Source organism: Scyliorhinus canicula, chromosome 5, assembly GCF_902713615.1.
Source record: "Scyliorhinus canicula chromosome 5, sScyCan1.1, whole genome shotgun sequence".
NCBI classification, from domain to species: domain Eukaryota; kingdom Metazoa; phylum Chordata; class Chondrichthyes; order Carcharhiniformes; family Scyliorhinidae; genus Scyliorhinus; species Scyliorhinus canicula.
The window spans coordinates 45,418,016-45,562,194 of NC_052150.1; the positions used below are offsets into that span (position 1 = coordinate 45,418,016).

At 46.8% G+C, this 144,179-nt stretch overlaps 1 protein-coding gene across 2 annotated transcripts; it reads right to left on the reverse strand.

The window, feature by feature from the left end:
• Nucleotides 1-37,989: 37,989 nt before the first annotated feature.
• On the reverse strand, nucleotides 37,990-119,358 carry LOC119965943 (E3 ubiquitin-protein ligase RNF144B-like). 2 transcript variants are annotated; one of them, XM_038796975.1, is made up of 9 exons: nucleotides 118,928-119,358; nucleotides 91,823-92,021; nucleotides 85,112-85,316; nucleotides 83,128-83,232; nucleotides 55,189-55,249; nucleotides 48,256-48,466; nucleotides 41,883-42,027; nucleotides 40,339-40,428; nucleotides 37,990-39,676 (listed from the first exon to the last, which is right to left on the reverse strand). In XM_038796975.1, the coding sequence occupies exons 3-9, from the start codon at nucleotides 85,277-85,279 to the stop codon at nucleotides 39,536-39,538; spliced, it is 921 nt and encodes a 306-aa protein (XP_038652903.1). In that variant the 5' UTR covers nucleotides 85,280-85,316; nucleotides 91,823-92,021; nucleotides 118,928-119,358; the 3' UTR covers nucleotides 37,990-39,535. The 2 variants fall into 2 exon arrangements, with proteins under 2 accessions (XP_038652903.1, XP_038652901.1); XM_038796973.1 differs by lacking the exon at nucleotides 91,823-92,021.
• Between the last annotated feature and the right edge of the window lie 24,821 nt (nucleotides 119,359-144,179).

Genomic DNA, 144,179 nt, shown 5'->3' on the forward strand with positions numbered 1-144,179 from the left:
GAGGAGTACAAAGACGTGTTTACAGGGTTGTGATATCTACCAGGGGAATACCATTTGGAACTAAATGAGAGACTAAGACAAAGTTCAGCATCTACCGAGAAGAGGTCAGCTGCCCTCAAGTCAAGCCTTAGAAACCAGGTTGAAGAGCTGAAAAAGAGGGGTCCAATCAGGAAAGTGACAACTCCTACAGACTGGATTAGCAACATGGTAATGGTGAAACAACCTGGAAATCTGAGGGTATGCTTAGACCCAAAGCATCTAAATAAAGCTTTAAAGAGATCTCACTATCCCGTGCCAACCATTAAGGGAATTTGGCCACCCTTACCAAGGTAAAGATCTTTACAACCCTCAATGCAAAGGATGGCCACTGGCAAGTGAAGTGTGATGAAAGCAGTAACTTTCTAACTACATTTTGGATGCTGTTTGGTAGTTCTAGGTGGATATGTATGCTGTTTGGCATTTCCAGGGCTCCAGAAGAACATGAGATAGTCAGTGATCTTCCCAGAGTGGAAGTTATAGTGAATGATCTGCTCATCTAAGGATGCACAGAAGAGATGGAAGAAGCCATAGCTGACTATGATCAGGACTTAATGCCAGAGAGGGTTCGCCAACTGAATCTGAAGCTGAACAAGAAGTAATTGCAATTGAATCTGCATGAGGTCAAGTACTTACATTGTGTACTGACAGGACAGGAAAAGGTCTTTGATGGATTCTGCCAGGTAAGAACTGTAGCAGCGATGCAACGACAAACCAACGTGAAAGAAGTGTCACAATTTGTTGGATCTATAAACGATTTAATGAAAATATGCCTGATCTGTCGCCAGATTGTGAACCGTTCACTGCCAAGGATGTGCAGTGATATTGGGGCACAGAACAAGACGCAGCATTCACTAAAGTCAAACATTAAGTGACAATGCCAGTGGTGAAGTGCTGTGGCGTCAATGATGAAGTCACCTTGCAGTGTGATGTAAGTCTTGGAGAAACCCTAACGTAGCAAGGACAGCCAGTCACATTTGCATCCAAGGTGTAAACACAAATTGAACGGCACTGCACTCAGATTGAGAAAGAATGCCTGGCTATTGTTTTCGCATTTTCATCAACACCTGCTTGGAAGAGAGAAAATAACAGTGCATCTTTCTTTGCTTCCAATGTTCACCTACATTTTCCCTTCAAAGATGCCACAACTACTCCCTGTGGCAAAGCTCCAAAATTCGGCATAAAAATGTATTGTCCTAACCCCTCAACACTAAATGTAATGTTATGTAAATGGTGGCAGTGGCTCAGTGGTAGCACTCATGCCTTGAGATAGAAAGTTGTGGGGTCAAGTTCAATTTGTGCGCAGAAATCCAGGCTGAGGCAGTACTGAGGGAGAGGTGAGCTGTCGGAGGTGCTGTCTTATGGATGCGATGTAGAACCATCCTCTAGGGTGAGGTGGACATCAAAAATCCTGCAGCTCTATTTCAAGGAGCAAGGACTTTTGTATTTCTGTACTGAATTCAGCCAGGTCGCGACTAAGTCACAAACTAAGTTCAAAAGTTAGGCTCTGGGTCTGACGAAACTGATCCCAAACAGCCATTTTCCACCTCTTTTGCATGCAAGTAAAATAAATAGCATGAAAACTGGAACCCGTCACAAGCTGAGCAGAGGAATTTTGGAACCACAGTAGCCCATTCAGCCCTCGCGTCTGTAACTCCACCAATCAGTTGGATTATGTTTGATCTGTGACTCCATTTAACAGTCATAGCTCCATGCCCCTTGATATTTAACGCAAATCCCCATCTTGAAAGCTGCAATTGGCTCAGCATCCACTACCTTTTGGGAGAGGGAGTTCTGGAATGCCACTACTTATTGGGTGAAAATATGCTTCCTGATTGCGTCCCTGTGAATGGCCTCACTCCTTTTTCTTAGTTGTCCCCATTTGAGAAAATAATCTCTCTTTATCTACATTACTGAATCCTTTTGACACGTCCATCCCTCAATCTTTGGTACTCAAAGGTAGTGTTAAGACATCGGCCCAGATCCCAACTTTCGTTAGGAAAGCAGACACGAATCCAAACAATTTTTCAATTTGGAAAACTGTGAGGAAAGTATGCTTCACCCCAGGAGTGATGACTGTAACTAATAGGTAATTTTTACATCAAAACAAACTTTAAATACAGAATTAACCACATTAACATCAAGGAAATAGCTTTATAGTTAACAGTTCAACAGTTCTTAAATAAAAGGAAAACTTGAATTTACTATCTACACCTGCCATTCATTCCAATTAAGTAACCTAATACAGTTCAAATGCCACTTATAAATAAAGTAAACAAAACAGGTTACTTGCCTATCTGTGTAGGCCTTTGGAGAGAGACCCTTTTAAAGAGCAGATTCAGTACACTTCTGTCTTGTCAGACCCTTCTGCTCAACCTAACAGCATTTGGCAAAACTGCAAACTACAGATAGAGTTTGTGGCTCCTTCCATTAATTACATCATCTGAATCCGACTAAGATATCCCATCATCTGCTTAGCAAGGACTAAACACACTCTGTCATAAATTATCTTCGCTCCAGGGAATCTCCAGCAATCAAAATAACAACCCATTAGCTATCTCTCAGTAAACAAGTAAATGGTTAAAATTAATCTTTACCTCACCTTTTACAACTCCTTAATACCCTCTTTAGTAGACACACTACCTGTATGTCTGTTAAAACGAGGGTATTTGAAGAACTTTACTGCCACAAATAGGAAATATTGTATATAATAATTTCTACATTTATCACAGTAGGTTATGAAACCCGTACTCATAACCTAATCCTCTAAACCCCACTATCATCGTGGTGAATCGATAGGCAAGGTCCTTGTCTAAATCTCTTCTCTGTGCAGCTCTTTTTTGGGTTGACAAATGGGTACGAGAATTAATATAATTGACACCATGTACTCAGGAAATCAGCTTGTATTTGTCACCACACAAGAGATTCGGAGCAAGCGTAGACCATTCAGCCACTAGAACCTGCTCCACCATTCAATAACATCAATTTAACCTCAACGTCATAATCCTGCCCAACCCCCGATAACATTTGCCTATCAAGAATCTATCTACTTCTACTTTTGAGGAAGAGAATTCCAAAGTCTCATAAACCTCTGAGAGAACTGACTTTTCCTCATCTCTGTCTTAAATGGGCAATCCCTTATTTTAAAACAATGACCCCTAGTTCTAGGTTCTCCCACAGGAGGAAACATCCTCCCCACAACCTGGTCATGTCCCGTCAGGGTCTTTTATCTTTTATGGATCAATTAAGTCACCTTTTACTCTTCTAAACGACAGCGGATACAAGCATCACCTGTTCTGCCTTTCCTCATAAAACAATCCGCCCATTCCAGGTATGAGTCTGACTGCTCCAAACTAGAGAAGGCTACATATATTGACACTAGAATGGAGATGATTGTGTAATTCTCCTGTCAATTATGCCTATTGTAAGTGACTAGGATTATTGGTAAACACATTGGGGTCAATTTAGTCAGGGCAGCAGATCCAGACGACAGGTTGGCAAGCCGGGGTCAACATCGTCTGAGCCATTTTGTGGCCTTCCCAGCCACAGTATAAGCCCTTTCATCATCTAATTGGTGCCCCCATCCCTTTAAAAGATGGGAACCTGCCCCACCAAAAGCTGCCAGCTACTCAGTGGGCCAGCAGCTCTTCAGTCTCAGCAGTGCTACTGGGAGTGGTGGCCATTGCTGGAACTGCACCCAGCTGAAGGAACGCAGCAATGAATACTGCCCTTGCAACAAGGTGAATGGGATCTGGGCTCATGGGGGCCAATCAAGCAGATCTCAGCAAAGGGAATGGTTGTGATTTCTGAGGGCAGGTGTTGCTGCTGGGGTGGCCAGTGCCACTGGGAGGCCCCTCCAGCAAGTCCACAAGGAGGCTGCCAATATGCACCTGGTTGTCTCCCAAGGTTGTGGTATAGAAGCTGCAGGAGAACTGAGAAGGTGATTCAAATGTAGTTTTTATTTCTAGCCAAAAGATAACGCCGCAGTGTATCGTACAGCACAAAGGTCCCAACCAGACTACCGATCATGCCGGACCCAATCTGGGCAAACATTTAAGGGATGATTTCATGAACCCCAGCTGATAGGCCTCCGCTCATCATCAGGGGAGCTTGTAATCCACAAGCCCCACGTGGAGATCAATCAGGTCATCCCGTGGGTCTCGTGAGCGTTATCACATCCCCCCCCCCCCTCCCCCGAAGTCCGTAGGTCCATCTGTTGCTGGATACAGAGGAGTCTCCTTCACCACTTTTCCCCCAGTTGTGCTTCCAACTGCTGTGGGCTGGGTCAGAGGGTATATACCGCAACGGATAGCATTTTGGACTTCTAATTCAAAGGTTATGGGTATGAATTCCATCCTCGTCGCCAGTATTAACGCTTCAGGAGACTGGAGAAGGTGATTCAAATGTAGGTTTTATTTCCGAGCCAAAAGAAAAGGCCGCAATGTGGCGTACAGCACATAGGTCCCAATCGGAATACTGATTATGCCGGTCCCAAACAGGGTTGGTTTTTAAGGATTGATTTCACGAGCCCCAGCTGATAGGCCTTCGCCCATCAGCAGGGGAAATTATATACCATGAGCCCCACGGGGAGATCAATCGGGTCTTCCCCGTGGGTCTCGGGAGGGTTATTACAGAAGAAGGGACCACCTGCCATTGCCAACATGTCAGCAACAGCTGGAAGGGACCCTTAAATGGTCACTAAAGTGGCACAAATGATCTCTGGGCAGGAAGGCCATCCTCCACCTTCCCCGTCACTGGTAAAGCAAGGTGGCAGGGGGAAGGTGGCTGGCAGTCCGCCCCCTGCCTTCCCTCACCACTTACTGCAGTTTGATGGGGGAGATAGTCCTACTCTTATCGTGAAGCATAGTTTGATGCAGTTCTTCTGGGAACTCTGTTTAAATGGGCTCAGTTTGTTACAGATCCTGCCAAAAGTCTTGCGCAACCTCCAACTCATTGCTTGTCAGAGTGGCGTCAATGCTCACTCCTTTGCTTAAAAATAAACTTATTTATTCCTTTACGTTTCAACATTATCCACCCCCCCCCCCCCCCCCCCACCCACCACCACCTTTAACGTTTAACGCTGGCAATTTTATCTCCGAATTGAATAATCGTTGGGGGATGATGCACAACATTGGCAGAGTGGGTTGCCTGCCTTTCACAGGTGCCCTTCAGCATTGTGTGTGATTACCTCCCCCCCCCCCCCCCCCCACCCACCGCCCTCCTCACCCTCCTCACAGCTGGCAACAGTGCCACACTCTCCCACGTCAATCACTAATGACTTGCAGCTGCCGCCAGTCTTTGGGGCAGTGCCATGCATTATTAATGCCGGGGAGTAACAAAATGCCAGGTGTTGGCACCATTAGTTCCAACGTGAGGGAAGGGACCGTGATTCTGCCCCCCCCCCCCCCCCCACCACCATACCAAATGTATTGTCATCTTATGTAGATTTGTGCCTCGGTGTTTAGTTTTGGGTGGACAGGAAAGTGGAGGAGAAATTCTGCCATCCAGATCAGATTATCTTTTTAAAAGCTGGTCGATTTGACATCACATCCCCCCCCCCCCCCCCCCCCCCCCCCCCCCCCAAAACCCGAACCGCAGCTTGTTATCTGACGGTCTGCTAAGAGCCTGGTTAGTAGTTAGCCACAGAAGTGCCATTGTTAAGTAAAAGTGCTTCATTTTAATTTTCAGCCACACAATGGCAGGCAGGGTAGAGTGGCAGGCTGTTATTCACGATCCCCTCACAACACATTGTGCACATTGTAAAGAGCTTTCATTGCAACAAGCTGCAGTTGTTGTTGAGCTCCTGTTTGAAGTCCGCCTTTCTCTCTCTCTCTCTCTCTCTCGCTGTCTTGTAATTTGACTTTTTTGTTTCAATTCAACTCGTTCTTTCACCAAAATTGTTTCCGTTTCGCAGAGTTGAAGTGCAGACCTGGCCGCCCACTGACGACAAGCAAGGATGGAGGGTAGTGCCGGCTCATTAATAAGTACGTGCTTGTCTGAGAGCTGGCTCTTCAGAAAGTTTAACATATCAATACTTCCAAAAGGCACGGAGGGAATGATATCATCGCTGACTGGAACTGTGCGAAATAATTAACCGGCGCTGAGTATAGAAAGGTCCTTTTGCAATTTGATGAAAAGAAAGTTTAGCGTAATCGAATAGAACTCAAATCTCTAACCTTTCCACCTCAGAGCCAGGATTTAAAATCTACCGCAGGCAATTTAGGAGTGAATGCATTTTCTCACTGGGTGAAAATGCTGGAGATATTCAGCAGGTCTGGCAGCATCTGTGGAGAGAGAAATAGAGTTAGCCTTTCAGGTCCGTAACCTTTACATCAGAACGCCTCTCAAGTTGGCAGCTTCTAACAGCACCAGGTAAAGGCAGTCTCAATACATATATATCCTTCTTGACACCAGCAGTATTTAGAATTCAACCCTAAGGTCACTCTGCCCTTCCACAGGAGCCGGCCCAAGTGGCATGAGAGACAGAGATGTTGCACCCTTACTGGATGCTGGGCAAATCTTGGGGTTTGGGCGTATGGAAGCATCATAGAATTTTACAGCATTGAAGGAGGCCATTCGGCCCATCGTACTTGCACTGGCTCTTTGGAAGAGCTGTATGCTCAATTCCATCCTGATGTCGAATCTGTTAACACCGCCCTTTCAGGCAGCGCATTCCAGATCATAACATTACGCTGTGTTCAAAATAAATCTTTATCATCACTCTGCTAATTGTCTTGAATTTGTGTCCTCTAATCATCGACCCCAAGCTCCAGCCAGTGGAAGCCGTTTCTCCCTGGTTCTCTTAATCATAATTTTGAAAGCATCTATTAAAGTTTCCCTTAACCTCCCCTGCTCTAAGGAGAACAATCTCAGCTTCTCCAAGTCTCCACATAACTGAAGATATTCTGGAATCAGAGCAGAGGGAACTTTTGAGACCTTTCGCTATCCTCTACCCCCATTTTGGAGCTGGAAGCCATTTTGTAAAAATGTTTTAAATGTCTGCAAAGCCAGGTTGCTCTAATTTCTGAATAACAGAGGACTTCACCCATTGTCCTGGCCTCAGCCAACTCCAAAGACACAAAAAAATCTATTGATTCATCTCACGGTGGCACAGTGGGTAGCGCTGTTGCTTCACAGCCCCAGGGACGTGGGTTCAATTCCGGCCTTGGGTGACTGTGTGGAGTTTGCACTTTCTCCCCGTGTCTGTGTGGGTTTCCTCCGAGTGCTCCAGTTTCCTCCCACAGCCCAAAAATGTGCAGGGTAGGTAAATTGGCCATGCTAAAATTGCCCCTTAGTGTCCAAGGTTATGCTGTTTAGGTGAAATTTTGGGGATAGGGTGGGGGAAGTGGGCCTGGGTAGGGTCCTTTTTCAGAGGGTCGGTGCTGATTTGATGGGCCAAATGGCCTCTTCCTGCACTGTAGGGATTCAATGGATTTCTATAGATTTATCTCATTCCTGTTTGTGAGGCCAAACTACTGCCTTTCCCGACAGAAAGAAAATAACAATTTCTATTCAACAATTTTCATGCCCTCTGATTGGTCTGAAGTGTTTTACAGCGAATGTAGGAAATAACAACAGCAGCTACAGTTCACAGAATCATATAATCTACAGTGCAGAAGGAGGCCATTCAGCCCATCGGATCTGCCCCAGCCCCTGGAAAGAGCACCCTACTCAAGCCCAGACCTCCACCCTATCCCCATAATCCAGTAACCCCACCCAACATTTTTGGACACGAAGGCCAATTTATCATGGCCAATCCACCTAACCTGCACATCTTTGGACTGTGGGAGGAAACCGGAGCACCCGTAGGAAACCCATGCAGACACAGGGAAAATGTGCAGACACTGCACAGACAGTGACCCAAGCCAGGTATCGAACCTCGGACCCTGGCGTTGTAAAGCAGTTGTGCTAACCACTGTGCTATCATGCGCTCCTGTTCAAAAGCATTTTATTGACTATGAAATACTTTGGAGCACCCTTAGAATGGGAAAGGTGCCTTGGCAATGCAAGTCTATTTTCTTCAAGAGTTTAATTTATCCTGGGTTAACTCTGAACACACACACACGCAAAAGCAACTTTAGCAGTTTGCACAAGGTTAGCAAGCACCCCATCTAGTGGACCAAATAGTGCAGCACATTCTATCTTTAAACATCAAAAATTAAACATTTAAACAGAGTCAGGTGTACAACTATAGACAAGTAGAGAATGAAATGCTCCGGCTGTTCATGCCGGTGGAATCTTCTGGGTCCAGGTCCCCAGTGCGGGATTCCCGACAGTGTGGAGCGGATTCAATGGGGAATCCTATTGACAGTGACGGAACAAGAAGGTCCGGCATCCCCGAAAATGTTTTTTGCGGCACTAAGGTACGGCATTCGTTGCTGTGGTGCTTTTTCAGAGCCTGTGCGGACACGGACAGTGAGCGCTGGACCGAGGTTATGCTGGGCATTTTGTAAGGGACTGGCAGGTCGAGTGGCGGCGTGCGAGGAACCCTGCTGGTTTTTTGTGTGATAGTGAGATATGTACAGGAAACACTTCGGGGCGACAGCCTCCTTGGAGTTTCGGTAGACGCTGTTGTTTTTCCATGTGGCGCATGGGCGTTCGGGGCATACGGGACTTAGCACGGACGTTGTCTGTTGTCGCCCCCACCTGGTCCGCCTGTGGCTGGAAGGACAGCCACGCCACCTGGGTCTCGGGTTGATGCGGTTGTCACCCCCCTGTGTGACTGGTGGGACTGTCAGACCAGATTCAAGGCTCGGCAGGGTATGCGCCAGCGTGTCCTACTTCCAACACTCACCGATTTACATCCCAAACTCCGCATTGTTCTGAGTGAGCTACAGTAAAAAAAAGTTAGAAGAATTAAAACCTTTTCTAACTTCTGATTAACTATTTCACAGACCCACACCAATCTCCCACAAGACCCCCCTCCCCCCCAATGGACAACTGCCCTCTGGGATTCCCTCCATCCCCATGGAACACTTCCCCTCCACGCCCCCCGCCAGCCCATCTCTCAACCCCCATCCACACCCCGGGGCCTGACCCGGCAAGCCCTGGCACCCTCACCGAGGCTCAAACCAACCCCCACCCCGAGGCTCAATTCAACCCTTCCCCGTGGCCACAATCAACCCCCCAAGAGGTCCCGCAGCCCCCTCTGCCAAATCCCCCACAAGGAATTGTCACTTTGTGGAAATTCAGGCATTTTGAAATGCCTCAATTTGCACAAGGGACTAACTTGGAGTGCATTGGCAACCACATGTAGTCATTACATGGAAAGAGCTTTGAGATGAGCAGGTAGAGATGCAGGCTAGGTGTATTCTAACAAGGGTGAAGCGTAGGGTATCTAAAATCAGAGCTCCTTGGATGCCGAGGGAATATAATGAAACAAAAAAGGAGGGTGGATAATGCACATCAGTTGAATTCCTTGAGCGAGAATCAGTTCAAATACAATGGGTTGAGAGCAAGAATGAAGAGGAAAATAAGACAGGCAAAGAGAGGACATGAAAATAGAATGGCAGTCAACATAAAAGGGAACCCAAACGTCTTCTACCTCGCAAGTAAATAATAAGTGGTAGTAAGATGTGTTTGTCCTAGTAGGACAAAGAGGATGATGTATGCTTAGAGTTACAAGGCTTAAATACTTAATGATTAGTTTGTATCGTGTTTACCAAGGAAACGATTCTAACAAAATATCGGTAGAAGCAGAGATGGTGGAAGCAATAGATTGGAGGCAAACTGAGAGGGAGGATGATCCGCCCTAAGGTGGCGGGTGTGGGAGTGAGCGATTGGTCAATACTCCACAGGTGAGTCAATCATTGAAATGTTCAAAGAAGGCTGTATACATCCACTTGAACATGATTTTTATTTTTTAACTAATGTTGACCAGGTTCCCCGAGGTTCAGGCAACTCCATGGGTAAAGGTAGCTGAGAAGAGACAGATCCAGGAGGTAAGTGTCTTTGCAGTACTGCTTGTGGGTGATGGATCTGTATTTTGTTAATATATTTACTGTGTAGCTGCACTGATATGTCAATCATACAGAACTCGAGACTTAGCTTCTTGAGTGAAGTCAGGTATCTTTATTTATGCCGATTTCAAAGTCTATTGATCAAGTCAAATTTCATATGAATACAGAATCAGGAAAATTGTCTGTTCATCGCAAATACAGATGGTTGAGTTGAATTCTAGATACAAATTAGTTTGGAGTAATTTCTTTAGATCAAATGCACAATGCAAAACAAAACAAAAGTAAATAACTGTTTGCAAAGCAAAGTAGGACTAGGTTAAAGATATAAATTCTGGAAGAGAGAGCAAGCCAAAGTTTTCTCCTGATCTTTTAAGGAAATCATAATCTCTCTTAGGCTCTGTCCCCTTTCCAACTGTGATTGGGTTTAAATATTTATAATTCATTTAATTCGATGAAATGTATGTCTATCAAGTTTTAAGAGATAATGTGGCATGGGAATACTTTCTAATGTTGCAACCAGCTTTACACCATGTTTATAACAATGGATTACATAGAATTACATAGAACGATACAGCGCAGTACAGGCCCTTCGGCCCTCGATGTTGCACCGACATGGAAAAAACTAAAGGCCATCTAACCTACACTATGCCCTTATCATCCATATGTTTATCCAATAAACTTTTAAATGCCCTCAATGTTGGCGAGTTCACTACTGTTGCAGGTAGGGCATTCCACGGCCTCACCACTCTTCTATTCTATAACTTGGATAGTCAGTCTTAACACTGGCTTTCTTATCAGATCTTTTTCATGCTGTCAGCATTGTCTGCTGTTATGGCTTACTGTAATTTTTAATAATAAAATTCCCTTAAATCTTTATTACCTTTATTAATAAAGTAGGTTCTTGAGAGGGAGGATGATCCGCTCTCAGGTGGCGAGTGCGGGAGTGAGCGATCGATCAACACTCTAGAGGTGGATCAATCATTGAAATGTTCTAAGGAGGCTGTATACATCCACTTGAACATGATATTTATTTTTTAACTAATGTTGGCCAGATTTCCCGAGATTCAGGCAACTCCATGGGTAAAGGTAGCTGAGAAGAGACAGATCCAGGAGGTAAGTGTAGATAGAACAGTACAGCACTGAACAGGCCCTTCGGCCCTCAACGTTGTGCCGAGCAATGATCACCCTACTTAAACCCACGTAACCCGTATACCCGTAACCCAACAATCCCCCCATTAACCTTACACTACGGGCAATTTAGCATGGCCAATCCACCTAACCCGCACATCTTTGCACTGTGAGAGGAAACCGGAGCACCCGGAGGAAACCCACGCACACACGGGGAGGACGTGCAGACTCTACACAGACAGTGACCCAGCCGGGAATCGAACCTGGGACCCTGGAGCTGTGAAGCATTGATGCTAACCACCATGCTACCGTGAGGCCCCTATCTTTGCAGCATTGTTTGTGGGCTAGGAGAAACAGGAGCATTTCCCAACAAACATCCCCCCCCCAACCTTACTCTTTTCACGATCCTGAATAAAGATTCGGGCCCTGTCAGTCTATGTTCAGTGAGTGACTCTCGCACTTGTAAATCAGGAGATTATGTGGTCTCCAAAGACTTCCAGAGTACTGCAGCAGTGTTGCACTGTCAGAGGTGCTGTTTTTCAAATGACATGTTGAGTCGATGCCAGTCTGCCCTCTCAATGGACAGAATCCTAGTGCGCCAAGAAGAGATGTTCTGACTAATTTTAATCCCTCAAACAACATTTTAAAATCGATTATGGGCGGGATTTTTTGGCCACGTCCACCCAGCGACCAAATTGGCACCCAAGGTCAACGGAGCTTTACATGGTCCCCGTCCCTTCCGTGGCTACAGTGGGCACAGCTGAAAAATCCAGCACTATGAAATAAAAACAGAAAATGCTTGAAAAACTCAGCAGGTCTGGCAGCATCTGTGAAGAGAGAAACAGAACTAAAGTTTCTAGTCCATATGATTTGCTAGGATATCGGACCAGACCGTAATTTATGTTAGGATACCAGACAAGCGGCAGCTAGTTTCACTCTAATATGCATTCCCAAGATCTAACGAAGGCGTGGGATCTAACTCCACCGCCTTAGAGACCTTGGGTGAGCGCCGTTCAGTACTGGTCTCCACAAATAGGACCAGACAAAATGGCACTCATGCGGCTCCCAGGGGATTGGAGGCCTTCAGTTGCATGCCCTCTTGTAAGGGCAGTATCCTGGCACTGCTGGTGCCACTTGGGCATCCTTGCATTGTGAGCCTGGCAACCTGGCAGTACCACATGGGTGCCAACCTGGCACTGTCGAGGTGCCAAGCTGGAATTTTTTGCATGCAGTGATCGGGCCAGGGGTGCCCTGTGGGGGAATGTGTGTGGGGGGCCCTGGGACCTCCATGTAGTGAGTTGGGCATTAGGGAGGTTCGGGGGTCGCACCGGGGGCTTGATTTTCCGTTCTCACAAAGATTAAGAGCGCAATTGAACTGGCTGAATTCTGCACCTGATCTAAGCATTGCCCTTTTCTTCATGTGAACCTGACTGGAGTGAGATTGTGCCGACCAAGCAGGCCCCACTTTCACGTTAAAAGTGAGCGAATGTAGTGTGTGTCGCGAAGATTGGCTGACGTGCGTTGCGAAGGTCGGCCGCTTAGCAAAAGTCGTCCTGGGAAAAATAGTTTGAAAAACACTGCTGTAGAAAGTGAGTCTTGGAATTAGTAATGGAAAATAAGGAGATGCGGATGAATTAAACAAGTAATTTATGTCGAACTTCACCATAAAGGATACCAGTAATGCCCCAGAACTAGCTGTGAATCAGGAAATGGATGGAAGGGGGAATTCAAGAAAATACATTTGCCAAGGAAGTGGTATTGAGAAAATTGATAGACTTCATCCTCGTGTCCCATCCTGGAGACAGAAAGATATATATTTTTATAAATCTCTGTGAGCCTGGGCACTTTCTGGGTGGGATTTACTAACCATCCCGCCGTGTGATTTTTGGCGGCAGTGGCAGCCCGCCAGTAGGATCTCCCAGTCCCACAGTTGCTTACGGGATTTCCCATTACAGCACCTCTCATCGTCAGGAAACTCGTTCACGCTGGTGTGGGACCAGGATTCGCGGCTGCGTGAACAGCCAGTAAATCCCGCCCTCTAATTTATTTTTTCATATTTTTCAGAATGCACAGTGGCGGGCTGATAAACTAGTTGCCGCTGATTACGTATTGGCTTCTGGAGATTTCTGAGCAGTTTGAAAGCAAACAAAGGCTAACACCTCAAATCCCTTGGAATTTAGCATTCCTTGCATCATATTAACTTCTGGCCAAGCCAGCACAAAGCATGGTAGACAATAGGTCTGAACAAGCCTGCTATGAACAATGATTTTATTTTATTTTTTATAAATTTAGAGAACTCAATTATTTTTTCCAATTAAGGGGCAATTTAGCATAGCCAATCCACCTATCCTGCACATCTTTGGGTTGTGGGAGTGAAACCCACGCAGACATGGGGAGAATGTGCAAACTCCTCACGGACAGTGACCGGGCCGGGATTCGAACCCGGGTCCTCAGCGCCGTAAGCAGCAATGCTAACCACTGTGCCACCGTGCCGCCGCTATGAACAATGATAGAGCTATTTGTAACTCTTAATCTCTAATGTGGTGCTAATGGCCTCACCATTACCTGCTCCAAAAATCAATGGGTTTCAATCAGGGGCCTCATTAGCTTAACCTGAAACCATCCTGTCACATGACCAAGACTTGAGCTGTATGAACTCCTTTAATTATACAGCTTTTGGATGTTATCTTTAGTTATTGTTTGACCTCAGAAGAGACTTCAGGCAAGCAGTCCACCATTTACCATCGAACAGGGAGCAACAGAAACAGCTGTGTCCAGGTTTAAAATTTTGCCGAGCAAAAACTTATAGCTAAGTTCCGCACGCATGAGTGCGGCCTCAACCGGGATCTTGGATTCATGTCGCATTACATCCACCCCCCACCATCTGGCCTGGACTTGCAAAATTCCACCAACTGTTCTGGCTTGAGACAATTCACACCTCATTAACCTGTGACAATCCCTCTCTCTGGATCTGTAATGATTTGATTACCTGCAAATGCTCGCATTCCAAGCATTGTCCGGCATCTCTGACTTTGTCTATATAAATGTTTCTGGATCATACCTCTCCATTCACCTGAGGAAGGAGCTGCGCTCCGAAAGCTCATGTTTGAAACAAACCTGTTGGACTTTAACCTAGTGTTGTAAGACTTCTTACTGTGCTCACCCCAGTCCAACGCCGGCATCTCCACATCAGGTTTAAAATTGCCTGACCCTCATTTACAGTGTGTACTCCTGGAACATTGGAGCTCCTGCTCGGAGCCTATATGACTAATTCATCTCTACCTGCCTTTTCCCATCATGGAAGTTCTCGTTTTCTGGAAAGGTGGATCACCTTTCAGCCGGTTACCCTGTGAAGAAATATGCCATTGGACTTTTGATGCTAGACTCTGGACTTGCATGAAACCATGATTCTCATTTTTATTTTGGTTTTGCCCTATACCCCTTTCTTTCCCGCACACCTCTTTTATTGTATGAGTGTAAAAAGGGAAGGACATTGCAAAACCCATTCCTACATTTTGTTTGTGTGTAAAATAAACCAAACCTCTTATTTTACGTTATCACGAGTTTGCTGTGGGGTTAATAATGGAGGATTGGATTTGGATTTTGTTTATCGTCAGGTGTACTGAGGTACAGTGCAAAGTATTTTTCTGCAAGTAGTTCAACAGATGATTAAGTACATGAAAATAAAACAAAATAAAATAAAATACATAATAGGGCAACACAAGGTAAACAATGTAACTACGTAACACCAGCATTGGGTGAAGCGTACAGGGGTGTAGTGTTAATGAGTTCAGTCCATAAGAGGGTCGTTGAGGAGTCTGGTAACAGTGGGGAAGAAGCTGTTTCTGAGTCTGTTCGTGCGTGTTCTCAGACTTTTGTATTTCCTGCCCAATGGAAGAAGTTGGAAGAGTGGGTAAGCCGGGTGGGAGTCTGATTATCTTTGATTATGCTGCCAGCTTTCCCCGGGCAGCGGGAGGTGTAGATGGAGTCAATGGATGGGCGGCGGGTTAGTGTGATGGACTGGGCTGTGTTCATAACTCTCTGAAGTTTCTTGCGGTCTTGGGCCGAGCAGTTGCCATATCAGGCTGTGATGCAGCCAGATAGGATGCTTTCTATGATTCGATCATGATTGAATCATGTCGGACTGAAGGGTTAGGGGAAAATACATCACCACTTATAAAGGGGGAAATCAAAACACCCTTCCCTTTATGGATTGGTAGTGAGAAGAGAAATCGGGGATGGTTAAATGAATCCCTCTCCTGTCTGTAACATGAGGGTCTTAAAGAAATAGCTGGTGAAATATTTAATGCATTGGTTTGAATTTTCCAAAATTCCCTAAATTGGGGGCAGGTCCCATTAGATTGGAAAATAGTGAATGTAACTCCTTTATTCAACAAGGCAGAGAGACAGAAATCAAGAAACTATAGGCCAGTTAGCTTAATATCGGTAATAGGTAAAAATGTTAGAAGCTATTGTTAAAGGCGTCATAGCAAGGCACTTGGGAAAAATTAGGGTGATCAGGCAAAGTCAATGTAGTTTTGTAAAAGGGAAATCATGTTTAACCAAATTATTGGAGTTAGAACATACAGTGCAGGAGGCCATTTAGCCCATCCAGTCTGCATCGACCCACTTAAGCCCTCACTTCCACCCTTTCCCCATAACCCAATAACCCCTCCTAACCTTTTTGGTCATTAAGGGCAATTTAGCATGGCCAATCCACCTAATCTGCACGTCTTTGGACTGTGGGAGGAAACCGGAACACCCAGAGGAAACCCACGCAGACACAGGGAGAACGTGCAGATTCCACAGACAGTGATCCAGCAGTCAATCGAACCTGGGACCCTGGTGATGTGAAGCCACAGTGCCAACCACTATGCTACCGATATGATTGAATCATGTAAGATCCTGAGGGGTCTTGGCAGGGTGGATGTGGAGCGGATGTTTTCTCTTGTGGGAGAAGCTAAGGGCCACTGCTTAAAAATAAGGGGCAGCCCATTTGAGACAGGGATGAGGAGAATATTTTTCTCTCAGAGTGTCGTGAGTGTTTGGAACTCTGTTCCTCAAAAGGTGATGGAAGCAGAGTCTTTGAATGTTTTTAAGGCAGAGCTAGGTGTATTCTTGATAAGCAAGGGGGTGAAAGGTTATCGGGGGTAGACGGAGGTAGGGAATGTGGAGTTGAGGTTGCGATCAGATCAGGCACGATCTTGTTGAAAGACGGAGCAGGCTCAAGGGCCAAGTTGCCTTCTGCTGCTCCCAATTCCAATGTCTGTATGTTTTTTTTATAAATGTTTTTTATTATTAGAATTAGAACTTTTAGAATTAGAACAGTACAGCACAGAACAGGCCCTTCGGCCCTCAATGTTGTGCCGAGCAATGATCACCCTACTCAAGCCCACGTATCCACCCTATACCAGTAACCCGACAACCCCCATTAACATTATTTTTTAGAACACTAAGGGCAATTTAGCCTGGCCAATCCACCTAACCCGCACATCTTTGGACTGTGGGAGGAAACCGGAGCACCCGGAGGAAACCCATGCACACACGGGGAGGACGTGCAGACTCCGCACAGACTGTGACCCAGCCGGGAATCGAACCTGGGACCCTGGAGCTGTGAAGCATTGATGCTAACCACCATGCTACCGTGCTGCCCCTAATTCAAATTATGTTTTTGAACAAAGTATATTTACCGTTATGTACACAGAATAAAGTAAATATATATACATAGAAGAGAAGGGAACACGCACAAAAAAAATTAAAATAAAATAACTGGTAGGGTATTATGCACTAGCTCAATAACAGCAACTCTGTACAATTGGCAATATTATTTTTAACACATAAGTAGGCATCAGTTTGTGTGGGGGGGGAGGGGTGGGGGAACTGGGGAGGTACATATACATTTGGGTGCCGGAGAAACAATTACAGAACAATTACAGGGGGCAATACGCGAATGGATCTGGTGTTGGTGTTGTCACTTGCTTCGCCCGGACGGTTTTCGCTGCCAATGTCGTCTCGCGCTCACCTCAGCTTCAACCATTCGTCCCGTCTTTCGCCCGTATTTTCCTTGTTCTCTGCTCCTGTAGATGCCAAGTTTGTTATCGTTTCCCGTGCCCTCCTTCTGGCTGTCATTCCCTTGCCTCCCCCCCACCTCTCTGGTTCCCCTCTATTGTTCCCTGTCTCCTACCTCTCCCCCCCCCCCCTCCCCCCTCCCCCCCCCCCCCCCCCTTCTCCAGTGGTTCGCCTTTCTTTTCTCTTAGGTTTAGCTGTTACCCCCCTCCCCACCCCGGTCTCCTGCCTTGGCTACCTCTCCTGCCTTGGCTACTTTCCCCTGATTCTTGGCTACCTGGCTATTCTTCTGCTTGTTCGTTGTATGTCTGCATGTTAATAATAAACGAGAAGTTCCTGAAAGCAGGTTCTCCCTATAATTACTGCTGATTAGAGATGGTATCAAAGACACTCTGCATTGACAGTGGTATGAACTCAATTCATGTTAAGTAGGAAAATGTCATGTTTTCTGGTCTAGGTGGCACAGAAATGATGTTCTCTACGTCAAAGGATCCAAGAACACGAGTGGGCATTCAACCCCTCGAGCCCATTACACCAAACAGTTAGGTCACGGCCAATCTGTAACTCAACTTTGTTTACTTGTCTTTTCTCCAACACCACTTGACAACTTTAACTAATGAAAATTGATCAATCTAAGTCTTCAACATTTGAATTGATCCTCAACCCATAGCTTTTAATGGGAAGAGAGCTTCCCAAGCTTGTGTGAAGAAGTGCTTCCTGATTTACTCCCGTACCACTAATCTCAAATTTTAAGATTGTACTCCCTGTCCTTTGTTCCACCACCAGGGGAAATGGTTTATCTATTATAATCATTTCAAATCATCCCTCCACTTTCTAACCATAACAATAAGAAGTCTTACAACACCAGGTTGTAACACCTCAACAAGGTAAATCATTTTACATTCTGGAATAATTCTGCTCAATGCTTGATGCATCACGTCCTAAAATGATGTATTTGAACGTTATGGATATTTTTTAAAGGATCTAAAAAGTTCCTAAATATTGTTTTTGTAAACTCAGGGACACGGGTTAATATAATTTGCAGCAAACCATTTTGTTTGGCTGAAGTCTGTTTATGAACCACTAGATGGTGCACAGTATCCATTTATAGATCAAAAGTAAATATGTGAAGTGGATGGTATCACACAAATCATGTCACATGTTCGGAACTAGCAGTAGAAAATCAACACTTAAGATCACAAAGGGATCACCAATTTTGAAGTGCAGGAAACATCCATCAGGACCATCGACTGTGAAGGCACATTTGGGTACAGAGCTTGTAAATAGAACTGAAAGATTCAAGTCAAGTTAGTTACGTTGGGCAGCACGGTGGCACAGTGGTTAGCATTGCTGCCTCACGGCGCGGAGGTCCCAGGTTCGATCCCGGCTCTGGGTCACTGTCCGTGTGGAGTTTGCACATCCTCCCCGTGTTTGCGAGGGTTTCGCCCCCACAACCCAAAAATGTGCATGGTAGGTGGATTGGCCACACTAAATTGCCCCCTCATTGGAAAAAATGAATTGGGTACTCAAAATTCATTTTTTATAAAGTTAGTTATGTTGACACATAAAAAGGGGGGAAGAAACAAAATCAAGGCTATTATAACAGGTTTTCGATACGCAATGTGTGCCTTGCTTATCGAAAAAATCAGGATGTTTTCTTCACTCATTTTCAGGATGTGGGCATTGCTGGCAAGAGCAATTCTGCTTGCCTCACCCCAGCACAGCTGAGTGGCTTTGCGAGGCCATGTCAAGGGACAGTTGGTGTGGGAATGGAGTCCCATGTAGACCCAGAGCAGGGAAGGGGGAAAGGTTTCCTTTCCTAAAGGGCAGGAGTTTTTGCAATAATCCAATAACTTCATGGTCAATCGCTTCACTGCCTTTTGGCTAAGATGAGTGTGAGGTCAGGTGTAATGCCTGAATCCAGTATGTCTCTCTTGTGGGGATCATGAATTGGATTCAATTTGAATTGTTTTTTTGGAGCAGGCAAGGAGCTGGATTAGGGGTTTGCCCCGTCCACACTCTGAGCCCTGGCTTTGTAACTCTGATAAAGGAATAAAAATAAATAAATAAACAATAACTTCATGGTCAACACCTTTTTATTTCCAAATTTTTAAAACTGAATTCATGGGGGTATCACGTGATGTCAGCACGGTTACCTTTTCACGAGCTCCAGCCCTGCTCATCTTTCAATCTTTATTTTATTCTTGGGCACATCTTTGTTCTGTCTTTGTTGCCATGATGTGGAGATGCCGGCGTTGAACTGGGGTGAGCACAGTAAGAAGCCTTACAACACCAGGTTAAAGTCCACAAGGTTTGTCCCGAATCACTAGCTTTCAGAGCACAGCTCCTTCCTCAGGTGAATGAACAGGACCTCAGCTGTCTTTGTTGGTTCGACGTGGTTAGTGTGATGTACCAGGAGTTGTTGGTTAGTGTCTCAGCTTTCCTGAATCAAATTCAGAGGCTTTAATCCTTGTCGCTTCATGACAGCTGGAAGGAATTAGGGTGGGGCACTGTCTATGGTGACGCAACTTCCTTTCGGAGGGAGGATTCCCGTCCTGACTACGGTGATGGATGATGGCCACTAGCGATAATGTTAATCCATCTGAAAGGCATGGCTCCACGATGAGGGATATCAAGACCCAGTTTCAGAGGTTGCGAGTGAAGTGTTGGCTAGTGTAGACTTGAGAGATGAACAGACACTTCCAACACTGATGAAGGTTCAACTCAATTTTATTAACTACTTCTAATTAACTAACACATGATGACTGTGGGTCTAAATGATGCTAACTTAAACTAGAGACCTAAGCCTTGTCCCAACCAGTTGATTCTCTCAGCACGTGTTGTAAGTCTGTGCTGGGCTGGATGAGTTCTTGTTACACTCAGAGGCAGCACCCAGAATGAGCGGGAACCATGGTGCCCTCTGCCTATATAGTGTGTGTAATATAACTGGTGATTGGCTGTGGTGTTTGTACATGTTGATTGGTCCCTGTGTGTGTCCATCAGTGTGTGTCTGCACCATGATATACTGGTGTATATTATGACAGCAAGGTGTCTTTATGGGGGCCATGGTGGCATATGAGGAGGTTCTTCTGATGGAGAAAGCATTATCCCGACTGGGATCCGGCCTCCTCACTGTTGGCGTCCTGCCGCATGGTCTATCATCCTTCCTGAGGGTTACGGACAACGACGACGGAGAGCCGGTGAGTGGCCCTGATGAGCCTGGTGGCCCCGATGAGATAGTGGAGAGGTTTCCAGCCGGGTTTGAGAACTAGCTGCCACGTTTCTGGAATCTCGATCTGGCGGCTCAGGTTTGGTAGAGCACCTTTAATTCTGACTCCGAATCCTGGGGTTAGGATGGCTTTCCAACCTCTGGTTCTATGTGGGCCTGTTCCAGGTGTCGGCTGAGAGGAGTAAGGACAGCCTGAGCCAGCTGAGCTGTCCTTTCCCCTGCGGCAGCGAAGATTGTTGACGACCTGGGCCCAGTCATTTCGGCAGGCTGGAAGTATTGAAGCTCGTGTTCCAGTCAGTGAAATCCGAGGAAGATGCTGAAGGATGATCTCCGTTATAGATCCTGTTTTATTTCTGATGCCTACTTTCTTCGTGTGCCAGAGGAATGATCGTTTATCCTGGACTACCTTGCTTCCTAGTTGTGATCCTGGACTATACTCCCTGATAATCATGATTTTGTCTGGTAATGTTGCTACATGTATTTTACCTGCTTGCAGGGAAGTGAATGTTTTGGGGGTGATGTCTTGCACCTTCAATTATCCTACATTAATAAGGTTGTATCATGTCAAGCTGGATATTGTATGTGGGATTTCTGCAGTTTTTTTTATCCTTTTGCATCCTTGGGGGGGGGGGAAGAAGATAATAATAGTAATCTTTATTATTGTCACAAGTAGGCTTACATTAACACTGCAATTAAGTTACTGTGAAAATCCCCTAGTCGCCACACTCAGGCGACTGTTTGGGTACACAGAGGGAGAATTCAGAATGTCCAATCCGCCTAACATGCCGGACTTGTGGGAGGAAACCGGATCACCCGGAGGAAACCCATGCAGACCCAGGGAGAACGTGCAGACTCCGCTCAGACAGTGACCCAAGCTGGAATCGAACCCGGACCTCTGGCGCTGTGAAGCAATAGAGAGCAGGGTGAGGTGTGGAGGGTGTAAGGTTAGTATTGTCCAAGCAATCTTCGAGGAGTCAGATCTAATCCTGCTCTTATTCTTCTTTGGGCCCAGTCGGACTGTGTTTGATCCTGTTGAGGTTGGGACATGTCGAGCTTTCCTTTAGGGAGGAATAGGTCAGTTATTCTGTATTGGGTCTCCTTCTTTGACTTCTTCTATCATGAATTTTGTGAGGGTCAGTCTTGTGTCTGGTGGGGTGGTCCCTCTTGGGAGGGTTTTGCATGGGACCAGCCCAGGTCTAGCCTTATAGAGGTGTTGGGTGGAAGGGAGGAGGAGTTGCCATGGTAGTCTTAGAGGCTAATTCTTTCTTGTCTCTATTCTTGTGGCAGCGCTGGGCTCGGCCAGCCCCAGTGTTCCGGTCAATATCCTGTTTCTCCTCGACCGATGGCGCCTCCACATTCAGAGAGACGTTGAGACGGGATAGGTCGGAAGGTCGGACCCAGTCCTTTTCCTTCGTTGTTTCCTCCTGAGAGTTCGGCGGACCCACGTGGTGATTGGTTGGCCTACTTTATTTTGTTGCAATATGGTGGATCCAAGGGGTTTGTTCTAATCCTTCTTTTTCATTTTTGTTCAGACCTGGCGAGGTGTTTAGAACATTACTTTTATCCTTCTTAGTTTTGATGCCCTTGTGGGCTAATGGTGTAGCTTTGGAAGGTAGGCCTTGGTGGCATGGACAGATTTAAATTTCTGGATTTCTTTGGGTGGGCGAATCCTTTCCTTGTTTTGATGCTCTGATGGCCCTCCCATCCTGGTGTGGGTCCCCCCCCCCCCCTCCCCCCGGTCTCTCTGACTAGGACCAGGTGTATTTTCCCCCAAGGCTCCCTTTGGCCCTCTTCGGGGCAGTATTGGAGCTGCCGGTTGGATGATCTGTTTTGTTCCGGGTCCTGGGAAATGGGATTGTGAGGGTTCGATTCTTCACTCTTAGCTCTTGTTCTTGCTATCTTTTCACTTTCTCTATGGGAGAGCCTGGGTGTTCACATGGATCGGGTTGGGCCCTGTCCTCTCCTTGAATTTGTCTTTGTCTTTGTCTTTTGCCATCTCGAAATGAGGGTGGCTGCCTGTTCCAGTCTGGGTCTGGAGAAGAGTCCAAATTGTGCTGTCTCCCTTCCTGTTGATTCCCTTATTTCCCATTTCTCTTATTTTGTGGTTATCATTTTGATCCATAGATATTTCATGGACATATGTCTTTAAGTCAAGCAGAAGAAGTGAGGAACTCAAAGACTGCAAAATGGTACACTGTGTTATGGAGATTTAGCTTCGAAACAGAAAAAACCTCAGGGCGTGGGCGGCACGTGGCACACGTTTGGCACTGATGCCTCACGGCGCTGGTTTTGATCCCGGCCCCGGTCACTGTCTGTGTGCACCCATGTACCCTGAAAGTGGCAACTATGTGCCAGCCTGGCACTGCCAAGGTGCCCAAGTGGTGCTGGCATGGGGCAATTCCAGGGTGCCAAGCTGGCATATTTTGTGTGCTGGTGACCCTCCAACAGCCCTGTGCAGGTGTTGGAGAGTTGCGGGAGGTGCCGTGGGCTGGGGACCATCCCATAGTGCGTTGGGGGCCACTCACTAGACTGAGGAGTTCCAGCGAGCGGAGCTCCTCGGTGTAGAAAGCGGGGCATGTGCAGGCTCGCCTGAGTATTCCCCGCTGAGGCCCCTTATTTAACATGAATGCCATTGTATAGCCATGTGTTTCTCGATGCGGCGAACACCAGGAAACACGTAGCTAAATGTGCTCGTTATGGGACTTTGTTCCCTTTTAGTTGAATCGTGCCCTCAGACACTTTGGCACCCGAGAGATCGGAGGGATTCAGTTCAATTGGCTCGCTGATGGCCAATGAATTGGTCAAAGGCTGTATTCTGCCCAGCAACAGGCAGTGACTGGACCCTATCCGAGTGGGATGGTTTCCGGGGGATATAGGAATAGTAGGATCCTGGATGCTGAGAGGAGCAGCTGTATGTATCTCTCTCTCTTTCTCCAGAAATACCGCCTACGGCTGATGTTTGAACCTGCAGAGAAGATCTTAAGGCCTGGATGAATCTAGAGTGAAAACCATTACTGACCGAAAGCAATAAACTTTCAACTGAAAGCTTAGACAGAAGAAAGGTGCACCAGGTGACAACTATCTGAAACAAAGACTCTTATACTTTTACCTTCAAATTTATTTTTACACCCCTCTTTCCCTCTGTGTTTGTCTGTCTTGTTTGTGTCGGGGTGTGTGCGTATAAAGAGGGCGGGCAAGTTAAAGAGGGGGGATAGGAATTACCAGTTGTTATTGCCGCATATTTAATTATAGTTATTATTAATAAAAATTAATTATGTTTAAATTTACAAACCTGGTGACTGTAATTATTGGGCAGCCATAGGCCATAGACTTCGGGTATTTTGTAAGAATTATTTGTTCATTTCAATTGTGTGGTGACTCTGGGCCAAGTGGGGCTGGAATTGACCGCACAAGAGTTAGCCGAATTCCCCTTCAGACTTCGGAGAAGTGAACGAGACACATCCTGAGTGAGTGAGACACATCCAGACTGGGAATTGGAACTTGGTAATTTAGTGCAGTGAGGTAATTGGGAAAGAAGACAGACAGAAAGCGCACTCAGTAAGCTTTGCGCAGGTGAAGGAGACACATCCTGAGTGAGTGAGACACGTCCAGAGTGGGAACTGGAACTTGGTAATTTGGTGCAGTGAGGTAATTCGGTGAAGAGTGGGAGAAGGTGCTTTTTCCCTACCATTTTGTTCTCTTTCTTCTGGCCTGTAACTGTTAATCTGCAGGGAGAGAACCAGAGAGCATCCTGGGAAGGTAAGTGATTTTTATTTTTATTACCGTTTCAAATTGTGTGTGTATGTGGGGGGGGGGGGGGGGGGCTATAAGTGACATCACAGTAAAGCTGTGACCTGATTGGCTCGTTGGAATCTGTTAAATTTGAAAAAATAATATTGCAAAAAAAATCTAATTGATTAACTAGATAGTGGAGTAACTAAACCTGAGGGCAGAGATCGGTATTTCGCATTTAATTTTACAGTAAAAATCATCTAGCATCAGGGCCATATAGTTAATTGTAACTCAATCTAACAATAATTCAAGTGTTTATTTCAAATGAATTAATTAGTGCTTAAATGTCACTCAGTGGGGTGCCGTGCTCCAACTGTGAGATGTGGCAGATCTGTGACACTTCCAGCGTTCCGGTCGACGACATCTGCAGCAAGTGTAACCAATAGCAGCTCCTCACAGACTGTGTGGTTCAGTTGGAGCAGCAATTGGATGCACTTAGAAGCATGCAGGTGGCGGAAAGCGTCATAGATAGGAGTTATAGAGATGTGGTCACACCCAAAGTGCAGGCAGAGAGATGGGTGACCACCAGAAGGGGCAGGCAGTCAGTGCAGGAATTCCCTGTGGTTGTCTTCCTCTCAAACAGGTACACCGCTTTGGATACTGTTGGGGGGAATAGCCTATCAGGGGAAAACAGCAGCAGCCAGAGCAGTGGCATCACAGCTGGCTCTGATGTTCAGCAGGGAGGATCAAAGCACAGAAGAGCAATTGTCATAGGGGACTCTATAGTCAGGGGCACAGATAGGTGCATCTGTGGACATGAAAGAGACTCCAGGATGGTATGTTGCCTCCCTGGTGCCAGGATCCAGATGTGTCCGAACGGGTAGTGGGCATCCTGAAGGGGAAGTGCAAACAGTCATTGTACATATTGGTACTAACGACACAGGCAGGAAGAGGTATGAGGTCCTGCAGCAGGAGTTCAGGGAGCTAGGCAGAAAGTTAAAAGACAGGACTTCTAGGGTTGTAATCTCGGGATTACGCCCTGTGCCACGTGCCAGTAAGGCAAGAAATAGGAATATAGAGCAGCTAAACATGTGGCTAAACAGCTGGCGTAGGAGGGAGGGTTTCTGTTATCTAGACCGCTGGGAGCTCTTCCGGGGCAGGTGTGACCTGTATAAGAAGGACGGGTTGCATCTAAACTGGAGAGGCATAAATATCTTGGCTGCGAAGTTTGCTAGTGTCACATGGGAGGGTTTAAACTAGTATGGCGGGGGGTGGGTACCGGAGCAATAGGTCAGGTGGTGAAAAAATTGAGGGAGAACTAGGAAATAGGGCCAGTATGGCTCTGAGGAAGAGCAGACAGGGAGATGTTGCTGAAAACAGCGGGACTGGTAGCCTGAAGTGCATATCTTTTAATGCAAGAAGTATAACAGGAAAGGCAGATGAACTTAGAGCTTGGATTAGTACTTGGAACTATGCTGTTGTTGCCATTACAGAGACCTGGTTGAGGGAAGGACAGGATTGGTAGCTAAACGTTCCAGGATTTAGATGTTTCAGGCGGGATGGAGGGGGATGTAAAAGAGGTGGAGGAGTTGCACTACTGGTGAGGGAGAATATCACAGCTGTACTGCGGGAGGACAACTCAGAGGGCAGCGAGGCTATATGTGTAGAGCTCAGGAATAAGAAGGGTGCAGTCACAATGTTGGGTGGGGTTTACTACAGGCTACCCAACAGCCAGCAGGTGATAGAGGAGCAAATAGGTAGACAGATTTTGGAAAGGAGTAAAAGCAACAGGGTTGTCGTGATGGGAGACTTTAACTTCCCCAATTTTGACTGGAACTCACTTAGTGGTAGGGGCTTGGACAGGGCAGAGTTTGTAAGGAGCATCCAGGAGGGCTTCTTAAAACAATATGTAGATAGTCCAACTAGGGAAGGGGCTGTACTGGATCTGGTATTGGGGAATGAGCCCGGCCAGGTGGTAGAAGTTTCAGTAGGGGAGCATTTCAGAAACAGTGACCACAATTCAGTACGTTTTAAAGTGCTGGTGGACAAGGATAAGAGTGGTTTGAGGGCGAATGTGCTAAATTGGGGGAAGGCTAATTATAACAATATTAGGCAGGAACTGAAGAACCTAGATTGGAGGCGGATGTTTGAGGGTAAATCAACATCTGACATGTAGGAGGCTTTCAAATGTCAGTTGAAAGGAATTCAGGACCAACATGTTCCTGTGTGGAAGAAGGATAAATATGACAAATTTCGGGAACCTTGGATAATGAGAGATTTGTCAGGGCTAGAAGGCTGGGAACAGACGAAGCCTGTGTGGAATATAAGGAAAGTAGGAAGGAACTTAAGCAAGGAGTCAGGAGGGCTGAAAGGGGTCACGAAAAGTAATTGGCAAATAGGGCTCAGGAAAATCCAAGGCTTTTTACACGTACATAAAAAGCAAGAAGGTAGCCAGGGAAAGGGTTGGCCCACTGAAGGACAGGGGAGGGAATCTACGTGTGGAGCCAGAGGAAATGGGCAAGGTACTAAATTAATACTTTGCATCAGTATTCACCAAAGGGAAGGAATTGGTGGATGTTGAGTCTGGAGAAGGGTGTGCGGATAGCCTGGGTCACATTGAGATTCAAAAAGATGAGGTGTTGGGCGTCTTGAAACATATTAAGGTAGATAAGTCCCCAGGGCATGATGGGATCTCCCCAGAATACTGAAGAAGGCTAGAGAGGAAATTGCTGAGGCCTTGACAGAAATCTTTGGATTCTCACTGTCTTCCGGTGATGTCCCGGAGGACTGGAGAATAGCCAATGTTGTTCCTTTGTTTGAGAAGGGTAGCAAGGATAATCCAGAGAACTACAGGCTGGTGAGCCTTACGTCAGTAGTAGGGAAATTACTGGAAAGACTTCTTTGAGACAGGATCTACTCCCATTTGGAAGCAAATGGACGTATTAGCGAGAGGCAGCACGGTTTTGTGAAGGGGAGGTCGTGTCTCAATAATTTGATAGAGTTTTTTGAGGAGGTCACAAAGATGATTGATGCAGGTAGGGCAGTTGATGTTGTCTATATGGACTTCAGTAAGGCCTTTGACAAGGTCCCTCATGGCAGACTGGTACAAAAGATGAAGTCACACGGGATCAGGGGTGAGCTGGCAAGATGGATACAGAACTGGCTAGGTCATAGAAGGCAGAGAGTAGCAATGGAAGGGTGCTTTTCTGATTGGAGGGCTGTGACTAATGGTGTTCCGCAGGGATCAGTGCTGGTACCTTTGCTGTTCATAGTATATATAAATGATTTGGAGGAAAATGTAACTGGTCTGATTAGTAAGTTTGCGGACATCACAAAGGTTGGTGGAATTGCGGATAGCAATGAGGACTGTCAGAGAATACAGCAGGATTTAAACTGGAGACTTGGGCGGAGAGATGGCAGATAGAGTTTAATCCAGACAAATGTGAGGTTATGCATTTTGGAAGGTCTAGTACAGGTAAGTAATATACAGTGAATGGTAGAACCCTCAAGAGTATCGACAGTCAGCGAGATCTAGGTGTACAGGTCCACAGGTCACTGAAAGGGGCAACACAGGTGGAGAAGGTAGTCAAGAAGGCATACGGCATGCTTGCTTTCATTGGCCGGGGCACTGAGTATAAAAATTTGAAAGTCATGTTGCAGCTGTATTGAACCTTAGTTAGGCCACACTTGGAGTATAGTGTTCAATTCTGGTCGCTACACTACCAGAAGGATGTGGAGGCTTTAGAGTGGGTGCAGAAGAGATTTGCCAGGATGTTGCCTGGTATGGAGGGCATTAGCTATGAGGAGAGATTGAATAAACTTGGTTTGTTCTCACTGGAACGACGGAGGTTGAGGGGCGACCTGATAGAGGTCTACAAAATTATGAGGGGCATAGACAGAGTGGATAGTCAGAGGCTTTTTCTGCAGCTGAAGAACGTATACAGTACATACATAGTAGACACAAGAATAATCAACAGGGAACATTGACAAATGGTACATCGACAAAATGGTGATTGGTTACAGTGTGGAACAAGGGGCCAAACAAAGCAAATACATGAACAAGAGCAGCATCGGGTGTTGTGAATAGTGTTCTTACAGGGAACAGATCAGTCCGAGGAGAAGTTGTTGAGGGGTCTTGAAACTGTGGGGAAGAAGCTGTTCCTCTGTCTGGATGTGTGAGTCTTCAGACTTCTGTACCTTCTGCCTGATGGAAGGGTCTGGAAGAAGGCAATGCCTGGGTGGGAGGGGTCTCTGATAATGCCAGCCGCCTTCCTGAGGCAGCAAGAGGCGTATACAGGTGTGTGGGTGGCAAGTTTGTGTGATGCGTTGGGCTGTGTTCACCACGGTCTGTAGTTTTTCTCAATCTTGGACTGAGCAGTTGCCATACTGCAACAAAACCGTGTCCTGCAGTGGAATCTCGTTGATAAGTCAATAGCCCCTCGGTCTACAAATCCTGAGACATCGCTCTTTTATTCACTGGCATTAGCAACCAATCAACCTAAAAAACAAGTGAAATTCAATCCCTTTGTTAAGGTGCCGTTCCCAATGACTGTGTTCTCCAGTGGGAAATTTCATACGCATAGCACATAACTTTCATGGATTGCACATGATTTCCTGCTTTGCTGTCCCTGTGGGTGAATGGGGTGACTGGCACAGAAAGTATACAATTAGCAAATTGACCCAAAAGTTCAAACAGCACAGACGGGTCTGCTATGCATTTGACACTTGAACCATGAAATCAACAAGAAGAACATCACAAATCCTGAACCTCATTCCTTGATGTTTTTTTTTAAATTGTAAGGAAATTCTACATGCAGAACATCCCCAAGATTTGAGAGCTCTCTATTTGAAGAAATAATGAGTGTACTGTTGCTAAAGGACTCATAAGACGTGGCCACAGGCACAAGTGGTTTCCAATGTTTGGTGCCCAAACCCATTAGCTAATCAGAGAATGTCTGACCACAGACTGTGACCACTGAGTGTCATGTGTTGCTGGTGTGAAGGAAAGTACATGAAACCTCTTCACGGGTTGTTTGTCCAGTTTGCGTCGTCAAGAATTAATGGATAAATAAATGGGTTTGAAATAGATTTAAGCTTTGTGGTTTTAAGTTCAGTGAACATTAAAGGGGTTGTCATTTTCTCTGGAGTTCAGAAGAATGAGAGGTGGTCTCATTGAAAAGGTAGATGTTGAGAGATAGGCTGGTGACTTTAGAACTAAGGGTCATAGTCTCAGGGCAAGGTGCCATCCTATTAGGATTGAGACGAGGAGAAATTCCTTTACACAGAGTTGTGAACTACCCTACCCTCAAGGGCCATGTACTCAGTCAATGAGTACATTCAAGGCAGAGATCGATACATTTTTGGGCCTTGAGGGAATCAATAGGAGAAGGCAGGAAAGTGGAGTTGACAGAGGAATTCAGTCATGATCTTACTGATCGGTAAGAGTCGGATAAGGTTTGCTCCTATTTCTTCCATTCCTTAAATCATGTGCATGGGCCCTTCAGTAACTTTAGGTCTTGGTAAAATACCCCTCCCTGGAGGGTTTAGCGTTGCCTGTGGGAAGTTTCTTTGGAAGCTGAAAATGCAGTGATTCAGAAAACATCGAGGTTCTTTGTGCTAATCAGATCATGAGATTTTCAGATGAGAAAAACGAATACAAAAGCAAGATTTGTGTAATATAACACCTCATCACAGAAACCTCAAATCTTGTTATAAAAACACATAAAAATTATAAAAATACTGTTGCGGGTGGAGGGGAGTGCGGCGCAGACGGTGCCGGCAAGGGGCGTGGAGCATTGGGGTTGGATAAAGGGCCAGCGATAAGTGGAGATTGACAAGGATAACGTGGACAAAAGGACAAAGGGAATGTAAGTGGTGGTGATATTGACTAAGAATGGTGCCACTATCAGTATTATAGTTAAACACAAGCACAAATCGGTGCTGTTGGAGCAGTTGTTCAGTTGGTACTGACAACAAAAAAACCTTGAAAATGTGTTGATGGCAGTAGATGGATCCAAAGCGTCACTATGGAAAACCGGGTGCAGTTTTTAGAAGCCCATTTATTTGTGAGGATGTCAAAGTGGTTTAATGCCAAAGGGGTGGCAGTTTTTGCGTTTCGGCCCTCAGTATGCCATGGGAAGCAGTAGGCCAACAAGGATCAGGGACTAAGACTTTTCTAGCAGCAGAGGGCGTCAGACAACTAACTTGGATCCTTGGCACAAACATCTAGAGAGAGGACTATTTGACAGATCCTTTCAATTATAGATGGTGCATACCAGACGATGAGGTGTTATTGAAATTTGAGCCTTAAATATTCAGCAACAAACTGGAGGAATGCTGCTTCACAAAAAAAGTTGAGTCGAAATGTGGACCTCGCACCCCCAAAAAGATTGTGCCTAGGATTCTGCACCCGAGTTCACTGCCGGCACAAACAGCGACATGGGTACAATCGCACGAGTGTATGAAAACGGGAATCTCGCTGGTGAGATCTCGCTTTCAAAATCTCCCCCCCCCCACACCCCGGCTGGTGACATAACAAGGTTCCCACCCAGAAATGTCAGCAACCTTATTTAAATAAACTGTAAGTCGTTAAAGTGCTTCCCAACCATATCGTGCCCCCCCCCCCCCCAGTATTGGGATATCCCCTCCATTGTCGGCAAGGTTTACAACAGGTTGTTTTTTTGTTTTTTTTGCAGAGTCCAGTGAGAGCCACACACTGGGCTTCCCGCTTCAGCCAGCACTCTGCATAAATGAGAAAATTCAACCCTGTGGGAGCTGGGGGAGTTGGATCTTTCAAGACAAAGTGATAGATTTTTGTTCAGCGATTGCACCATGTAACCTGGAGAAATGGTGATCAAATTCAGTTGAGCTACAGCTCACTAACGGTCTAACTGAATAGCAGGACAGGTTCATATGGCTCAGTGGCCTACCCCTGTTCAAGGCCAAAAATGTATTTCCTAATTCTTTTTAAACACTTATTCTCTATGTCACCAGTGAGTGGCTGGCACAGTTGGGCTATATACCCAGCAAAGGGTTACCCAAACAATAACTTAAGCTACAGGGGCAGCGCAGTGGTCAGCACTGCTGCCTCACAGTGCCAGAGACCCAGGTCCAATTCCGGTCTTGGATGATTGTGTGGAGTTTGAACTTTCTCTTGGATTTCCTCCGGTTTCCTTCCACGGTCCAAAGGGCAGGTTAGGTGGATTGACCATGCTAAATTGCTCCTTGGTGTCCAGAGATGAAGTGGGCCTAGGTGGGATGCCCTTTCAGAGGATTGATGCAGACTCGATGAGTCAAATGGCCTCCTTCTGCAGTGTAGGAATTCTATTCTAAGACTACAGGCACTAAACTTACTTGCACTGGAGATCTGAGAGAGGCTCCTAGTCAGACAAGATCCTCTAGGCTATCAACATATTGAAACTCTGAAGCCCTGCAAATTTGGAATCAGGGTCAAGAGAGGGAAACTGAACGGACAGAGCAAATTCGGGCAGCAAGGTAGCTAGCCCTGCTGTCGCAGCATCATGGACATAGGTTCAATGGATGACTGTTTGTGTAGAGTTTGCACATTCTCCCAGTGCCTGCGTGGGTTTACTCCGGGTGCTCCAGTTTCCCCCCACAATCCAAAGATGTGTCGGTTAAGTGGGGTTTGCGGGGGTAGGGCTGTGGGTTAGTCCTGGGAAGGATTATCTTTCAGAGCGTTGGTGTGGCCTCAATGGATCAAGTATCCTCCTTTTGTACTGAAGGGATTCTGTTCTATGAATAATAGCTTCACAGAGAGGTGGTGGATTTGGAATGGACTACTCAATTAAAGCTTGTGACATTGATCGTTTTAAGCACAGGTGGGACAGGCATTCGGCCAGAAAACTCATTGAAGATTTGGGAAATGAGCTGTGTATTCGGTTTTCAACTCTAGGAGTGGTCCAATGGATCAAAAGAGTCTTTGTGGGGAGCCAGTCATTTCCAAATTCATCTTATGCATTTTTCTTAGTTTGAGTCCAGAGTATAGGCCACAGCATAAATAACGGGCGCGATCGGCCATGCTGTGGCCAAAAAGCAGCATGCCGTGGCGCAATGTGGCCAATAGAAGCCAGGGATCTACTTCCGGGATCTACTTGCACGATCTCGTGAGGCGTTAGAACATAGACCAGTACAGCACAGAACAGGCCCTTCAGCCCTCGATGTTGTGCCGAGCAATGATCACCCTACTCAAACCCACGTATCCACCCTATACCCATAACCCAACGACCCCCCCCCCCCCCCCCCCCCAACCTTACTTTTTAGGACACTACGGGCAATTTAGCATGGCCAATCCACCTAACCCGCACATCTTTGGACTGTGGGAGGAAACCGGAGCACCCGGAGGAAACCCACGCACACACGGGGAGGACGTGCAGACTCCGCACAGACAGTGACCCAGCCGGGAATCGAACCTGGGACCCTGGAGCTGTGAAGCATTTATGCTAACCACCATGCTACCGTGCTGCCCCTGCGATGTGAATTCCACCTATTGTGGGTGGGATCACTTTATTGCAAATCTGCATACAAGAGCAAAACAGCTAATCTCGCTCTAATATGCAGTTTCCCAAGGCAATAAAGGATCTAGTCCCTTTGCCTCGGAGACCATGGGAGAGCGCCATTCATGGCACCGGGGGTCGGGTCTCCCAGGGGATTGAATGTCCCCAGGGGCTTGCCCTCTGGGCAGGGTGGCCCCCTGGCACATCCTTCACATCAGTGAGCCAGGTCGCAAAACTGCAATCAAGCTTGTTCACTAACCATGCCTCAAAACGCCAGGGTTTGATTCCGGCCTTGGGTGACTGTGTGGAGTTTGCGCATTCGCCCAGTGTCTACGTTAGTTTCCACCAGTTGCTCTGGTTTCCTCCAACAATCCAAAAACGTGCAGATTAGGTGGGTTACAGAAATACAGGGGGAGTGGGCCTAGGAAGGGTGCTCTCTCAGAGGGTCAGTGCAGACTGAATGGGCCAAATGGCCTCCGTTTGCACTGTAGGGATTCTATGGAATACATCTAATGCACAGTTAATATTTCATAACAAGTTATAGGAAATGCTTAATCATCTATGTATAAATAGAACCATCAACAACTTCAAGTGGTAAAAACAAAAGAAATATTTACACTTAGATGCAGAGGGAGTGCACAGCTCACAGTCAAATGTTGTGTGCAATCAGCAGGCTTCACTTGCCCTTGCTTTCTGTACGCACCACTTCAGTCATAGCGGTAGGAAAAAAAAATAGGCAGACGGAAATCAGCGGAATGCGGTAACCCTGCGCATGGGCAACAGTCAACAAAATGTTTCGTGAGCTGCACTCAGAACCCAGATGGGCCACATGTTGCCCCCAAGCTGCAAGTTGCCCACCACTGCTGTAGATAACGGTGATTATTGTCATGATATGCAAACATGCAAACAATGAACACTCAGAATAGGACACAACCAATGGGCAATCAGAAAAAAAAGAGGTGGCATCACCACAAGGGGACATGACATAAACACTATAAAAGGGATGAGGCACTCACACCCTGCCTCTTTCCACAGACAGACATCTAGAGAGTTAGATAGGGTTGATCAGCAGCATCATACCCCAGCACGTGGCTTAGAGCAAGCTGGTACAGTTACAGTTAGATTAGCAGAGAGTCAAACACATTTGAGAACTGTGTTAATAGTTCAATAAATACGTTAAACTCATTTCAGAGTCTGGAGCATCCTTTAGTTAAGACTGCAGCAAGTAGCAGCCTGTGTTATCTGAAGCAGCATAACACAACAATTATTGTTGCAATTGAGCTGCTTTTTGGGATTACTAACAGTCAATCATGTGGATGAGCAGATAGAGAAAGCACCTTCTCTTTCCTCCATGTGATAGCAGCAAAAGGTTAACCAAACCAAAAACAACGGAAAGTTATTGGATTTATTTTTCCTCAAGGACAGTAGTATCTTAGGGTAAACTCCCAGCTTTAAATGATCACTGAACATACATGGCACAACAGGGCTCTTTAGTCGTGCCTTTCCCGACTGCACTCCACCATTTTCAAGCTCTTGTTGGTTAATGACCGACAAGTTAGCCAAGAGATCACATCACTGTTTTGGAAACTCGCGCACTCCAGTCCAATGGGAAGGGAGGATTCCAGGGTTCAGCAGGAAATCAGAAACAAGCATCATCTGATTTTCCATCCACTAAATTCAACGAACGACAGCTGTGCTTCTTCTTCCAATATCCCTCAACTCACTTGTTGGGCATCTCCATTTGCAAGCAATCTTGATAGAGGATCACAACATGGAATGATTTGAGCCATCACCTCTATGGCCAAACCCCACAAACTGGCCTTATGGGTTCGATCATCCCCCCTGCTGGCAATCACCTCACAAGGTAAATGCTTAATGTGTACACACGGTGAGATTGTGCTTTACGGCAAATAGAGTAGCCCTCACTTCCAACAAGCGTTCCCATTGTTTCCTTGCAGACAAAAGAGAGATCCGAATCTCCCAGTGTTTTAACCGTGGCCCAGAAAAGACTGACAAGTCACAGGTGAGGGGAAGGTAGCCTGCAATAAACCCTCGGCCACACTAAAAATATCAATGCCATAAACCTCACTGAGACTGAAGGAATTATCAGTCAGCTCTTCCAGTGGCATGATGATGTGCAGAGGATAACGGCCAATGTCAATTAAAAAAAACACTATACAAGGATAAGTAATAAGATTTATTTTAATATCAAAACAAAAATATACATAACCTTCCAAACTATTATCTTCTTACAAACCTTGAACATTATTTAGCAATATGGCACAGTTATATGGAGACTTATGTATATGTACACAGATATAAAGTGCATGAATTTACAATGTTGTTCCCATCATTTTATGGCAATGAAACATTGTGCAAGGTGTGTAAGGTGTGTGTGTCTTCCCCACTCCATTTTCTCTTACATTCGTTTTTTTTCTATTAAATTCTGGAATATGGGAGATAAAGACGACTTGACTAGCCCATTGAAAGCAGGAGGTCGTTTGATGAAACCTGACCTCCAACTAGAGTTGGCAACTCTATTTGCAGTTGCAATGTGGTCAAGATGCCAGCTGCATCCATCAGTGTAGTGTGCCCACCTGACCCTTCTTGAGTGAAGTCTGCCAGTTTCAGCAGGGTGGGCATAGGGAGGCAGAGCCACTGCTTGTACATTTGTCAGAATAGTTTACAAGTTCCCACTATGTGACTTACTTACCTTAGGAAAGAAATTAAAGATATGTAATAAATTAATTAAAGTATTTAATAAGGGCTTCCCAAGGATCCCCAAAAAATGTATAAACCTCAATGCATCTTTACACCCTCCAGGCTGTGGAACTGTTTCCCCATGTACCTGCGCAAAGGTGTTCCATGATTCACAAAGTACTTGAGATGTTTCAAACTCAGGCAGACATTCTTCCAGACCACCCCCGACTCCCCACCATCACCCACTGCAGTCTCCGATGTGTGTAAAACACAAAGTGCAGTATAAATCGTGGTAGAGGAGATCAGAAAGAAAGGGGGAGGGAAAGACTAGAATATAAAGCTTCCTATCCCTGGCCAGCAAAACAAAAACATACCAACGCATAAAAGTTCCTTGAAATCTGCACCAACTTTTAAGAATTTTGACACTCAGTCGTAATCGATTAATAGCCTGACCAAGATCTGCCACACCGAGAAGGACAAGACAAAGATGGGAAGACTGGTGGTACAGTGGGCAGCACGGTGGCACAGTGGTTAGCACTGCTGCCTCACAGGGCCAGGGACCAGAGTTCAATTCCAGCCTCGGGTGACTGTCTATGTGGAGTCTGCACATTGTCCCCATGTCTGCGTGGGTTTCCTCCGGGTTCTCCAGTTTCCTCCCACAGTCCAAAGACGTGCCGGTTTGGTGGATTTGTCATGATCAATGAGGGGGGCATGGGGAAAGGGCGAGGGAGTGGGCCCAAGCAGAGTGCTCTTTGGGAGAGTCGTGCAGACTCGATGGGCCGAATGGCTTCCTTCTATAGAATCAATTTCCTGAGCAAGCCATACACCATCGAGGCTTTTGCCATTCATCACCTTTCCTTCAAAAGTCTGAAACTCCATCCCCAACATACTGATGCGGCAAATCAAGATGGCAGATCACCGTAACGTTCTCGAGGGTATGCAAGGATGAGCTTGACAATGATGCCTATATCCCAGGAGTGAAGCTGTCCTGAATTTAATTCTACCTACTCAAACTTTGCACTGTTGATCGAGACATGTGCAAAGTGGTGGAGAAAGCACACAGCCACTTGAAAACCAATTGTTTAAAAGGTCTGTGACACGCTACTTCATGGGAGAGAGAACCATGTGACGGGTGTGACGTTCGGCTTCACAGGAACTGTCTTAAGGCCTACTTCACAACTCTAGATTTCTAGCACCATAATTTCATGGGAAATCAACATGCCAGAGACACCCCACCCGATATCAGCAACAGTAACAACAGGGATTTATGGCAGCCCAAATTACACCAGCTCCTGGAGGTTAAAACTGGGGCTAGTTACTCCTGGCAACAATAAAATAAAAACCTAATCAAATTTCATTAATTTAGGGGAGGAGATGTTAATTTTCAGGCAGATGGTTTTATGTAATTCCCATTTCCCAAGGCGCACTTTCTGATTTCCAGTACAGGTCAGAGGTTAGATGTCTCCAATAAAGAGGTGCCACCAGCAGTCTGAACCTGTCCTACATGAAAGGACATGTGGCCAGTCTTAATCACCATTAGCTTTTTCATTGACCCATCACTGTCAGTGATTTGAAACAAACCTGTTGGACTTTTAACCTGGTGTTGTAAGACTTCTTACTGTAAAATTCTATGATTCCCTTTCCATCACACAATGACACCATGATGAATTCAGTTCAATGAATTCAGCAGTTGGCTCTGCGCCACAATACCTGCTGCTGAAAGACTGGAAAACCCGGGAACAACAACCGTACATCTTACACAGAGTAATGCAGATTGGAGTGTGTTTAAAGAACAGACACAACTTGAAGTTCAGATGATGCTGATAAACTACTTCCACCAGGGAAGGCACCGAGAGAACAAAGAACAAAACACCACAGGAACAGGCCCTTCAGCCCTCCAAGCCTGTACCGGTCATGATACCAACCTTGGCCAAAACCCTCAGCACTTCCTAGTGTCATACCCCTCTATCCTCATCCTACACATGTATTTGTTGAGATGCCTTTTGAATGCCGTTAATGTATCTGCTTCCACTACCTCCCCTGGCAACACGTTCCTGGCACTCACCACTTTGTGTAAAAAAACCTGCCTCGCACATCTCCTCTAAAATTTGCCCCACGGACCTTAAACCTTTGCCCCCTGGCGACTATAGAATCATCGAATTTCCAGTGAAGAAGGAGGCCATTCAGCCCATCGAGTCTGCACTAGCCCTTGAAAAGAGCACCCTGCTTAAGCCCATGCCTCCACCTCGTCTCCGTAACCCCACCCAAAACGCCACCTAACCTTTTGGACACTAAGGGGCAATTTAGCATGGCCAATCCACCAAACCTGCACATCTTTGGACTGTGGGAAGAAACCAGAGCACCTGGAGGAAACCCACGCAGACATGGGGAGAAAGTGCAAACTCCACTTTGACATGACGAAGGAAATGACAGGGACCATGCAGTTGTGAGGCAACAGTGCTAACCAGTGTGCCACCCCAAGAGAGAGCGCTGTGCTGTTGAATAAGCCATATTTCGTTTTGAGATGCTAAACAGAAGAACCCACAGGACTAACCCATACACTCAAAGGGAGGCAAATTCAGAGGGAAGATTATCCATCCACTGCTTTAAAAGTACGATTCAGACAGATGACAAAAGGCACCATTTCCCTCATGTTAAAAAAAAGTTTCTTTGATGGATTTATTGTCATCAGTACTTGCAGTATTACAACCACTAACTAAACACTACAGATGTAGTTTGATAGATTTGAATTCCTAACACAAGCTACTTAGGCACAGATGGGCATAATAGTCCCAAATTCTGCACAGCCCACTGACTTCCACACACACACACACACATGGCCACAACTATTATGCCACCACTGTAGAGAGGGGATACCTCTACAGAGAAACTTGCAGCTGCGACTGTGACCATCGCATCCCAGCGGCTTCCTGCTAAGGTGATTGAATGCACACATCCGTAGCCCCCAGTCTGTCTTGAGCAGGCCATCTCCAGTTGCTCGCCGGACACCGGCCTTAGCGAAGGGGCCTGTCCGCCAATGTGAAGATTGGAACAGCACCATCAGCATTCCCTCAATTGGCCCAATTAGCTACCCACAGCTACCGGGCCCATAACTGATACACTGACCCCCAAGATCTGTTGGAGGCTGGAACACATCAGACAGTTTGCTCCTGACCCTGCCTCCACAGGAGCAGGACAATTCAGCCCTTTGAAAGGAATTTTCTGGCTATAACTTCAGCCAACAAATTAATCTGCTTTCTCTGAAACTGCTATTCCCAATCCATAGCGTACTCAGTTGGCACAATTTAGTGCCAACGGCATATGTAAATGTGTGCATGTTCTGTTCACTACAGGCATGTCATTTCCTTTATCATGTCTATATTAACTGCTCTAGCCCTCGTTCCACTCATGGTAGACCCCAAGAAGGTTTGTCACTCAGTTGCACAATTGGTGCTTTTGTTGCAAAACACACATAGCTTGTATTAGCAAATAAGTTAGTGTTTGGTGGGAAAAGTAAAGTCGAGCAATGCATTAACGAAACAACAACCATAGTCCAAACATCGAGTGTAGGCCTAGTGGTAAAGCAATACAGTTTCTCATCCAACAGGACAGATTGCTTTGAGTTCCAGCCTCAAGTTTCCCCTTCCATGTAAATGCCACTGTTTCTATACACATTACTGATTATAGCATTTTTATGTTGGACATTTAATTGACCAGGAGTTGGAGGAAGTTGGAATTGAGAATCTCACCCTGCCCAGAGGCCAAAACAAATCAATGGAACTGGGGGTGGGGAGGAGAAAGAGGAGATGGTGACAGAGAAGGGAAGGAGGTAGGGGAAAGAGAGGGAAGGAGACGGCGGAGAACAACTAGTTGAAGGCATATAGTTATCCTCAGATATTAAAAAATGTGGAGTGCAGCGGCTTGCATTATATAGATAGTTGGGCAATGTCAAAAAATATCCACCAACTTCGCTTTGGTGTGACATGTTCCCTTCAGTTACAACAATGATGTATCCAAAATCTAAGCTACACCCAACTCCCATCCCACCACATAATCTAGATAATTGGTGCTTCCAAAGCACTGATCCAATAGGCACTTCACCTGAAAGAATGATCAGGTGAGTGAAGAAGTCTTGGCACCAGAAGGACATTGGATCGGGGTTTTTCCTCAGTTTAAGTAGATGGCGGGCCATGGTGTTTCCTCTTACTCCTGAAGGACTTACAGGCACAGCAGATGATGCATGGGGAGGCCAGGAGGAGAAGCGGAGATGTGACTAGTACAATAAGACCCAGTCCAAAGAGGATCCCGACAACCTGCAAAGAGAAGACACGGGGCTTAGTGTTTCCATGATGCATAGGATCAGCAAATTGAGCTGCACAGATATCAAGACTCCCAGTTCCATCACAAGTGCTTTCTCCTGCAATCATTATAGGTACATAATCGCTAGAAATTTCTAACTAAATAATATTTTAGCAAAACGGACCTCAGCATACCTCCCAATGGAGGATTGTGAGCCCACTTGTTATCTTCTCCACTATCGTCCCACTTCACTTGTTTTAAAAAATAAATGTTAAACATTTAAATTGAACCTAGAAGTTTGCACCAGAAAGGAACACCAGTAATTTTATTTTTGTATAGCTTAAAGAACTTTGATTTATATACCTTTAATCACTTGGAGCACCATATTCCATGCCAACTATAGGTTCTCCCGTTAACGTACACATACATACACACACACATTAACTCACATGTGTCAATTTCCTAGTGGTGTTGCACACATGGGGTCAAGGACTACCTTCATCTCCAGGTGAAGGAGTGTTAAAAGACAGGGAATAATTCAAGCAGTTTACTTCAGTCTGCACTAGCGACCAGATATCCTTCAGAGTACTTCACACCTGCATTCTAGATTATTATCTCCTCATAACACATCAATGCAGAATTTAAGTGGTTCCACCTTCCCTGTTGGGCCACTCACCTGAGTTCTGTTCCAAATAACCGAGGCCCTGGAGTGGCCAAGTTTATTGCGACATGGACCTTTGTCATAATGTCTCAAGAAAATGTCATTCTGAAAGATAGAAATTGCCTGCATCTGAGTATACCACACTGTCATATTATACCGAGTGTCATCAACAATGTGCTTGTTCAATACCACTTTGCCATCAATAATGCTGTGTGTGAAGATTCGCATGCAATGGTGTATTGTTCTGTTTTACAAATATTAACTCAAATGACATTTGCAGCACTCTTAGAATTACATTTGCTACTGTGGCAGCAACAGCTTGAATTTGCATAGTACCTTTAACATAGAAAATATCCCCAAATGCTTCACAAGAGCATTAATCAAAAGAAAGAATCTCGAAGAACGCACGAGAAAGAATGACCAACGGCTTGATTTAAATAATTGAGTTTTATGTTGCGGGGTGGGGCAAATTATAGACAAGTTTAATAGAGATTTGAAATTAGGAGGGATTTTAAGAGGGTAAATACGCAAAAGCTATTCCACTAGCAGGAGAGCCAGTATCTATGGAGGACAGCTTAACGATAATTAGCAAGAGAAATCTAGCCAGCTAGGCAACTGAGCTAACTGACACCATAATCTGCTGAGCAATTTGCAGGGGTTTATTATCATGTTCTGAAGACGATCATTGGCAGGACTGGAGGATGATCCCGCTGGCAGGAACACCCAGAGAATTCTGTCCATGGAATCCACAAATAAGAAACAGTGACACAAGACCAGTAAATCTCACCGAGAATTACAACGCCTTGAGAGATCCAACAAGATCTCATGTGATGTCACAACTCTCACTGGACAGGATCCAGATTTGCATATTGAAGTGAGCAGTTAGCCCCACTTGAATGTGTGCGCGCCAGAGTATCCCAAGGGCTGGGATCGGACGCCCGTGTCTGGGAGGCCTTGCCTTGGTGCCCTTTAGCACTGGTTTCCAAAGACCAGGCATAACGGCACTTGGAGGGGTCTCGGAGGCACGTGGGTGTTCGGCCTCTTGGCAGGGTGGTACTCTAGCAGCCCTGATGCCACTCAGGCACAGTCAGCCTGGCAGGGGCACTGCCTGTGTCAGACTGACAGTGTCAAGTTGCCCATGCATGGGGATCAGGCCTTGGTTAAGTTGTCCTGAGAAATTGGGGCGGCATTTAAAAATGAAGCTATCTGCTGTCTTGGCGGGGCGGGGCCCAAAAAGGAAGCAGAGTCCCATTTAATCGCGGGGTGATTTTCGGTGCCTGCAGTGCACAGAACAACCCCACTATTAAACATGACTTAAATCGCACCCTTGGTAAAATGGCCTCCTTCCATGCAGTGCGATTTTATCATACTGGCCAGCTGAAGGCACAATTGCCAATGGTGGGGTCCAGAGTGGGGGCGGGCAAATACACAATGATTGATGCACAAGATCAGTCCCTTTACAGATGAACACTCCAGCCTAGATAACATTCCAACAAATTAGAAGAATACGACTGACGTAACCCCTGCGTGAGTAACAGCTTTTTGAGGGAGACACTTACATCCAGATTATGAAGACAGTACCAGCAAAAGGTGTGCTTGCAGTTTTTACACATCATTTGGGCGCAACCTTCATTTCGTTCTATGAAGATATGACACACTGGACACTGTTTGATGGGATCATCAATGTCCTGGTTGGAGGAAACACTACAGAAAGAGGCAAGCACAAAGAAGATTAGTTTAAATTCATTAAAATGTACCTTTAACCTTGCAACTTTGAAAAAATGAACAGACTAAGGCCGATTTCCAATCCCAACACACACTAGAGGTCATGTCGATTATTGTACAATATAGAATCGTGGAATCCCTACAGTGCAAAGGTGGCCATTCGGCCCATCGAATCTGCACTGATCCTTCAAAAGAGCAACTGACATAGGCCCAATCCCCTGCCCGATCACCAAACCTCTGGACACTAGGGACAATCCACCTAACCTGCACATCTTTCAACTGTGGGAGAAAACTGGAGCACCCGGAGGAAACCCACGGAGGGAATGTGCAAACTCCACACAGTCACCAGAGGTCAGAATCGATGGAGCAGTGCTAACCACTGTTCTACATATAACCAAATGATTTCATAATCACCACCCAGGAAATAAACAAATTAGTTGCCATTAAAAAAAAATCAATCTCTGAATATAGTCTCATTTTGAAATTTTCAAATACACAGAAATATCAAAAGCTATTGTTTATATTCTGACCCACATGAAATCTGATTATTTGTTGACGGATTCTTATTTATGGACTCCATGGCCTGGATTGGGGCTTCCAAAATGGCGGACAGGACCCAGATGTGGAAGTCCCGCTCCAATTTCAGATAGACCCAATTTTTGCTGATATGGGAAGGAGGGAGGAGGTGAATCATAGACAAGAGAACTCTCAGTGCAGCGTACACACAGACCCCATTTGGCTACTGCACGGGACTTAAACTGCAGTGTAGCAGTTACAAATTTATGGGGTGGACATATAGGATAGGTTTTTCCACCCCTTCTCGTCTGCAAGATCTTCCGTTCCTGCCAATGGTAACCCCTCATGGTGGGGTGTCCAGCAGCAGGGGTGTCCGGGCGAACTATGCAAAACACCATAGATGTAGGCGGGACCAGAAGATCCCACCGTTAGCCAATGGCAAGCTGTGGTTGCCACCAGAAAATATACTGTGCTGGGGGGGGCGGGAAACTGAAAAATCCCACCCACAGGCTCTTGAAGGGTGGATAAGGTCTCTCCAACTGTCTTCTTCCTGTGCTCTTAGGCTTTAAAGCCCTTGCTGCAGTTGTCAATGAGAGTTTTTAAAAATCATCTAGACATGGTATAGCATCTGTCTGAGCAGTTTCAAAAATGTTTTGTTGGCATTTCCCCAAGAGCTGTTTCTGAATGCTTCGCTGACTTCCAACAGCTATAATAATCTCACCAGGTGTTCTGAATACACAGTTTGATTGACTGTTTAGGAACCTATTGACTGTTTAGGAACCTATTAAGTGTTCAGCTGTTTTTGATGTGGTATGAACACAAGTGGTTTGTTTTTCTGCGATCAAAAACTTTGAGTTAAAAGATTTGAATGGGCTTTCAAGAAGGGTCTTTTTTTCTGAAGATAGCGTACGATGTATTAGATTTTTAGATTTCATTTCAACATGGCTCCTGAGGTCTGCCTATTTCCCATTCCGGGTGAGTTAACATGAAGGGCAGAAGCAGTCATGGAGAGTGGAGGGGTGAGGGGGTGACTTTCTGTGGTGGACGTTGTCACTTTAGCTCATTTACAATTGCGTTAGGAGGAATTGTGTTGCACCGCTGCCCATGGTGGGCAATGATTAAAAATAATCATTTCAAAATGTTTTTGAACGACTTTCTTGGCATGTGGTGCCACTGCCAGAAATGCAATGAGTAACTTTGTCAAGGGCCTGAAATGTCACTTAGAACTGGGACGGAGTCCAGAGAATAGAGTGCCTTTTAACCAGAATTTTACTCTCAGCTACACCCATGGCTGCCTAAGCTCCACTTCCAGGAAAGAACCAACCCACATCTGCTTTTTTTTTTTTAAAAAGAGTGATGAATCCTTTGCACAACTCGGTGAACTGTTCATCACACAGAAATTAATCAAAAGCAAATTTATCACAACAATGCAACTTCTCAAAGCCAGTAACATTTCTTAAATAATCACATCTAGGCTGACAAGAATTGGCTATATCTCAACACCACCTCTCTCAACTCCTCCACTGTCTTTAAAAAAAGTCTAAACTACTTGTCAGACATCCAGTACTTGATGGGCGGAAATTTCCTCCAACAAAATATTGGATAACCTTCAATACTGCAACAAACTCCACTCACCAGTTAACAACACCACTCTTCTCCCTGACAGCGGAGATTAAACTAGGCTGTGCACAATCATCTTGTCATATAGGACTTGAAGGTGATCATCTATCAACATGAAAACCGGCTGCTTCCACTTCTGTATCATCACCCGTCTCCATTCCTGCCTCAACTCAACTGTGGCTGAAACCCTCATCCATGGCTTTGTTACCGCTAAACCTAACCATTCCCAGTGCACTCTTAACAAGCTTCCAATCTTCAACCAAAAACAGTAATCATTGATTTACTGCTGGGCATCAACACCTCAATTTTAAAATTCCCATCTTCCTTTTAAATCCTTCCATGGTCTTGGACTTCCCCATCTCTGTAATCTCCTCTACACTGAGACCTGTGCTCATCCAATTCAGAACACTTCCACATTACAAAACACTTGCACAACATCAATTTTAATAATTTCACCATTGGTGGTTGTATTTCGAGTTGACTTACCCTTAAGCTCTTGTATTCCCCCTCTCAACCTCTCTTTATCTCTCTCCCACTTCATGGTGCTTCTTACAAACTGCCTCTTTGACCAAGCTTTTGACCGTCCTTCCTAATATCTCCTTTATGGTGGCTGTTCAATGTTAAGTTTCGTTTGCTAACACTCTCTGATGTGCCTTGGGACGTTTTACAACAAAAAAGGTGCTATAACAGCAGGTTGCTGTTGTGGTTTTTAATCAAACATATTTAATGTAGTAACAAAGAACCCAGGCATACACACAGTTGCCGACCATGCTAGTTTGCCCCCTAACAAAGACCTTCAACATAAAAAGGGCAGCACGGTAGCATAGTGGTTAGCACAGTTGCTTCACAGCTCCAGGTCCCAGGTTTGATTCCCGGCTGGGTCACTGTCTGTGCGGAGTCTGCACATTCTCCCAGTGCATGCGTGGGTTTCTTCTTGGTGCTCCGGTTTCCTCCCACAGTCCAAAGATGTGCGGGTTAGGTGGATTGGCCATGCTAAATTGCCCTCGTGTCCGAAAAGGTTAAGTTGGGGTTACTGGGTTATGGGGACAGGGCAGATATGTGGGCTTGAGTAGGGTGCTCTTTTAAGGGCCGGTGCAGACTCAATGGGCTGAATGGCCTCTTTCTGCACTGTACTTGTGTTTGTTGGATTGTATTCAGTATTGACTGCTATCTATGGTTCAGTGGTAGCACTCTGGCCCCTGGCTCAAAGTTGTGGGTTCAAATCCCACTCCAGAGGCCAGAAGACAAGAATCTAGATTGGCACTTCAACAGATGACCTGGGCATTATCACATGGTTTGTTGTGCAACATTGCTGTTTGCAAATTGGCTACTACATTTCCTGTATTACAACAGTGGCTGCTCTTGAAAATACTTCATTGGCTGTGAAGCACATTGGGACATCCTGATGTTGTGAAAGGTATTCTTTGGCTTAGATTAGTTTCTTGCACTCACACATAAACAACTATTCTGGTGAATGCCGTGAGCTTATAACATTAGTTAGACTTTTATATTTAGGTGTAAAAATCACACTTTAATTCGGTACCTTGAGTCAGTGTGTGTTTAGCAACAGTAAGCAGTTTAGCTGCAATCCCATCAGAATGTGCAATGCGATTTCATAGCTGCAGTTTGAGATCTTAACATGGGAGTCAAAACATAGGAGTCAAACGAGGAACAGGCTAACCTCAGTGACGTCATTCTCAGACTAAAAACTCAATGACGGACATGAAACTACGGCAAATAAATGGAGTTAAGACACAGATTGGCCATGGTTTAACAGAGCGATGGAACAGGTTTGGGTGGTTGAATGGGTATGAGTAATCTCTGTACCTCACTCATTACTTAATTACAAGCAAGTAAAAAGCCACCTTTATATAAACACATGTAGAAAAACCTGTGAAAATTCTGATGATTTCAACACGCCTAAATTATGTCCTGTATTATTATAACTATTTCTCAAAAGTATTGTTCAAGGAAACACACTGGATGACATCCAGATTGCTTACATCATTTACAGAAAAATAAAAAAAATGGACCATGTAACTACATTAAACTGCTAGAGAGCTATAAATGCAGACTGCCAGTGATGTAGACAAAGAGCATCACGAGACAGTGCAAGGAATTGGGGATATGGACACTGAGGGCTAAATATTCACCTCGAGGTGGAGGCAGGTTTAGAGCTAGGAGTCGTCCCAGGAATATCCCAACTTGAGCAGCACAGAACTAAGTACTTTCCAATCACCTCCCTTCACGATGGAGTGATTGAGGTGACTAGCCAGAAATTGACAACACTTAACTCTGTTTGAAGTGGTCCAGGAGCTTCAATCAAAGTATGATGTTTATAAACATTGGGGTTGGAGCCCTTAAGAGTTACTCAACCATGAAGGAAGATGAATGGAACTATGCTGACAGCTGGGCTGTGTGGAAGTTGTCAATCAGTTTAGTAAAATCAATATCAAAAAGAAATGAATGATGGCTTGCAGATCAAAGTGCTGCTTCCTGTGTCTGAGCCAACAGGTGAGTGTTAAAGCAGTGATTTTTTTCACTGACTCGGTCTGGTCTGCTCTACAGCTTCCAGATAGAGTCGGGGGGTCTCCTTGTTTAGCGGGTCTCTGTATGAGGGTCTCCTTATTTAGGGGGTCGCTGTGGAAGGGTCTCTTTATTTAGGGGGTCGCTGTGGAAGGGTCTCTTTATTTAGGGGGTCGCTGGGGGAGGGTCTCTTTATTTAGGGGGTCGCTGGGGGAGGGTCTCTTTATTTAGGGGGTCGCTGTGGGAGGGTCTCTTTATTTAGGGGGTCGCTGTGGGAGGGTCTCTTTATTTAGGGGGTCGCTTTGGGAGCGTCTCTTTTAGGGGGTCACTGTGGGAGGGTCTCTTTATTTAGGGGGTCTCTGTAGGAGGGTGCGGTTGTCATGTCTTGCATTCTGGGGGGTGTGGAGAAAAGGTGGCCCTTGGATGGACTTTGTGGCAACTCCCTCAAGAGGCTCCCCCTCGGTCCACCATCAGGGCCACGCTTGCCAGAACCAGTAGTGATTCTCGCCCACGAGATTCCCAGCCCAGAAGGCCAGAGAATCACACAAGCCTGGAGAATATGGTACCTGGCCTGCTAAGTGGATGAAAATGGGTCTTAATGGCCCATTCGTATCCTCCTGCTGATGCAGGGCGTGAACTCTAATCCAGCCGCCAGCGGGGGGTCCAGAGCACTGGAAAAGGAACAACACCCATTTTCCTTCATGATGCTGGATTTTCTGCCTCATGGGAACTCCGCTACGTGTGGCACAAGGTGCGCAATCCCGCCCATGGGCATTAATAATAATAGCTTATTGTCACAAGTAGGCTTCAAATGAAGTTACTGCGAAAAGCCCCTAGTCACCACATTCCGGTGCCTGTTCAGGGAGGCTGGAACGGGAATTGAACCCCCGCTGCTGCCTTGTTCTGCATTACAAGCAAGCTATTTAGCCCACTGGGCTAAACCAGCACATGGTGCTCCTAATGCTCATGTAGATGATCAACACCAACATGAACCGGGCAATTTTTAAATTATTTACATTTGAACCTCTATGATGTTCTTTTTCCATTTCTTCTGAAAATGTTACATTTAGTTCTGATGATTCAAGTACTTTGTTAGTTAATTTAGAGCTCGAAATTTAATGCTCACTGTGGTTGTCAACTTGTCTTTTATACTCCAATAAACATGTCAAAATAAAAAGCCCATGTTAGATACCCCAAATCTTTGAGTGTAACACCATAATACAACACTGTTATTCCCATTTTGCAATGACTTTTCATGGTTGTATCTCATGTTAGGCACAAGAGCCAAACTTTTCCGTCCCTTCCCGCCAACAGGATTGCCTTGTCCCGCCAATGGCAACCCCCTGCGGCGCATTCCCCAGCATAAAGGGTGCGGAGCATGAAAAGCCCTATAGACATTAGCAGGAGCGGTAGATCCCGCCACCATCCAATAGCGAGCCACCTCCACCGTCAGGAAATATGCATCGTTTGGGTGGGATTCCCCACCCAAAGTGTTGCCGACCCAGGGAACAGAAAGGCTACCGTTTCCTGCTTCATAATTCTTACCCAGCACCATCTGCTTTCGAAGACATAAAGGGCTGGCTCTCTTGACATGCTTGCCCTGGATGCCAGTTGGCCTTGCAAATGGAGCAAAACTGTAGGTGGCAGGAGGGGCATTGTACTGGTACAGCCTGATGAGAATCAGCCGCATCAATCTGGCACACAGCTTGACATTGAACTCTGGGGCACCACGTCCTGGAGGGGTCCAGATGGACTTCTAAAAAAAACAAAACAGTGGAGATGTCATGCAAATTCTCAATACCAATGGTTAATTGAGCACCAAAGTTTTCAATCCTAACCTCGGATATTCGAAAAATTAGATTTCATGAACAGTCACTTCAGTTTTTTTTCCCTCACCTATGGATGTTGTGAATTTTTAAATTTTATTTTAGCTGTTGTGGATCGGGTGTCCCTCTCCAAGAGTTTAGACATGAACATTAACGGTCAACTCAGGTGAAGCAACTTGCAAAATGTTTGGTTTTAAATCAACTGCTGTGCATTTTATTGGTAGTGTTTTCCTGGTTCTGTTCCCTAGATAAAGAGAAAAGCATGAGGAGGGATTTATGTGAAGAAGTCCGCATGATTTTCAGTACCTGCTGTGCTCAGAGATTCCTGCACATTGGGTGGGGGAAACCAGAAAAATCTACCTCGATATCTGCAACAAAAAAAAATTAAATGTACCACTGATCTTTCAGTAAGTACTTGAGCTGCTTCTTTTCTGCATCACCTATTTCACAATCTCAGTGCCCCTGTGGGCCAGCGTGTTTGGCAATCTTCTGATATTCCAACGACTTAAGGGGGCAAGGAAAACTGAAGTGGAGTGCTTTCACTTGTAAACACTCTCCAGCAGTTAGGGAAAAAGTTAGATATGGTCATTTATTTGTGGCTTTCTTCGATAATAGAATTCTTGCCGAAAGAGAGACCAATTAACCGAACTTACATAAACATTATAATCAACATAAGACTCCTTCCATTCTACTTCATCTAATCTTATTAACCAATCCTTCTAGGCATTTCTTCCTCACTTATCTAGCTTCTGTTAAATGCATCCATGCCAATTATTTCTCCCAAGTTCCTTATTTATTAATAACCATCATGTATCAGCGGTCCCTAATTTTGGACCCCGCACAAGTATAAGCATCTTCTCTATGTCTACCCTATCAAACCCCATTATCGTCATAATTTTAAAGAGCTGTATTGGGTCATTGTTGAGAGAAAAGAGCTCTATATTGTTCAGTTCGATTTTTGGCCTTTCCTGGTCTTCCCCTTCATCTCTCGCTGGCAAGATGTTAGCCATCCATGCTCCAGTAACATTCCATTCAAGTTAATGGGGATTCCCTGAGAACTGACCCATCGTCACACGACACTGGGAACACACTCAACCAACAGGGGTATACTGTATATTTTGACATTCCATGTTTAACCAGAGGAGAACAGAATAGCAGATCTGACTAAAGGACACAAGCAACCTTGAAAGGAAAAAAACTGCCCATATACAATAGAGGAAGCAACACAAAAAGGACAACAGACAAGGGCCTTCTGTTCAAACCCAACCCATAAACTTTTACTGGGTCAACCTTGTAGAGAAGTCATTTTGTGCGATGAGAGGATTCATCGGTAGCAAAACTCAATTAATGTGTCCAGTATTACAGGATAACCTTCACTAACTTGAATGCTCATCAGGGATTGGGTTGGAGAGATCTGTGGGTCCAACAGGATTTTCCTTCACCGCTAGGATCCTGATTTGCACTCCCTGATGCACCAAGTAAATACTATCCTCTGGTGTCTTTGGATTGTTAAAAAAAAAGTGCCCTTACACTCCGTAAGTGATAAATCAGAGTAGAATATCCAGATTCAATTAAAATATTTTCCATTCTCAAGAGATGTAGAGCAGATATCAGATGTCAGATCATGAAAGTGTCAACATTTAGGTTTAGGAAAGTGGTTTTTGGAAAAGGGAATAAAATGATAAGGAAACAGGTCGGGCAGTGAATTAGAACCATCTCTTCACATGAATCATAAACACCGTCATGCACTAGATGGTCCAAATGCCTTTTTTTATGTTATGTTCCTGGAATTTATTGTACTTTTTGGGCCAGTTAGAATCCCTACAGTGCAGAAGACTATTCGGCCCATCGCGTTTGCACAGCCCTTCTGAAAGAGCAGTCTATCTAGGCCCACTCCTCTGCCCTATTATCATAATCCCACCTAACCGGGACACTAAGGGGCAAATTAGCACGGCCAATCCACCTACCCTGCGCATCTTTGGATTGTGGGAGAATTTTCCAATTATTTGTGTTTCCAAAATGCTAACAGGACTTCCCTGGATTCCTGGTTTCTGTGGAAGGTATGGTATTTTGAGGGTAGTGAATGCACGCAGTGTGGAAAACATTAATGCAAATAACCCGCAATACCTTTTAAAAAAAAATTTAGAGTGCCCAATTCATTTTTTCCAATGAAGGGGTAATTTAGCGTGGCCAATCCACCTAGCCTGCACATCTTTGGGTTGTGGGGGCAAAACCCACACAAACACAGAGAGAATGTGCAAACTCCACACGGACAGTGACCAGAGCCGGGATCGAACTTGGAACCTCGGTGCTGAGGCGCAATAGGGCTAACCCACTGTGCCACCGTGCTGCCCTAACCCGCAATACCTAGGGAGGGTATTTTACAGCTGTACCGTAATTCAATTAGAGGCAATTATGACAAAAAAATGAAGTTGGACTGGTTTATATAATCATCAGAAGCCTGGGCATCGAAAGAGAATCTACTGTTCCTCCCAGATGTAAATAGAATGATGGGGATATATGACGGGTAATTAACTTGTTCTATTGCTCACATAATATAAGCTTTTTCCAATCACGATACATGCCATTTCTCCAGCAAGAATTAAAGGGGCGTGTAACAGAGAATGTGACACTTACAGGAAAGGAATGCTATATGCAAGACTTTACCAATATTTTAGAGGTTCCCCCCCCGTTGGTCATTTTGAGCCTTTGCTTTCTTTCAAGAATAGCAGGTGATAGTGACGACCAGTATGTTCTATATCATCGGTGTGTGATGATGCCCACACTGATGGGAGTAATAATTAGGATGAAAACTTAGCAGTTTCGCGTGTCACAAGCAACAGCTGATTTGAGGGAAATAACATAAGAAATGATTAATCCATCGAAAAGGAGCATTCGCTTCAGATCCAGTGAAACAATTTAGAGCGAGCATTGTGACAACCAACGTGAGAGAATTCTGTTCTGCCAGTAATTTTTCTCAAAGATGCCTCAGGACTATTTGATGGAGGACAGAGGTTAAGAAAAATTGCCCAGAGGAGTGTGAGTGTAATATTTGATGCTTACTAACAGCGTAAAAAAAAACTCATGGGAAGGGCAGCATAGCGGTGCAGTGGTTAGCACTACTGCCTCACAGCACCGAGAACCCGGGTTCGAATCTCAGCCCTGGGTCACTGACCGTGGGGAATTTGCACATTTTTCCCATGTCTGCATGGGCCTCACCCCCACAACCCAAAGATGCACAGGATGGGTGGATTGGCCACACTAAATTGCCCCTTAATTGGAAAAAAAATATTAAAAAGAAAAACTCATGGGAGTAGATAAGTTGCATTATCTATTACAATGCTGCAACAAAAAAGGACAATTGTATACAATGAATGGTAGCTTATCGCTTCTCTATTTCCAGAGAGAGTCACCCCCTCCTGTATCCATTATGCCACTCTTGTATTCCCCCTACTGACAGCCTCCTCACTGATATATTGGAAGCACTCACCACCCTTCACTGGACTACTTAAAGTAGTGATCCCCCAACCCTCATTGGGATATCGAAAGCAATGAATCAATCCCTTGTCAATGGACTTCTGAAAGCAGTAAACCCCTCCCGTCACTGGACTTCAGGAACACTGATGCACAACACTACTCCCTCCCCTGACACCACTCCCTCAGGGTGGACTACTGAAAGCATTGACAACCCTCCCCTCCCAAAATGGTTGGTTTACTGAAAGCACACACCGCCCACACTGGACATGGTGTCATGCTGAATTAACAACTATTCAAATGTAGGGATAGGCGGCACGTATCGCCAGTGAACCCAATCTGCCCTCACCCACCAATCTTGTACAAACCTCCAGCAACATTGCAGGATATTGAACAGGAGCAAGAACCTGGTTGGTTTTCTCTCTCTATAATGCAAGGGCCCTGAGGCTAAGCGTAGGACGGGTACCAGCATTCCAGGTGAATTTAGTGCTGTTCTGGGACAAAAGGTGGCTAATTTCCTCAGCTGGCAGCAATCTACTCCCTAGCCTAAATGGTTTGGCTCTAAAGGAAAGTAAATTATTCATTGGAGGTTTTCAATCAGGTTTTACTCGCCCTAATTTCTGTAATACAATTATTCATAAAAGAGTCCCCAGAGTGGAAAAGGGGGCCATTCGGCCCATTGGGTCTGCACCGACCCTCTGAAACAGCACCCTACCGAGGCCCACTCCCTGTCCTATCCCTGTAACCCCACCTAACCTCTTGGCCACTAAGGGGCAGGTTAGCAGGGCAATCCACCTAACCTGCACATCTTTGAACTGTGGGAAGAAACCGGAGCACCCGGACGAAACTCACTCAGGCACGGGGGAGAATGTCTCCACACAGACAGACATTGGTCACCCCAGGCAGGAATTGCACTCAGGTCCCTGGCATCATAAGGCTAGCCACTGTGCCACCATGCCGCCCTGTTTACCTCATTTAACCACAGACAGGTCGGAATTGCCAGAAGCGAGAAGACACTTCCAGAACATTTTTGGCCCCCCGCAGAGTAATGGCAGCTTAACTACAGGCGGACTCTGACCAGAAGACCATAAGACATAGGAGCAGAGGCAGGTCATTTGGCCCAACAAGTCTGTTCTGCCAAATCATTTTTTATTTTTTTTGATTTGGAGTACCCAATTACATTTTTCCAATTAAGGGGCAATTTTATCGTAGCCAATCCACCCAGCCTGCACATCTTTTGGATTGTGGGGGCGAAACCCACACGTGGGACCTTGGCGCCAAGAGGCTGCAGGGCTAACCTACTGCGCCACCGTGCTGCCCTTGCTCTGTCAATCATGATCTCATTGAATGGTGGAGCAAACTCAATGGGCTGAATGGCTTACTTCCGCTTCTTTATCTTATGATTGTATGGTCAGAGTCAGCTTGTGGCTTAACTCCAGCTGATCAAGAATGGGATTGAAGGTCAGAGGAAGTTGTATAAACAGTAATGGTTAAAGGCTCAAAGGAACATGAGGGATGATTCCAAGGTGCAGAGGGCGGGAATCTTCGAGCCTCTGCGCCGAAATCACACTCGTCGCTGGGGCGGAGAATGCGGCATCAGACCCATGATTGAGTCCGGCGCCTTCCCACGATTCTCCACGGACCGGAGAATCGCCACCAGTCACGCGCGCAGTTGGGAGCCACTGAAAGAGGCCCCCACTGCGATTCTACGCCGACAACTGGCCTAGTTCCTGCTGGCGTGGGTCACTCATGGTTCCACCCAGTGGGAGCTCGGAGTCGCGGCTGCGGACCCAGTCTGCAGCCGCCCTGGTGGGGGGGGGGGGGGTCCTTCAGGACGGCCAGGCTCGCGATCGGGGGCCACCGATTGGGAGGGGCGTATGATCTGGGGGGGTGGGGGGCTATATTTACAGGGCCAGCCCGCGGTGTGGGTCCGCCGTGTTGCGCGGAGCCGCCGCAGCAGGCAGCCGGCACATGCATGCGCAGACCCGCGGCCGGAAGTGCAGTGCCCCATATCGGCAGCTGGAGCTGAGAGGACTACTCCGGGCCCTGCTTGCCACTTTCAAAATGGAGAATCACTGTGATTCGCGCCGGTTTTCTCGCGGGCATGGTAACATAGCTCAGTTATTAGAGAATTCTACCCAGAATTCTTCCATAAAAAGTAACAGAGCATAGCCTATGACATTTTGCATCCATTAATCGCAACTTTAGTTGATTAAAAATCACAAGCTGTAAGCCTGAAATTTCCCGAGTTGGGCTTCCTGGGAGTGCCAGCACTCATCTCGATAATAGCTTGTTGGGATAGGTTATATTGAATGCAAACAACCATTGTTGAATGGTGAGAATGTGAGGGATGAATGGATGGATATGTTGCAGTTTCATTTGATTATCTTTTTGTGGCCAGGGATCAATTGTGCAGAACTTTCAGTCAGCGGATTTAATAGTTGGCACAGAGCCTGTGATGGCTGGTTGTTAATAGACTGGAAAAGATTAAGTAGTCAGGATAGACTCCACTATAGGACCATTTACACATGGACTGTAGAAGGAGATTAAGTAATTGGGCTAGTTGATAGGAGCAGCCGTACATAAGACTGTGGAAGAAGTGAGCTGGATTGGCAACCTTGGTACAGTATTTTGTCATTCTAGGCTTCCTTTCTTTTTGAAATCAAAGTTGAAGCTTTCCAAGAATTTCATGGTTTTTATTTTTGGCCAGTCTCACCCCATTGAAATGCAAAAGTAGCAGGCCCACATTTTACCTTGCATCTGGGTCTGAAGAAGGACCACTTGTCTGACATATCACATTGAACAGCGTACAGTGTACTCGAGAAGCTAAATGCAGGAAAATGGCTCAAGAATTGGAGAAAAGTAAAAAGCAAAATTTGAGTGCGACTCAGGCAAAGCACAAACAAGTCATCTGGCTCAAGAATTGGAGAAAAGTAAAAGCAAAATTTGAGTGCGAGACAGGCAAAGCACAAAACAAGCCATCTCAACTAGTTATCGAGGATATTAAGGATGTGAAAGGTTTGTATCTGTAACAAGGTTTAAAAAAAAGCCCATTGACATCCCCAGCTGACGCACTGATTAGGCAAGCGTTGCTTTGCAATAGTCGAGAGTCAGAAGCAATAATATCCCCAGTGCAGAAACCCAACATTGTGCTATTGCATATCAAAAGGTTGCACACCTCGTTCAAATTTCAGTTGCTGGTACAGCTGAAGCACATCAGCTGGAACCAAACATGCAATCTGAAACAAATATAAAATAAAACAAGTTAAACAAGACCTGAAATGTGTTTTTTGTAAACAAAAATTATAATTAGACACACATGCAACTCCAAATATGCCATAAACGCTCTTCTTTCTACTAGCAGCAAGTAGGACCACTACCTGCTCGTGAAGCTGTTTTTGGCGCCTCCGAGTAGCAGCAGTAGGGAGATACCACTGAGCCTCCGAGAAGGGGATCAGATCAGCACATTGTTAAATGGTCAGTAGAAGGACTTTCTTTATGATCTGCATTTCTCATCTGCACTGTTGCTGAGGTACAGTTGCATTGGTGCTGGTTCCTCAGTTATACCTCATCCACTTACCAAATATTTGTGTGTGAACCATAAAAGTGAGCCACAATGGATTGTTTGATGTGTGCAGAGAGGGGAGATGGTGAACAACAGCCCTCATGTGCTAACAATGTATTCCAAATCCAGACTAATATCCCTATCATCACACTGACTGAGACCAGTCAGCTCGGCAAAACCCAGGGATCACACCGGTGTCGCGACCTGGCTCCTCACTGAATTACCTAGCTGAGCTAACAGTGCAGCTATTTTGTTGTATTTTATTTGCATTTGCACTGGCAAAGTTAAGGCCAGCTAGAAACTTCAACATCACTATAAACAACTCTATGGGCCACAATTGTGACTTAGCTTTGAGCATTCAGAAGGGTATCGTAACTGTGCAGAATACATAAATATTTTTATTTTACACCCATTAAATTAGTTTATTAAACTAATCTCACGGATGACAATGTCACATGCTACAGCTTTGTAATCTCCCTACTGCTCGACAGATAGAACTGTGGCTGCTGGAACGGAGACAGTTTGGCACAAACCCATGATGAGCACACTTCCATTAATGGGAAGATCTGCCTTTTGGCTTGTATCTGTATTCCCTCCGGTAATCCCACCTCCTCCCACAAAGGAAAAATTGCACAATGCATGCTCTGAATCATCCTCCATTAATAGAGAAAATCATGTCAGTTAAAAATTACTATATTACATCCCAATTAAAATAAATGAGTAAATCAATTTAATAATAAGGCTTTTGTTTTAAAAACCTGCACACGTTGTGTTCACTTCCATTAAATGAATGCTCCCAGATATAAACTGGTGACCTTCACCACCCAGGAAGACAAGGGAGCAGATCCAGGGAAAGATCAGTTTCTCTCTGTTGTACTGTAACTGACTTGGGAGTTAAGTTGTCATTCAAAATTGTGGAACTCTCTAACTTTCGCCATTCTGACTACAGCAGCTCAAAAAGGTGGCTCATTGTCACCTTTGGGGGGGAAGTCAGGGATGGACAATAAATGCTGGATTTGCCAGTGACAACCACATCCTGACAAAGATTTTTTTTTTTTAAAGTTGTCAGCAGACTTGCATATTCCTTTAAATAAAATGCTTAGCATCGTTGCAAGGATCGAGTATCTGAAATATGTGCCGGAGTTTGTTTTTTGCCACCATCAGATAAGAGTTCAGCATGTTTATACCCTCCCTAGAGTGGTATTCTAGACCAGCAATTAACTAAAGACAGACAGGCGGAGGAGTTACTTAATGTTGGGAACGGACTTGAAGACACGTGGCTGATTAACTACAAATCCCACTGCCTAGCATTTTTAAACAAAGGGGGGAAAAAACTAATAAGACAACAAATTCACATCATCAAATAAAAACTACTGCCAATTTTTTGCGAATATGGAAACAGCTATAGGAAATCGCCAGAACACAACAGCTGGTGTGCTAAGTCATGCAAAACAAGAAAGCCCGAGTTTAATTGTTGGCTTCTACAGTTTGCTGACCTCAGTCAAGTAGGTGTGGCGGTAACATTGGCCTCAGTATCCTTGGGCTAAGAGCAGGAAACTAAAGTTCCCCCAGAGAATTGAGATTCCTTTCTCCCAGCCAAAAAGTGTGGATCTGTGGATAGAAAGTAAGGAAGGCAAGGAGCCTGGCTTCACTTTCCAGTGTCCAACATGAAGAGCTGGCACCGCCACAAGGTATTGGAGAACTGGATGGAGCTTGTGGAGTGGTAACCCATGGTCGCAGCCCTCAATCACCAAAAATCCAGGTCATGGGGGGGTAAAACATTTTAATATAACTCTGATCATGGGATCTCCTGGTGTGAAAATCAGCAGCCCCATTTCCCAAAAGTAGCTGCCTCCTCTCCTAGGCACGACACATCAAACAGTGCTTCATTGACCGTGAACTGCTTTGGAACACCCGGAAGTTGTAGAAAGCATTCTAGACATCGCATTTATATCTATAAAAGTGGTGCTTCACTTGTAAAAGCTGATTCTTGCATTAGTGACTGCACAAGAAGGCTGTAAGCTCGTTAAAAGGGATTTACTTTTAATAACAAATATATTATTATGCCAGTGGCTCCAAACGGTGGATTTTTCTTCTGAGATAGATGCACCATCAATGTGAGACATCACATATGAATGGGTTGGTTATGAACCAATAAATCATCATCACACAAGTGGCTGCCAAGTTACCATGGTACTGCATCCACAGTTACAAGGATTTCTGTAAACGTCTTAATTGTAGCATTACCTAGGAGGGAGGAGACAAAACAAACTTTTCAGATTCCTACTTGTACTCAGTGACTCCCAGTGTGTACATGTCTGTGTGTGTCACCCACTTCCACATTCACTGCCTAAATTCATAGGTGAAGAACGAACACCAAGAAAACTCTGTTCCCTGTTGCTCAGACTACTTCATCCCTACCACTCCCAAAAGCGCTCGCGTCCACCTTTGTTACCATCACCCTCTACATCGCCAATGTATACCTTTCCAGTCTCCCAAACCCATCCTACACAAATTTCAACTCCTCCAGTGATCCACCATCACTGTATTTACAGACAACTGCTGGCTGTCTGGCCCTCAATTAAAAACCTTGCTCATCGCTACCTTCAAGGGCAGTTTGGATGGGCAATAATTCTGGCTTGCCAGTGACATTCAAACCCCACGAATGGATTTTAAAAAGCAGGTCTTCCAAGGCCTTGTTCCAAAAAAACCTTGTAAACTTCCTTCAACCCTACATCCCAACTCATCTTCTCCCGACGCACCTTCCCACTCGAAACTCGTCACTTTCCATCACCTCCTCAAAACGTGCCTTTGCAACCATACCTACCGTCACAAAAGAAAATTCAGAGATGGCGCCGGAGCGACTTCTTGCAAGCTGTGCCCAGCATATCCTCACATTCTAAGCTTTAAAACTTCATTCTAACTTTTACATTCTGCAGTCTCGCCTTCCTTCCCTAGGGACGATATGCGTTGTCTGTATAGCATGCAAGAAACAATACTTTTCACTGTATACTAATACATGTGACAATAATAAATCAAATCAAGTCCTTCCAATTTCTGTTCAGTGTCCACTTCCTCCATGTGAAATACTTTTGGGATATTCAGTCCATTCATTAAGCTAACAAAGCGCTAGCTTATGTCAGCTTGCTGAGTGGAGCACTGAAGGATGCCCTCGGTACCACATCAAAAACCTGCATTGGCTACAATGGAGTGTAATAACCAGGAAAGCTTTAGATGAAGTGGGCAGGGAAAAATGGTCTTAATTGGCAGGAGAGTTGGTAACCAGAGGACATAGATTTAAGATAATTAGAAAAGAACCTTAGGGGGAAAAGGACGAGGAAACCTTTTTTAAAATATTATGATCTAAACGCACTGCCTGAAAGGTTGGTGGGAAGCAGAATCAAAATAAACTTTCAGAAGGGAACTGGAGATATAGTTTAATCATAGGTCAGAATTTTGCCACCCCCAGCCTCACAGTTCACCCGCAGCAAGGCCAGCGAGCCATTGTAATCTCCGTTCACACCTGTGGGAATGCCAAGATCCCACCAGCAGGAAGGGGCTGGAAAATTCTGACCACAGACTTGTGACAATACAGAGGCCATTTAGTCCATCATGTTGATGTCATTACTCTGCAGGAGCAACTTACCTAGTTCCAGACCACCGACATTCCGCCCCAGCACCTACACCGCCCCCACAGCCATGCAAGCTTTCTTCAGAATGATCCAATTGTGTTTTGGAGGACTCAATTAAATCTGTCTCCACGACACTTGCGCACAGTCCATTCCAGATTCTAACCACGTGCTGCGTAAGAAAGATGGTTCCTCAGGTCACTGTGGCTTCTTTTGTCAATCGCCTTAAATCGGTGTCCTGTGTTTCTCAATCCTTCTGTCAAAGGGAACAGTTGCACTCCATCTACTCTGTCCCGACCCTGTTAATGTGGCACTTTATAGTAGGCCTTTCAGAAATCTATGAACACCACATCAACTAACTTACCCTCGTCAACCCTCTGTTACCTCAACAAAAACCTCCTGCGTACTGTATTCGCTGCTCACAGTGCGTTCTCCTCTGCACTGGGGAGGGATTGGGGATAACTGCTTTGCAAAGCACCTCCATTGAGAATGTGAACATTAACTCGGAGCTTCTGGTGGTCCTTCATTTTAATTCTCCATCTTGCTCTCACACGGACATCTTGGTGGGATTCTCCAATCCGGGGACTAAGTCCCCACACCGGCAGGAAAACCGGCACCAACTGGCCCCCAAGGTGAGGAATTCTCACCTGTCTCAGGGGCTAGGTGGACGCCAGAGTCGTTGGCGCTGCTCCAGCTGGCACCGAAGGGGCTGCGCGAGTTTTCACATGCGCGCAACGGCAGTCGCGATCTCGTGCATGCGCGGAACCGCCGGCGTGATTCCACGCACAGGCAGACCGGCCGTCGTATTTTGGTGCATGCGCGGGGGGGGGTGCTCTACTCCACGATGGCCATAGCGGAGCCCTACAGGGGCCGGCGCGAAAGGATAAGTGCCCGCATGGAACAGGCCTGCCTGCAGATCAGTGAGCCCCGATCGTAGGCCAGGCCACTGTGGGGGCCGCCTCTGGGGTCACATCCCCCCGCGCCCCCCCGTGTGGGACCATGCGTAATCCACGCCAGCAGGACTGATCAAAAACGGACGGCCTCCTGGCCCATCGGGGCTGGGAGAATTGCCGCCGGGGGGGGGGGGGGGGGGGGCACTGCCAACAACCCCCGACCGGTGAGGCACGAGTCCCACCCCCGCCCGAAAAACAGCTCCGGAGAATACAGGAGAATCCCGCCCCTCGTCTTCGTCCTGCTGCAGGGTTCAGTGCAAGCTCAGGGAACAGCACATCATTTCTTGATTTCAGACTCTACCCTCCTCTGGACACATCTGTCTTTACTTGTCACATTATCACTCCATTTCGCACTGTCCTACTAACTCTTTTTGCATTTAAATTCTCCTCAATCTTCAACCCGCCTACCACACACCTTCCCCTTTTAGCATTTTTTCCAACATATTCCAACTCTCCTCCAACATATTACATTCCTAACCTGCCAGAGCTTACTTGTCGCACTTCCTGCATATTCTTTCACCGGATATGGGTGTTGTTACCTGGGCCAGCAGTTTTATTGCCCATCACCAATTTCCCTGGAGACGGTGGTGGTGAGCCGCCTTCTTGCTCCGTTGCAGACCATGTAGTGTAGGTCTAACCACAGTGCTGTTAGGGATGGGGCTTTTGGCCCAGTGACAGTGAAGAAACTGCAATATGTTTCCAAGTCAGCATACTGTGTCTTGGAAGGGACCAGCTGACCTTGTCCTTCAAGGTTGTAGAGATTAATACCAGCAGTGGTGGGATGAGACCTTAAGTCTGCAATTAATGCCTAGTCAAGGGCCTCAATTGGCAGCAGGGCAGAAAAGCCATCCACAAGCCTTACCACCATAGACAAATCAAGCAGAGACGGGTAGGGAGCAGGGCACCTGCTACCCTCGCAACCAACTAGAAGTCCCCCTGCCACCAAGCTCGCCACGACGGACGGCACAACATTCCACCCATGATAAAACAGTGAGGAAGATGGTAATCGACCTTCAGTTGGATATATACTGGTTGGTGGAATGGGTGGACACATGGCAGGTGAAATGCAAAACAGAAAAGTATAGGTGGTGAAAGGCAACACATGCTGATTTTAATGGGGATACCAGAGAGAGGCAGGGGGTGATTTGTGAACAAATCTTTGAAGGTGACAAGATAAGTTAACAAAAAGTATGGAGTCCTGATATTTATCCTAAAATATAGCATTCAAAAGCCAGGAAGTTATTTAGAGGCTGCGATTCTCCCGTTTGAAGACTTCCTGCTGGTGGGAGTACTCAAAAGTGTTTCCAGCTAGAGCTGGGAATGAAAAGGACTTGCCATTCACACTTAAGAATTTTGATTAACCAGGACCGCGGTTTCCTTGCCATTCAATGGCACGTTGGGGTTGTCACTGAATATAAGGGGCAGAGCCTAATCTCAGAGGTCCCACTCCTCAGAGGTTAAAGTGCCATTATTAAAGGACATCCCGAACTCAGAATCCTGTTGTAGCCCACTCCTTCAGCCCACCAAGTGTCCCCCAGCACCACCTCCTCACAATTCCGCCCCCTCAGTCCTCCCCAGTTTCCTCAGCACCCCCTCAGGCCCCACCCTTCGACGGTGCCAACCAGGCACCTTGCAATTGGAAGAGGGTGGGGAAAAAGGGGTTGAGCAGCCTTACTACACTTGTCTCCAGCATGTCGATGGGGGTCCGGGGGGCTTGGGTTGGGCTTTCCATCTGCAGCCTTGAAACTGTCAGCATGTCAATATTAAATATTCTAAGAGAGTTGAAGTCTTCCCATCTGCAGCCTTGACTCCTTTAAACTGTATGTCAACATTTTAAGTTCAAAGATGCGCGAGGTGAAGGTTGAAATATTCCCTTTAATGTGGTGGAAACCTTTTGAAGTGGTATTTTTCTGAAGTCAATTTCATTGCCCTTTAACTTATTGAAGCCCCCCTGCAAGCTTAAAGGCCTAAAAGGTTTGAACTGCATTGTTCACATTCAATTGCATAGCTTTTAATAGCCTCTTGATTGAAACAGAAAATACTGGACAATTGCAACAAGTCTGACAGCATCTGTGGAGAGAGAAGGGAGCTAATGTGTCGAGTCTGGGTAACTCTTTCTCAAAGCTAGAGAGACTGGAAATGGGGGTCAAGATTTATACTGGGGGGGGGGTGTGGAGGGGTGGGGCTGGATAGGGGGCCAGCAATAGGTGGCAATTGCTAAAGGTGCCGCGAACAAAAAGACAAAATAAATATAAATAGGGTGATTAAGGCTAAGAAGGGTGCTGAGAGTGGCACATAAAGAGATTAGAATGTGTGAATGGCAGAGAAAAGTAAGTGTGTTCAAGGGTAACTAGGAACAATTGGCCCAAGTGGGGTGGGATAAACAGATCAATGGAAGAAATCAAAGAAAATTGATAGAAATAAAAATGGGGTGAAGGTGGAGGAGAGAGTTCACAGTCTGAATTGTTGATCCCAAATGTTAAGTCCGGAAGGCTGTAACATGCTGAAATCGGAAATTGAGGTGCTGTTCCTCCAATTTGCGCTGAGCTTCACTGGAACATTTCAATTAGGCATGTTACAGAAACCACCTCCTGCTCCCCACTACAGTATAAATCTGACCCCATTTGCAGTTCCTCTCTAGCTTTGAAACAAAGAGTCATCCAAATGTTAGCTCCCTTCTCTCTCCACAGATGCTGTTGGACTTGCTGAGATTGTCCAGCATTTTCTGTTTTTGTTTCGAATCCCAGCATCCGCAGTAATTTATTTTTATTTTAACCTCTTGATTGAACCTGCCTGGAACTGTCAAAGGCAGGATTTATTTATATTGTTCTACAGGGGTCCATTAACTCTCAGGTACGTCAAATTTTGAGCAGCTGTTCTTTCTAAGTGCTGTAGTTGAAGAGGATCCCTCTTTGTTCTCAAGTGCTTCCGAGAAAACGGAGCAGCACGGGGGCAGCAGCTGCCTGGACCTGTCAATCAAGGGGCTTTTAACACCTGAAGGAGAAATAATGACAGAAATGGGTGAAAGTAGAAGGCAATGGGACTAATTGGACTGCTCTTGGAAAGAGCCAGTGGAGACTCGATGGGCTAAATGGCCTTTAGCTGTGCTATACCATTCCATGATCCTAAAGTAAATGCACTGTTGTTGTCTGATGTTCCAGACTGGTTGAAAATCCGAGTATGATTATCAATAAATATTGAAGATAAAAGAAAGTTGCTGATTTCAGAGAAGTAAAACATTTGCAGCAAATGCAGCTATTTTTTATTGGCTGCTGCCTCACTGCTACCCAACATAAATTGGCCTTTCATTTTAAACGTCCTCCTCAACAATCTGTTTCCAAGCTAACCCATATTCCGAAGCTCTGTGCATCTTGGGAGTTCATCTACATACAGCACAGTGACCCTTTAACAATTAAAAATCAATAACATCTGAGTCATTACGTTTTCCACCGTTTTAAGGGATTCATCCCATATTTGTTTCGGTCTGTTTCCTAGCTGACAGAAGAGCATGGGAACAGAAATGCAGGGTGGGTCTGATACATTACACAACTTTGCAAAATGCTATGGCACCAGTGAGTCATAATATCTCCAGTAATACAAAAGCTAAATACTGCAGATGCTGGAAATCCAAAATAAACAACATAAAATGCCGGAAACACTCTCAGGAGCTTCCATTTCTCTCAGGAGGTTCTGCTTGACCTGCTGAGTATTTCCAGCATTTTCTGTTCCTATCTCCAATAATGTTTGATCAAGTATTAAGGGAGTGAGCATTTGTACACTGCAAGTCAGGTGAGACTGCTGAAGGTTAAAAGGTTTCCAGTATTACATTTTTCTTATACTTCAGGATAAATAGGAATCAGAAACAGGCTTCAACTCACAGTAGCATGTGGTTTTCAATGGGCACACTTCTACTTTAAAATCATTAAAATACAAACTAGAACCCAGAAAATTAAATCACCATCTCGCCCCAGTGTTCTGCACCAAGGATGCGCCCAGTCCTGTTTTGAGCCAGACCCGTTGGTACCCAGCATGCCTGTCCAAAATCATCAGGTGCTTATTTAACATTGTCAAATGAAGGTCCTGCACCATTTTTTCAGGACTTAGGGCAACACGGTGGCACAGTGTTTAGCACTGCTGCCTCACAGCTCCAGGGTCCCAGGTTCAATTCCAACCTCGGGTGTGTGCGCAGTTTGCACTTTCTCCCCCGCGTCTGCATGCATTTCCTCCGAGTGCTCCGGTTTCCTCCCACAGTCCAAAAACGTGCAGGTTAGGTAGTTTGGCCATGCTAAATTGCCCCTTAGTGTCCAAAAGGTTAGGTGGGGTTGTTTGGATAGCGTGGAGGCGTGGGCTTAAGTAGGGTGCGCCATCCAAGGGCCGATGTAGACTCGATGGGCCGAATGGCCTCTTTCTGCACTGCAAATTCTATGATCTAAATAAAAAATGCCATTTTCAACATCTCCATTATGCCACTGATCAGCTCTACAATAAACTACTCATCCTTCACCCTGCAGACAATGACCATGAATTTGACGGCAAGTATGAAGCCACATCACAGCAGTTGGCATTTGCAACATTAGACAATCAGCTCCACATGCCTGTCTCACACCTGTGACAGATATGCTCTTTATCAGAGTCAATTACTTCATCCTCTCCCCTTTGGAGGCAATAAAGCAGCATGATAAGGCGGCATCAGAATTGCAAGCTCCTCGGAGGTGTAGTGCACTAATGACTGCACATGCATACCTTTGCATGGGCAATAGTGCAGGTCAACAGGAAGGGTTTCTGTTCACTGAACAAGCAGCTGGTTGTGAAAACAAATGTAACATGTCAGAAAACTTCATATTATAGGACAGTCAATTTTATAACACTGTTGAATTTATAGCCACACTATGAGAGACAGTGGGATGGATTCCCCTCCGTCGGGATGCTCCGTTTTGCCAGCAGCCCGAGGAATTTCCGACGGTGTGGGGCTGCCCCACAATGGGAAACCCCATTCACCAGCCGGCGAAACGGAGCATCCCGCCGGCATGCTTAACCAGAAATCTGGCGCGGCGGGACGGAGAAGGCAGCCCAGCATCTCTAGTGCTACAGCCCGTGTTCAGAAACTAGTTAAGCCAACGTGTGCTTACTTGATGGTTATGCCACCTGCAATTTTTTTATTTTTTTTTAAATAAATGGCTTTGATGAATTGTGTTGTCCAAATACTGTCGAAAAAGAGTGTCATCCATACAACACATTCCTACATATGAAAACTACCACTCAAATGATATGATTTCCTATGAAATTCTATGATTCTATAGGAAGATGCGCAAGTGTCACTCATTGTGGTGTAGTGACAGGCTAAGCCACCGACTGATTTTTTAAAAAAAGATTCTCTTTGTGCTTCTTGGCTGTTGAGTGGGCCGGTTTAGCTCAGTTGGCTAGACAGCTTGTTTGCGATACAGAGCGAGGCCAACAGCGTGGGTTCAATTCCCATATCAGATAAGGTTATTGATGAAGGCCCCGTCTTTTCAACCTTGTCCTTCACCCGAGGTGTGCGATCCTCAGGTTAAATCACCACCAGTCAGCTCTCCCCCTCAAAATGGGGAAAGCAGCCTATGGTCTCTGGGACTATTATGGAGACTTTGGTCGCGATATAACCGAATTGTAACCCACATGATGAGCGTGTTTAGCCAGGTGTTTCTTGATGCTCGCAGCGCTGACCGTGCTGTCTATCGGGGTGCTGTTGCAATTCGGGGTCTCAGCAGGGAACTCTCCGGAACTCCTCACTGCAGGAAAAGATCGGGATGCCATTTTTAAATGGCGACCTGATCTCAACCGCTGAACCCCCCAAAATATGCAACTCACCTCGGGAGCAAACCCCCCCCCCCCGGCACCTCATTATGCGCAAGGCACCCCCAGGCCCGATTCCCAGTGTAGGACAAATGCCAGCCTGGCACACTGGCACTGTCCACTTGGGCACCTTGGCAGTGCCTGGGCACCACCCTGCCCAAGGGGCAACCACCTGGGGGCCTCCAATCCCCTGGGAAACCCTCGCAAAGTGCTGTTCCATCAGGTCCCCATTTGTGGCGACCAGCATTGAACGTCGCTCGTCTGGAGGTCTCCGAGGCGAAGGGGTTAGATCCCAGGGCCTCAGTAGATCAGGCAAGTGCATATTAGGAGACTAGTTGTCTCACTCTAATATGCAGATTTACCAGATAGTGATTCAGATCGCGATATCTCGAGAGGCGTGGCAAGCTGGCTAGATCCCAGAAGAGGGATCTCCCGGCATCTACTGGCCGTGCTGCCTTTCAGGCCAGTGGATCACACACTTAACTTACTTATCTGTTGAATTCCCTCTCTTTGCTGGCCTACAAAGAGCTTTTAAGTTGCAAATTAGAGGGAGTTAAGTCACTCTGGTTCATTTCCCAGCAGCCAATTTCCAACATTGGCCCTGACTGAAGCCCGCTATGTATTAGCCATTCCTGTGTGTTGCCAAAGAAATTGGAGCAGAAGAAAGTCATTTACCCCCTTGAGCTTGTTTCACCTTTAAATAAGATAATGGCTGATGTCCTACCTCAGCCACACCTTCCTTCACTATTCCCATAACCCTTGATTCTCTAAGTATCTAAAAATCTATCAATCGCATACCCAAAAACAGAACAAAATTCCAAAGGCTCACAATCCTTTGAGTGAAGAATTTTCTCCTCATCTCAGCCTCAAAAGTCAAGCTCTTATTCGGACACTGTGACACCCTAGTTCTAGATTCTTCAGCCAGGGGAAACTTCTTCCCACGTCTACTCTCTCAGGCCCCTATAAAATCTTATGTGCCCCAGGGTGCATAGGCCCAGTTTACTCCATCTTTCCATAGAATCCTTACAGTGCAGAAGCAGGCCATTCAGCACTTAAGTGAGTCCGATTCTCCCAAAAAGTTTCAAAGTTAATTTGTGGCGGGTTTTTCAGGCGGTTTCCCGCCGGCACTATCGGCGAGTTCCCCACCGCTATTCAATAATAATAATAATAATAATAATAATAATAATAATAATAATAATAATAATACCTTATTGTCACAAGTAGGCTTCAATGAAGTTACTGTGAAAAGTCCCTAGTCGCCACATTCCGGCGCCTGTTCGGGAAGGCCGGTATGGGAACACTCAAGTCACTTTTTTGGGCTCTGTGGAGTTTCTCACCGGTTTAGCCCACATTTTGGTTAGCACTGGGGAGCTGCACTCAGATTGGGCTGCCATTTTGGAAGGGTGCCCCAATGTCTAACTGAGCTTATCGGTCCCCCACACCCCCCAACCATGGGTAACGTCACCCCCCATACACATGGACACTACCCCACACCCCCCCAGGTGAGGACACCCCGTAATGGGGTCCCTGGGATTCCCCCTATCCAGCACCCCCCCCCCCCCCCCCCCCCCGCCAAGGACCTTACAGCACCCCCTTCCTTCTAAGACACCCCCCCCCCCCCACCAAAAAGCCCCTTTACAGCACCCCTTTCCTTCTAGGACTCCCACCCATCATCCACCCAACCTCCCAAAGGCCCCTATTTCTTGCCCTGCACTCCCCCACCCTTCAAACCCTCCCTCCACCCTCATTTTATGGGCATGACCCCTCCATTGTCCCCTGGCCCATGGCAGTGCTACCCTTGCACTTGGCCACCTTTGCAGTGTTCGTGCTGGCTTGGCAGTGCCATGGTGGCTACATTCCAGGGGGAGGGCCACGGAACCACCCCATATTTACCCTGACCACCCTGGGATCTCCGGTAGCCCAGGAGACCCCCCCCCCCCCGCCCCCCCAGGAGCCGTTTCCCTCTTTCTCCCCCCCCCCCCCCACCCCCGGGTGCCATTCCCCCCCCCCCCCCCCACACACACACCCCCCGGGTGCCGTTTCACCTGGTCCACGTTTGTGTGAACGAGCACTGATTGGCGCCCGTCTGCAGCCTCCCCGAGGAGGCCGAAGAATCGAGGGAGGCTGCTGGATCCCATGCAGGTGGGTTGTAATTAGGTTTACGACCTACTTCAGCCAGCATCATTCGGCCCCGCCCATTTGGTGCAGGGTCCCGACTCTTAACGTCTTGCGAGACTTCGGATTTCCCCAAGAAGCACAGACCCTGTCGGGATGCTCGCTGGAGTCTTTCCTGGCATTCCCCGGCCACGTTGCGCTCAAGCAAGAGCCCAACGCGGCTGGAGATTCACGCCCAGAGTTGCACCAACCCTCTGAAAGAGCACCCTACCCGTGTCCATTCCCCTGCACTATCCCCGTAACCCCACGCTTTGATCATGGCCAAATCCACCTAACTTGCTCATCTTTGGACTGTTGGAGGAAACAGGAGCATCCTGGGTGGCTATGCCATCAGCCTACCGTCCACCCTGACTTGCCCGAAATTATTCGGGTGGCAGGAACAGCCGTCTCCTACCCAGTCTAATTTTGAGGCAGTGTTAATTATGCGAGGGTAGAAGTCTGCAGGTCATCCTGCTTTGTCTTTGGTTGGGAAAGGGGTTGGGGTGGCGGAGGGGCCACCTCCCTCATGGTCCCCATTTCCATATTTGAGCATCCACCCAAGATCTGTCCCACCCAGAGAGCTGTCCCTCACTCCCTGTCCATCAAAACCTCCCATCCTCCATCACTGACTTCGCTTTCCTGTCCCCGTCATGACAGTCCCACATTGATCTCTATCCTAGTTCCAGAACGTACATTCTGACTGGGACTACAGAGCTCTCAGTAAATCAAATTGGAAATTGGCTTGTTCCCAGCCGCAAGACAGCCAATATTAGCAGCAATGCCATTCCTGGTGCTGGAGCGGCAAAACTTGCCACCCATTAAATTCTGCCACAGGTGCGATTTTACCAAGGCCCTACACAATTGCAGCAAGACTCTTTTTGTTTTTACACTTCCCTTTGCAATAAAGGCTAACATACAGGTTGCTTTCCCAATTGCTTCCTGTACCTGCACGTCAACTTCCTGCGATTCTTGTACAAGGGTCCCCTAATCCCTCTGAATACCAACACTGCCCAGCCACTTAACGTTATTCTGCTTTCCTATTTTCCTACCAAACCTCACACCTCCCCACATTATAGTCCATCTGCCACACTCTGGTCCACTCATTTATATCTTTTTATAGTCCGAATCCTCCTCTTACCTACTTTCCCACCACCTAGTTTTCTATGGTCAGCAAAGTTGGATATTTTGCATTCAGTCCCGTCATCGGAGTCAGACTGTAATAGCCGATGCACAGGCACCAGTCTTGGCGATGTTCCACTAGCAAACAAGAAAATGCCCCATTTATTCCCAATTCTCTACCTACTGTCCATTAACCAATCCTCAATTTGTTCTGTAACACCCGTCATACCTCTTCTGATTCCTTCAACAACTATTTAAACCTGTGACCTCTGCTTAAAGACCCACCAATGGATATTGTTTCTACTTATATTGATGCAGTTGATGCGATGTATATGGATTTCAGTAAAGCGTTTGATAAGGTTCCCCATGGTAGGCTACTGCAGAAAATACAGAGGCATGGGATTCAGGGTGATTTAGCAGTTTGGATCAGAAATTGGCTAGCTGGAAGAAGACAAAGGGTGGTGGTTAATGGGAAATGTTCAGCCTGGAGTTCAGTTACTAGTGGTATACCACAAGGATCTGTTTTGGGGCCACTGCTGTTTGTCATTTTTATAAATGACCTGGAGGAGGGCATAGAAGGATGGGTGAGTAAATTTGCAGATGACACTAAAGTCGGTAGAGTTGTGGACAGTGCAGAAGGATGTTGCAAGTTACAGAGGGACATAGATAAGTTGCAGAGCTGGGCTGAGAGGTGGCAAATTGAGTTTAATGCAGAAAAGTGAGAGGTGATTCATTTTGGAAGGAATAACAGGAAGACAGAGTGCTGGGCTAATGGTAAGATTCTTGGTAGTGTGGAGATCTCGGTGTCCATGTACATAGATCCCTGAAAGTTGCCACCCAGGTTGATAGGGTTGTTAAGAAGGTGTACGGTGTGTTAGCTTTTATTGGTAGAGGGATTGAGTTTCGGAGCCATGAGGCCATGTTGCAGCTGTACAAAACTCTGGTGCGGCCGCATTTGGAGTATTGCGTACAGTTCTGGTCACCGCATTATAGGAAGGATGTTGAAGCATTGGAAAGGGTGCAGAGGAGATTTACCAGGATGTTGCCTGGTATGGAGGGAAGATCTTATGACGAAAGGCTGAGGGACTTCAGGCTGTTTTCGTTAGAGAGAAGGTTAAGAGGTGACTTAATTGAGGCATACAAGATGATCAGAGGATTAGATAGGGTGGACATTGAGAGCCTTTTTCCTCGGATGGTGATGGCTAGCACGAGGGGACACAGCTTTAAATTGAGGGGAGATAGATATAGGACAGATGTCAGAGGTAGGTTCTTTACTCCGAGAGTAGTAAGGGCGTGGAATGCCCTGCCTGCAACAGTAGTGGACTCACCAACACTAAGGGCATTTAAATGGTCATTGGATAAATATATGGATGATAAGGAAATAGTGTAGATGGGCTTTAGAGTGGTTTCACAGGATGGTGCAACATCGAGGGCTGAAGGGCCTGTACTGCGTTGTCATGTTCTATATACACTAACCCAAAACCCCCCTAATTTTGAGTAACTCAGATTCCCTTTAACCTTCTCTGCTGTAGGAAGCTTATGTTATCTTGAGACTTAACTACTCCAATGCTCTCCCATTGCTCATAAACTGTAATCTCTGCTGCCCATATCCTAACCCTCACCAAGTCACGTTCAACCATCATTCCAACCATGGGGTGGTCTATAACAGTGTTTCCCAAACTGGGTTCTGCAGAACTGTGGGGCACCATAGGACACAACCAGGGGTTCAACGGTAGGTCTGGCTTTTATAAATTTGAATAACACCCTTCCAACTTTTCCAATCAGACGGGGAGAGAGAGAAAGGAGAGAGAGAGATGAGAGAGAGATGAGAGAGAGATGAGAGAGAGATGAGAGAGAGATGAGAGAGAGATGAGAGAGAGATGAGAGAGAGATGAGAGAGAGAGATGAGAGAGAGAGATGAGAGAGAGAGATGAGAGAGAGAGATGAGAGAGAGAGATGAGAGAGGAGAGAGAGAGAGAGAGAGAGAGAGATGAGAGAGAGAGAGATGAGAGAGAGAGAGATATGAGAGAGAGAGAGATGAGAGAGAGAGAGATAGAGAGAGAAAGGAGAGAGAGAGAGAGAGAGAGGAAGGAGAGAGAGAGAGAGAGAGCGCAAAAGCGAGATGAGAATACAGCTCTCCAACAACTCTCCTAATATTCAACAAATGTGAACAAAGTTAGTTATCTCTCATTAAAGTTGATAAATGTACATTGTTAAACTTTGATATATAATAAACACATACAAATAAGAAATAGAAAATACTTTATCAATTTGTTAATGTTTGTACCTATTGCTCAGAAATGATTGCAGCTTTGCTAGTCCCTCCGCTGCTTATCTTTCATCGTACTGACCTGCGTGGGTATGAGGCTCTTTTTCAACACAATGACCACATAACCTTTTTTAAAAGAATATCTTCACGAATACATTAAACCCAATGTAACCAGCCTCTGGCATTAATACGGGCTGAGAAGAGTTACATCAGGGTAAGTTACCAGGTCACATTCTTCACGTTGTCGCAGTACAGGCAGCAGGAGGGGATTTCCAGCTTGACACTCGCTTGTCAAGGGACATCAAGGGGAATTTTAAAGACAAAGTTAATGTTAAAAGGAGAGACCTGGTCAATTGTCCTAATGTGTAGGGGCTTTTCATTCTTTAAAAAAAAATCCAATATTCACAATAATAAAACTGCACTTCCTGAATTAATGAAGCTGTTTTGTGATGAACAAAACTTCAGGTATTGATTTATTTGAATATAAGAAACAGAAGTTACCTGGCTGCAGTGGAATTTACGGTAGACGTACAAAAATGAAAAAGTTAGTTCTCAACACAGTAAGTTAAGCTTTGAGGCTAAACATCACTCAGATTGTGCTGGTGCCAGTACTTTCAAATTTCCACCATTTACTTTCATTTTGTGGGCCTAAAAATACTAAGTGAGGCGCTAAAATGATGAGAAGTGAAATTGGTTCTGATCGGAGTTTAGGCTCCAGATGGGAAAAGGAGAGAGGATATATGGGGCTAGTACTCCAAACAGTTGCCAATGAGCAGCGCCCACACGTTAGAGTCCCATCGTGCCTGTGCCAGTCAGAAACAACCTCCCAACTAATCTGACCCTATTTCCAGCACTTGGCCCATAGTCCTGGGATTGCAAGTGCACATCTAAATTCTTTGTAAATGTTATGTGGGTCTCTGCCTCCAACACACTTTTAGGCAGCGGGTTCCAGACTCTTACCACCCTCTGGTAAAAGGTTTTTCCTCATTTTCGCTCTAAACCTCCTGCCCCCATTCACCTTAAATCTATGCCCCCTGGCCATTGATCCATCCACCAAAGACAGTTTCTTCCTGTCTGCTCAATCTATGCCCCTCAAATTTTCCCCAATCATGTCCCCCCTCCGTCTCCTCTGCTCCAAGGACATCAACCCCATTCTATCCAATCTTTCTTCATAGCTAAACCTCTCCAGCAACATCCTGGTAAATCTCCTCTGCACCCTTTCCAGTGCCAACACATCACTCCATTAATAGGGATTCCAGATCTGCACACAATACTCTAGCTGAGGCCTAACCAATGTTTTATACAGTTCCTCCCTGTTCTTTAACTCTATGCCTCGGCTAATAAAGGCAAGTATACCAAATGCTTTCTTAACCACTGTATATACCTACCCTGTTACCTTAAGGGACCGGTGTACATGAACACCAAGGTTCGTCTCATCCTCGGTGCTTCCCAGGGTCCTGCCATTTATCATGTATTCCCTTGCCTAGTTTGTCCTGCCCCAGTGCTTCATCTCAGGCATATCCTGACAGATATCTGGCCGACCCCTCAATATCCTCCCGTAATCTATCCTGCTCATTATTTATCATCCCATCAATTTTCGTATAATCCGCAAACTTACTGATCAACCCTCCTACATTCATTCATGTAAGCCACAAACAGACAGGGCCCCAACACTGATCCCCGAGGGACCCCACTGGGCAGAGGCTTCCAGGAAACCACCCCTCGACCATCACCCTTCAAACCAATTCAATATCAGATGCTTTGGGCCAGCAATCTTTTGACCAGTGCTTCTTCTAGTATGTAACACCAGTTTGTGAACTCTTGCTTGGGTGATCAGAATCCAGAGAGCAAGCAAGACAACGAGCCCAAAGTTGTCGAGATAAACAGGGTGGGGTTTGAGAAGATGTGGGAAAGACTAGAGAAGTTGAACATGAACCCTGGAAACAGCAAGACAGAAGCTTGGGAGAGCAGGAAATCGGTTCCCAACATTGAAGAAAAGCTGGGAGAGTTGGACATGGAACCCAAAAAGGACAGAGAGTGCAGTACAGTGTAGAAAGCCAATACTGCTCAGATACAAGAAAGTCTGGTGGTTTACTCCAGAAAAATCAATAATCAAAAAGGCTTGCATTTAAATAGCACCTCACGCAACACGTGGGTGCACAGTAGCAAATTCCAGCCGATGAAATGTAGTCACTGTTGTAACATGGGAAATGCTACGGTCAATTTGTACACAGCTAATATCCATTTGTACACAGCAAGATCCCTTGATAACCAGACAATCTGTTATATCAAAGTCATGTTGGTTGGGGGATAAGTTTTGGTGGGGAGAACGCCTCTGTTCTTCTTCACCAATGATCTGGAGTCTTTCACATCCACCTGATAAACTTAGGCCCTGTCCACCGTAACATCTCATTTGAAAGATTCACCTCAGACAGTGCTACATTCCCTCAGTATTGCACAGCAGCGTCGGCCTTGTGCTCAGTTCTCTGACATGGGACATCAGCCTCCAACATCTGACTCAAAGGCATGTGCTACCAACTGGGTCAGGGTTAATTCCAGGAGAGATGTATAATTAAACCAAATTGTTTGGATACACAGAGGGTGGGATTTTCCACAAAACCTGCCGCTTCAGCAGCCCACCAAGGGTTTCCCACTGAATGCACCCCTTGCCGCCGGGAAACCCAGGGTGGGGATACGCCATCGGCAATACAGGATGATCCCAGTGTGGAAATTCTGGCCAGAGGGTTTTCTATCAATTAGGTATACCAACACCACTTAAAGCTGACCTAATTATGATTAAAAGCTCTCAACCAACCCACCCACCACAACTCTTCCAAAGGAGCAAAAGCTCAACAACTATTTTAGCAAAGATAAATTACATTCTCTAAGTGATCCAATGTATAAGAGGAGGATATTGCTCCTTGGCTTCTGGTATCTAGGTCAGGCTACTCCATGCTCATCAAAATGGGTTTAGCCAACCCAGATGCAGCAATTCAGTTTACACCCCTGCACCGATAATGCTAAACCGTCACTCTCACTCAAGAAGTCCATGAGGAGAAGATTGAGAGGCGATTTGATCGAGGTGTTCAAATCCATGAGGGGTCTGGACAGAGAAGATGGGGGAAAACTATCCCCATTGCTGAAAGGATCAAGAAGAGGGCACAGATTTAAAGCAGTTGACAGTAAAAGCAATTGAGAAAGGAGGAACAGCGAGTGGTTAGGATCTGGAATCCACTGCCCGAGTGTATTTGGTGCAGGCAGGTTCATTGGAGTTATTCAAGAGAGAACAAACAGTACAGCACAGGAACAGGCCCTTCGGCCCTCCAAGCTTGTGCCGACCATGCTGCCCGTCTAAACTAAAATCTTCTACACTTCCAGGGTCCGTATCCCTCTATTCCCATCCTATTCATGTATTTGTCAAGATGCCCTTGAATGTCACTATCGTCCCTGCTTCCACCACCTCATCCGGCAGCAAGTTCCAGGCACCCACTACCCTCTGTGTAAAACAAACTTGCCTTGTACATCTCCTCTAAACATTGCCCCTCACATCTTAAACCTATGTCCCCTAGTAATTGACCCCTCTACCCTGGGGAAAAGTCTCTATCCATCCAGTCTATGCCCCTCATAATTTTGTAGACCTCTATCAAGTCACCCCTCAACCTCCCTCATTCCAGTGAGAACAAACCAAGTTTATTCAACCTCTCCGCATAGCTAATGCCCTCCATACCAGGCAACATCCTGGTAAATCTCTTCTCGCCCTCTCTAAAACCTCCACATCCTTCTGGTAGTGTGGAGACCAGAATTGAACACTATACTCCAAGTGTGGCCTAACTAAGGTTCAATACAGCTGCAACATGACTTGCCAATTTTTATACTCAATGCCCCGGCCAATGAAGGCAAGCATGCTCCATGCCTTCTTGGCTACCTTCTTCACCCTGTTGCCCCTTTCAGTGGCCTGTACACCTAGATCTCTCTAACTGTCAATACTCTTGAGGGTTCTACCAATCACTGTGTATTCCCTACCTGTATTGGACCTTCCAAAATGCATTACCTCACATTTGTCCGGATTACACTCCATCTGCCATCTCTCCGCCCCAGGTCCCCAAACGATTTAAATCCTGCTGTATCCTCTGACAGTCCTCATCGCTATCCGCAATTCCACCAACCTTTGTGTCGTCCGCAAACTTACTAATCAGACAAGTTACATTTTCCTCCAAATCATTTATATATTCTATGAGCAGCAAAGATCCCAGCACTGATCCCTGCGGAACACCACTAATCACAGCCCTCCAATCAGAAAAGCTCCCTTCCATTGCTACTCTCTGCCTTCTATGACCTAGCCAGTTCTGTATCCATCTTGCCAGCTCACCTCGGATCCTGAGAGACTTCACCTTTTGTACCAGTCTGCCATGAGCGACTTTGTCAAAGGCCTTACTGAAGTCCATTTAGACAACATCCACTGCCCTACCTGCATCCATCATCTTTGAGACCTCCTCGAAAAACTCTATCAAATTAGTGAGACATGACTTCCCCTTCACAAAACCATGCTGCCTCTCGCTAATATGTCCACTTGCTTCCAAATGGGAGTAGATCCTGTCTCGAAGAATTCTCTCCAGTAATTTTCCTACCACTGACGCAAGGCTCACCGGCCTATAGTTCCCTGGATTATCCTTGCTACCCTTCTCAAACAAAAGAACAATATTGGCTATTCTCCAGTCCTATGGGACATCACCTGAAGACAGTGAGGATCCAGAGATTTCTGTCAAGACCTCAGCAATTTCCTCTCTTGCCTCCTTCAGTATTCTGGGGTAGATCCCATCAAGCCCTGGGGACTTATCTGCCTTAATATTTCTCAAGACACCCAACACCTCGTCTTTTTGGATCTCAATGTGACCCAGGCTATCTACACACCCTTCTCCAGACTCAACATCCACCAATTCCTTCCCTTTGGTGAATACTGATGCATAGTATTCATTTAGTAACTCACCCATTTCCTCGGGCTCCACACATAGATTCCCTCGCCTGTCCTTCAGTGGGCCAACCCTTTCCCTGGCTACCCTCTTGCTTTTTATGTACGTATAAAAAGCTTTGGGATTTTCCTGAACCCTATTTGCCAATGTCTTTTCATGACCCCTTTTAGCCCTCCTGGTTCCCTGCTTGAGAAGTGGATTGCTATCTGAAAAGTAAGAATTTGCAGGTTCTGAGGAAAAGGCAGGGAGTGGGACGAGGTAACTTGCTCCTCCAGAGACACAGGGTGGGATTCTCCGGTCTCCAATGCCGAAATCGCGTTCGGCCAGAAAATCCACATTGGCGCTGAAATCAGGCAAAATCATCGTTTTTGCGATGCTCCGGCCCCTCCAACACAGCTTACTCGCAGAGTATGCCGTGTGCCATTGGGACGGCCTCAAGGCGTTACCCGAGGCCCTACCCCCGATGGGCCTAGTTCCCGACGGAGTGGGTCACTAATGCTATATATTTTTTGGGAACTCGCCGTGGCGGCTGCAGACTGAGTCCAGCGCCGCCATAGTGGTGGGAGGGATGAGGATGAGGAGGAGCCAATCCACAGGCGGGGGGGTGGTCCGGGGGTGGCGTGCCTGGCCAATGAAGGGGCACTATTTGGCACGCCGGGTCTGCAAGCAGCCAGCGCCATGTTCCACGGCGCGGCCGCTTCAGGCCCCCGCCGTGCACATGAGAGGCCACGGACCCAGCAATTCTCTGGCCCTATCCGCAGCTAGAGCCAGGGGCCTGCTAGCCCCCTACCAGATAGAGGATCGGTGGCTGTTTTGCGCCGTTTCTTCAGTCATAAAATGCCACTGTCCCATACCAGTGTCAGCAGTTCAGTCTCAGAAATCGGAGAATCCAGTCCACAGTGGGCCACCTTTGTAACAATGAACAATACAGTATTACACTGGTTCAGGATGAGATGCTGATCATAGTTTCGGATTACATCATACTGTTGCGGCAAGGTAGGAGGAAACTTTACACTACAAATCTGTTATGCCTAAACTAGTGTCAAGATACTGTTGTTAAACCCTTTATGTCTGTCCTGTGTTTTCTTTTTTATCAATGATGCAAGACGATGCTTTTGAATGAGAGTTTTTGCAGGTAATCAAGTCTTTACAGGTCCAGACAGAGCGACGGGAGAGGGGGAAAAAATCACAGATTAACGAGGTGTGAATTGTCTCAAGCCAGGACAGTTGGTAGGATTTTGCAAGCCCACCCCGGGTGGGGTGGGGGGGGGGGGGGGGGGGGGGGGGGTGAATGTAATGAGAAATTAATCCAAGGTCCCAGCTGAGGCCATACGTGCGGAACTTGGCTGTCAGTTTCTGCTCGGCGATTCAGCATTGTCGCACGTCCTGAAGGCCGCCTTGGAGAACGCTTACCCAAAGATCAGAGTCTGAATGTCCTTGACTGCTGAAGTGTTTCCCAACTGGAAGGGAATATTCCTGCCTGCCGATTGTCGCATAATGTCCACTCATCCGTTGTCGCAGCATCTGCATGTTCTCGCCAATGTACCACGCCTCGGGACATCCTTTCCTGCAACGTTATGAGGTAGACAACGTTGGCCGAGTCGCACGAGTATGTATCATGTATCTGGTGGGTGGTGTTCTCCCGTGTAATGGTGGTACCCATAATCAATGATCTGGAACGCCTTGCAGAGGTTGCCATGGCAGGGTTCTGTGGTGCCGTGGTCACTGTTCCCTTGAAGATTGGGTTGTTTGAAGGCAAGTAGTGGGATGTGTGGATGGCCTTGACAAGATGTTCCTCTTCATCAACAATGTGTTGAAGGCTGCAAAGAAGATGTAGTTTTTCCGCTCCAAGGAAGTACTGGACGACGAAGGATACTCTGTCGGTTGCGTCCGGTGTTTGTCTTCCGAGGAGGTTGGTGCGTTTTTTTGCTGTGGCGCATTGGAACTGTCAAATGAAGATTTTGGCAAGCAGAATCGGAAATGTACAATTTCCTGTGGTTGGTGGGGCCAGACAGAAAGTTCCAGAAGGAAGGCAGATCTTATGAAGAGTGCCATTTTGTTTATGTGCTGTGAAGAGTTCCAGGCACGAGGCAGCTTTAAAATCTTTGCTCTACCTGTTGATTTAGAGAGCTTTCTACAACCTACAGTTTGTGATTGGATACATGATTGGGCTATCGTTGGCTACAAAGAGCGATTTTGGATGCAAAGAACATTCTCATATCTATTAACCCCTTTTTCAGGGTCTCTGTCTCTGTCCGGGTGGAGGGTGGACTTTAGGATTAGGTAGATTGTTAGACCATTGTTCCGTTATTACTTCATATATTCTTGTTATTAATAGTTTATTAACGTTTTTACTTAGAAATCTGGTGTTTCAGCCCTTCATCGACTTTAAGGAAAACTGAACATCAGCAGAAAGAGAGTGGGGGGAGAAAAATGAGAGGCATGGCAGTGTAAAATAAGAGACAGGGGTCGGGGTTCTCCCCTACCCGGCGGGGCAGGGGGGGGTCCCAGCATGGTGGAGTGGCGTGAACCACTCCGGCGTCGGGCCGTTGCAAAGGTGCGGAATTCCGCACCTTTAGGGGCCAAGCCTGAACATTGAGGGGCTAGGCCCGCGCGGAAATGTTTGGCACTCCGCCAGCTGGCGTGGAAGGCCTTTGGCGCCACGCCAGCCGGGGCTGAAGGGACTTCGCCGGCCGGCAGAAGTCCGCGCATGCGCCAGAGCGTCAGCGGCTGCTGACGTCATCCCCACGCATGCGCAGGGGAGGGGGTCACTTCCACCTCCGCCATGGTTAAGACTATGGCGAAGGCGGAAGGGAAAGAGTGCCCCCACGGCACAGGCCCACCCGCCGATTGGTGAGCCCTGATCGCGGGCCAAGCCACAGTGGGGGCACCCCCTGGGGCCAGATCACCCCGTGCCCCCCTCCAGGACCCCGGAGCCTGCCCGCGCCACCTGCTCCCACCGGTAAGGTAGGTGGTTTGATCCACGCCGGCAGGAGAAGCATGACAGCGGCGGGACTTTGGCCCATCGTGGGCCGGAGAATCGCCAGTGGGGGCACGCCAACCGGCGCGGAGCGATTCCTGCCCCCGCCGAATCTCCGGTGCGGAGAATTCGGGACATGGCGGGGGCGGGATTGATGCGGCCCCCCGCGATTCTCAGACCCGGTGGGGGGTCGGAGAATCCCACCCTAGGAATCTAATATACGGGTAGTTAGGAGCTAGGGCGGGGGATTAGTTGGTTAAATTATTGTAGTATTGTCGCACGTGTCGGGCCGCTAGGCTGTTTAGAATGTTAATTTGTTAAACTGTGACAATTACAAATGCTTCAATAAAATGTTTTCTGAAAAAATATGGGGCGGGATTCTCCGCTACCCGGTGGGACGGGGGGGGGGGGGGGGGGGGGGGGGGGGGGGGGGGGGGGGGGGGTCCCGGCGTAGCGCCAACCACTCAGGCGTCGGGCCTCCCCAAAGGTGTGGAATTCTCCGCACCTTTGGGGGCCAAGCCCTCACATTGTTGGGCTAGGCCTGCGCCGGAGCGGTTGGCACTACGCCAACTGGCGCCAAAACCGGCACCAGCGGCCTTTGACACCCGCCGCCCAGCACCGGGCCTGTCCGAAAGGCCTTCGCCGGTTCGCGAATGCGCCGGGGGATTCTCTTCCACGTCCGCCATGGTGGAGGCCGTGGCAGAAATGAAAGAGTTCCACCACGGCACTGGCCCGCCCCCCGATCGGTGGGCCCCGATCGCGGGCCTGGCCACCGTGGGGGCACCCCCCCCCCCCCCCCCCCCCCCCCCCCGGGGGCCTGCTCGCGCCGCCGATCCTGCCGCCACCAGAGGTGGTTCAAACCTCGGTGGCGGGAGAGGCCTCCCAGCGGCGGGACTTTGGCCCATCGCGGGCCGGAGAATCGGCGCAGGGGGCTCGCCGCTCAGTGCGGCGCATTTCCCGCCCCCGCCATTTCCCGGGTGGCGGAGAATTTCTGCCACGGCGGGGGCAGGATTTTCGGCGGCCCCAGGCGATTCTCTGACCCTGCTGGGGGTCGGAGAATTTCACCCCTGGTGTCCGCATCTCATTGCAGCAGACTAGTCCAAAAACTCGACAAGTTAACAAGAATTATTTGTCAATTCACTTATGTTGCAGCCCCGGGTCGAGGGGGGCTAAAACTGGTTGCGCTCGCCCAGGGTGTCGCACTCGCCTAAGGTGTCGTGACACTGGGAATACTTAATACTCGACAGTGTAGGAAAATTCATGATCCAGCATAACTATGCCTCAAAGCTCGGATTGGCTGACAAATGGTCAAATTTTCAGATGCTCATCAATCAACAGTTCAATTGCTTTGATTGGACATTGATATTCTTCACTTTGCGAAACACAAAAACCAAAACAGATCTTTCTCTTTAGACAGGAAAAGAAGATTCAAGGAGGTAACCAACGGAAGTTGCCAAATGGCCAGCCTAGCATTGCAAGATTGCCGCCGGCCAGCCTAGCATTGCAAATAGGTCCTCGGCACATCAATACAAAGCAAATTTGCAGTGTCACTTCATATGCAGGCACAAGACCGATTGCCAGTAGTCAATTTTAATTTGATTTTGATACAGGCATTACTTTATATGACATAAAGCAAAAAGGTCGGGCATCAAAACAGCCAAAGAAATGAAAATAACCGTGTCAGTGGCTACCTAAAAGCCAGACTGACAAAGCACAGCAGCAGCCCTGGGTTGAAATTATTTAAATTGGGTACTTCAGCAGGCAGAAAGGAAATGGTTTGCAGGTCATATGGCAATAACCAAATACCCTGCAGGCACTTTCTAATATAGAACACATTCCACTCTATGTCTCAAGACTCCTGTCTCAATCCATGAACAAAGGTTCATGTGTAATAGTATGTAGTTTACAGGCACTTCTTTTCAGGGTCGAGTAACAAATGCTTCACTGTTCGATGGAGCACTGAAAACAACCCTATGATTTTGGGAGGGGAGGGGGGCACCGTCCGTTCCCGCCAGTGGGATCTTCTGGTCCTGCCGACGGCAAACATGAGTCTCCTGGTGGTGGGTAGTGGATTCAAGAAGAAATCTCCGACAACAGTGTGACCAGAAGATCCCACCACCGACCAACAGCGGGCCACATTACGCCGTCATGAAACGTGGGTCGTGCAAAATCCTCCCCCCCCCCCCCCCCCCCCATCCTCCTCCCATGTCAACCTTCAAGTCTTTTCTTTTTGATTTCTTATCACCCTATTGTCTGGAAAGTAGCCAGATTCCTGACAGCTTGCAAAATACAGCCAATAGCACGCCTGTCGGAAGCACAAGATTGGGTCCAAAGTCTTCGGTCCCCAAATTCCCATGTATGAAAACAATATCACTCGCCTCCACTCACTTTGATATCATGTTGGCAACTGGAAAACACAAGTTGGCAATAGTGGGTAAGGATTCATCTGACAACACTGTGGTATAGATGAAGCATTGCCACCTGGCGACACACTACTCAGTACGTGGGTCTTTCAACAGTCAAATCCACTTCCGAAGGAAATCACTTAGCATTTCAATCTTGGTCTTGATCTTTCGAATTCAATTCCTTTTTGATAAAGAATAGCTCTGTGTTGCACAACGAAGACGGGACGGGAGGCAGGGTGACAAAAAAAATGAAGTCGGCAATCTGTTTGCCAACTTAAAAATTGGGGTGGCATGACGAGTAGGTTGCACTTGCAAAAATTAACTGGGCATCAAAGTAATCAGGGAGCTTATTAAGAGCTCACGTTCTGACCATATGCAGGAGGGCAGGCGGTCATTAGAGGTCTCTGAAGATGGCCAAAAGCAGCTAAGTGGGAATAGGAACAGTGGTAGTGGACCAGTTCCACAAGTGTCTAAGTTAGGTCAGGAAAAAGACTGAGGTAAGAAACTTTTACTAACGTTTCCCTATCCTATCCCAGGTCCCAGTTCTCCATTTGCCACGGCCAGTTTAAACATGAAGATCCATTCCTATTTAAAAAAAGATAACCACCACATACATAGCCAGCCACAGCAATAGTGCTGATTTGCACCAGAATATGGCTCACTTCCTGGGTGTCCTGCCTCCAGTCTTGCCAGACAGCCACTAATTGACAGATTCATATCTAGGGTCAATAACATACTAACCCCGTCCGAATTATGTTTCACAGCACACTGGCATCAGGGGCGGGTTTGTGACCTGCCTCCTGATTCCTGTCTCCAATGGCCCCAGATCTCGAAGAGGCAGGCAAGGTTTCAAACGGGTGCCTGGTTCTATTTTCCCTCTGGAATCACTCCTGCAAGTTTTTTTCCTTGCTGGCAGTGACGGGGCACTATTGCTAAAAAGAAAGCTAAGAAATGGGAAGGGTGCAGCAGCGTCTAGTTAGGGAGTGGTGAATGACCCAGTTAGGCGGTGAGAGAGGGAGAATTATTGAAAAATTGAAAGAAAATAATTGTAATAGATTGATTGGGTGAACACCATGGATCGTGTGTGTTATATGTACATTTAACGTCGTAGATTTCAAACATGAAAGTTCATAAAACTATATATATTGTAACATTAAAAAATAATCAGCAAAACCACAAGCATCAAATTGTTAAGAAGAGTGGAGCCTATAAAAACATTATAACACACCAAATATTTTTACCTCTGCATCCTGCAAGACCCCATTTTTAGGACATCCAAGTTCAGGGCACGTGATAGGAGATCCACAACCTTCACTGACCATCAGTTCTACATACCGTGTTAAGCACTGACCGGTCAAAACATAATAGAAAATAAAAAGTACATCAGTTATTCAGTGTGACATAATCAGTATGTTTATTTCATCAGTGAATCCTGTGTTTCATTCCTCGTCATTTGATATGGCATTCTAAGCGAATAAAAATTAGCTGAATGCAATACTTCAAAAATACTGTACATGATTTCCTCTGTTTCTACAGTATCTTTACTGACTGCAACATTAAAATGTTTGTTACCAGGAATGTTATCATGTGACCTATGCAGCCACACGATAGTACACATGACTCAGTGAATAGATTCACCACACCAAAAGCAGCCAAGTGCTTTCTGCTGTGAACAAGAGGAAGTGAAACCATTTAGCTTCTTTTGATGTGGTGAGGAGCCGTAAATCATAGCAAGAGTGTTTATAAACATTGTGGTTAGCGTTAAAGCATTAATATACATTCAAGCATGAAGGGAAAGATAGATAAATAAACAATCTACCAAGCAACCGTCTCTGGACTAATAAAACAGTCAATTATTGGCTAGTGCAATGTATTACTGTGTGAAAGTGAATGGGAGTTTTGCATTTCAAAGGCGGTCAGGGGATTTGAAGCCCATTCAAGTGTACTGGGCTTTGGAGGAAGCCTCACACTTGTAACAGCTGCTGCTTTCAACACTTTTATCTGAATCAGCAAATGTTAGGGAAGTGTAAATGAAAATGCAGCTATCATTCACTATACTGCCTGGACTGCTCTTCAGCTTTCAGGCAGGGGTGACAGAACCTGGGATCAGGCTGCCCACTGAAAACGACAGCACAATACAGAGCTCCCCCCCTTGCATATAAAGAAACAGCAATTCGCTGGGCATGGCTCCTGGCACCAGTGGAGCGCTTTCCCATTCTACGCTGGCGGGAGCATTTAGGCTCCAGAACGGAAAATTAAGCTGAGAATTTATTTTTATTTCTTTACTCTTTTTAAAATGTGGCTTCAGTGGATAAGGGCCAAAAGTAGGTCAACAAGCATAGAAATGATGGGTGAACAGGTCTTGATTTGAGCTAGAATCGGAGCAGAGTTTCAGGTGTGCTTAAGGGACTTTGGAAGAGGGAGATCAGCGCGGAGAGCACTGAAATAGTCGAGCATGGTAAGGGAAATTGCTGGAAAATCTCAGCAAATCTGGCAGCATCTGTAGGGAGCGAAAAGAGCTAACGTTTCGAGTCCGATGACTCTTTGTCAAAAATAACAGACAGAGAAAGTGGGAAATATTTATACCGTGGAGTGAGAATGAAAGAGGAGTCATAGACACAGAAACACAGGGAAACCGGGTGCTAATGGCCACAGATACCAAGGGGAAAGAGTGTTAATGGCAGTCCCCAGAGAGGACAAAAATGTGAAAGGTCAAACAGCAGGGAAACTAACATCAGAGAATGAACTGTAGGTGTGTGGGGAGGGGAAGGGGGAAGTAAAGAGAAGAAAGGTGGATACGATTGGGGTGGGGGGGGGGGGAAATTAAATGTATATTAAGAAAGAAAGAAATGGTAAAAGACAGTTAAAATGAAATGAAAACAAATGGTCGAGGTGGGGCTGATCATCTGAAGTTGTTGAATTCGATGTTCAGGGCGGAAGGCTGTAGCGTGCCTAACCGGAAGATGAGATGTTGTTCCTCCAGTTTGCGTTGCGCTTCACTGGAACATTGCAGCAGGCCAAGAACAAACACGTGGGCATGGGAGCAGGGTCTTGGTGAGGGTTTCAGTAGGGGTGTAGATAGGTGATATTATGGAGGAGTTACAATCTGAAAGAAAGTTCCATCTTTCCAAACCAATCAAAATGAGAGTGAACTAATCAACACCATTCAATAAGCTTCAATCTCGGTAATTTCTCCTGTTCTTATGCACCGCTGGGCACACTCACCACGGTACAGAAAAAGCAGTCGCATTGCTCCAGAGTGGTCATTCCATCGAGAGAGTATTCACAGAGGCAAAGCTTGCACATCACCAGTGGGTCCAGAGCCAACTCCCCATGCACGGACAAACCTGTTGCAATCGTTGGGCGACGGTGGGATTTATTGGAAGACTCCATTCTTCTACCAAATTAAGCCACGGGATCCCCCTTGTACCTGTCAGTGATCACAAGCATTGATGAAGATGCTGCCATAGCACGACAATTCCTTCAATCACAATTTTATTATTTCTCTCGTGCTCTCAGAAAGACGAGCTATAAACTGGAACCTCAAACACCTGTTTCGGCAAAGCGCCAAAGGTTGGGCATTCATTCAGGTTTGCGTGTGTGTGATCCACCCATTTCAGTTCCTTTTGGCTTTACACCAAGTCACTTATATTTCCCCGATTGTGTGGTTTCCAGTCAGCCATCATGTTGCTAATTGACAATCTATTTGGCAACTCAAAAAGATACAAAATAGGCACTCCTTAAAATCACAAGTTAACTTAGGATTTTATTTTTTGTAACTCTCTCTCGACTCTGGAACAACTTTTCTCCACAGGCGGGCAATATGGTGGCCTAGTGGTTAGAACTGCTGCCTCACAGCATCAGGGATCCAGGTTCAATCCCAACCTTGGGTGACTTGTTGGTTGAATAAACTCGGTTTGTTTTCACTGGAACGATGGAGGTTGAGGGACGACCTGATAGGAGGTCTGTAAAATTATGAGTGGATAGTCAAAAACTTTTCCCCAGGGAAGAGGGGTCAATTACTAGGGGACATAGGTTTACAGTGCGAGGGGCAAGGTTTAGAGGAGATGTACGAGGCAAGTTTTTTTTTAAAAAATACACGGAGGGTAGTGGGTGCCTGGAACTCGCTGCCGGAGGTGGTGATTGAAACAGGGCCGATAGTGACGTTTAAGGGGCGTCTTGACAAATACATGAATAGGATGAGAATAGAGGGATACAGATCCCGGAAGTGTAGAACATTTTAGTTTCGACGTGCAGCATGGTTGGCGCAGGCTTTGAGGGCCAAAGGGCCGGTTCCTGTGCTGTACTTCTCTTTGTGGAGTTTGCACATTCTCCCCCCTTTCTACATAGGTTTCCTCCCACAGTCCAAAGATATGCAGGTTAGGTGGATTAGTCATGCTAAATTTGTTTCTCAAGTGTCCAAAGATTGGGGGGGGGGGGGGGGGGTTTATGAGGTTAGGGCTCTCTTTCAGAGATTCAGTGCAGACTCGATGGACTGAATGGTCTCCTTCGGCACAGTAGGGATTTTATATCAATGATTCAGTTCATAATTGCTAACATAAGTTCATAAGATGGAAGATATAGGAGCAGAATCAGGCCATTTGGCCAATCGAGTCTGCTCCGCCATTCAATCATGGCTGATCTCATCCTGGCTTTAACTGGGCAGCACCGGGGTGCACTGATTAGCACTGCTGCCTCACGGCGCCGAGGATCCGGGTTCGATCCTGGCCCCCGGTCACTGTCCATGTGGAGCTTGCACATTTTCCCCTGTGTCTACATGGGTCTCATCCCCCACAACACAAAAAGATGTGCAGGGTAGGTGGATTGGCCACACTAATTTGTCCCTTATGGATAAAAGAAATAATTGGGTACTTTATTTATTTATTTTGTTTTAAACTCCTATCCTTCCCTCCACTGTCCTATAACCCTTCAACTAATTACCAATAAAAAATCTGTCTAACCCCTCCTTAAATTTAGTCACTGTCCCAGCATTATTGCACTCTGGGATAGCGAATTCCACAGATTCACAACCCTTTGGGAGAAGTAGTTTCTCCTCATCTCCGTTTTAAATTTGTTACTCCTTATTCTAAGACTATGACCTCTCATTCCAGAATGCCCCACAAGAGGAAGCATGCTCTCCACGTCTACTTTATCTATACCTTTTATTATCGTGTCTACCTTGTATAACAAGTTTCTTCCTTTATGGATTGAACTCACTCTGCAGCAACAAAAGAGGTAGCACAAAAGCACGAGAGTACTGTCTCCATTTCAGGTCATCATCTTTGGTGAAATAGAGGCAAAACAATTTAAATCCAACTTGTTTGTTATCGATTGTAGGAGCGTTTTCAGAGACTTGAGTATTGAGCTGGCTTTTACGTGGGGGATCTCCCCTCTTAATTACGGCTCAGCTAACACAAAGACTCGCAGAGACAGCAACATTAGTTGAGACGGCTTTACTTTCCAAGCTTGGTCAACGTAGGAAGAAGAGGGATTGGAATAAGTGCCAAAACCAACTCTGCTTTCAGTTCAAGTTATAGAATTTCCAAAAATCAACAGCCCTGCCTCAGCTGGACCCGGTCCAATTCTTGCCGCTATAGATTATCCCTGGACCAATGAATTTTACTTGGTAACTGGTCACGCATGGAAACTACATGATCAGCTCATGATGTAGTCATGCCCTGTCCATTGGCCATCTGTTGCTTTTCAAAATCCCCTCATCCACTGTCTTTTGCTCTCCCTCGCTCCCATTTCCTCTCATCATAGTGTGGTTCCTCGCTGTACCATTGTCAGAGTACAGGGTGCTTGGGGTTGCTGATAAGAACTTCTTCCTCTGTATGTGGTTCTGCTGACCACATTATTTCTGTATGATTCTGTCCTTCTTAGGACAGTCAAGTTAACTAGCTTAAATCCCATCATACATTACGGCCACTACTATTAGCAAGAGTTTAAATGCTTGTTACTGCTTTGGTCTAAGAATACATGTTTAATAGTGAATAATGATTACTGGATATATTTTCTATGGTTAGTTTCAATCCTCAATAAACTAATTTATGTAGAGCATGTGTTATCCTAGCTATCTGGTTTTAAGGGGTCTCATCTCAGGATCCCCCCTTCACCAATATCAAGCCATACAATTGCAACACTAGTCTCCTGGAGTAATTTTTTTCTGTGTAACATTGAAAGGCGTCAGTTTGGTTACATTGCTGGCTCAGCTTGTCAGATGGCTATTGGGTCAGATTACCTCAAAGTTTGTAAAAGAAATCAAGGCTCAAACTTCAGCTCAATATTCTTACAGGCATTTCAAACTGTATCTGCTACCTCCATGTTCAGAATAAAGGGCAACTCACATTTTGCCAATAAGAGCAAGGAGCTGACCCAATATCCTGTGCTACCATTCGTCGTGCAATCAACGCCACACAAACTTGTTATGCCATTGTACAGCCGTACTATATACACATTTCCTCAGTATTTGCCCAACAGTGACCACATTCAGGTGCGTGGGTTTCCTGCGGTTTCCTCCCACAGTCCAAAGATGTGCAGGTTAGGTTGATTGGCCATACTAAATTGCCCTTCGTGTTGGGTGGGGTTACTGGGTTATGGGATTATGGGGATAGGGTGAATGTGTGGGCTTGGGTAGGGTGCTTTTCCAAGAGCCGGTGCAGACTCGATGGGCTGAATGGCCTCCTTCTGCACTGTAACTCCTATGAAACGCAAGTGAGGGCAGCACGGTGGCACAGTGGTTAGCATTGCTGCCTACAGCGCTGAGGATCTGGGTTCGAATCCCGGCTCTGGGTCACTGTCCGTGTGGAGTTTGCACATTCTCCCCGTGTCTGCGTGGGTTTCACCCCCAAAACCCAAAGATGTGCAGGATAGGTAGGTTGGCCACGCTAAATTGCCCCTTAATTGGAAAAAGTAATTGGGTATTCTAAATTTATTCAAAAAAAAAAAAATGAAACGCAAGTGTAGGAAATACCCTCATCATATCATTAGCGGGTCTAACGCGGTATTCCCGCGATCACACGATCCTCTGCCTCCACTGGGAGAGAATTATCGACGAGGAGGTTCACTTGTGCTTTTAAAAATCGTGAACCAGGCGGCGTGGTTGCTGAGGGAGAGAGTGGGTACGGAAAGTGTCCAATATCGCCATAGTTTGCTGACAGTTGTGCCACTGGCCTATTCGTCTGCCAGGACCAGGGTGGACAGGCACAGAAAACCATAGCCACGGCCTGTAAGGCCGCCACATGGGTGAGCAAACCGCTGACTGCCCACTGTAAACTTAGGGCCACGGGTCAGATGGGAATCCCCCAGGGCATCCCCTGGTGCCCTCCGGCCCCAGCCGGCCCAATGAGATGGGCACGCTATGGGCACACTCCAGCGCAACCAGTGCCATCTTGTTGGCTGGGATGAGCGTGTGTGGGGATTGTAATGTGTATATGTGGCTGCAGCCCGTCAGCCTCCCGATGTCAATCACGGACCCAGCGAATCCAGCACGGTTTCTCATTGGAATCAATTGTATCCCATGTGGCGCCAGTGCTGGCCCCTCCACAGTCCTCGGTCATGGTGCAGCGCCAATTTTGCTGCCGTGGAAACCCAAGAATTCTGCCCTGGCATCAACACTTGGGGCTGGATTCCCCCACCCCGCCCGTCGCAAGAACGCCACGGGCCAACCGCATACAACGGAAAACTTCATGGACCTCGGGCGTGATTCTCCAGTTGCCGGGCGAGCGCGGCCAGAGAATCCCACCCGTAGTCTCAGGAACTGAGAATCCCGCCGATGCTGTTAGAAGCAAGGTTTTCCTTCCATTAGCGAGCGTATTGCTTACTAAAACTTACTCAATTCAAATAAAACTTTACTTTAAGATGGCTATTTTCTACTTCCTCGGAGGTCACACCAAAATATACACCATTGGCAGGTTTAGCAGATGGGTAGGAAACCTAGATCTCCAGTCATCACGAGGAGACTTCCTGGTGATCCCAGAGATCTCTTCATCCTCACTCTCCTTTGTGTGGGGGAAACAGTTCCTCTTCCTTACACTTGCTCGAATCAAGATCAAAAATTCACTACATAGAAAACCATAGGAGTGAACCCACGTAAACAATGCTGTGGTGTAGCATGCTGGCATACCAGCCCAGTGTTGCTAGACATTTAAGTAGTGATAATCCAGGCAGTGAGTATAGCCAAGTATAGGCAGAGAGGGGGGCGATCAACCAGCCGCATTGCTGCCGCCGCAAATCTAGCTATGACGGGAGAATTCCAGGAGATGCCCGAAATGGAATTTGCGCCAGGCGCCAAATAGTTTCCAATGCTCCCGGCCTACTCCAGCTGGGATGATCAGGATCTCTTCCCGAAAGGGCGAGAACCTGATCATTACATTCATTTTAATCTCATAATGGAGGCCGAATGCAGCCGCCTCAGGGTAAGCTCCTCACCCACTATGGGGGGGGGGGTGCTTGGGCTGGACTGGAGAGCGCCAGGTCAGGGGTCTCCCCCAGGATGGGGGTCACTTTGGGTCGGTGAAACTTTGAAGCCTGCTTTCTTTCATATCTAACATCCCATATAGGGCATAGCACAGCACAGCTACAATCTGTCCGTCCTAAAATCCTCTCAGGACAGCCCAATTCTGCAGCTCCTCTCTTGAAGAAGCATTTCACTCCCCTTGAAGTTTCAGTAGGCTCTGTGGTTTCACAGTTGCAAGGATAAAATTGGTTGATTCGAGCAATTTTATCCTTTTGTACTTGATTTTTACATGGACCTTCACAATTTGTTTATGCATTCGTTCAGATTAATTAGATTCACCTCCGTAATTAATAGCTGGACTCAAATGCATAAAGTTTGTCCAGTGACTTCATTGACTTGTACAAGCCTCTTGATTGCCATTTGAAGGCTAACTCAAAAGACAGGTTAGCTTTGTTTATTTTCATAGTACTTCACGGTCCATGAAGTCTGAAGTGCTTCCTCTTTCGAGCAGGTATCCTGTCGGACCGCATTTTTTCTATAGTAGATATTTTTCCACTCAGAAGGGCTTCCGAGAAAGAGGTCCCTGTCTGACAGCAATTATTTTAGACTGGATATGTTTTAAGCCGCCAATGCCTGAACCTCATGCCTACACTGGAGGTACTGTTCCTCCATGGAAGCAACTGGCACCACTCAGACATTAAAAGTGCAAGATCCTCACTGAGCAAATAGATATGGATGTCCACATCTATTTCTTTATAATATCACTGTTTTTTTCTGTGTTAATTACTCCGTTTTTCGTGACTTTCCGTTTGCAACCCTCCCAAATCAGCCCAAGAAGTCAGCAACAAAAAAAAAGCAATAGAAAGCAAGAAAGGAATTTGAAGCACATTAATATAACTCGCATCAAGAGCTAAGGTTACACAAAATGCATCAGCCAAAGATTAGGAAAGTAAACACCGTTTGGAGTGAAAATTCCTGACATGGTTTTGATGGGTGGGCCGCTGTCATAGATTCAGTTTAGCAAATATTTACCTACATAGGTGCGCCTTCCAGTGAGTGGATAGATCCGCGTGCGGATCATTAGAAATTACAATACCCTTCATAATGGATTCCAACAGGGTTTTTAAGAGAGGAGGGCCAGCAATTGTCGATAGGTAACACTATTATTACGGTACTGAATGCGACATGGTACAAAGGTCTAGAATTGTGAAATTGATAAATAAATCAAGTAATTTGTGGGTTGACACAAGAAAATAATGACAATAGATGCATCCAGATTGCCATAAAATACCAACTGATTTCAATGGAATGGAAATTGCTACCCTATTTGATTTGACCTTCATAAAATTTTCACCTCACATATGGCAGATTCCTCTTATTGTCTTCAATGCAGCAAAGGATGGGCATTAAATACTGGCCTACCACTGTCACCAATTTCCCACGAAAAAGAATGCTACATGCCGTTAGAATTGAAATACCTTTGGCACTGTTATATATTAGTGCTCTTCAGCAGGAAGATTAGAGCTGGGGTGTTCAAACTCAGGGTCGCAACCCCGAGGTGGGTCGCAGGCAGGTTTCTGGAGGGTCGCAGCGCTCGGCAAAGAAGGTTGAAAAACACTGTTTTCTTGGGCGAATCGTCTCTGTAAGCCAGTCATTTCTCTGCCCTTGAGACTGGAGCTAAGTGAGGGGAAGATCGAGCAAAGCAAATTGGATGCCTATTAGAAATTAAATCTGAATTTCTTACTGTTATTTTAAAATGGTGCATCAAATCGGGTGATTAGCTCCAGCAGCTACCACTCTCCTCCCCATTCTTTAATATTCCTCTTTTCCAAGGCACTATTTGAGGCCCTTTCAAAAATAAAATGTTTGGACACTTCTTCAGAAATCCTCTCTGGCAGAGAAGACCATTTGCTCCCTTTTTAAGTGGCCTCTTGTACTCATTACAGCGTTTTGAACATCTGTAATTATGGTTTGATTCACAGATTGTAACCATCACACATCCAAAAAGCCTGACCCCTCTCAAAAACCATTTTGGAATAAATGACAAAGGGTTGTCAGAATATCGGGGTTTCGGGTATGTGTCCAATCACTGGAAAGCTCACCTGGATAGGTAAACATTTGCTAAGCCGAGTCCCTGCCAGAGCCTCACTCGTCAAAATCCAAATTAGGAAGACGCAACACAAGGAGAAAATAGGAAGCCATTCAGCCCTTCAAACCTGCTCCACCACATGATCATGGGCAGCACAGTGGTTAGCGCTTCTGTTTCACGGTGTTGAGCACCCGAGTTCGATCCCGGCCCCGGGTCACTGTCCGTGTAGAGTTAACATTTTCTCAGTGTCTCATGGGTCTCAGCCCCACAACCCAAAGATGTGCAGGGTTGGTGGATTGACCACACTAAACTGCCCCTTAAAATGGGGGGGGGGGGGGGGGGGGGGGGAAATAATTGGGGACTCTGAATTTATATTTTAAAAATGACTGATCAAAAGAGTTTAATGCCCTGATCCAGTCTTCCCATCCCCCACCCCTTATCTCTTAGCCCCAAGAGCTCTATTTAATTCCTTCTTTAAATTACACTATGTTTTCACCTCAACTATTTTTTGTGGTAGTGAATTCCACAGATTCACCACTCTCTGAATGAAGAAATTTCTCCTCATCTCCATTTTGAAAGATTTACCCCTTATCCTCAATCTATGACCCAAGTTTTGGACTCCACCCACCATTGCAAACACTCTTTCTGATTTCAACCTGTCTAATCCTGTTAAGAATTTTATATGTTTCTATGTGACCACCCCCCCCCCCGCCCCGCCCCCTCACTCTTCTGAACTCCAATGAATATAATCCAATCGATTTAGTCTCTCCTCATAGGACAGTCCTGCCATCCCCGGAATCAGCCTGGTTAACCCTTGCTGCACTCCCTCCACAGCAAGAATAACCTTCCTAACCTTCCCTCAGATAAGGACACCCAAAACTGCACACAATACTCCAGGTGTGGCCCCACCAATGCCCTATACAATTGTAGTAAAACATCCCTGTTCCCATACTCAAATCCTCCTGCTATGAAGGCCAACATACCATTTGTCTTCTTTACCGCCTGCTGTACCTGCACATTTATCAGCGACTGACGCACAAGGACACCAAGGGCTCACTGAGTATCCACCTCTCTCAATTTACACCCATTCAAATAACGATCTGCCTTCCTATTTTTGCTACCAAAGTGGATAAATTCACATTTATCCACATTATACTGCATCTGCCATGCATATGCTCACTCACTCAGCCTGTCCAAATCCCGCTGAAGAATCTCTACATCCTCCTCACAGTTCACCCGCCCACCCAACTTGTATTCTCTGGAAATTTGGAAATGCTACATTTAGTACCCTCGAACAAATCATTAACATATAATGTGAACAGTTGGGTCCTAGCACAGACCCCTGCAGTGCCCCACTAGTTACTGCCTGCCAATCAGAAAAAGATCCCTTTATTCCAACAACATGATGTTCCAAATAATGGGTTGGAAAACTTATACAAACACAATTTCTCCATCTGTTCTTGAGTGGGTGGGGGGTTCACACAATGTTGTATAATTGGAAAGGAACAGGTTTTTCCAGCATTCACAACACTTGGTGAGGAAGAAAGATATGGAAAGGCCAAAAATTAATGCTGCACATACACGCAATTTGTTGAGTATTTGAATTTAGTGGAAAGCTATACATCAGTAATAAGAGCCCTGTTGTGTTGATGCAGTCTTGTCAGAACTTTCTCTCTAACTCTGAGGAACAGGGCAACCAAATGGAGCAATTTCATTTCCAGCTCAATCCCAATCAAAGGTCAGAGGTTTTGGCTTCTGATGGGGTGCCCTGTTCCTCAGAGTTAGAGATAAATTTATGTCCAGACTGCATCAAAACAACGGGGCTCTTATTACTGATGTACAGCTTTCCATTAAATTCAAATACTCAACAAATTGCTCCAAAAGTGTTTGTGCAGCATTAATTTTTGGCCTTCCCATATCTGATGGGGTGGCATATTCAAGGGTGCCAATTGTGACTAGATACAACCCTGGAGATTTTAATTACATGACCTCCTAACCCAATTGCTCTGTACGGGCAAATAACCTTTTCTACTCGTCTCCCCCCACAGCCCCACATCCCCAATACTTTTGTAACTAGTAAAGCAAATTAAAAATACAACTATTTTCACTATCCCAATAATTTCCTCCCAAGCTGCTTACAGCACTGTCCTGGAGATTAATCTTTAACTGCTGGAGACGCCAGACAATTGACAACACTTATACTCACCTAACCCAGGCGGGAGCCTCTATTATAAATACCAATTATTGTCCAATGATGTCAGCAAGTCAGCAACCAGTGGGAAGGACAAGGAGACCTCTCAGGTAAATGGATGATCTTTCTGTGTTTGGGCCCAGGAGGAGGAATGCAACAGTGAGGCAGTCCCTGCCGAGGTCTCACTCTCTCTTCCCCGCACTATGACCCCATCAAAACTCCTCCCAAATGTTTTATTTCAAATCTTGTGGGCAGCCAACGGCTGCAGGTCCTTCCATTGTCAAAGACCACGAGGAGTCCTCTTCCCACCCTGGAATTCAGATGAGGCCCAAAAGATAACAATTGCTGTGACATCTGTGGAAAATTAACCTTACCAGAAACCTGCTTTGAAGAGAACTGCAATCACTACCACTCTCCCCATCGGAGGTGGGTTCAGAGATGTTGGGAAAGGGGGGGGCTAATGAACAGGGGCTGGATGGAGATTTTGCCACCTCCCCCTGATTAGGTCTGGGTGGGACGGCTCAAAGAAGGTTTTCCCACCCGAAGGTCAACTAGCGTCTTTTTTAAGTGGCCGAACCTATTAACTGGTATCTAGGTAGATGGTGGTGGAGTAGTAATGTCACTGATCTAGTAACCCAGAGAGCCAGATTAATAGTCTGGCGACATGGGTTCAAAGCTCACCATGGCAGCTAATTTTAATTCAATGAATGAAAGTCTAGAATTCAAAGCTAATCTCAGTAATGGTGACTATGGCACCGTTTTCGATTGTTGTTAAAACCCATCAGGTTTGCTAATGCCCTTGAGGGAAGGAAATCAAAAGTCCTTGTCTGGTCGATATGCGATTCCAAATCCACAGCAACCTGGTTGACTCTTACTTGCAATTCGAAATGGCCAAGTAAGCCACTCGGTTCAATTAGGGATGAGCAACAAATGCTGGTCATGCCAGTGATGCCCACATACCCGACCCCTAACCCTTTCACTAGGGCTTCCCCGCCTGTCCCCACAAATCTGCCCCACTTAGCTGACTTCTGGGGCTTCATCATTATCCCCTGGTGAAGGCTGCATTCAGGTGGCCACCATTCCCGATGGCACTGCCAGTAAGGGAGAGTGGTCAGCTACTGATTGGCTAGCACCACTCAGGGGGCAGGGCTGCAGCAGGATTTCTGGGTGGGGGAACGCCTTTGAAGGCAGCAGTTAATATGTCCGACTGGGGCTTAATCCCATTAGGCCCCCAAGACATTCCTGCAGTGGAGTTGCCACTAGTTCCCCAAGGACGCGCCTGCCGCTGTGACCTTTCTGTCCTTGGTTTCCACAAACTTCTGTGGGAGCAATACTGTAAAAACTTGACTAAAAGTGCGCGCGCATGTATCAAGCAGCATGAACTCAGAATCTCAAAGAAACTAGACTGTACTAATAACTGCTGCCAATTGCTTAGGAAATAAGTCAAAAATCAGTCTTGTTTCCCAGTAGTGATAAAATCAGGTGTCATTAATCCAGTCAGACTGAATTTCTGGAATAGATCTGTTAATCAAAGTTCAGTATAGTTGGCATAAAAGTGAGAAAAGCAACATTATGGCACAAGAGGCATTACAATCGTACAATGATTAACACCAAAGCATGTTGGGTAATGCAGAGGCCAGCACAAGAAAAGTATCCTTGTTTTTGTTTTATTTTGGTTTTAATTTTCCAAGTTGGGCAGCCGTGTGTTAGACCAACAACCAGCATAATAATTTGGAGGAAGCCATTCCAGATCTCGTCAACAATGATCTGCTTTTGTAGAAGTTGTGTTTCATGGTTTTTTTCAGACTAGAAGAAGTGCTTCACCTTCATGACGCCAACTTGGTAAAAATGACATAATGCTCTTGTGCCTTTTCTCGCTCCCACACCCCCTTCCCCCTCAACAAAAATGGGTTTTCCAAAACAGTTCTGAAGCTATTTGCTGTTCCCCTTAATTCATGAATATTAGAAATGTTAAGCAGGGCAGCACGGTGGGGCAGTGGTTAGCACTGCTGCCTCATGGCAATGAGGACCCGGGTTCGATCCCAGCCCCGGGTCACTGTCCGTGTAGAGTTTGCACATTCTCCCAGTGGCCTCGTGGGTCTCACCCCCAAAACCCAAATGTGCCGGGTAGGCGGACTGGCCTCGCTAAATTGCCTCTTAATTGGAAAAAAATAATAATTGGGTACTCCAAATTTATTTTTGAAAAAGAAATTGTGTTCAGCAAAGAGCAGTTCCCAGAGCTGGGGAAGTGAGCTTTGCGTGGAGTACTCCTTTAGAGGGTTGGTGCAGACTCGATGGGCCAAATGGCCTCCTTCTGCACTGTAGGGATTCTATGATTTGTACAATCAAGAAGTGAATCAAATATACCTCTGTCAATGATTACAGGCCTTGAGTAATTATTGAAGTTTGTTAACCAGTATAGTTCCAACAAACTACTTTAGTTAGCTTTCAGATATTTGCATGTGACAGATGATCAAGCCTTGAATAGTAAAGGATTGAATTCATGTACCTGACTTAGTCATGATAAAACATTACACCCTCTGAGTCACAATAGTTCCTTGAAACTCTAGCTTTATGGTGCTGAAGAAATACCGTTAAAATTGGGAGTTTATATGTGATAATGTACTGAAGGAGAAATGACTCATTTGGGGAAGAACCTGACCCCCTTGGAGGGAAGGGACCATTTCGGTGTTTTGACCTCGAAGGTATGTGGTCCACCCCACCTACACAATCTTACAAGGCAGCCTATTAACAGGCCTGTTAATTGGCCACCTCCAAGAGCCTCTTCCAACTGAACAGCGGCCTGAGCTCTGGACAGGCAGAAGGACTAGTGCCCGAAGTGGTGGGCAATCGCTAGCTGCACAGGGAGATATGAATGCTCCCCTTGTAGGTGGGTTACCAAAAGGATGCCTCAAGATGGACCCGCCGTCAAACACTTTTGAATGCTTAAAATAAAATGTAACCCACAGGTAACTGTAGCTTTGAGGAGAGTTACCAGGCTTTTGAAGTGCTGTGATGCAAAGAGTCGATTTGCACACAGCACAGCACCACACACAACAATGGGATACAGGTAAGATACTAGGTTTTAGTGATATTTGCAGGATAAATAGTTGCCTGCCTGGTCACCAGTAGGATCTCTCTGCGTTCTTCAATATAGTTCCATTGAATTTAATGTCAACCAGAGAGAATGCGGTTTAGGGTTAAACGTTCGAAAGATAGTATCTTGGTTTTCCCCCCTCCCTCCATTGTTTTTTGTTTTAAATCATAGGCAAATTTTGTCTGAGGTTGATTCTAATACTTTAATATAATCAGTTTTGGACTGAAATATAGCCTCTACAGTGGCAAGCTATTCAACTCTGAAAAGTTGCAACACGGTTCACATAACCTTAAGTCCATTACAATAAGTAGCAATAGAGCACTTTATAACAATCCTCATTATGTCTTTCGACAGAATGCGTACAAAGCTGAAAAGGGAACGTAGAATACCAATTTCAGAAACACTGCGTGCAGAGTTTCTCAAATCTTTGAATCATGAAATGCCTAGTGACCTCCCAAGATCATCGGGAACCCCCAAACATTCTCAATGTCCACGCCCTTTTTATGCTGCAAAATAAGTGCGAACACAGAAATAAAATGTAAACTTGCTTCTAGCTGTATCAATGCATACATTATGAATTAGGAAATCACAAATATATTCACCAGCTACATGGCACACACACACCCAAACACGCCATCACACACTGCCTTCATGAACCCCCGGGCGTCTGCACACCCCAGTCTTAGTGACATAGTGAGGGTGGCGTAATGAAGTTCGTGTTAAGGACACAATTGTTTATCACCAACCCCTCTCTCAAAAATTAATTCCCTTACTTCACATGTCTCTGTTTGGCAACAAAAGGCTATAAATGTATTAAAATAACAAGATGTGATATGGAGCGTTCTTTTTCCATGTGGAGGATTATCAGTTCATGCAAATCTTGCATTAGTGGAAGCAGAATCCACATAAGCTTTTAATAGCAAATGTAAATAAATGTTTGAAAAAGAAACATGCAAAGAGCTGCAGGGAAATGAGACGATGGGAACGGTTCTTGTACAGTCATCATATGGGTAATGGGTAGGCTGGCCTACTTATATATTGTAAAATTCCATAATTACAACCAGTGTAAATAATTGGATACACAAATATGTACATAGTTGCGTTGGATTTGAAAGAATAACTCGGTTTGCCTCTCAGCCGATGCTGCCAGACATGCTGGTTTTTTTCCCAGCACAATCTTATTTACAGACCTGTGTCATAAGATACATTTGGGAGGGATCCAGGAACACAGGTATAGCGTGTTAGCTATTGAATTAAATTACAAAAGGATATTAAAAACCATATAGTTGCAAACAGGGAAGTAGAACTTTACTTTTTGAAGTTGTGCAATGTCAAACTGATTGTGGTAAAAATTTGGACAAGACTTGGGTCTGTCACATGATGGTAAATGTGAGAGAATTGTTACGCCAGTCTTTGGCAAATACTGGCTTGTGGCCAGGGTACATGTGCTTTCACATGATCATAAACTGGAAGAGTAGCAAACATTCAGGTGAGTTTTGTTACGTATGGAGATGTGTCATCTGCATCCAATCCTGCTCAAAAATCATCCTGATCGTGAATATTTTTGTTATTCTTTCACAGGATGTGGACACACCTAGCCCAGCGTGTAATTGCCCTTGTAGTCTGCTGCCTTTGTGAACTGCTCCAGTCCATGATGTGTTGGGTACACCCACAGTAAGGGACTTCCAGATTTTGACAAGTGACAGTGAAGGAGCGGCGATTTACTTCCAAGACAAAATGACGTGTTGCTTGGAGGGGAACTTGCATGTGATGGTGTTCCCCAGAGTCTGATGCTCTTGTAAAAGGTCACATGTTTGGAAAGTGCTGTCAAAGGAGGCTCGGGGAGTTGCTGTTGAGCATCCTGTAGATCAGTGGTTCTCAACCTTTTTTAACCCATGGACCCCTTTTACTCTTAATTTTTTTTGTGGACCCCCATAGTGAGTAATTAAGAAAAAAATGCAGATTTATTCAATGAGATCCCTGTGGTTGATGCTGCTCAGCGAGTTTTTTTATATTCGGCTCCATCGAGGTCAATGATAGTCGAAGATCACCCTTTTTCACAATGTCGAGTCTATTACAAGCTTTTGATAATAAGTGAAAAACACGACTAAATCCTGATTCAACAAGGTAAGATTATGGAAAAGCTATAACGTAGAGCTGTGCTTTATCCCAGAGTAGTGGGTACTTTTTAGCAGTGTCATTTGTTTTCCATATATTATGCTTTCCATCTTTGAATTTTGCGTGCAATATTTCATCACTTTGTAATTCAATGAGGGTCTCCTGTAAAGAAATGTTATTCATAACTTGAGTGAGGATGAAAAACCTGAAAGAAAAATAGTTTGAATCGAACTATGAACTTTATTAAACATATGAAAACTGCTTTCCAGGCAAAGCAAGGCATATTCTCTTCACCCATAAGTTTATGAATCCCAAGGGAGATTAGGTGGACAATTAGGGCCACAGCAAATGCACCTTTTTGGTTCTGAGCCCCTTCAGCCCTCAAGGTAAATTAGATAGATTATAATCTCTCTTTGACCTTTGTCAGTGCGAGAGAGAGAGAGAGAGAGAGAGAGAGAGAGAGAAAGGTGAATATTCATCATGAAAACAAACATCTAAGGTCGCTGCCTGCTACCTGAGAAAAGATGGGTGATTTTCACCTCCGTTTGTTCTAGGTAACTTTAAATTTACGACACTGTCAAATGTAAAGTTTTTTTCTTCTACTTGATTGCCATAAAAAATTCATAGCTACATGAATATTTCTACTTTTAGTATTTTAATATGGCGTAGATTACTGTAAAAATTTTATTCTCAGTAATAACAATTGTTCTGAAGTAGAATTTCTCTATGGACCATTAAAATATCACCGTGGACCCCCAATTCGGTATTTTTTTTGTGTGGACCCCCGGTAATGTTACATGGACCCATGTGGACCCCGGTTGAGAACCACTGCTGTAGATGGTACACACTGCAGGCTTGTGGTGGAGCAAGTGAGTCAAGGTGCAGAATTGGGCGCCAATAAAGTGGACTGCTTTGTCCTGGATGAAGTTGAGCTTCTGAGTGTAACTGGAGCTGCACTCAGCCAGGCTAATGGAGAGTATTCCATCACATTCCTGACTGGAGCTTGTAGATAGTGTTACAACACCCTGGGGTAAGTGTACGGTCAGTTCCAGTCCCACTCATCCCAGAGTCACAACACAAGTGAATTAACCAATAATTCTTATAAAAATTCCCTACATTTTTGGCCCTTGACTACCCAATAATTACAGTCACCAGGTTTGCAAATTTAAAACACGATTACTGTTTATTTTTCCAAGAACTATGAAATAGGCAGTAATACAACTGGATAACAACAAGATGACCTACAACCCACTGTGAACTGTCACACCCTCCACACACACACACACACACAAGACAGACATACACAGGGAAAGGGGGGGGGGGGTAAGGAGTAAAGATAATGAAGGATGAAGATGCAGGAGAAGAGTCTTTGCTTCAAATTGTATTTATTTTTAAAACATGCTTTCCTCAAAGCAGGCTTGCTAATTAAAGTCTCCTTTACAGAGTCGTTCATTCCCCGCACGTTAGAAAATGCAGCACTCGCAGTCAGCAGACTTTTTGGAGAGACACTTTAGTTCACATCAAACATTGGTTCCAGCTTGTGGTTTGATTTCAGGCCTCTGCAGTCTCAAGAGAACGGCACCCAGACTTGCTGGAGAAAAAGAGAGAGAGAATCAGCCCTCACAATAGCCTTCTGCAGAGAATTAGTTGGATCTTTTTGGAGGGAGTTAGTTAGATCCCTCCATCAGGTTGCCAGAATCTAAACGGAAATCAAGCTGGAACCTTGGAACTCTGAAAAACAGCTCAGTGGGATCAGATCCACTCACCACCTGTTATTGGGCAGAGTATAGCCTTCTGGGCCAATTCATTGACCACCAGCCAAATCAATAAAAAATAAAAAAGAGCCCTAGCCAATCGGTATCATTGGTGTCGGACAGTCTATAGCCCCGGTCTGAACCAGCACAGACTAACAGTGATCTCACCTGCTGCTGAAATCCTCTGCTTGAATTAAAGGCACAGGCCACTGCTTCAAACACGTGTCCATAAATCATCCATGGATCAAAAATCAAATAAAAAGGGGAAATAAGGGAACAGACAGATAATAAACAGGAAGGACCCTTACGATAGTCTGAGTCAAGAGGCAAGACACTTTCTGCTGAATTCCCAGCTCTTCCACAATAATTGTATGTGTGGTTCAGTTAACTTTCTTCTCATGGTAACACCCATGATCTTGAGGAGGGGCTATTCATGGAGATTAATGCTGGGAGCATCAAGGGGATACAGTTAGAGTGTCTCTTACTGGAGATTGGTCCTGTCTGGCACTGGAGTGGTGCAAATGCTGCCTGCCACTTTATTAGCCCAAACCTATATGTTGCCCAGATCTTGCTGTATTTGAGCAGGAATGCTTCATGAGAAGGTACGTCTGTTACTGAACACTGTGCCAACATTCCCACTTCTGCCCTTGCAATGCAGCAGTTCAAGATGGTTGAGCCAAGGGCATTACTTTGAGGAGCCCCTGCATTTTCAACCTTCGTTGCATTTGTTTTAATATCATTGTCCACATCTTCAAATCCCTCCACGAGCACTCTCTGCGATATTGGGGCATGCTTGGTTAACTTCTACGAGGGAGGGGGAAATTTGCCAGAATTATCCAGCGAGGATAATGACGTGCATGATATGCCATGCCAGAAATGGATAGGTTTGATGCACATGCTGGAATTTCCTCGTCTTTTAAACATGGTTGAGTCACCTTCACCTTTCTTTATTTTTGCAACCTCTTTCAGACTCATGTCCCGTTCAGATAGTCTGCTTCTGCAATTCCGGTTTGCTTCATGTTCTGGTCTGTCTCATGTTCCTAACTTCTTCAATTCTACCAGTGACAAGTCTTCAGCCATGTTATCCCATTTGACTGGAATTCTTATTCAAATCCTTCCACCTGGATATATCTCTCCCCTTCCATCAAAATAAGTTTAAAGCAAATCTCCTAGCAGTGCTTTCTGCAACCACCCTTCTTACACCTGCTCCATTTCACATTGAAGCAATTTGCATGATGTTGGTTAACAAGAAAATACGTTCCAAACATTTTGTTATGAATATTTTAAAATAATTCTCAACTTGACTATGGGCACAATCTAACCAAAAAAAAAAACCAATCGGCGTCAGTTTTGGGTGGGATTAATGGGGTCATTCTCGGCCTGTTTAGCGCCGGTAACGACCCCGCTATCTAATGGCAGTCTGATGCTTTTGCGGGCCCCAGCCTTTCCCGAATCCGCACTTAGCATCATTTCCTGCACCCAGGAGCTCTGATGAGCGGAGCTCCTTAGTACAGGAAGAGAGCGGGATGCCATTTTTAAATGGCGTCCTAATCTCTTGACTCCCCAGACCCCCCCCCCCCCCCCCCCCCCCCCCAACTAAATACTGGCTGGTCTCCTCCTGGACCCCATCCCCGGCGAGGGCAGAATGCCAGCTTGGCACCATCAGCCTTGCACCTGGGTGGCACTGCCAGCGTGGAGGCAGCAACATAGTGGTATTGTCACTGGACTAGTAAACCAGAGATCCAGAATAATGCTCTGGGGACCGAGGTTCAAATCCCGCCACTGCAGATGGTGCAATATGAATTCAATAAAAATCTGGAATTAAAAGTCTAATGGCGACCATGAAACCATTGTCAATTGTCGTAAAAACCCATCTGGTTCACAAATGGTCTTCAGGGAAGGAAATCTGCCGCCCTTACCTGGTCAGGCCTACATGTAACTCCAGAACCACAGTAATGTGGTTGACTCTTAAATGCCACCTCAAACGCAATTAGGGATGGGCAATAAATGATAGCCCAGCTTGCGATGCCCAAATCCCGTGAATGAATGTCCTCTATTGCTTTCCTTATTTTGAAAATCTTACAGCTAGACTACTGGTGATTCAAACTGGTGTTGCTTTAATCATCTCAGTGAAATATATTGGAATGATCCCTTCATCTTGTTTGACTGGAACCTTTTAAGTCGGTTTATGCAAGTCAGGTTGTTAGGTGAGTTTTTGCCAATAAATTAAGCACAAGTCACAGGGACCTTGTTGACATCAATTCATTGGCTAGCGAGAGATTTGTCGTCAGCCAACTTTCTTTGTAACTGAATTATTGGTCAGGTCATATTTTTGGCAACGTCAAAGAGTATGGTTGTGGTAACCAATTACTGGGGGTCCAATGGTAACAGGCCTTGTAGCTTATGTATTCATATCTGATGCATTTTCCCTTTCATCGTTTTATTTTTCTGTTTAAATATTTTTATTCTTTTTGTCTTTTTGCAATGTCGTCACAATCAAATACAAAATCCAATTTAAAAATCTATATTTTTTAAAATAGATTTTTGGTAGAGGGTTGTTTTGGGCTATGCAGACTTCAAGACCATGAAATTGTTTACTGCGAGACTGGTCAACAGAAAATTTTGTGTCTCCATGTTGGCAACAGTGGCAAAGCGCAACTCAGGAGCAGAAATCAGTTATTTTCCAATGTTAACCAAACACAAAAAAAAGCAGACATTAATGAGGAGTGCTGAAACAACTGCATCATTTAAAAGAACGAAGGGGATGAACATTTGAAGCAAAGAAACATACAGGGCCATGGGGAGAGAGCAAGTAGGGTGGGGGCCTGGATGGATGATTCATTCTGTGTTACTCAAGCAAGCGGTCAACAAAGACACAATGCGTCAAAATGGCCTCACTCCTGTGCTTTAAAACTTGTTTGGTAGGTTATAAATAATGGCTGACTGATATAATTATTCAGGATTAGCACCGCCCTGATTTTGAAGATTAGACCTGCTGTGACATTTTCACAGAAATATGGGCAAAAGAAAAAAAGTGACAAACTACCAATTTGATTGTTCCCTGTTAAAGTTAGTTATTAGGATGTACTCAGGGCAGCACGGTGGCGCAGTGGTTAGCACTGCTGCCTCCCGGCGCTGAGGTGCCCAGGTTCAATCCCGGCTCTGGGTCACTGTCCGTGTGGAGTTTGCACAGTCTCCCCGTGTTTGCATGGATTTCGCCCCCACAACCCAAAGATGTGCAGAGTGGGGGGATTGGCTACGCTAAATTGCCCCTTAATTGGAAAAATGAATTGGGTACTCTAAATTTATTTTTTTTAAATAAAAAAAATAAAAAATAAAAAGTTATTAGGATGAACTCAGCAGTGTTCATCCCACTGCTGAACAGAGTGGTCGAATAATGTTTTGATCGAAGTCAAACCATGTATTAGTGAGCTTGGCTAGAGAAAAAATTAAATTAATAATAATAATCCTCATTATTGTCACATGTAGGCTTACATTAACACTGCAATGAAGTTACATACATAGATACATAGAAGATAGGAGGAGGCCTTTGGGCCCTTCAAGCCTGCTCCGCCATTCATCACGATCATGGCTGATCATCCACCTCAATAGCCTAATCCTGCTTTCTCCCCATAGCCTTTGACCCCATTCTCCCTAAAGGCTATATCCAGCCGCCTCTAGAATATATGCAAAGTTTTAGAATCAACTACGCCTTGTGGTAATGAATTCCACAGGCTCACCACTCTTGTGTGAAGAAATGTCTCCTCATCTCTGTCCGAAATAGTTTACCCTGAATCCTCAGACTGTGACCCCTGGTTCAGGACACACCCATCATTGGTAACATCTTCCCTGCATCTACCCCGTCTAGCCACGTTAAAATTTTATAAGTCTCTATGAGATCCCCCCCTCATTCTTCAGAACTCCAGCGAGAACAATCCCAACCTAGTCAATCTCTCCTCATTTGACAGTCTCAGCATCCCTGGAATCAGTCTGGTAAACATTCACTGCACTCCCTCGGGAGCAAGAACATCCTTCCTCAGAGAAGGGGACCAAAACTGCACACAATACTCCAGGTGTGGCCTCACCAAAGTCCTGTATAATTGCAGCCACACATCTCTGCTTCTATATTCGAAACCTCTCGCAATGAAGGCCAACATACCATTAGCCTTCTTTACCGCCTGCTGCACCTGCATGCTTACCTTCAACGACTGGTGCATAAGGACACCCAGGTTCCGCTGCACACTCCCCCTCTCCCAATTTATAACCATTCAGGTAGTAATCTGCCTTCCTGTTTTTGCTTGCAAAGTGAATAACCTCACACTTATCCAAGTTATACTGCATCTGCCATGGATTTGCCCACTCGCCCAACCTGTCCAGATCACGCTGTAAGTTACTCAAGTTACTGTGAAAAGTCCCTAGTCGCCACACTCCGGCACCTGTTCGGGTACACCGAGGGAAAATTCAGAATGTCCAATTTTCCCAAGAAGCACATCTTTCGGGACTTGTGGGAAGGAACCCACGCAGACACAGGGAGAACGTGCAGACTCCGCACAGACAGTGACCCAAGCTGGGAATCAAACCTGGGACCCTGGCGCTGTGAAGCAACAGTGCTAACTACCGTCCTCCCTGGAATTGAACACCAAAAAGATAGGTCTTTACTGCAGGACCACCTCACAGATGCGCTATAGGCTTGAAATTCTATTGTTTTTTCAGTGAACTAGTGACTTTGTCAAATCCTACACATGCTATTATGGGAATAAAGAATCTTCCAGGACAATAGGAGGCTCCTTGGCCATTGGTTTATGTTGGATTGTTAACAGAACTATCCAATTAGTCCCTCCCCCAAATATATCTTTCCCAAGTAGAAGATGAGCGCGAGGTCAGGTGTAATGCCTAGATCTGGTTTGTCTCTCTTGTGGGGACCAAGAATTGGATTCAATTTGAATTAGTTTTTGGAGCAGGCAAGGAGCTGGATTAGGGATTTATCCCTGTCCACACTCTTTGAGCTCTGGCTTTGTAACTCTGATAAAGAAATTTTAAAAATAAAAATAAAATAAAATGTTCCTATCTGTATCCAGCACCCTCTTCAGGCAGTGCACAGCTGATTATAGCTCCCTGGTTTATATGCCATTAGCGTACATTTTTGATCTTCAACCCTCCTACCAATGGAAACAGTTTCTCCCCATCTATTTCATCAAAACCCTTCATGATCTTAAACACCTCTATTAACTATCTCTGTTCAAATGAGACCAACATCACATAGTCTCTCCAGATAACTGGAAAAAGTCCTTCATCCCTGGCATTCCAGTAAATCTCCTCTGCATCCTCTCCAAGGCTTCAAATATCCCCCAAAAGGTGTGGTGCCCACAATTTGACACAAATATTCCAGTCCTAACCAACGAGTTTAAATTTATATATTTCAATGCAATTGTTAAACACTTCTGAATGCAAAAATCCCAGTTTTGATCCGTTCCCCTGGAGGAAAGAAAAATGCAAACAAACTTCCTCCCTCAAAACATCCAACACCAGCACAAAGATAAAAGCTAACTACTGCGGATGCTGGAATCCGAAACCAAAACAGACTCGTAACGTTGGCTCCCTTCTCTCTCCACAGATGCTGTCAGGCCTGCTGAGATTGACCAGCATTTTCTGGTTTTGTTACACCAGTATCAACCGTGCTAGTGCCACTGAAGCCTGGGCTCAAGTCCCCACCTTTATATTTTAATGTGCAAATTAATGATTTTCTTTAGTGTCAGGAATAAATACATACATTAGTAAAAAGGAGAGTTCTCACTGATTGAGCTCACACCGTTATGTCACCTCCTTCCTTCCGCTCCCCAGAAATAGTACCTGTGAAATAATAATTTCCCTGGGAATATTTGAACAGGTTCATCTCGTACTTGTTAACTTACATTTAGCAGTGCCTAAATTTGGCACCTGCAAAATAAAAAAGTTAGTTCCCAAAATACTTGATGGTTTCGATCTGCTTAGACAAGGCACTTGATTACCGAAGTCTTGTAGCAGTATTTAATAGATGGACTACACAACTAGGGCTGTATTTTAAGCTCTGATAGGGATGAGTAATGCAGCAGATGCATTGGGGGAGATCCAGAAGGTATACATCACAGAATACTGAATCAAGTGGATACGAGAAAGCAGACAGGCAAGTCAAACGTTTTTCACCAAATCTTTGGTAATGGGTTTAATTCCCAAGAAGTGGGAGGAGGCAAATGTTACAACTATGTTCAGAAAAGAAAAAGGGGAGATGATAAGCCAAGATATTTTATTTCCATCTTGCCTCAGTTGTGGGTTATTCTAGGGCTACTTTCAAGAATCGACAAAATGAAAAAAAGTCTTAAATGTTATGTCAATTGTCTTAAGATTAGTGGGGCAGCATGATTGCATACATTTGTAAAATGAGGTGGCCATAGATAGAAGCATCAGGGATGTAGTTACTCCGAAGAATGTAGATAGACAGGTGATGGTGAGAAGAGCTGGGAGGAAGCAGTCAGTACAGGGATCCCCTGTGGTTGTTCCCCTAAGTAACAAGTATACCGCTTTGGATACTGGTGGGAGGAGGACACCTTACCAGGGGTAAGCCATGGGGTACAGGTCTCTGGCACAGAGTCTTCCCTTGCTCAGAAGGGAAGGGGAGAGAGGAGTAGAGCATTAGACATTGGAGACTCCATAGTTAGGGGGATAGATAGGAAATTCTGTGGGAATGAGAGAGACTCGCAGTTGATGTGTTGCCTCCCAGGTGCCAGGGTCCATGATGTCTCGGATCGTGTTTTTGGGATCCTTAATGGGGAGCAGCCCCAAGTTGTGGTCCACATAGGCACCAACAACATAGGTAGGAAAAGGGATAGGAATGTAAGGCAGGAATTCAGGGAACTAGGGTGGAAACTTAAGAGCTAGAACAAACAGAGTTATTATCTCTGGGTTGTTACCCGTGCCAGCGAGACAAGGAATAGGGAGAGAGAGCAGTTGAACACGTGGCTACAGCCATGGTGCAGGAGGGAGGGTTTCAGATACCTGGATAATTGGGGCTCATTCTGGGGTAGGTGGGACCTCTACAAACGGGATGGTCTACACCTGGACCAGAGGGGTACCAATATCCTGGGGGGGAAGTTTGCTAATGCCCTTCGTGAGGATTTAAACTAATTTAGCAGGGGGTTGGGAACCTGAATTGTAGCTCCAGTATACAGGAGGTTGAGGGTAGTGAGGTCATGAGTAAGGTTTCAAGGTTGGAGGAGTTTACCGGCAGGCAGGATGGTGGTTTAAAATGTGTCTACTTCAATGCCAGGAGCATCCGGAATAAGGTGGGTGAACTTGCAGCATGGGTTGGTACCTGGGACTTCGATGTTGTGGCCATTTCGGAGACATGGCTAAAGCAGGGACAGGAATGGTTGTTGCAGGTTCCAGGGTTTAGATATTTCAGTAAGCTCAGAGAAGGTGGTAAAAGAGGGGGAGGGGTGGCATTGTTAGTCAAGGACAGTATTACGGTGGCAGAAAGGACGTTTGATGAGGACCCGTCTACTGAGGTAGTATGGGCTGAGGTTAGAAACAGGAAAGGAGAGGTCACCCTGTTGGGAGTTTTCTACAGGCCTCCGAAAAGTTCCAGAGATGTAGAGGAAAGGATTGCAAAGATGATTCTGGATAGGAACGAAAGTAACAGGGTAGTTGTTATGGGGGACTTTAACTTTCCAGATATATTGACTGGAAACGCGATAGATCGAGTACTTTAGATGGGTCTGTTTTTGTCCAATGTGTGCAGGAGGGTTTCCTGACACAGAATGTAGATAGGCCTACAAGACGAGAGACCACATTGGATTTGGTACTGGGTAATGAACCAGGACAGGCGTTAGATTTGGAGGTAGGTGAGCACTTTGGTGATAGTGACCACAATTCAGTTACGTTTACTTTAACGATGGAAAGGGATAGGTATATACCGCAGGGCAAGAGTTATAGCTGGGGGAAAGGCAATTATGATGCGATGAGACAAGACTTAGGATGCATAGGATGGGGAAGGAAACTGCAGGGGATGTGCACGATTGAAATGTGGAGCTCGTTCAAGGAACAGCTACTGCGTGTCCTTGATAAGTATGTACCTGTCAGGCAGGGAGGAAGTGGTCGAGCGAGGGAAGCGTGGTTTACTAAAGTAGTTGAATCACTTGTCAAGAGGAAGAAGGAGACTTATGTAAAGATGAGACGTAAAGGTTCAGTTAGGGCGCTCAAGAGTTACAAGTTAGCTAGGAAGGACCTAAAGAGAGAGCTAAGAAGAGCCAGGAGGGGACATGAGAAGTCTTTGGCAGGTAGGATCAAAGATAACCCTAAAGCTTTCCATAGGTATGTCAGGAATAAAAGAATGCCTAGGGTAAGAGTAGGGCCAGTCAAGGACAGTAGTGGGAAGTTGTGCGTGGAGTCAGAGGAGATAGGAGAGGTGATAAATCAATATTTTTCATCAGTATTCACGCAAGAAAAAGACAATGTTGTCAAGGAGAATACTGAGATGCAGGCTACTATACTAGAAGGGCTTGAGGTTCATAAGGAAGAGGTGTTAGCAATTCTGGAAATTGTGAAAGTTGACAAGTCCCCTGGGCCGGATGGGATTTATTCTAGGATTCTCTGGTAAGCTAGGGAGAAGATTGCTGAGCCTTTGATCTTTATGTTGTCATTGTCTACAGGAATAGTGCCAGAAGACTGGAGGATAGCAAATGTTGTCCCCTTGTTCAAGAAGGGGAGTAGAGACAACCCCAGTAACTATAGACCAGAGAGCCTTACTTCTGTTGTCTTGGAAAGGTTTATAAGAGATAGGATTTATAATCATCTAGAAAGGAATAATTTGATTAGGGATAGTCAACACGGTTTTGTGAAGGGTAGGTCGTGCCTCACAAACCTTATCGAGTTATTTGAGAAGGTGACTAAACAGGTGGACGAGGGTAAAGCAGTTGATGTGGTGTATGTGGATTTCAGTAAAGCGTTTGAGAAGGTTCCCCACGGTAGGCTATTGCAGAAAATATGGAGGCATGGGATTTAGGGTGATTTAGAAGTTTGGATCAGAAATTGGCTCGCTGTAAGAAGACAGAGTAGTGGTTGATGGGAAATGTCCAGCCTGGAGTTCAGTTACTAGAGGTGTACCACAAGGTTCTGTTTTGGGGCCACTGCTGTTTGTCATTTTTATAAATGACCTGGAGGAGGGCGTGGAAGGATGGGTGAGTAAATTTGCAGAAGACACCAAAGTCGGTGGAGTTGTAGACAGTGCGGAAGGATAAGCCACGAGGTCATGTTGCAGCTGTACAAAACTCTGGTGCGGCCGCATTTGGAGTACTGCGTGCAGTTCTGGTCGCCGCATTATAGGAAGGATGTGGAAGCATTGGAAAGGGTGCAGAGGAGATTTACCAGAGAGTAGTAAGAACGTGGAATGGCCTTCCTGCAACAGTAGTGGACTCGCCAACATTAAGGACATTTAAATGGTAATTGGATAAACATATGGATGATAAGGGAATAATGTAAATGGGCTTTAGAGTGGTTTCACAGGTCGGCGCAACATCGAGTGCTGAAGGGCCTGTACTGCGCTGTAATGTTCTATGGCACAGTGGTTAGCACTGCTGCCTCTGACAGGGACCCGGGTTTGATTCCGACCTTGGGTGACTGTGTGGAATTTGCACTCTCTCTCTCTTCTTCCCCCCCCCGGTGTCTGTGTGGGTTTCCTCCGGGTGTTCTGGTTTCCTCCCACAGTCCAAAGATGTGCAGGTTAGGTGGATTGGCCATGCTAAATTTCCCCTAGGTGGGTTACGGGGATAGGGCGAGGGATTGGACCCAGGTAGAGTGGTCTTTAAAAGGGTTAGTGCAGACCTGATGGGCCAAATGGCCTCCTTCTGCACTGCAAGGATAAACAGATGGGAGGGTATTAATTTAATTGACTGTATTTGAGCACACATAAAACAGACTCCCAACTGTCTGCCCTTTACCGTAGCTACGTTTATGTCCAGGTGTTCCTGGGGAGGAGCACGTAGTGACTGTCAGTACGCTTTTCTGCGACCAGTGGGGGCCACAGGGGTTGGGGTGCATCAGCAGCTCCGGAAATTATATTTTGATTTAGTTTGTTTCCTTTGACATTGATTTCTCTTCCAGTGCCCCACCAGGAACTGTCACCCCTCTCAATACATGAAACTAATTTCGTTTTTTTTTTTAAATTAGTTTATTCCAGTAGTTTACGGTTTTAAAAAGAGCATATAAAAAGGGAATCTTCCATGACAAGTGGGCACCACAGGGGCAAGAATGCACCATTAGTCTCCAGGAGTAACATTTTAATTTGAAGTTTTGGTTTGTTACAGTGCCCTATCAAAGGCCGTCATCCCTCTTCATTGTTAACTTATTTTACCGACATTGTTTTCTCTCAAAATAGCATATAAAAAAGGACACTTCTGCAACTGGTGACCACCGCAGGCGCGAGTGCGCATCATCAGCCCTATTACATTATTAATTTGATTGAAGTTTATATTGAAGATTTTGTTTTTTACTTGTGTAACCCTTTAAGGTGCTGTTAACTTGTTTTTATTAATTAGTTTTTTTAATTGGTTATCAAAAGAGTATAAGTGGGGACTGCGACAGGACATGATAGCATCGTGGTAATGATATTGGGGCTCACAGTGCAAAGGCCTGGGTATGTTCTCAGCTGAGGAGAGTTCAAATCCCACAACCAACCATCTAAACAAAGACAGGCACCAATTGGTAACTGAATGAAACACTGAGCTTGATAAGCCTAGGGCCATACGCAACTTAAACAACTGCTATCTCAGAAGAGAAACAGATTCAGTACTTGGCTGGGATACTGCGTGCGAATACCAGGTGCTGTAGGCTTAAATATAAAATTACTGCTGGGACAGTTGGTTCGATTGGCAGAGAGCTGCAATGTTGCATCGTATGAATAAACCTACAATCAAGAAAATAATTAATGTCTAGTGTCACACTTCACCAAATGGTTTGAATCAATTTCATGGAAACATCCAATAAATGCTTCCATACTGCAAAACAATCGGTGAATTAGTAACATGGAGGACATAAGTTTAAAGATCACCATGGGACAAATGACAAGTGAAGGAGTCAAAAGCTTTCTTTTCATATAGAGAACCGCAGTGATTTACTACAAATCGCTTTCAAGCGGATACCATGAAATAATTTAGAACTAGATAAATGTGAAATGGAAGAATGTCAAAGATGTAGAGAAAAACAAAACAAACTGGATCATTGAAGACAGTTCTAGTTGAAGAACAAGCAAAAAGGGTGTTGGGCCAAATGGCCTCCTGCACTGAAATTTCTTCTGACTCAGATTCTTACCACATGCACTTGTGACATACATTCCACTATAAGGGTGTGGAGAATCACTGTCTGGCCAATTTACATATTGAACATGTAGCAACAGGTCTTGGTAAGATCCTGTATATGGCCTTCGTAACAATGAAGATTTAACACTAACCATTATTACTTCAATTAGACACCATTCAACTCATGTTACAGGCAACAATTGCCCCTAGACATATGCAAACTAATTTATCCGCAGTTATTTCACTTTACTCAAACACCACATTTTATATCCAGATAATAATCCTCCACTGCAAGCACTACAAAACAGTACCTCAATCTCTTGAGGTTTCCCCATCCAGATCCAGACACATTACCTCCCCACATCGATACATTACCTTGTTTAGGTTTTAGTCTGCCAATAACTCAGTTGCTTCCTTCTATATTTGTTTCTAACTTGCTGTTCTAAAATACATATCAGCATTAAACAACTTGTGCCATATTAATAAGACATGCAAATTGATGTCGTTCACATAATTATACTATTCATGTACCATGATATAATCAAATTTGTTCACAGTACACAAACAGGAATCCCAGTTACGGATGATATTTATCAAAGAAAGTTAAAAAGGTGAAGTGAAAGTGGGAAAAGACACAGATATTTGAAGCCTAGTCACTTGTAATGTGGGAGCTGCGCAGCCAGTTTATGCACAGCAAGCACCCATATACAGCAATGTGACGTTGAGCGAATGATAAATATTGACCAGAACACCAGGGACCACAACACCAGGGAAACGACCCCATGCTCTTCTTCGAAATAATGCAGTGGACTCGGCTGCGTACAACTGAGAGGGCACGAGGTTTTAATGTCTCATCTGAATGACAGCACCTCTGACAGTGCAAGGCTCCCTCAGTACTGCACTGCAGTGTCACCATTGATTTTTAACAAATAATCATCTTTATTATTGTCACAAGGAGGCATACATTAACACTGCAATGAAGTTAGTGAAAATCCCCTAGTCGCCACACCACAGCGCCTGTTTGGGTACACCGAGGTAGAATTCAGAATGCCCAAATTATCTAATAGCACGTCTTTTGGGACTTGTAGGAGGAAACCGGCATGCCCAGAGGAAACCCATGCACGGATTTTTGTGCAAGAATGAACATAGAGATGAACGAACTTTGATTCATCATTGGTTCACTAATTCTGACACAGTCATTGTTGTTCAGTATGTAAACTCAAAATTTAATTTGCGCAAACCACAGTCCCACGAGAAGCAAATGAATGGTCGGCCAATTTAATTTTTTGGGCTTTGCTGGTAGAGGAATAAATGCCAATTGGACCTTCTATGAAGACAGTTGGAAGATCTTTCATCTTTTACATCTAGCTGAGCTGGCAGATGCAGCTATGTTTAGTCAAAGATAGCATCTCCCAAAAAAAATGCACCATTCTCCCAGTACTGCACTGATCTGTAAACCTAGGTTACATGCTTGAATCTGCACTAGAACTTTAAATCACAACCTTCTGACTCATTAGCAAGAATACTAGCAACTGAGCCAACCCAAAATGTAACACTGAACATGCAAACCACGAATATGAATACACCATGACTACATGTTCTCACTAGATCTGAACTACAGAACTCCCTACCTAACAGCACTGTGCCTATAACCACACCACATGGACAACAGCGATTCAAGAAGGGAACTCACAACCACCTTCTCAAGGGTAATTAGGGATGGGCAATCAATGTTGCATCCCATGAAAGAATAAACAAAGTCATTCATACTCACTGCTCAGTCAGTAGAAGGAGCAAAGATAGTGACATCATGAAAACAGCAGGGATTCCCTTGCTTAATCACGATCCAGTCACACTTGACGAGAAGACCTTGGTTTTGACTTCAGATGAAGACATGACAAAGCAAGGCTTTACGGTATCCCAAAGCCACATATGACACCAACATTTACTGATTAAGCTTACATATAAAAAGGATGACTATATGGTGGAAGATAGCAGATGGCTGGTCACCTCTGGCCCAATCCCAGTCAAGAGAAGAGAAGGGATTAAAAAGGAGAACATCAGATGGGTTCTTCCCCCCACTGACCAACAGTAACTGGGTGTGGCGTCATTTCCAGCATACTCCTGGTTATGCATCATTACCAGCAAGGTTCCGAAAATGTCATTGCTCTTATTTGCCAAAGTAGGGCTTGGAAAGGAGGCTAGGGATCAATAGGGTCCCAGCTAATGTTCCCTATCTGACAGAGATATAACCCAATTGACAACATGGTCAAATAAAAGCTAGATTCAAGCTAATGAGTTAAGTTGGTAACTGGATCCAAATCAAATTACATTTCCCCCATCTTCTCTTTCTCATCAAAAATCAAATTGATCCCATCTATAGGTAAATCTCTCAGGTGGACAGACACTTATCTATTTTGCACTTTTAGATTATACAAGGGGGTTTGAATACCCTCACCGTCTATATCACCAATAGAAACCCAGCCTTGCCCATCTTAAAGAAATACTGCATCCACTGTGGGCAACGCACTGGAACCTTTCCAGATTGGTCTTACATTAAAGGAAGACCTTGAACTTCGCTCCTGGAAAATCTATCCGACTTTCAGTTATTCTCTGGGTGCAATTCAACTAATTGGAACAACGTCCCATAGCCAGCGCCAAAAAACACATGGCTATACAAAACGACTCGCATTGTATAAGGGGCCTCAGTGGGGAATGAGTGGTCGAAGCCAGCACCGTTTTCTACACCAAGGAGCTCCGCTCGCCAGAACTCCCCAATGTGCTGTCCCGATCTGAGGCTCCCGAAGTGACCCCAACCCCCACAGCCCGAATGCACTATGGGAAGGTCCCTGTCCTTCCCCGCCCATCCCAAACACCCACACAGGGCACCCGCAGCCCAATCGTGCACGTGCATAAAATGCCAGCTTGGCACCTTGACATTGCCAACCTGGCAGTGCCCATGCCAGCTGGCAGTGCCACCTGGGCACCTTTACCGTGCCAGGCTGGCACCCAGGTGGTACAGCCAAGGTGCCCAGGTGGCACCAACAGTGCCAGGGCACCACCCTGCCCAAAGGGCATGCAGCTGGAGGCCTCCAATCCCCGGGGAGACCCTCGCAAGTGCCGTTTTTGTGGTTCCCGTTTGTGGAGGCCAGTACCAAACAGAGCTTGCCCAAGGTCTCCGAGGCGAAGGGGATAAATCTCAAAGTCTCGGGTACCTTGGCATTCTGCACATTAAACTGAGACTGACTATCTCGCTCAAATATGCAGATTTGCCAAAACGTGATGGGCGGAATATACATCGCAATGACTCGCGAGATTGCGTTAGATCTTGCGAGGAATTGTAAGCCGGATCGATTCTGAGTGCGGGGTCTCCCAGCTTGACCACACTGCACCGCCTTTCAGTGCAACGCGGCTTTTGGATTGCGCCCTCTATCTCTACATTGACAGTAGAGATAATATATTAGTTTAAGCAATTAATTATAAAAGATTACTTTTCCCTGAACCGAACTGGCAATGGAAAATTCCGGTGGCCACCACTCTGAGAATAAGAGCACTATACTTCCTATGAATTGGCTAGGATTTTTGTTTTGATTTAATATCCCATTTTCTGAATACTGTGGACGGTACGGGATGGGGGGGGGGGGGGGGGGGGGGGGGGGGTTAGTCCAGCAATATAGAATCATACAGCACAAGGCCAACATTTGGCTCATCATTAGAACAAGAGAGAGTTATGCTATCAGTTACACTCCTCTGCTCTTTTCACACAGCCCTGCAAATCTTTCATTTTCAAGTATTATCCAATTTCCTTTTGGAAGTTTTTACTGAATCTGCTTCCACCACCCTTTTTTCAGGCAATACATTCCAGCTCACCATTAACCCGTGTAGAAATTTCCCTTTATCTCCTCATCTACGTTAGAAAGCAGCTACATTTCAAACTACATAAGTTGTAAAGCATTATATAAACCAAGTGTTTCTCCGGTTATCTTATGCAGCATGCTAGTTTTTTCCTCCGCTTTTGTTGCTGGTGGCAGATTTGTCCAGGGATCCTGAACAGGGAAGGCCCTTCCTGACAGGGGCAGGGTGGCGGAGCTACTAAACCTTGTGCTGGCTGAGAGGAGCACACGAGTAAAGCTGTTGCTTCACCAAACCGATCTCTTATTGTGACAACACGACCAGGTGCAAGATGGTTATCTCCTGAGCATTGCATTTAAACAGATCTGTTCGTGCTCTTCTCTGATGTGGCTCAAGTACCAGAAACTGTACCCGTGTGGCCATTAGCCAAGTTGTTCCTTACTTTAAAATTGAAATCAGGCCACGTTTACAATGGTGGGGCCCAGTATTCCCACCATCCTGTCCTTTTCTTTTAAACAAAGGAATGTCCTTCCCCGAGACCCAGTCATAGCCTTTCGCCAGCAAGCCTCCATTGTGCCAGCTGAGACAATGCTTACCACCATGATGTAGATGGGAGTCAAATTATCCCAGCACAGTGTGCAATCATCTGCCAGTGGCAGAACCAGAAGACCATGGCGCGATCCACAGGCCGCATCCCACTCAAAAGGGGCGCAACGTGGCTAGTAGATGCTGGGAGAGTCCACCCTCAGGCTTCCCGATGGTTGATACACCTCGCGAGATCTGACCAGATCTTGCGTGGTGTCGCAATCTGGGTCTCACCCAGTCCCGCAGGGCTAAGTGAGATTGCTGTATCTAACCCGTTCCAGGTATCTACCGGCCTCCCCAGGGAGACCCTAGCCGGGTGCCGATTAGTGCTGCACGGAACAGCACCTGGGGGGTCTCCAAGGCCATTGGAGCCCCCCCACCCCCGAGTGGTCAGGGACAGGGCAGGGTGGCATCCCAACTCTCCCACTGACACCCAGCCACCTTGGTAATGCCAGGTTAGCACCTTGGCACTGCTACCCTGGTACTGCCAAGGTGCTCAGGTGGCAAGAGTGGTACCAGGGTGGCAGAGCCTGAGGGCAGCCATGCCCATGAAAGGAGGAATGAGGGGCATATAAAAGGGCGAGGCCCTGAAAGGGGGTGTGGCAAGACCTGGGGGTTGGGAACTCGCTGACAAGAGCTGGGGAGAATCCCCCAGCCAAACCCGCCTGTAATGACACTGAGAAACGTTTCCGGTAGGTCGCGCCGTCTATTTCCCCAGCCGCCCCCCTCCCTCCCTCCCCCCCACCCACCCTCACAAGCCTATGAGACAATTCCATAGCAAATTCACAACAATGGAAACTATCCAGATCATCCAGACGAACTCCACTTGATTCATGCCCCTAGTTTGAGACTAACCTGTTGTGTCTCAGGTCACACCCAACGCACATAACACCAATAGACCCTCCAAAAGTACTGGCAGCAACAGATGTCAGGACAAAATGACTCTACCCACCTCAGTAAAATCTCAGGGCACAGCATGCAAACCCGCTGTCACAGGGATATGGTTCGTCCCAGGCACAGATCAGTCCACCGCGTAAGGGGGGGGGGGGGGAGGGAGGAGGACGAGTTGGGAGATTCTGATCCAGGTGTGGCCACAGCCCTCAATGGGTTAACCCCGCGCCCGCAAAATATCTTTGGTTTTGAAAACAGTAAGGAGCGCGGTTAGATATTGGCCAAGCATAAATAAATAAATAAATGACCAGACCAGACAATAAAACGAGGTATTTGAGGGGGTGCGAGAAATCACGTCAGCTGTTTTGCCAAAACACTTCCAAATGTGGTTCCGTGAGAAGGCATCGTGATTTGAATGTTATCAAAAGATCTGTTGACGGCAGACTTGCAAATGGACTTTTGTTTTTTAAGATTCCCAAATAAATATGTTGCCGTTCATAAATGCTGCGGCACAATGGATAAACATACAAAATACAAAGGTTTTATGAGGTGAGGACCCGCTATTTTTTTTTTTGCAAATACGGCACAAGATTTGAATTCCCCCCCCCCCCCCTCTCCCCCCACCCAAACAAAAAGATCAATGTTGAACACTTATTTTAATTTCACATTTCATCCATACCTCTGAACGGCTCGGAGGTCCAGCCTCTGGAGGAGAAGCGGTCTGCCTGCTGAAGCTGACGTGCAGCCTTGCTGGTCGAAAGCCGACCTGTGTACCTTGGAGACACCAGACGCGGAGAGGAACACAGGGCTACTTTTCAGCGGCTGCCGCTTTCTCTCGGTGGCTCGGCAGTGTGGTCAAGGCTCCACAGCAACTGAACACGTCCCAGCGAGCGGCAGCCTTACTGGAAAATCTAGGGGGTCCTCCACACCTCAAGCAAAGAGGAGCCTTCCAACCTCAGGCGGGCTCCTCCTCACAGCGAGTGTGCATGCCCTCCCGAGTTTCCGACAGGCTTCAATTTGCGGAGCAAGAAAATGAAAACACTTAGCCGACTTTCTTTTTGAAGCGAGCTACCTCAACAGGCACCACGTCACTCGCTGCCTCCACCCATGGGAGGCTTGTGATTAAACCGGCAGGAAACCGAGCGTAGAACTTCCTCCTTTCTTTGTGGGTAATTTAAATATTAATAAAGCAGCCTTCTTTTTACAAACAACTGCTGGGTGATTGAGTTAATCCCTAATCCCCCCCCCCCGGGTCAATAATTCCTGTTTTGGGGCGAACACCATCCCAAATCAAATTCAATGACCCACTCAAAATAGGGAGAGAAAAAAAAGAGGTTGGTGAGGAAATACATGTCCTCACAAAAACAGTCACAGCCAAAGACAAAATGAAACATTATGATTGATGGGTGGTAGTAAGGGAATCACTATTTAGCCAAATTAATGTAAAGGTAGTTCTCTTACAGCCTTGTGGAAAGCACAATTGCTTCACAGCTCCAGGGTCCCAGGTTCGATTCCGGCTTAGGTCACTGTCTGTGTCGCGTCTACATATCCTCCCCGTGTGTGCATGGGTTTCCTCCGGGTGCTCCGGTTTCCTCCCACAGTCCAAAGATGTGCAGGTTAGGTGGATTGGCCATGCTAAATTGCCCTTAGTGTCCAAAATTGCCCTTAGTGTTGGGTGGGGTTACTGGGTTATGGGGATAAGATGGAGGTGTTGACCTTGGGTAGGGTGCTCTTTCCAAGAGCCGGTGCAGACTCGATGGGTCGAATGGCCTCCTTCTGCACTGTAAATTCCATGATATCTATGATGACATTACTCCAGCAGTCTCTTTTCTGAAACAGGGAACTTCACGCAGGTTTGTAGACTCTCTGCCTGGAATTTTTCTCTCCTCCATCCCGCCTGCTCTTAAACAGTCCCTCAGCGTTATGACCAGCACGAGACTTACAGCGACGGACCCATTAGCCTTGTGGAATACGAGCTTCCCCGCTGAGGGACGGGGGCCCATCAGCGGAGTAAATGGACTCCAGCATAAAAGTCGGTCCGGATGGGAGCTGATTATGAGTAGCCCCGGCTGGGACCTGAAATGTACTGTGAATGTAGTTTTTGGAGTTTGGACACAGAGGTGGGAGCTTCAAGGGAAGAATAGGGTTGGAAAGTCCCCCATGAATGATTCAGATTTGTAATAATATAAGTGTCTTATTACTTATAAGAAGGGTGCAACTTTCAGCACTTAGATTTGGAGAATCTAAGTGCTGAAAGTTGCACCCTTCTTATAAGTGTCACATTCACTCCAGGTAACGTTTTGTGTCACACTGTTTCCATCACCCCAATTTCCAATGTGTTTTCATCACATTTAAATTGATCTATTTATTATATGTAAACCCCATCTGAGTCTCGTATCCAAGGCAGACAGCTTTGCACTTTATAAATAGCAAAATATCATGTTCCCTGAAATCTACCAATTATATATAAATAATTGCAAGTCAATCCAGTGTAAAATCACTGCTTCTGACATGAAGCTTCACCCACAAGGAGCGCATACTGGAATAGCGTGTGGGCACAGTCCTTGGTTTTCTGTCCATCAATTTTCTGGTGGTTAAGACTGCACACGAGGATCACAGAAGCATAACATTCACCTTATTTGAAGAGGGGCAATTTTCCAGAAAGTAGGAGCTGATCAGAAGAAGATAATAATGATCTTTATTATTGTCACAAGTAGGCTTACATTAACTCTGCAATTAAGGGGACCTCCAGTGGTGGCATGTACGAGGAAGTCGCACGTTGGATTTTTTAGAATTTAATGCCTGGTCCCAGGAGCTATTTTTTGTTAATAAATGCAGGAAAACATAAGGAAGGAGGATGTCCAAAACCCAAAGGAAAGCTGCCTTGGAGAAGGGGGCGAATGTAGGTTCGCCAGCAAGTGGAAGGGTCGGTTCGGCAACTGGAATGTTGATGGAGGCTGGGTCACTGGGTGGGGCTACACTGTTCACGGCAGAGAAGATGACTGAGGTGACAGCGTTGTAACTTGAAAAACAGTTTGCAAAGCACATGGAGGTGATGAAGGCAGCATTGAAGGTGCTGGTGGAGGAGGAGATTGCCCCGGCAGAAAGCGGCAGTGTCGAGGACATTAGGCGAGGTGCGTTGCAGGGTGAGTGAAGGGAGTGGAAGAGGTCTTATTGCAACACAGCGATCAGCTTACCTCGATGGGTGAGGAGCTGCAGAGGGTAGTGGAGGCCAAAAAGGGTCTGCAAGCCAATGTGGAGGATCTGGAAAACAGCTAGGCGGCAAAATCTGAGGATTGTAGGCTTGCCTGAAGGGGTGGAGGGCCTGATGCATGATCAATTGTACAGAGGCGAGAGTTGAATACAACTGAGGCTTTATTGCTCTGCGATGTGTGGCCTCCTACAGCAGCTGGCGAAAAGGCTGCTGTACAGGGAGCACACATATTTATACTCCGCCTACTGGGCGGAACCAGCAGGCAGGGACTACCCCTGTACCTGTAGTTCAGGGTTTTACCACACATCTCCTAATATACACAACAGTGGTGATTACCACATTCGCCCCCTGTTAAAATTGATTCCGACAGGGGTGGCGGAGAATTATATACAGAGCAAGTTTAATATGCAGAGGCAAAAAAACATTTTTGAAGTCCAGTACAAGCTTTAACAGTCCCGAACCAATTACAGGTTTAGCCGGTCCTGGGCCTTGATGTGACGTTGGGAGCGACACAGTGGTGGTGGCGTTTCTGGTGGTGGTCTGATCCACGGTGACTCCGGGAGCATGCCGAAATCTTCTTCATCCTCGGGCATGGGCAGGGGAAGGACGGATGGTCCTGGGAGGGGGGGGGGTTCTTCTGGATGCGCAGAGGGTGGGGTGGGTTGCGCTGGGCCGGAGGTGTGTGTGTGGAACCTGCTGGTGCCAGGTCCCTGAGGGAGACAGTATCCTGGCGGCCATCGGGGTACGCCACGTAGGCGTACTGGGGGTTAGCATGGAGTAACTGAACCCTTTCAACCAACGGGTCCGCCTTGTGGAGTCGTATGTGCTTACGGAGGAGTACGGGTCCTGGAGCTGCGAACCACGTCGCGAGCGACACCCCAGGTGTGGTCTTCCTAGGGAAGGCAAAGAGACGTTCATGGGGTGTGTCATTGGTCGCAGTGCATAGGAGCGACCGAATGGAGTGTAGTGCATCGGGGAGGACCTCCTGCCAGCAAGAGGCCAGGAGATTTCTGGACCATAGGGCCAGCTGGACGGCCCTCCAGACCATCCCGTTCTTCCTCTCCACCTGCCCATTTCCCCGTTGGTTATAGCTGGTCGTCCTCCTGGAGGCGATACCCCTGCTGAGCAGAAACTGACGCAGCTCATCACTCATGAATGAGGATCCCCTGTCACTGTGGATGTAAGCAGGGAAGCCGAACAGAGCAAAGATGGTGTTGAGGGCTTTGATGATGGTGGCAGACCTCATGCGGGGCATGGGATGGTGAAGAGGAATCTGGAGTACTCATCGACCACACTGAGGAAGTACGTGTTACGGTCGGTGGAGGGGAGGGGCTCTTTGAAATCCACGCTGAGGCGTTCAAAGGGGGGGGAGGCCTTCACCAGGCGTGCGCGGTCCGGCTGGTAGAAGTGCGGATTGCACTCTGCACAGACCTGGCAGTCTCTGGTGATTGCCCTGACTTCCTCGACGGAGTAGGGCAGATTTTGGGCCTTTATGAAGTGGTACAACCGTGTGACTCCCGGGTGACAAAGGTTGTCGTGCAGGGTCCAGAGTCGGTCCACCTGTGCGCTGGCACCTGTACCTCGGGATAGGGCATCTGGGGACTCGTTGAGCTTACCGGGGCGATACGACATCTTGTAGTTGTAGGTGGAGAACTCGATCCTCCACCTCAAGATTTTATTGTTCCTGATCTTGCCTCGTTGTGTGTTAAACATAAAGGCTATCGACCGTTGGTCAGTGAGGACAGTGAATCTCCTGCCGGCCAGGTAATGCCTCCAATGACGCACCGCTTCAACGATGACTTGGGCCTCTTTCTCGACGGAGGAGTGCCGAAATTCAGAGGCCTGAAGGGTGCGGGAAAAGAATGCCACGGACCTGCCTGCCTGATTGAGCGTGGCGGCTAGAACGACATCTGATGAGTCGCTCTCCACTGGAAAGGGTAACGTCTCGTCGACTGCGTGCATCGCGGCCTTGGCGATGTCGGCTCTAATACGGTTGAAGGCCTGTTGAGCCTCAGCCGTCAGGAGAAAAAGGGTGGACTGGATGAGTGGGCGGGCCTTGTCCGCATAGTTTGGGACCCACTGGGCGTTGTAAGAAAAGAACCCCAGGCAGCGCTTGAGGGCCTTGGGGCAGTGGGGAAGGGGGAGCTCCATGAGGGGGCGCATGCGGTTGGCATTGGGCCCAGAACTCCGTTCTGGACCACATCGCCGAGGATGGCTAAGCGGTTTGTGCTGAATACGCACTTCTCCTTGTTATAGGTGAGGTTTAGGAGAGAGGTGGTGTGGAGAAATGTGGCACAATTGGCGTCATGGTCCTGCTGGTCGTGGCCGCAGATGGTAACATTGTTTAGGTCCGGGAAAGTGGCCCGCAACCCGTACCAGTCGACCATTCAGTCCATCTCCCTTTGGAAGACCGAGACCCCGTTGGTGACGCCAAAGGGAACCCTGAGAAAGTGGTAGAGGCAACCACTGCCTCGAAGGCAGTGTATGGGCGGTCCGCCTTACGGATGGGGAGCTGGTGGTAGGCGGATTTTAGGTCTACAGTTGAGAAGACCCGGTACTGTGCAATCTGATTGACCATATCAGATATGCGTGGGAGGGGGTACGCGTCGAGCTGCGTGTACCGATTGATGGTCTGGCTGCAGTCCACGACCATTCGGTGTTTCTCCCCAGTTTTCACCACTATTACTTGGACTCTCGAGGAGCTCTTGCTGGCCTCGATAATGCCCTCCCGAAGCAGCCGCTGGACCTCGGACCTGATGAAGGTCCTGTCCTGGGTGCTGTACCGCCTGCTCCTGGTGGCGACGGGTTTGCAATCCGGGGTTAGGTTTGCGAATAGGGAAGGTGGGTCGACCTTTAGGGTTGCGAGGCCGCACACAGTAAGGGGTAGTAGGGGCCCACCGAAGTTCAGTGTTCGGCTCTGGAGGTTTCTCTGGAAGTTACACTGGAAGTCCAGGCCAAGTAGCAGGGCAGCGCAGAGGTTGGGGAGGACGTAGAGGCGGAAGCACGGTAGCATAGTGGTTAGCACAATTGCTTCACAGCTCCAGGGTCCCAGGTTCCATTCCCGGCTTGGGTCACTGTCTGTGCAGAGTCTGCATGTTCTCCTCGTGTGTGCGTGGGTTTCCTCCGGGTGCTCCGGTTTCCTCCCACAGTCCAAAGATGTGCAGGTCAGGTGGATTGGCCATGCTAAATTGTCCTTAGTGTTCAAAATTGCCCTTAGTGTTGGGTGGGGTAACTAGGTTATGAGGATAGGGTGGAGGTGTGGGCGTGTGTAGGGTGCTCTTTCCAAGAGCAGGTGCAGACTCGATGGACTGAATGGCCTCCTGCACTGTAAATTCTATGAAGCCGCTGAATTCTACACCCTGGACTGTGAGCGTGGCTATACAGTACCCTCGGATCGCCACGGAGTGGGACCCGGAGGCCAGGCAGATTCTCTGATTGGCGGGGTGTACCGCGAGGGAACAGCACCTTACCGTATCTGGATGGATGAAGCTTCCAGTGCTCCCGGCGTCCAGCAGACAAGAGGTCTCATGCCCATCGATCTTCACGCTTGTCGAGGCAGTGGCTAGATTGTGCATATGAGACAGGTCAATTGTGACCGAAGCGAGTCGCGGCTGGTCGTCGCTGGTGTCGACCGATGGGGTGCCCGGGGGGGGGGGGGCGAGTGCCCGGGGGGGGGGGGGGGGGGGGGTAACAGGGTCCTGGGACGATGGTGGCACCCATGTGCCGTGGGCAAGACACAACATAATATTTTGCCAAGATGTTGGCGGAGCTGTTGGGGGAGGAGGAAGATTCCACCCGGTATGAACTGGATTGGGCTCACAGGGCGTTGAGGCCTGAACCAAAGTCGAATAAGCCGCCAAGAGCAGTGAATATTTGTTTCTGTAGGTACTGCGTGAAGGAGAATGTCCTGTGTTAGCCAAAGCAGAAATGGGAGGTGCAGTGGGCTGGAGCTGGTATACGTATCTACCAGGATTCCACAGTTATGGATTTGGCGACGAGACGGGCGGCCTTCGGCCGAGTGAAGACGGCACTGTGTAACAGCGGTGTGCAGTTCGGCATAGTGTACCCAGCTAAATTGAAGGTGACCTACAACTCCAGAGACTTTTATTTCAAGACGGATGCGTTTGTGAAGGCAGAAGGATTGGGGCAGAAGTGAGAAATGGGACTGAGGATTGGTCTTGGACTGAGGGTAGGGGGGTGGAGGAGTGTTTGTAGCTTTATTTTTTTATCTCACGTTATTGTATGTGCTAAATGAGTAAAGTTTCCTATTTGGAAAAGGTATGATTTGGGATTTTCTTTTGCAATGGTGACTCTTTGGGTTTTACATGTTCACACTGGGGTTGTGTGTTGAAGGGGATTTCTTTGTTTTCCTGGGACGGGCAGGGGGGAGGGGATTGGAGGGGAGTGAGGCCGGGCCAGGGGCCTCCACACTTGCCAGCTCAAGGTGGCCTGTAAACAGGGGTGTGGTGGGGGAGCGGCTAAAGCCATCGGAGCCTGGGAGAACAGGTTGCGATGAGCCCAGGAAGTGTGAAAAGTCGGGGGAGGGTTCTGATACTGGGTGAGGTGTTTTCGAGAGAAAGTAGATGGGGGGATTCTGGGATGGGCTCATGGAAACAATGGAACGGGGGGGGGGGGGGGGGGGCAAACCCAGTGTCATGATGATGGTGGACAGGACAGGCGGTGAGGGGGGTGAGAGACCACCGGTTAGGATAGTTACATGGATTGTGAGGAGTTTGTTGGAGGGAGGTTTTCAGTGTCATCTCAAGGGTGGTGTTCGTGAACTTGGAACCAGGGCCCTTAGAAGCCATTTGCAGGGGGGGGGGGGGGGGGGGGGGTCAGACCGGCTCGGGCACCAGGCAGGTGCGGAGCAGATGTTTTTAGTCTTCACTTTGCTGATTGCCTGAAGGTGGGCCCTGTGGGGGTGGAGGTCAGCTTCTCCATCCTGTGACACGGCTTGGCGGCCGGGGGCCGGGGGGGGGGGGGGGGGGGGGGGGGGACCTACTTGAATTTCTTTGACGCTCGGGAAGGTGAAGTCACAGCTGAAGGGGATGAAGGAAGGGTTTCACAATTCATGGGGGCTGTTTATTATCCACTTCCGAGAATTGGATGCCATTGAACATTTGGGGGTGGAGGGTGGGGGCTGGCATTATTGTTGTTTTTGGTTACACTGTTTACGGATTGAATGTTAATTTGTGTTTTTTACCTGGAATATGTGGGTGGATGTTTTGGTCTGTATATTGAGTGGGGTGTGGTTTGTGTGTGTGAGGGATTGTAATTGCATTTGTTTTGATTTGTTTTTCTTTGGTTGTTTATTCATGAAAATGTTGACAATGAGGAGAATAAAAAGATTCATAAAAAAATACTCTGCAATGAAGTTACTATGAAAATGGTATCCTGAAATTGACAGGTTTCTTAAAGAGGCAAAGAGGAGATGAAGGCAAGGTTCCAACCACCCTACATATATTAGTGGGACTAATTAAGAGGAGGTCCTGAGAGGCTAATTACTTACACTAAAAATAACTCTGATGTGAGATGTGTTGAGTGTTTCACTGCTCTGAGCACACATTGTTCAACATTAGCATTTAATGTAAACAAATAGATTTTTTTAAATGTTAGGTGTGCAGTTTTTCCCCCCAAAAGGGCTGGTTCAGCATAGTGGGCTAAATAGCTGGTATGTAAAGCAGGTCAAGGCCAGCAGCGCGGGTTCAATTCCCGTACCAGCCTCCCCAAACAGGCACCAGAATGTGGCGACTAGGGGTTTTTCACATTAACGTCATTTGAAGCCTACTTGTGACAATAAGTGATTTTCATTTCATTTCAAGATGTGCAGGTTAGTTGGATTAGCCATGCTAAATTGCCCTTAGTGTCCAGAAAGGTGGGGTTGGGTTACGGGGATAGGGTGGTGGTGTGGGCGTGGGTCGGGTGCTCTTTCCAAGGCCCGGTGCAGACTCGACGGGCCGAATGGCCTCCTTCTGCACTCTAAATTCTTTTTTTTAAATATAATTTTTATTGGAATTTTTTACAGAAAATATAAAACATGACAAACAATGAAATGCAACAAAATAACCCATAATAACTGTGACACCCCCAGACCGTATCGGCGCATGTATCACATCCCCCCCACCCCCCAACCCCAATGAACAACAAAAGAACTTTAAAATATATTAAAATTAAATAAACAAACATAGTCATTGTCGCCCCCCCCCCTTTTCCCTCCCCTTTCCCCCCCCCCCCCCCCCCCCCCCCCCCCCCCCCCCCCGGCCCGGGTTGCTGCTGCTACTGTCCCTGTACCCTACCGTTGAGCCAGAAAGTCGAGAAAAGGCTGCCACCGCCTAAAGAACCCTTGTACCGACCCTCTCAGGGCGAATTTGACCTTCTCTAGCTTAATGAAACCAGCCATGTCATTGATCCAGGTCTCCACGCTTGGGGGCCTCGCATCCTTCCATTGTAGCAAGATCCTTCGTCGGGCTACTAGGGACGCAAAGGCCAGCACACCGGCCTCTTTCGCCTCCTGCACTCCCGGCTCCACCCCAACCCCAAAAATCGCGAGTCCCCATCCTGGCTTGACCCTGGATCCCACCACCCTCGACACCGTCCTCGCCACCCCCTTCCAGAACTCCTCCAATGCCGGGCATGCCCAGAACATATGGGCATGGTTCGCTGGACTCCCCGAGCACCTGACACACCTGTCCTCACCCCCAAAGAACCTACTCATCCTCGTCCCAGTCATGTGGGCCCTATGCAGCACCTTGAATTGGATGAGGCTAAGCCGCGCACACGAGGAGGAAGAATTAACCCTCTCCAGAGCATCAGCCCATGTCCCGTCTTCGATCTGTTCCCCCAGTTCCCCCTCCCACTTAGCTTTCAGCTCCTCTACTGACGCCTCCTCCGCCTCCTGCATAACCTTGTAGATATCGGATATCTTCCCCTCCCCGACCCAGACCCCTGAAAGCACCCTGTCGCTCACCCCCCTCGCGGGAAGCGAAGGGAATCCCTCCACCTGCCGCCTAGCAAATGCCTTTACCTGCAGATACCTGAACATGTTCCCCGGGGGGAGCCCAAATTTCTCCTCCAACTCCCCCAGGCTCGCAAACCTCCCATCAATAAACAGGTCCCTCAGCTGTCTGATGCCCGCTCTGTGCCAACCCTGAAATCCCCATCAATGTTCCCCGGGACGAACCTATGGTTCCCCCTTAACGGAGCCTCCATTGAGCCCCCCACTTCTCCCCTATGTCGCCTCCACTGCCCCCAAATCTTGAGGGTAGCCGCCACCACCGGACTCGTGGTATACCTCGTAGGAGGGAGCGGCCACGGCGCCGTTACCAGGGCCCCCAGGCTTGTATCCCCACAGGACGCCCTCTCCATCCGTTTCCATGCTGCCCCCTCCCCCTCCATTACCCACTTGCGCACCATCGACACATTGGCCGCCCAATAATACCCCGAGAGATTGGGTAACGCCAGCCCCCCACCATCTCTACCCCGCTCCAAGAAGACCCTCTTCACCCTCGGGGTCCCATGCGCCCAAACAAAGCTCATGATGCTGCTAGTCACCCTTCTAAAAAAGGCCCTAGGGATAAAGATGGGCAACACTGAAAAAGGAACAAGAACCTCGGGAGAACCGTCATTTTGATGGACTGCACTCTACCCGCCAACGATAGCGGCACCATGTCCCACCTTTTAAATTCCTCCTCCATCTGCTCCACCAGCCTGTAAAATTAAGCTTATGGAGAGTCCCCCAACTCCTGGCCACCTGCACCCCCAGGTATCTGAAACTCTTCACTGCCCTCTTAAATGGGAGTCTCCCGATTCCCTCCTCCTGATCACCCGGGTGTACTACAAATACCTCACTCTTGCCTAAATTTAACTTATAGCCCGAGAAGCCCCCAAATTCCGCTAACAGCTCCATCACCCCCGGCATTCCACCCTCTGGATCCGCCACATACAACAGCAGGTCGTCCGCATACAGCGATACACGATGTTCCTCCCCACCCCGCACCAGACCCCTCCATCTCCCTGACTCCCTCAACGCCATAGCCAAAGGTTCAATCGCCAGTGCAAAGAGCAAGGGGGACAGGGGGCACCCCTGCCTGGTCCCACGGTAGAGCCTAAAGTACTCCGATCTCCTTCCATTGGTAACTACACTTGCCATCGGAGCCGCGTAGAGCAGCCTCACCCATTTGATGAATCCCTCCCCGAATCCGAACCGCTCCAGCACCTCCCACAGGTACCCCCACTCAACTCTATCAAATGCTTTCTCCGCATCCAGCGCCACCACTATCTCATCCTCCCCCTCCACTGCCGGCATCATAATAACATTTAGTAGTCTCCGCACATTCGTGTTGAGCTGCCGTCCCTTGACAAATCCTGTCTGATCCTCATGTATCACCCCTGGCACACAGTCCTCTATCCTGGTGGCCAGGATCTTCGCCAGCAACTTAGCGTCAACATTGAGGAGCGAGATAGGCCTGTATGATCCACACTGCAAGGGGTCCTTATCCCGCTTCAGGATCAGAGAGATCAGTGCCCGCGACATCGTCGGGGGCAAAGCCCCCCCCTCCCATGCCTCATTGAAGGCTCGCACCAACAGGGGGCCCACCAGATCCGCATACTTTTTATAAAATTCCACCGGGAACCCGTCCGGCCCCGGCGCCTTACCTGACTGCATTTGCCCGATCCCCCTGACTAGCTCCTCCAACTCTATCGGTGCCCCCAGCCCCTCTACCAGCTCCTCTTGAACCCTTGGGAAACATAGCCTGTTCATGAAGCTCTCCATCCCCCCTCTCCCCATCGGAGGTTCTGACCGGTACAGTTCCTCGTAGAAGTCCCTAAAGACCCCATTTACTTCTGTCCCCTTCTGCACTACATTCCCACCCCCATCCGTCACTCCACCAATTTCCCTAGCCGCATCCCGCCTGCGGAGCTGATGCGCCAACATCCTGCTCGCCTTCTCCCCATACTCATATACCGCGCCCTGCGACCTCCTCCACTGTGTCTCTGCCTTTCTGGTGGTCAACAAGTCAAATTTGGCCTGCAAACTACGCCGTTCCCCCAGCAACCCCTCCTCTGGTGCCTCCGCGTATCTCCTGTCCACATCCAGGAGCTCCCCCACCAGTCTCTCCCTCTCCTTCCTCTCCCTCCTTTCCCTATGGGTCCGTATGGAGATCAGCTCCCCCCGGATCACTGCTTTCAGAGCCTCCCAGACCATCCCCACCCGGACCTCCCCCGTGTTGCACTCTAAATTCTATGATTTTAATTACATGCTGTCATTTTGGTTTCTTCCCAAAAACAACCTACCATGATTTGTAGATGCAAAGGCAAAATAAGATACGAATACAGCAGTATTTCAGTTCAAACTTCTTCCTTCTCTCTCTGTCCCATTCCCAGTAAACACCTGAAGACTTGGGGGTCTTCCTGGCCCTCACATTAACTGATGTTGTAAGTGGCTTACCCTCTTCAAGTATGTTCCCCCTTTAATAAGGAATTGGGAAATCCACACCGAGTAAAATATGAACCAAGTTTTATTTACACAAATGATATATGCACTACTCGGTAGATCCCTATTGGATTCCTCTCTGGTCGGTGCCTTATTGGCTGACCTTCTATACATTGGGCAATTGAGATATCCCGCCCCTAGTGGGGGACCTCGTACTCTGTAAGGAGCATGGGGAAGTCAAGCATTTCCACCCCGTGGGTCCCTTGTGGGATATTATACCATTCCTTCCCAAACCATAATTATCACTTCCCACTAATATAAGTTAAATTTGATCTATTTACCCTCATTAACTACTTGCCTATCACTACTTGGCCTGGAAAAAGTGCTCATGAGACAGCTCTTCAACCGTTGCAGCCCATGTGGTAAGAGACTCCCAAAGCACTGTTAGGCAAGAAGGGTTTGACCCAGCAACAATGAAGAAACAATGATACATTTCCAATATCATAATGGTGTGTGACTTAGAGTGGAACTTGTGGGTGACGGTGATCTCATGTGCTTGCTGTCCTTGTCCTTCTAGGTGTTAGAGGTTGCAGGTTGTGCAGGTGCTGTCAGAGAAATCTTGATGAGTTGCAGCAGTACATCTCATAGTTGTTGAGGATGTGCTTTTAAAAAAAAATTACACTTCCTCATTTTTCTTTTTCTGGCTGCATTAAAAAAAAATAGGCACCTTCTAAAGGTAAGGAAAACTGTCGAGATAACAACAATACACAGTCATATTCCACCAAGTGGGATAAAAATAAAACATACACTCAACCCTCTCGGGAGTGTGAAGGGCCCCATCTCCTGTTGGCTTCACACTATTCTGAAACTTTTCAAATGTTTCTGAAATGAGACATCAAAATGCAATTACCTGTTCTGAAACAATAACTGCAGCAGGCATGGACTCATATAATTTCCTCTGGAATAGACAGCGAGCAAGGCACCTAAAGGAATGTTCACCAAGCAAGAGAGAGATATCAAAAGACAATGCTGTAGGAAACAGCCTGAAGCCTTGTGCCCTTTCTGTCTCTCCTTCGAAGTATTGTGCCAGAATTTGCAATGTAACCAGTCTGAGAAGAGAAACCTTCTGTAAATCAAGATCTTTTGGGAATAAAATATGAAATTCCGCTCCATAAAACTACACCCAGGAAAGCAACTGAACAAAATGGCCTCAATATGGAATGGCAGCATTGAGGGCAGCCAAGGAACAGCTAACCATATACTCCTTTGTTTATTCTTTCACAATCTGTGAAAAAATGCTTAAGCCTTAAGTCTATCAAGCAAAGGACACAAGGTTGTGAAGTTATACCTCAGTAAGACATAAACCCAGTGGGCAGCGATTAGGTTCACATGCAAATTCAGTGCACAGGGAAAGTGGTGCTATATGTGAGACTTATTGCAACTAGTAAAGTATGTTAAGTATGTTATGTAAAGTATGGGGCTGGTTTAGCTCACTGAGCTAAATTGCTGGCTTTTAAAGCAGACCAAGCAGGCCAGCAGCACGGTTCGATTCCCGTACCAGCCTCCCCGGACAGGCGCCGGAATGTGGCGACTAGGGGCTTTTCACAGTAACTTCATTGAAGCCTACTCATGACAATAAGCGATTTCCATTTCATTTCAATATTAGTCGGATTCATCAGTGCTAGTAAAGTTTATGAAAAATTGTAAGGCTCAACATAAGTGATAAAAGTGAGGGGAAAGGAAGCGACCCCTAATTTATGGAACCGCGCCCAAAAAATAGTCTTTCAAGGGAGGTATGGGGCATGGGCTAAGGGTTGGCCTAGGAAAGGTCATGGCTGATCGCCAGGTGCCCCCCCAACCAGACTGGTTACGTGGAATGTTTGTGGACTAAATGGGCTGGTCAAAAGGGCCTGTGTGTTCACACACCTGAGACTGTTAAAAGCGGATGTGGCCATGCTATAGGAGATACACTTGAAGTTGGGAGACCAATTTAGACTGAAGAAGGGATGGGTCGGACAGGTGTTCCATTCAGGATTGGACTTTAAAACAAGTGGGGTGACCATCCTGATTAACAAGAGGATGGCATTTGAGGTGGGGAGGATAGAGGCAGACCCGGGGGGTAGATTTATTATGGCAGTGTACTTTCAGTTGCCGAATCCTCCGCACCTTCAGGGGCTAGGCCCGCCCTGGAGTGGATGGCGGCCCGCCGGCCGGCGGGAAAGGGGCTTGGCACCACGCCAGCCGGCGCTGAAGGACCTCCGCTGGCCGGCGCGAGTCGGCGCATGCCCGTCATCCCTGCGCATGCGCAGAGGGAATTGCTTCCACACCGGGAATGGCGGAAAGACCACGGCCACCGGTGTGGAACAATAAAGTGCACCCACGGCACAGGCCTGCCCACAGATCGGTGTGCCCCGACCGCGGGCCAGGCCACCTTGGGGGCACCTCCCGGGGCCAGATCCGCCCGCGACCTCCCCCCCCCCCCCCCACACCCAAGGACCCCAGAGCCCGCCCGCGCCACCAGGTCCCGCCAGTAAGGGACCTACTCGAATTTACATGGGCGGGACCGGCATAGAACGGGCGGGACTTCAGCCCATCGCGGGCCGGAGAATTCGGTCAGCCTCGGGGTCCATTGAATCGCGCCGGACCCCGCCATTCTCCGAGGCGGGCGGCGCGACTCACGCCGGGCCGGTTTTTGGGGGGCGGGAGAATTGGGAGGACGGCGGGGGCAGGATTCATGCCGACCCTCGGCGATTCTCCCATCTGGCCCGGGGGGGGGGGGGGGGGGGGGGGGAGAATCCCGCCCTTTATGTCAGAGGTCCTGGAAGGAAGGGTAACTCCAAGTCCAGAATTGGCAACATTCGGGGTATCGGAATGTCCGGGAGCCAAGTGGGGGGAGGGAGGCCGATGATCTGGCCTTCTCCTCCCTGGTAGCCCGGAGATGGATTTTGCTGAGATTGAGTGACTCAGAGCCCCAAAAGTCAGGACTGTGGGTCAGTGATATGGCAGGGTTTCTCAGTCTGGAGAAAATTACATTTGTTTTGAGAGGATCAATTCAAGGGTTCGCCCAGAGATGGCAGCCGTTCATCGATTTCTTCAAGGAAAATTGAACGTCAGCAGGAAGTGGGAGGGGGAGGGAAAAAGGGGGGGGCGGGAGGAAAACAGGAGGCATGGCAATGTTACAACGGGACAGAGAACATAGTTTACGGGGAGCTAGGGAATAGAGCGGGGGAGTAGGGGGTGTTGTTCTGTAGGGTGCTTTTTTCTTTCATTTTGTGTGTCGGCCTGTGCGGTTCTTTAAGAGATGTTAACGTGTTAAACTGTGAAAATCCCCCCAATACCTTCCAAAGGATTTGAAATGTAGAGCAGCAGATCATCTGTGTACACCGAGACCCTATGCTCCACCCCCCCCCCCCCCCCCCCCCCCCCCCCCCCACCATCCCGCACTATCCATTCAGTCCCTTGACGCTCTCAACGCCATTGCCAAGGCAAAGAGCAATAGGGAGAGTGTGCATCCCTGCCTCATCCCACGGCACAGTCTGAAATATTCCAAACTCACCTGGTTTATTTGTACACTCGCTATTGGCACCAGGTACAGCAACCAGACCCAAACCCAAACCACCCCAGCACTTCCCACAGATAGTCGAAGGCCTTCTCCGCATCCATGGCAACCACCACCTCCACACTTCGTCCCTCCGGGGGCATCATTATAACATTTAACAGCCACCTGCTTTTGGCCTATAAATTCCTTAACAAACCATACCTGGTCCTCCCCTATCACCCCAGCACACAGTCCTCAATCCTTGAGGCCAAGATCTTGGCCAGCAACTTGGCGTCCACATTTAAAAGCGAAATTGACCTGTAGGACCCACACTGCTCAGAATTCTTATAGAACATAGAACAGTACAGCACAGAACAGGCCCTTCGGCCCTCGATGTTGTGCCGAGCAATGATCACCCTACTCAAACCCACATATCCACCCTATACCCGTAACCCAACAACCCCCCCCTTAACCTTACATTTTAGGACACTACGGGCAATTTAGCATGGCCAATCCACCTAACCCGAACATCTTTGGACTGTGGGAGGAAACCGGAGCACCCGGAGGAAACCCACGCACACACGGGGACGACGTGCAGACTCCACACAGACAGTGACCCAGCCGGGAATCGAACCTGGGACCCTGGAGCTGTGAAGCATTTATGCTAACCACCATGCTACCGTGCTGCCCAAAATCCTTCTTTAAAATTAAGGAAATCGAGGCCTGCGATAACATCAGGGGGAGCATACCCTGCTCCCTCGCCTCATTGGACGCCTTTACTAGCAGCGGCCCCACGTCCCCCAAAAACCTTTTGTAGAGTTCACTAGGAACCCGCCTGGGCCTGGGGCCTTCCCCGCCTGCATTGCCCCCATACCCTCCACCACTTCCACTAGTCCAATGGGGGCTCCCAATCCCTCCACCAAGTCCTCCTCCACCCTCGGGATATCCAATCCCTCCAAAACACAACTCATTCTTTCCACTCCGGTCGAGGGTTCCGACTTGCACAGTCTCATATAAAGGGCCCCGAACACCCCATTCACCCCCATCAGGTCCAAGACCATGATCCCCCCCCCCCCCCCCCCCCCCCCCACATCCTTCTTTCCGATCTTCTTTGCTGTCTCCTGCTTCCTCAATTGATGCGCCATCATCCTACTTGCCTTTCCCCCGTATTCATAGACCACCCCATACCTCTCCTCAACTGCCCTACCGCCTTACCCGTGGATATCAACCAAAACTCCATCTGAAGTTTCTGTCGGTCCCTCAACAACCCCGCCTCAGGGGCCTCCAAATACCTCCTGTTCATCAGTAAAGTCTCCTCCATTAGCCTTGCCATCTCCGCCCACTCTGTCTTATCTCTGTGTGCCCGTATTGAAATAAACTCCCCCCTTACCCACAACATAGAGGCCGGACGTCACCCATTAATTCGGCTCCAAATATCCCCAAATAGCAGCCCTCACCCGCTCACAAACCTCCTCGTCTGGCAACAGCCCCAGATCCAACCTCCACTGCTGGCGCTGTCCCCCCCCCCCCCAATTCACCTGCAAGTCCACCCAATGCGGCACCTGATCTGAAACTACAATTGCCAAGTACTCCGAACCAACCAACCCCACCAACAATGCACATGGGGGAAAAATGAGAATTCCTTTGCCCTCGGCCTACCAAACCTCCATGGATCCACCCCCCCCCCCCCCCAATGCGCTCCAGAAACCCCCTCAGTTCCCTCGCCACCATCAACACCCTGCCCGATCTTGGGTTCGGCCGATCCAACTTAGGCTCCAGGACCGCGTTAAAATCCTCCCCCCATTATCAACTGGTGCAAGTCCAGGTCCGGGATCTTCCCCAGCACTCGCCTAATAAACTCTACATCACCCCAGTTCGAGCCATAAACATTCACCAACACTACCGGCATCCCTTCCAATTTCCCACTCACCATAACAAATCTCCCCCTCCCTACTGTCCGCCACTATGCACCCTGCTTCAAAAGCTGCCTGTTTATTTATCAGGATTGCCACCCCCTCTCCTTCCTCCACCACTCCTGCACCTTTTTCCACTAAAACATCCGCCCATCAATTGGGGAAAAGGTCCAAAAACACCCCCACAAGCAGGAGCTACCAAATGTGCGATCACTCACACCATGGCCGCCACCAGAAGTCCCAGGAACAGGAGAATTTTTAATGGAGAACAGGGAAGTGGGGGAGAACTTAAGCAGTTAATTTGTGTCTTTCTTCACAGGAGAAGATACAGAAAATGTCCCTGAAATGCCAGATAATTAAAGGGATTTGTGAAACGAAGGAACTAAAAGAAGTTAGTATTAGTAAGGAGATAGCACTTGGAAAGTTAACAGGATTAAAGGTTGATAAATCCCCTGGACCAGATGAGCTTCATCCCAGAGAGTTGAAGGAGGTGGCTAAAGAGATGAACATATGAATTAGGAGCACCAGTGGGCTATTTGGCCTTTGAGTCTACTCCAGCATTCAAAAAGATCATGGCTGACCTCAACCCCGGATTCCTGCCTACTCCTGACAACTCTCCATTCCCTTGTTTATCAAAAATATATCTTGATCTGTCTTAAAAACACTCAAAAATGCTACTTCCACTGCCTTTAAAGGAAGAGAGTTCCAAAGAATCATGATCTTCTGAGAGAAAAAATTCTCTTTTCTTGTCTCAAATGGGCAACCACTTAGTTTTAAACAGTGACCCCTGGTTCTAGATTCTTCCACATGAGGAAACATCCTCCCCACATCCACCCTGTCAAGGTCCCTCAGATGTTCCAATCAAGTCGCCTCTTTTTCTTCTAAAGTCCAGTTCTTTCCTCATAGGACAACCCGCCCATTGCTGGTATTAGTCTAGTAAATTCTCTGTGCACAGTTTCTAACGCATTTATGGCCTGAATTCTCTGTCCATTTGCTAGCGGAGGGATCCTCTGGCCCTGCCAGCAACACACCTCATCCCACGGGTTTCCTGGTGATGTGGGTGGCTTCAATGGGAATCCCAATTGAGAGTGACAGGAACAGAGAATCCCGCCGCCAGCGAATGGCGCACCACCTCCCGCTGCGGGGAAACACGCGGCTGGAAGACCGGAGAATCCCGCCCTACATCGTTCCTTAAATAAGGAGACGAATACTGAAAACAATACTCCAGGTGTGGTCTCACCAGTGCCCTTTACAACTGACGCATAACCTCCCAGCTTCTGTAATTGAGTCCCCTCACAAGACATTCTATGAGCTTTCCAAATTACCATTTTATTTGCATACTAGCCTTTTGTGATTCATGCACAAGAACAAAGCTGTGCAATCACTTATTTAGATAATATGCTTCTTTTTGGCTCTTCCTGTCAAAGGGACAATTTCATATTTGCCCACATTATACTCCATTTGCTAGATCTTTGCCCATTCAGTTAATCTATCTATGTCTCTTATGTCCTTTTCACATCTTACTTTCCTACATATCTTTGTGTCGCCAGTAAATATCAACCATACCTTTAGTCACTTTAACAAGTCATCTGTACTTTGCGAGGGCTATGTCCAGGATTTTGGACATGCGGGTGAAGCCGAGTCCAACAATAGCGATCTTTGGGGTGTCAGAGGATCCGGGAGTGCAGGAAGCGAAAGAGACCGAGGTGTTGGCCTTTGCCTCCCTGGTATCCCGGAGACGGATCTTGTTAATGTGGAGAGACTCGAAATCCCCAAGTGTGGAGACCTGGATTAGTGACATGGCTGGGTTCCTCAGCATGGAGCGAATAAAGTTTGCCTTGCGAGGGTCCTTGCTGGGGTTCTCCCGGCGGTGGCAACCTTTCCTTGACTTTCTAGGGGAGTGGTAAAATGTCAGCAGCAGCAGCAGCAAGTGGGGTGGGGGAGAGGCGGGGGGGGGGGGGGGGGGGGGGGGCGGGAGAGGAGAGGAGGGGGGGAGGAGGGGAGGGGGTGAGAGGAGGGGAGGGGGTGAGAGGAGGGGAGGAGGGGGGAGTGGGGTTCAGGTGGGGGAACTGTCTATTTAATGTATATTTTCTTTTTGTATAATGACAACAGCCACCTAGTTTTGTTAAATATTTTTACGTTTATTTTTCTGTTATTAGTTATGTAAAAATTCTGTTTAAAAAAACTTTAATAAAAGCATTTTTTAAAAAACAAGTCATCTATATAAATTGTAAGACTATGAAGCTCCAGGCCTGTAGAAAACTAACCATTTATTTCAACTGTTTCCTATTAGCTAATCAATCTTCTATCCATGTCAATATGTTATCCAAAGTGAATATTTGGGGGCTAACTTTCAAAATTCTATAGATTCTGGAAAGATTTCTACAGACTGGAAAATAGCAAATGTAACCCTACAACTTAAGAAGGGAGGAAGGGGGAGAATGGAGAAGCACAAGCTTATTAGTCTGATGTCAGTAGTAGGAAAAATGTTAGAATCTATTATAAAGGATGTGACAACTGGGCATTTATAAAAGAATGGTAAAATTGGGCAGAGTCCAGATTAATTTATGAAAGGGAAATCATGTTTGACAAACTAGTTGGAGATCTTTGAGGATATTACTTGTAACATTGATAAAGGAGAATCAGTGGACGTGATGTAGTTGGATTTTCAGAAGGCTTTTGATAAGGTCCGACACAGGAAGTTTGTTACACAGGGTGGCACGGTAGCACAGTGGGTAGCACAATTGCTTCATAGCAACAGGGTCCTGGGTTCGATTCCCAGCTTGGGTCACTGTCGGTGCGGGAGTCAGCATGTTCTCCCTCTGTCTGCGCAGATTTCCTCTGGGTGCCCCGGTTTCCTCCAACAAATCCCGAAAGACGTGCTTATTAGGTTAATTGGACATTCTGAATTCTCCCTCAGTGTACCCGAACAGGTGCCGAAGAGTGGCGACTTGGGGATTTTCACAGTAACTTCAATGCAGCGTTAATGTAAGCCAACTTGTGACACTAATAAAGAATATTATTATTATAAATAACATTAGAGCTCATGGGATTGGGGGAAATGCACTGGAAAGAATTGAGAATTGGTGAACAGACAGAAAGCAGAGATTAGGAATAAAGTCATCATTCTCAGGATGACAGGCAGTTACTAGTGGAGTGCCAAAAGGTTAATGCGTCCAGAGCTGTTCACAATCTACATTAATTATTTGAATATCGTAATATTTCCAAATTTGCTGCTAACACCAAACTGGGTGGGAACCTAAGTTGCGAGGAGGGTGTAAAGAGGCTTCAAGATGGCTTGGACAGGCTATGTGCATGGGCTAGAACATGGCAGATTGAATATTATGTGAATATGTGTGAAGTTATTCATTTTGGTGGAAAAAGACAGGAAGACAAACTATTTCTTAAATATGAGAGGTTGGGAAGTGTGATATCTAAAGAGATCTGGGGGCTCCTTGTTCATGAGTCACTAAAAGGTGTGCTCGCACAGCAAACAAAGGGGAGGGAAATCATATGTTGACCTGCATCATAGGGGATTTCTGTACAATAATAAAGATTTCTTCCTGCAGTTGTGTAGAGCCTTGATGAGGCCGCACCCAGAGTACTGTGTACAGTTTTGTTCCCCTTATCTAAGCAGGGATATACTTGCCATAGAGGGTGTGCAGCAAACGTTCACCAGATTAATCCCTGGGATGGGGGAATTGCCTTAGAATAGAGAACATACAGTGCAGAAGGAAGCCATTCATCCCATCACCCACATTAAGCCCTCACTTTCACCCTATCCCTGTAACCCAATAACCCCTCCTAACCTTTTTGGACACTTAGGGCAATTTAGCATGGCCAATCCACCTAACCGGCACTTCTTTGGACTGTGGGAGGAAACCGGAGCACCCGGAGGAAACCCAACGCAGGCACGGGGAGAACGTGCAGACTCCTCACAGACAGTGACCCAAGCCGGGAATCGAACCTGGGACCCTGGCGCTCTGAAGCCACAGTGCTATCCACTTGTGCTACCGTGCTGCCTTGTGAGGAGAGATTGGGGTGACTGGGTCTGTATTCTCTAGAGCTTCAAAGACTGAGTGGTGACATAATAGAAAAGTACAAAACTCTTATAGGATGTGACAGGGCGGACGTTTCCCCTGAGGCAGACCATTTAAGACTGAGATGAGGAGGAATTTCTTCACTCAGAGGATGGGTGCAGCTTTGGAAATCTCTGCCCCTGCGGCCTGTGGAAGTTCAATCATTGAGCATGTTCAAGACAGAAATTGATAGATTGCAAGGGATCTGGAGATAATGCATTGAGGGGAGAATCAGCCATGACCTAGAGCAGGCATGATGGGCTGAAGGGCTGAACTCCTGTTCCAATGATCCTATGTTCATACTCTGCCATCTCTGCTTGTGTGTGTGTTTGTGTGTGTACCCAGAAAAATGTGTGTGACACGTGAATGGTGTTTGCAATTTACCTAATTCTTTTTAAATTCAGGAGAAAACTTGAAAACATTTATCTTGTTTTTAGTTTGGCCTATCATAATCATAATCTTTATTATTGTCACAAGTAGGCTTACATTAACACTGCAATGAAATTACTGTGAAAATTCCCCAGTCACCACACACCTGCAACCAAGCAGATACATGCACGTCAGTGGGCTTTAGGTCGTTGGCTCAGATGGTAGTGCACTGCGGATTGGGCACAGCACATTCGCATGAAGAGCTGGTGAAGGGTGTGCAAGGTTTCAGCCATCAGAGGATTGCTGGCAGTCAGACCCATGTTGAGTCCAAGACTGGCAGCGCCAGGTGACAGTGGAGCCTCTGGGCCTCACTCCAGCCTCACCTCCGTCCCATGGAAACCATCGAGAATCCCGAGATGAGGAAGGGGAGGGGCCCCTGCCAGTGACTCCAACAGGAGAGGGGCTGGAATACATCAGCACTTCCAAATCCATCCCACCTGACACTGGCGCATCTGGTGGGCCAGGGTGGCACCTCATCACTTGTGACATCCGAAAGCCGACCTGACGCATCCAGCTCCAGGCCATCCAGATGGCGGGCGCCAAAGGCATCTCAGGTCAGAGGGCAAGAAACGCAGCAGGCTGCCTCCACATCTGATGTGCTATCTGGGATAATACCTAGAAGGTCCCATAAAATTAGAAAGTTAGACGCCACTTAAGTTAGCATGGGTGCAACACAGAGGTGATAGTTAGGGGTCAGGGCACAACAACATAAACACCTACTCACCAACATTCCGATCTGCCTCAATCCTCTGTCTGAAGGGTGTTAGGGATGGGCTGGGACTGGGTGTAGGGGGTGTCCTGGATGGGGGGTGTGGGAGGGTTGGAGTGGGAGAGGTTTGGGTAGGGGGGGTGTTGGAGTATGGCACGGGGCGTGGCCCCAGGGCAAATGAACATCCCACCTGTGATCACCCTCAGAGAGAGAGATGGCAGGGAATGGGACCTTAAATATGAGGCTGCCTTACATGACAGCTTACCCTGTGAATGATACATCACTGCTTACCATCTCTATAACCCCCCTCCCATCATCCCCAAAGAGAATATATGAGCCCATGGGATAGATTGGCCAACACATATGTAGGGAACACCTGGGCGGACAGTGGAAGGTGATTGTGAAGACAGGACTCAGGCTTGGTCAAACGATGAGGAGCACCAGAGGTCATCCAACAGCGAGTCACCATTATCTTCAGTCCCAAGGACAAGACCCGCTAATACTGCCAACCCAGGACCAACACTCCGTTGTGAGGCTGATAGGACCATCAGAGGTGGGAGGGGGAGCTGGTGTGGTGGCATGGAGTGAAGGGCAGTGGAGAGGTGGGACAGGGTGGTGGAGCTGACAGTGGCTAGGCCTCTTAGTTGGCAAACTAGGAGGTAATGAGGTTGTCCCGTGTGGGGCAGCCCTGGATCACATGTCAGGCAGCCTGCCGTGCAAGCCCAAGCTTCATGCCTGGTTCTTCCTGGACATCCTCCTCATCCTTCTCGATGAGGCCTGTCATTTTTCCTCATCCTCCAGCATGTCTCCCCTCTGCTGCGCGATGTTGTGCAGGACGCAGCAGGTCAGCACAATGTTAGAGACTCTTCTGGGGCTACATTGGAGAGCCCCACCAGAGCAGCCCACGCATCGGAAAAGCATGCCGATGCACCACTCAATAATGCTCCTGGTTGCTGCACAGGTGTTATCATAATGGATCTCCATGTTGGTCTGACTCCTCCAGACAGGCGTCATTAGACCCTTATCTCCCAGGAGCCAACCCCTCAGCCGAGGGAGCATCCTGAAGGTGATGGGAACCTCAGAGTGCGTCAGGATGTATACATTGTGCACGCTGCCTGGGTATTGGGCACAGATGTGCATGATGTGCAGCTGATGGTCACGCACCAACTGCACCTTCAGGGAGTGGAAGCCCTTCTGATTGATGAAGGGCACCCCCTCATCAGCCAGTGCTTGTAGGGGGACATGTGTGCCATCGATCACCCCCTGGATCTGGGGCATGTCAGCAATGGTGGCGAATCCTGCTGCCCCGGCATCCTGGTGTGCCTAGTCCAGACTGAAAGTTACATAGCTCGTTGCCCGGGCACATAGGGCATCCGTCACAGTGCGGATATACCTGTGTGTGGATGTCTGTGAGATCCTAGACAGGCCCCTACTCGGCCCCTGGAAAGACCCAAAGGCATAAAGGTTCAGGGCGACCATCACCTTGATGGGCACTGGGAGTGGGTGTCCTCCTCCAAACCTGGTAGAATGGGGTTTGGATGGAGGTCTGGAGTCTCCAGGCCTTGATGCCTGTACTATATATAACAATAATATTTGCATTTATTTAGCACCTTTAGAAGCATAAAGTCCCTGCAGTGCCGAAGGAGGCCATTTGCCTCATCCAGTCTGCACCACCCAGGTTCCTTCCCCTGCCCTGCCCCTGTAATCCCCCCTAACCTGCATACCCCTGGACACTCAGGGGCAATTTAACATGGCCAATCTTCCTCACCTGCACATGTTTGGACTGTGAGAGGAACAATGTAGTGACCAAATATTTGGTGCAAGCGATGGCTTTCAAAAAGGGTAGGAAAGTGGTGAGGTGAGAGGTTCATGGATGGCATTAAGAGATTGTTACTCAGGCATCTTAAATCACGGCCAACACTAGTTGGATAAGGGGAGAGAGGGGTGTAGAGGGAAGCAGAGTCTGAAGAACCCAAGTGAAAGTTTTAGGTGAAAGCCCTAGTTTTAGGGCTGGAGGAAGTTACAGTGGTAGAGAGGTTGAAGTAAATGAAGGTTTAAGCACACAGATAAGAATTGTAAATTTCACGGGAGCGATTCTCCAAAATGGAGACCAAGTGTTTGCGCCGTCGTGGACGCCGTCGCGTTTCATGATGGCGTGAAACGGGCCCAGGTACGACCGATTCTGTCCCCCTCAGGGGGCCAGCACGGCGCTGGAGCGGTTCATGCGCAGTTGGGCCGCACTAATCTGCGCATGCGCGGGGGACTTCTTCAGCGTGCCGGCCCCGACTCAACATGGCGTTGATGTTCAGGGGTCAGCCGCGCAACAAAGTAGGCCCGGGGATGAGAGTCCGGCCCGCTGATCAGTGTACAAAGATCTCTCCAAACTGGGACCATGCCAGCTCCGTGCTCACCCTTGCCAAGCACAAATCATTGAACCTTTTTCGGCTCCGTACCCAGGTGCGGCGCACCCTCTTGTGCCCACTGACCTCGGCTGCCACCTCTGCCCAGGTCTTCTTTTTTTTTTAGTGGGGTGGCCTCCTCTTGCCATCGCACGACAATAGGGTGTCCTGCCGGGCACTGACCACCTCCACCAGAGTGCGCAGGCACTCATCCAAG

What these genes read in the sequence shown, in the direction of transcription:
- LOC119965943 (XM_038796973.1), bottom strand. Translation starts at nt 85,279, where the DNA reads ATGGAGTCTTCCAATAAATCCCACCGTCGCCCAACGATTGCAACAGGT. An exon ending in GGGTCTTGCAGGATGCAGAG is followed by an intron (nt 55,250 to 83,127) that starts GTAAAAATATTT and finishes TATTTGTTTCAG; the next exon opens with ATTGCATGTTTGGTTCCAGC. An exon ending in TTATTTGGAACAGAACTCAG is followed by an intron (nt 39,677 to 40,338) that starts GTGAGTGGCCCA and finishes TTCTCTTTGCAG; the next exon opens with GTTGTCGGGATCCTCTTTGG.